This window comes from Corythoichthys intestinalis, chromosome 8 (assembly GCF_030265065.1).
Source record: "Corythoichthys intestinalis isolate RoL2023-P3 chromosome 8, ASM3026506v1, whole genome shotgun sequence".
NCBI lineage: Eukaryota > Metazoa > Chordata > Actinopteri > Syngnathiformes > Syngnathidae > Corythoichthys > Corythoichthys intestinalis.
In genome coordinates, this window is record NC_080402.1 from 35902881 (window position 1) to 36040000 (window position 137120).

The 137120-nt window shown below is 38.8% G+C and overlaps 4 protein-coding genes and 1 non-coding gene across 8 annotated transcripts in view; 3 read left to right on the forward strand and 2 right to left on the reverse strand.

Moving 5' to 3' along the window:
* The first annotated feature begins 13702 nt into the window (after nucleotides 1-13702).
* On the forward strand, nucleotides 13703-54744 carry LOC130920381 (high affinity choline transporter 1-like). The gene is made up of 9 exons (XM_057843563.1): nucleotides 13703-14009; nucleotides 22881-23081; nucleotides 23152-23265; nucleotides 24080-24235; nucleotides 39115-39263; nucleotides 49251-49394; nucleotides 49569-49722; nucleotides 49830-50047; nucleotides 53623-54744. The coding sequence occupies exons 2-9, from the start codon at nucleotides 22898-22900 to the stop codon at nucleotides 54151-54153; spliced, it is 1650 nt and encodes a 549-aa protein (XP_057699546.1). The 5' UTR covers nucleotides 13703-14009; nucleotides 22881-22897; the 3' UTR covers nucleotides 54154-54744.
* A 33608-nt stretch (nucleotides 54745-88352) lies between these two features.
* On the forward strand, nucleotides 88353-88424 carry trnaq-cug (transfer RNA glutamine (anticodon CUG)). Its single transcript has one exon. It is a non-coding gene; the product is annotated as a tRNA-Gln (tRNA).
* Nucleotides 88425-88475: 51 nt separating this feature from the next.
* On the reverse strand, nucleotides 88476-108451 carry exosc9 (exosome component 9). Of its 2 annotated transcripts, none has more exons than XM_057843378.1 (12): nucleotides 108284-108451; nucleotides 100224-100318; nucleotides 99530-99649; nucleotides 99342-99444; nucleotides 99130-99267; nucleotides 98856-98938; nucleotides 91482-91614; nucleotides 91281-91369; nucleotides 91047-91193; nucleotides 90796-90956; nucleotides 89084-89162; nucleotides 88476-88915 (listed from the first exon to the last, which is right to left on the reverse strand). In XM_057843378.1, exons 2-12 carry the CDS (start codon nucleotides 100271-100273, stop codon nucleotides 88852-88854), a joined length of 1167 nt encoding a protein of 388 aa, XP_057699361.1. In that variant the 5' UTR covers nucleotides 100274-100318; nucleotides 108284-108451; the 3' UTR covers nucleotides 88476-88851. The 2 variants fall into 2 exon arrangements, with proteins under 2 accessions (XP_057699361.1, XP_057699359.1); XM_057843376.1 differs by lacking the exon at nucleotides 108284-108451 and adding an exon at nucleotides 101457-101631 and having other exon boundaries at nucleotides 88478-88915.
* Nucleotides 106965-126741, forward strand: clgn (calmegin). Of its 2 annotated transcripts, XM_057843374.1 has the most exons (15): nucleotides 106965-107163; nucleotides 110785-111030; nucleotides 111127-111200; nucleotides 112571-112629; nucleotides 113609-113750; nucleotides 113875-113956; nucleotides 114141-114333; nucleotides 114618-114807; nucleotides 114912-115025; nucleotides 117808-117964; nucleotides 120220-120435; nucleotides 120533-120649; nucleotides 120725-120860; nucleotides 123229-123315; nucleotides 124383-126741. In XM_057843374.1, exons 2-15 carry the CDS (start codon nucleotides 110785-110787, stop codon nucleotides 124397-124399), a joined length of 1830 nt encoding a protein of 609 aa, XP_057699357.1. In that variant the 5' UTR covers nucleotides 106965-107163; the 3' UTR covers nucleotides 124400-126741. The 2 variants fall into 2 exon arrangements, with proteins under 2 accessions (XP_057699357.1, XP_057699358.1); XM_057843375.1 differs by lacking the exon at nucleotides 123229-123315 and having other exon boundaries at nucleotides 106966-107163.
* scoca (short coiled-coil protein a) overlaps nucleotides 125783-137120 on the reverse strand; it is a 13787-nt gene continuing 2449 nt past the window's right edge. The window contains exons 1-4 of one of the 2 annotated variants that reach the window (XM_057843380.1): nucleotides 133363-133528; nucleotides 132167-132238; nucleotides 132012-132092; nucleotides 125783-127879 (exon numbers count right to left, since the gene is read on the reverse strand). In XM_057843380.1, the coding sequence (XP_057699363.1) occupies nucleotides 127737-127879; nucleotides 132012-132092; nucleotides 132167-132185 (243 nt within the window). In that variant the 5' untranslated portion in view covers nucleotides 132186-132238; nucleotides 133363-133528 and the 3' untranslated portion in view covers nucleotides 125783-127736. Of the gene's footprint in view, nucleotides 127880-132011; nucleotides 132093-132166; nucleotides 132239-133362; nucleotides 133529-137120 lie in introns of those variants that run through there. The other variant, XM_057843379.1, reaches the window with a different exon arrangement.

The following is a 137120-nucleotide window of genomic DNA, read 5'->3' on the forward strand; positions in this document are numbered from 1 at the left end:
TTTCGTTGTTTGCTTGGCTTGCAATGACAATAAAGGAATTGATTTGAATTGAACTGAATTCCACGCGTTCTGTAAACGCAACCACTCACAGCTGTGACATCACATCTAGAGAATCAAAATGTAGTAGCCTTTAAAGTAATGTTCTAGACAACTACTCACTTGATGTTCTGGATCAAATTCAAAGCAGAGAAATCCAGAATCGCGAGATTTGGGGGAAGAAAAAAAAGGGGGGTTTGGTACCTTGATTCAAATTCAAACATCTTAACAGTTTTGTCTGCAATAGCCTAAGACCAAAACAAAATTAGAGTAGGCTAGACATACAATAAATAGCATACCTGTACATTGGGGCTCATTGTTTCCCATGACCTCAAGATGGAAATTGCTGGATGTCAAGTAATTGCTTCCCAACATAACTCAAATGTTGATACATATATATATAGCTTAAGCTTTATTATTGTACAAGTCTTATCTAAAATTCATAAGTCAGAGCACAGCTGTCTACATCCTAAAGCGAGGGAGGGCAGGCAAAGATACAATGTAACATTTAATTGGTGAAGTGCTGCCTCATGGCTGCCCAGCTCCGCTTCATGATATGGGGTGTTTTTCTTATAATCATATGACCATTATTTTTACCAGTTAACCCAGCCTTTCGGTATGATAACAATCATCTGAGCTCTGCCACATCAGAGCATTGTTGTACTCCGTGCGTGATTAATGTTCTTCTTGTGATCATATACAGTAAGTAAAGTTTTAAAAGACGTCTGTAGTGGGAGCCTTTTTCTTTTAAAAACAAAGGGAGAATGGATTCTCTCCGCTGACACTAGATAAAGAGAAACAAGAGCAGGGACTTGATGTATTTTTAGTTATTTGTCTTCAGTAATTCTAGTAGTGTAAAGTCAGGGCAAAACCTTTCTATGTTGTCCTAGGTACTGACAGAAGCATTGACGTACATTTTATATCTCTTATAACTGTTTATCATCTGGACGTCTTCTTTCGGCACATTTCACACCTCTGGTGGCACTATGATCTAATAGGACATCTATCTCATAGTTCATAGGTTGGAGATATAAATTTCAGCTCCTCCCTCGCTTCGTAGAATTTGTATGTTCCCCCATCTCTGTGTGCAGGAACTCTGACTTCCTCTAACATTCCAGAAAACATGCATGTTAGATTCGTTGCAGGCTCCACATTGTCCTGTATGAATGGTTATCTGCCTACATACAGTATGTGGTCCTTGCTATTGTACCCTACCTCTTGCGCAAGTTCATCTGAGTGCTACAAACATTAATAAGAGCAAGCCTGAAGTCCTTTATTCACATTTGGATGCCCCAGTTATGTCTCTATTTTGAAAAATTACAAAAGACAAAGCAGCTTTTCCAACAAAATAATCCTCTCATTTCTCTGATCCAATGAGTTACATTGTCTAAATGGCCATTCATCAAGGTTTTTTGCTTAATGCAGGATAAGACATCCTTGTTGTTTGTGACATCTGTCTGTGAAAGGCACATTATAAGTTGCTTTGCTTTGCTTACAAACTGAAATCCAAATCCACTACAAGTCCTGTTCCAACCTGATTCTGACCTACTTGAGCGATTTGGCTTCAATGGATGTGTCAGAGGAAGTTTAAACACTGTCCAATTAACCCATTTCCAATCCTTACTTCGGTGAGTAAAGAAGCACTTGGCAAATAGCAAACAGCCTGAGTGTTAGTTCTCTTACAATAGGTGTTATAAGGACCACATTTTGCCATGATGAAACAGACCCACATAATTAGAAGGTGTTAACAATGCCAGTCACACCCTGCCCATGCTGACAATAATAATAGTTGCAGTGACCTTATGCAAGCTATTTAATTGCGCAACGAGCTAAATGGAATAAGTCAGTACACATGGACCGCCTGGGTGACCTAAGGTGAAGGTTAAGGAAGACATTTGAAAGGAAACATGGTAGCAGTTCTTCAATTTGAGAAACACATGCCCTACCTCTAAAATGAGAAAATGTGTACTGCACATCCAAGGGCATTAACACACAAAAATGTAAGCATCAGAGCACTGGGTGTACGGAAAACAGTGGAAAGCCTTAACTTTATATTTATTAGCATCATTATCTTAAGTTGAGAACAAATAATAGCAGGCGTGATTGGTTAACTGAACATCTAAACTGTCAGTAGGTGAGAATTATTATCTAAATGTACGAAACATGAATAGTAACCTATCCTGGGGGTGCTCCTCTCGCCAAAGTTACCTGGAATCAGCTCCAATTCATCCGGAAGCCTGATGAGAAAAATTGTTTTATTTATAAGCCCCAAAAATAAACTCAGCAGTCCCCTTCTTCTATGCCCCCTTTATTCATTTAATGTATTTGTTTGTTCTTGCTGAGAGGAAATTGTTACCACAAAAGTCAGTCTAAACATTCCAAAAGGTGGGACTGAAGTCCAGAAATGAAACAATAAAATCCGCCTGACTTCATACAGTACCGCTCCAAAAATAATTTCCACCTTAAATAAGATTTGACCCCAATTGTCTCAGATGTGTTGTAAACTGAATTGTTTTGTCTGTAAAGCCTGTTGATTCAGTAAATTTGAATTAGTTTTTAATATACTTAGTTTCTCTTTTCACTTAGCTTGCTTGTTTCTCAGCTAAAATCCTGAAACCTTTTGAATGACATATGTTTGACTTCCTTTTAACTCAAACTAACCACATTGTTCACAACATTATTTTAACTTTTCCATATAATTTAAGGGAAACTCGCCTGTCACCCTACTCCTTCATTGTACTTTTGGATAACCCCTGACCTTTCTTCCTGAACGTACAGTAATATTAATCATTTTATCCATGAGCTGAGGTTTATACGAGTTGACTGTGGCAGAAAGGCAGTCACACACTCACTAAACAATCAAAAATTCACTCACATCGACACAGTTGAAAGTGTTTATTCTTCAAGTAATCTAACATGCATTTTTGAGGATTTGGATTGTGAAGGTCTTCTGGTCATCTGGAATACACTCCATCTTCCTGCAACTCTGTACAAGATAAGTACACTAAAGATGGGATGAGCAGAGCGATGGTATTACCAAGCACCTAGTTTTAGGCCGCAAAATATTTTCAGTTTTTTTAATATAGGACTGTGAGAGGGGCATCCTATGTTACAGGTGCTGCACACTGAGTGATGTTGATGCACCTGGCTGAACTCCCGCGCAATGTCCAGTGTTCGCGAATTGTTTCCATAAATAAGGGCTCCTTTGGGAAATGGTTTTGCTTCCATGCAATATTTGCATGCTCCACAAGCTGATGAGAAACAGGAGCTTTCCTGCCTTGGTAGGAGCTAGTATGGCTATGAAAGATCCAGGAGGTTCCCATACTACTGATTTCTTCATACCCCATTCAATACAAGACAAATGCAACCAACATTGCATGCACTTGGCTTAAGACATACACAAGCAGATCACAGTGTTATATCACTTACCACAAACCTGATATGCGTCGTTCCACGGTGCACATATTTTGAGTTTTACAACAATACTTCACAATATTTATCATTTTCTATCTACATGTTGTTGCAATATCAGTGTGGTGAAAATGTACGGAAGTGTTTTCCTTGACTGACAATCACTTTTTGGTTTAAAAAGTATTTTAATAATACTGTATTACATTTACAATTTTTTTTTCAGACTGATGGTCTGTCAAGTCACTACTCTGGTTTTTTGTTGTTCTTGCTCTTGTGGACACTAGTAAACTGTAATAAAAGTACATCCCTATAATCCACCTGAGCGTCTGTGAGGATTTGAAGCATCAGTTGTGTAGAGCTTCAATGTTTTACATGTCAAATTGGCTATCACATTCTCATGTTTGTCAACATAATTTATGCAAGAATGATGTAAAAGTTACTTCATTCAGAATTCCAGCTAACCTCAATAACTATCAAAAATAATCCTTATTTATTTATTTAGTCAAAATAGTGCAGCCCCACTGTATAGTATACAGTGTGTAGTGTTGTGCCGACACTACTGAGGCTTCGAAGCTTGTGTCGAGAAATGGAACTGGAACTTTTCCACGGAGTGCGCATTGAGGCTTGAAGGGAGGGGCTGGATATTATGATTTTCGAAGTCTCGTAGCAGCATGTGACTGATTTAAGAAATTATTTGGTGACTGGTGCACTATTTGACACAAGGGCGTAGGTTTGGTCTCATAATTGGTAGGGACGATATAACAGCATAACCTGCATGTACACTTTTTGCTGGGGGCGGGACATTAATAAGACCAAACAGATCGGGTGAATGGGGATCAGGGCTACATTTCTCACTAATATAAACCTAATTAATTGATAGGCTAAATAATCAATGCAAAATATACAGTATCTGTATTGACTTATAATAATTTTCAAATGTATTTGTTCAGGGGATACACTTTTCCATTCAAAGCTTTGTTTTCAAAAACTACTAAAGAAACACTTCCAGAATACATGTCTGGATTTAATTATCAAATGTATATTTCAATATTTAAATATAACTCAAATTATATTAAAATACACAATAAATACAAACTTGTTAACAATCTCTTAACTATCCAGGAATGCAAAACATAAACATTTGTCTTAACACCACTCAACATTGTTGACAAATTAATACAACATATACAGTATATAATATATAAAAAATATACATTAGAAATCACACAAAAAACCTCTTAGTCAGGGATAAACAAAAATAAATAAAAATTCAGCCTTCCTTCATGTATGACACTACTGCTTTTTTCCACAAGCACAGCCAAACTCAACAAAAAAATGAAATCTCCTTTGGGCTGCTTTAAAACCACATAAAAATGAAATCTCCTTTGGGCTGCTTTAAAACCACATAAATAAAATAAAAATGAAAACTGGGGAGAAACCTCGGTTCACTAGATTTCTTACAGTTTAATTAACGTTAACAGTAGAAAATACATACAGGACAACACTTCTTTCTCAGCAGCTTCCTACTCAAGTTTTGCAGGTTAGCAAATTCACAGTTTAATGTTATGCTAACACTGATACAGGTCGGAATTTCACTAGCAAAATTAGCGGTGTGTTCCCCACCTCCACAACATTGACGTCTTTTTACATTAAATACAATGGCTGCAACTGGTCAGGAAAAAAAAAATTCTAATATCCCTCTTCTTCGAAGAGGGTGGAGGAGGTGGCATGGGGCTGGGAGTGTGTGTGTGTGTGTGTGTGGGGGGGGGGGGGGTGGACTGGCACACTCAGCAGTGAAAAGGGGTAAATGTAAGTCTGAACATAATGAAAATAATTCACTTAATAAATTATATCCTTACAACATATGGGTAGACAGTCTAAATTACCAATATAATTGTCATTATATAATGTAAATAAGGTTACCTTAAAAGTTGGTGGGGACAATTTGAGCAACCTGAAAAGTTGGTAGTGTTATGTCCCTACCGTCCCCATGCAAACCTACGCCCTTGATTTGACAGCAATATAAATACTCTACATTAAAAATATGATCTTTTTCCGGAGAGCAGCAGTCAATTTTAAGAGTCTTGCGTGTGTTGGAGCAGTTTTGTCAGAGAATAACTCGCTTAAAACTACACCTTTTGTAAAGCTGTCGATACTGAATAAATATTAATAAAATCTCCCATGTGTTTTTTTTTTTTTTTTTCCCCATTGTCCAAGTTACATAAGGATCTTCAGCACCTCTTTCTAGTTCCACAAACACTTCCACTTTTTCTGTCTGCACTCCCAGTTACTAACACACAATAATACACTGAAAAACTATATGCATATGTTTATTCGACATAATTTATTCCTTATACTAATATTATAATACTAATATTCCTAATCTTACATTGATGGCCAAGAGCCAAAACAGACATAACTTTGCCATTGGGTGTTTTTTGTGCACAGGAAGCCGAACCATTTGGCATTTCGCGTCATCTCACGTCATCTCACCATCACTTCTACTTAGCACACCCCTATGCCGACAACATACGTAGGCCGACGTACCTACATGTGTACTTTTATTTTTATTTATTTATTTTTTTCCATTTTACCTCAGGCATTCTTTTAGACCTCTTTAGAAATACGCAGTGGACCCGTCTGTTGAATCTCCACCATCTCGTTTCATACATCTATTTAGTTTGTTATTTTATAACAGATTTCATACATTTAATGACACGTGCAGCATTCAAAATCGTAGGGCGTAGTCATCTTTACCTGTGAAATCAACAGAGGTACGTTATATTCATTATATTTGGATAGAATATGCAAGGATTGACGAGTGAGCCAAACGTTCCATTGATACGCCATTTGTACTCAAGTATTGCTAAAGTAAATAAAACGTCTTGGTGTACATATATTTTTAAACATTTTATCAACACGCATGAGACATGCATTTGTCACAATACAAATACAATCCTGTCTTTACCATTATTATATAAAATTTGACGACTATGGGACAAGTGACGCAAATGCCTCTGAACAGCAATTCCAACGCGACACGTTCTGGTTGAGCAGTGACGGGCAAAGGGCATCGCTTTTCATCCATGTAATATAAAGTTTTTGACAAAACATAAACGTCATCTGTCGAATCTGAAAATCGGGGCACACAAGCTTAAACGGTTGTCAAACTAGAGACACACTCCTCGGTAACAGAATTAAGTCACGTTGATTAGTTTATTGGCTGCTTCAAAATACCTCTTAGCAGTATGTAAACACGCCTTTCTGAAAAGAAATGGTGGCTGAAGTTAGCAACAATTCTACGCATAAAGAAATATATACAGAAATGTAAGTAAAACTGATTCCGTATGAAAATAAAACAAGTACGCCTCCTTATTTGCTGGTGGCATCCATGGTAGCCATTTTGGATATTGATGGTGGGGGACGCTTTGTGGTCAGACTTTTTTATTCGTCCCCATTCAATTAGAAACCCCTTTAAATAATCACATACACCATATAGTTTGTCAGTAAGCGTTTGCCTGAATGCTGAGAAATATACTTTAATTCTTCAACTATTAAATAATTTTACCTGAATGTAAAATTTACATTCCAATTGATGCCATCTCTATAATTATGTGGTTTTATATAAATACACTGCTGGCCAAAAGTATTGGCACCCCTGCAATTCTGTCAGATAATACTCAATTTTCCCCAGAAAACGATTGCAATTACAAATGCTTTGGTTGTAATATCTTTATTTATTTTGCTTGCAACGAAAAACACAAAACTCCAAAAATGGGCCGGACAAAAGTATTGGCACCCTCAGCCTAATACTTGGTAGCACAACCTTTAGACAAATAATTGCAAACAACCGTTTCCGGTATCCATCAATGAGTGTCTTACAATGCTCTGCTGGTATTTTAGACCATTCTTTTTTGGCCAACTGCTTCATGTCTCAACCCAGCTTTCTCACACAGGGCCCTACATTATGCTGCAAAATTTTTTGGTAGTCTTCAGACTTCATAAGGCCATGCACACTGTCAAGCAGTCAAGTGCCAGAGGAAGCAAAGCAACCCCAAAACATCAGGGAAACTCCACCATGTTTGACTGTGGGGACCGTGTGTTTTCTTTGAAGGCCTCGTTTTTTTCCCCCCTGTAAATTATGTTAATGCCTTTTCCCAAAAAGCTCAACTTTTGTCTCATCAGACTAGGGAACATTCTTCCAAAACATTTTTGGCTTTCACAGGTAAGTTTTGGCAAACTCCAGGCTGGCTTTTTTATGTCTCTGGGACAGAAGTGGGGTCTTCCTGAGTATCCTACTTTAGAGTCCCTTTTCATTCAGACGACGACGGACAGTACGGTTTGACACTGTTGTACCCTCAGACTGAAGGACAGCTTGAACTTGTTTGGATGTTAGTCAAGGTTCTTTACCCACCATGAGCATTTTCTTTCGTTGCATTTTCTCGTCAATTTTTATTTTCTGTCCACATCTAGGGAGATTAGCCACAGTGCCATGGGCTTTACACTTATTGATGACACTGTGCACGGTAGACACAGGAACATTCAGGTATTTGGAGATGGACTCGTAGCCTTAGGACTGCCCATGCTTCCTCACAATATTGCTTCTGAAGTCCTCAGACAGACATCTTTCTTTTCTCAATGCTCAATGTGGTACGCACAAGGACACAGGACAGAGGTTGAGTCAACTTTAATCCATTAACAGACTGCAAGTGTGATTTAGTTATTGCCATGACCTGTTATGTGCCACTGGTAAGTAACAGCTACTGTTAATTACACAAATTACAGAAGTATCACATGATTTTTCAAAGGGTGCCAATACTTTTCTCCGGCCCATTTTTGGAGTTTTGTGTAAAATGATAATGATTTTTTTCCCCTATTACCTTTTGTCCTTTTTCATTGCAACCAAAATAAATGAAGATATTACTACCAAAAGAATTTGTAATTGCAGTAATTTTCTGGAAGAAATTGAGCATTATCTGATAGAATTGCAGGGGTGCCAATACTTTTGGCCAGCAGTGTACATATGATATTAGAGATGGTTATGATGATTATATATACAGTATATGTATGTTAATCTTAATTATGGAGTATTTGGTGTAAATATAGCACACTTACATTGGAAAATGAACTTAGTCTATCAAGGATATTATGTAAACTAAGTAAGCAAAATGTATTTAGTGATTAGGCGTGATTAGCAGAAATTCCTCACAGTCGAGAGGGTCCTGATCAGGGTTTTCCATTCATCCTCATATCGAGTCGCATATTAGGTTAATTGAAAAAATATATGATTAATTTTCCCAAGTGTGAATATAAGACAGTGATTATGTACAATTAAAATACTGGTATTTTAATTATCCAGTGATATGGAAAAAGTGTTATTTATGATGATATTCTGAGTGGATTTTAGACTGAAGTTTGAAGACTGATAAGCGTTAATAGGGGGCCATGTGTCCAGTTTCAAGCGCTCGAGTGTTTTGTGGTTTGTATGACAAGAAAACTAAAGTTTGAAGACTTGTAGGAAGAGTTAATAGGAGGCCGTACGTCTAGTTACAGGCCGACGATCGCCAGAGAGCGATCTAATGTTTCATGGTTTGTATGACAAGTGCTGACGTTTGTCACTGCAGGCAAATAAAGATGTGAAGGTTAGTGATTCTGATGCGGAACTGGTAATTCCCGGAAATTTGGCTTTTAGGGCGGACCAGTTTTTTTCTCATATAGTCCGCTTCTTTTTGTAATTGTGAACGCGCATCCAAACTCTAGTGAGGACCAAACAACCAAACTCTGGTCCGCTCAAAAACCGTGGGTCTCGGTCCGCTTTAAGCGCAACCTGCTTTGGTTGTAAATGCAACTGGAGCAGGGTACGCTTTTGCTACTCTATATGCAGCGTCACAATTTGGAGCTGTGGTGCTCTAAGCTGTAACGGTACACGCAGGATATCCTTGGAAGCGGAAGTAAAGCGCGGACGCTATTCAAAATCAACAATGGCAAGATCATAGATGATTAGCTTTGCTGCACTAAGCAGTTGCATTTGATACACAGAATCGGGTTCTAATGAAGCGATTGTCTTCTACATGCTGTTGCTGAACGTACCGTGTGACGATTGTGTTTTACATGCTGTTGCTGAATGTACCGTGTGAGAGTGACTCGCCAAGACAGGCAGAGTCTCTCGGGGCGGCCGCTTCGTGAGTCTTGCTCTCCTGGAAGTGGTGAGAATTTGACTGTCCAAAAAGTCACAAAAGTGAGAGCGATTGGGAGCGCCTTTTTTTTTTTTTTTTTTAAATTCAAACTTACGTGCATACAAACTTCTGTTTCACAAAAAAATTGACACATACAGATGCACGGTTATATTATCATTGCAGAATAAAAGACAGTAATTAAAAAATTTATATTTAATTTATCATGTAAAAATGTTATCCTACATTACGTGGAGCATCACAGCACCACGCTGTGACGCTCCACGCTCCCTCTCCTTCCAGGAGGGAGGTATTTTCTATTTGTCCAATAGATAAATTCGCCTTTCGTCCATGTGATGCTACTCTGAAAGTTCGGTTGGTGCATTGTGAATGGGTTTTTTAACTTCTTGTTTGTAAGTGTTGCTGCGTGATCGCTCTCCAACCGGACCCTGGTCCTACTGGTATAATGTGAAAGCGCCCTTAGATGCACATTTGTTTTTTTTAAAGGTGCACCCTCTTTGCTTAGCATAGGCAAAAAGTGGTCTCACTCAATTATTATTTCTCATTAGTTGAAAATGTAAACTAGCTGTTCAACGTTCACTCATAGAATGTAAAGAACTCATGAGATATGTCACTGAATGTCATCGATATATCACTTTTTTAATGGTTGCCTTGATGTTATTTTTGCCAAAGAAATACATTGTCATTGAAGAGATTGTGGAACTAGTACTCACCACATTTCTTTCATCTTCATTTTTTAAAATAAATATTTTTTAAAATAAAAATTCTTTGATATACCAACCGTCACAGCAAAGCTACTATTGCAGTTTCTCCAGAAATGACATTTTCTATTTTCTATGTGCAAATTCTTAATTCCATGATTTTCTTCAAGCAAATATGTTACAAGCTTTATTTAGCCTGAGGTACAAGACTGATGAATCGCATAATTGTGTTGATAAATTGGGATTAACCGGAACTAATTACAAAAAATTGTGTGGTGATTTTTTTTTTTTTTTTTTTTTTAATAATTTATTATCATTATTTTAAATTAGATTACACGTCAACAGCCTGTGAGCTTTGGCATGAGCATTCATGCAAAATTGTTCTTGGCAAAGACTACATCAAACAATTGCTATAGATAAAACCATGGATGGGGAATAGATTTCTTTTGTAAATGTTTAATCCCTGGTAAAAATTCCCCTGTGGCACTATTTTTCTCCAAAAATTCTTAATTAAAATCTCAGCCATAGTCAACTTCACCTTGTAGTTTATTGAAAGGACTTTGAAACTAGAGGGTCACCATTTTCAGTCAGACTACACAGTTTTGCTCTTCTCTCCTGCCATAATCAAAAAAGTAAAGCACTGTCTCACACCCCCTAGACCCAGGCGTCCAGCATTTTTGGCACCTCTTTAACTTTGACATCTCTTACATGTCTCCATGTGTATGATCTGGATGTGCAGTAGTGATTTTGATTTCTCCTTTGACCCAAGATTTGTCTCGGCTCTGATACTACAATGAGAAAATGCCTCAGATGTTTACTTGACTAACAGCTTTTGATTATCCTGATTTATTTTAAACTTATTTTGAACTACCTTTTAATCTTGCCCGGTGAGATCATGGGTCGACATAGTGATAGGTTTTTCATTTGGGCAAATTATTTTACACCATGGATTACTCAGTGTCAGTCAACACAGTTATTTTCAAGGTCACAGTCAAGATTAAAAGTAATGTCTGCTAGGAAGTTGTTAACTTGTAAATTTCCAGTAGAGCATTGGTCAGCTCTAGTGGGACGGTGCCTATGTTAATTTTCACTTTTGTGCGCAGTTTTTGTTTAAATCTTGATCAGATGACGCAAATGAATTCTGTTAGTATTTAGCATTTGCATTAATTGACTTGGCTTGATGTTTTGGTTGGTTAGTTGGTGTGGATGGTTGGACCTATTAAACATACAACTACAACAACAATAAATGTGAATAAAAATAAACAGTTATTTCTCAAAAAAACTCATACGTGATCTTGCTTTGTACCTTTGATTTAAAAAGGGGCAAAACTGTTTCCACAAAGTTGGAATCACACAATTGTCCTACATTGTAAATTCTTACAAATATGTTTAGATAGTTGACATAATTGAGCTTTAATAATTAGTTGATTGGATAACAAATTGTTTAATATTGAAAATGGAAACATTACATTGAGTGATAATGACTTGTTGTAGAGGCTAAAGGCAAAAGATTTGGGGTGGAGGGCAAGTGTATTGGAGAGATTTGCCTGCAAGAGTGAACCTCTTCAGTGAACTCTTTCCTATACCACTGCCGGAAGGTTTCTTCCCATGTGATTTACTCAATACTTCATGCACTAAACCATACGGAGAGGAACAAGGAGAGCTTTGTGGAAGTCTTGAGCAAGGAGGCACCCACATTAGCACAGTACACACCAATCAAACTGAAAGAGGGCAACAGAGTGGGCAGCCTGAAAGAGATGTTTTCTCCTATATGTTGTGGGTGTGACGAGCTTGGTGGCTGGCTGTTCGGTCACTGTGAAACACAACAGGTAGGTGAGACATTGAGCTAAGTTGCTTATTATATGGTTTAGTACAGTGGTTCTTAAACTGGGTTCGATCGAACCCTAGGGGTTCGGTAAGTCAGTCGAGGGGTTCGCTGAAGGTTAAGACACGCAGGGCCCTATTTTTGGACGCTGACTAAATCTAGGCAAAGTGGCGTTTTAGACCAGATTTTGGATAATGGTTCGTCTTCAATTTATAAGCTATATTCCAATTCATTCAACTGCTAGTCCTCTATCTCAGGGGTTTTCAACCCAGTCCTCAAGGCACACTGTGGGTCCTGGTTTTTGTTCCAGCCGATCCAGCAGAGACAGTTGAACCAATGAGGCTTCTGCTAAAACAAGCCACACCTGACTGCAATCAACTGATTGCACTTGTAAAACACCAGATTGGGGAAAAAGTGTTGTAATCTTGTTTGGTAAGAATGAAATCCTGCACCCACAGTGTGCCTTAGTGGAATAGGTTGGGGACCCCTGCTCTATCTGATGGGAGGACAAACAAGTTTGCTCAGTGGAAGGTTGACTCACTTGGTATGAGGAAGTACAGCAGACCTACGGGTAACGTGCACTGCGTTTACGTTAAAACATTTGCGTCAGATTTTACGCCATGAAAATCATATGTGAGGTGAGGAGGGGATAGAAGATAAAAATGACATTTGGCCTGTTTGAAAACATGCAGTCTAAATAAGAAATTTGAGTGGAAATTAACTTCGCTTGCTAAGAAGTGGGAACAGAATTTACAGATAAAATAGCGCACATAGCAACAGATTGGCGACTCATACAAATAATATATTGTAACGAATCGGGTTATAATATAGCGGGGATATTTGCATGCGTTCCTGAATGCACTGCGTGACTTACGAGGGTGAGGGAGGTGCGGGAAAGCGAGAGACGTGCCTTCCTGTTGTCGTTGTTCTGGGGGTCGCTTGTGCTTTGGCTGCGGCAGACCCCAGTCGTGTGTTATTCCACAAGTTTCCAAAATAAATAATTGCAACCTAACTAAGCGAGGCGACTCTTTGTCAACGTTACAATATGTTTGGTTTTTTTTTTGTTTTGTTTTTTTCCGAAAAGTGGCATTTGCTCTGGGTCCGCAGAGAGGTGTGCCGTGGTCCAGTCGCAGACCGCGGTCCGCTCATTGAGAACCCTGGGTTTAGTAGAAGAAGAGGATACATTTAATTATTAGAGCTCACAAAAAGATGTTTTAAACACATTTTTTAATCATTTTTGGATGAAGGAACTGACAGCAAGAGTGTTGAGCAGAGTGGGAGGTTAATAAGCCGATCATGACAAACTAGATGTGTGCCAGTGTCATTCCAGCAGCAAAATCATCCCTCACCCCCATATGGATGCCGTTACACGTGGGCCGGGCTTCACTATGCCTTGTGCACGTCCCTAATTGGCTGTAGACCGGCGTCTCTGGCCACTCACCAATCAGGTGTTGGTGGTCCCGTGCCCCCTCCCTTTTCCAGTTTGGCCACTTGGTGACGCCCCCCCGGACAGCTTTAAAAAAAAATCCCAGCGTGTCGCTTCCAGAGAGTTCCAACCTCCTTCATTAAGTCCGTTTTAGTAGTGAACTTCACCTCCCAGCTGCATTTTTTAATTTTTTTTTTTTACAATTTTCACTGACCACTTAATTCAACATTAAATTGGTCGTAATTTTTTTTTTCCTGAACAGTTTGCAACACCATTCCAGTTGAGTGCACGTTTTTCCCAATCCTTTTGAACGGACTCAATCATCCGGCGTGTTCCGTGACCTGTAAAATTAGCATCTCTCTTCCATCAGTCCATCATCACAAAGGCCTGAGACGTTCCGTGTAACGCATTGTTGGGTATGTATCATTTTCTCTTGTTTATAGTTTTTCGTGTTGCTATAATTCACCTAATGTGCGTCATGGCGACTCCACGCATGTTTGCGTTACATTTCCTTGCGTTACTTATGAAGTTGAAGCAGCACACATACCTATGCTCTAAATAGCCTTGAGTGATAATGTTGAAGTCACATTGAGTCTTTAGAGGGCCTCGACGTGGTGTACAGCTTGTCAATGTTCTGTGAATTCTGCTGTGTATTTTCATAGTAGTTGAGCATTCATAAATGGCAATAATCCAGACGCTCAATCTAAGTAGTAAATGTTAAATATCTTACTATGATGACAAAACTGGCTGTCTTGATTCTAAACTGACTTCTTCGACCTTTACTAAAGTTTTTTTTTTTTTTCCTCCCCCAAAAAATTGTCATGAATTTAATTAACTCAATAGCTACCATTGACGGCGATAGACGTCCAATCCATTTCGACTGGGAGAGGCTGGTAGTGATTGCTATCAGCCATCCCAGTTGAAATGGATTGGACAACTATTTTTAACGATATCCCACTTAGACATAAACAGCCTCTCAATGTCACTGAGAAAGTAGTGTTTTCCTTCATAAATTTTGCCTCAGACTCTTGTCAACCTTGATTCTGTTCCTTAAAAGAAAATGTTGGTTCTTAAGGAACACATGTCATATTTCAGTGAGGCTTTAACAACTAGTTTTTTCTTACAAGTGAAAGTGAACATAATTATTTGCATTAAGTATGTCTCAAAAGGCTAATAGCAGTGAATGATAACTTATCCACATGATTGCAGGCTTAGTGTGTGAAAAGTTACAAGTATCAAGCGGAAAAGTACTGAGAGGCAGGGAAATGGAGATGTGTGGCTTGGGAGGAAGGTATTCATAGATAGTAATAGATGGGCTTTGCCAAGTCACACTTCTGCACCTGTAGCCGAGGACATGGCTTATTTAGAGAGAGAGTGTGTGCTCATGTCTAAAGTTACTCTAGTTAGATTGGCAATAAATACAGGCTATGCCAGCTGTCTGTCAGCCAAATGTTGCCGAAGGTTACACCAAGCCCCCTGATGCAAAATGTCAGTAGGTGAAGTCAAACATTTAGTGTATGTACTGTCAATATTATATAATGTATGTCCAATTGCTGTTGCTCTGGGATTATATACCCTTAATGTATGAGAATCTATACAGAACTCAAAGCCTACAGCGTACACTTTTTCTATACTAGAACCCTGCTCACTCGGCCCTAGTGGATGGCTTTTGCACATCAATAATTTTTTTTTTTTTTTTTTTTTAAACCTGTCCTGTTCAGCTGTTTGACACAGAGAATGGAAGTCTAAGTGCCCGGATTCTGAACAGTTTTAATGTTTCACATTGAGAGTTGAGGGGACAGAAGAAAAGAAATACAAGAGAAGAAAGAAAAGAAACACATACACAAACAACAACAAGAAATACATTGAACATCTAAACTAGTTATTAATATGCTGGTGCTATCGTCAGCGAGATGTATTTCCGGTTTACACCATGTGGGGGCCTATTGGCCAGTGAAAGGGGAGAATGGGGGTGGGGGTGTCTATAAGACTATAAGCCAAGTGATTGAAAGGGGTAGAGTGTACACAAATCAGTTCTGTGATCTAGAACCCAGTAATCGTGTGAATCTCTTATGAGTGTAAGCCCGTTGGCGACCAACCCTACGCCGCCGCATCGCCAATCCCGGCACCGGAACCCCCAACCCGAGCATGCCCTACCACATCCAGCAGCACGCAAGCCCCACCGGGCGCGCAACAGCCACGCAGACGGGCGGAGAAACCGCGCGGGCGCCAACCCAGGGCCACGGCCCCCACCCAGCCAGCCCGGGGAGGGAGGGCAGGCGGGGGGGTGGGGGGGCCACGCGTAGCCCATCCCTCCTCCCGCCGCCCAGCAATCATTCTCACATCAATAATTCTGACGTCATGTGTTACTATGCAAAGTGGCTAAATCTACTGTAATTTTCACACTATAAGGCGCACCTGACTATAAGCCGCCACCCACAACATTTTAAACGAAAACAGCATTTGTTCATAGATAAGCCGCACTGGACTATAAGCCACAACTGTCCTCATTGTATAATGGGATATTTACACCAAAAGATATTAACTGGTAACACTTTATTTGACAGCGGCATCATAGGACTGTCATAAGACCAAATGAACCACCATGAACCAATTGGCTGCAAAGTTTGATTGCTTCAAGAAGCTTAATTTGGCCACACTGTTGTCGTCCGACATGCCTCCTAGCATGCATTGCAGTGCTACAGATATAAATAACAATCAAAATGCATGTTCTGTGCTAATTATTTCCTTAATTACTCTTCCAGGTGTTTCATGAATTGCTAGCTGTTGTGTTTGAGAACACTTTGACAGAAGCGCCATAAAACCATCATAAGACCATCATAATTATGACATGACATTGTCATGGGCATTATTATGTGATTTTGTGTCATCCGGCAAATTGTTTCTAGGTTTGAATAGATGTAAAAGATCTGAGCTGGATATAAGTGAAGTTAGTGATATAATTGCCAGATGATACTTTATGACATCTGTCATATGCATTCATTAATGCCCATGATAGTGTCATGTCACAATTATGATGGTCTTACGGCAGTCTTTTGACGCCGCAGTCAAACAAAGTGTTACCTATTAACCCAAATAAATCAACAAATAGGCAGTACTGGAGTATTAGCCGAAGGATTCAAAATGAGGGGAAAAAAGTCGTGGCTTATAGTCCGAAAATTACGGTACTTCACTCCAACTGGTTGTGTCAAGAAGAGGCACATTACTATTTTATATAGACTTTTTGTTGACATTTTCCTTCACAAAATAACTTGGGTACTATTTTGACACATCCTATATGTACTTCTAGTGCTCATCTTTTTTTCTCTTAAACAAACCAATATATGGAAAGTTGCGTTGAACATTGGCGTTCTTGACAGGACATGTGTCACTGCAACATATTTGGCTGCATATTGTGGAGAAGTTATACACCATTATGACACTGCAAATATTTATTAAACACATTTGTAAAAACAAAAACATTCAATTGGATTATGGTTAGGATGTCTGACTCTTGGGGTTAATTAGATTCATCATAACGGTTCCAGGAGGGAGTATCTTCATGGATGCAGCAGCCAATCATATTGCAGTGGAGCAGTTCTTGCATTCAATGCTAAGGAATTCATAATAGCACGTCACTGAAGAAGTTAGCCTGATGGTGCAACTTCAACCCTTTCATGCCAAATAGTTTTTTTCTTCAAATATTTTTATTACATTCATATAAGATAAGGGTCTCAAACCTGTGGACTAGGGCCCAATTGTGCCCACGTTAGTCACGGGACAATGTTTTTTGACATCCAATTGTAGTATTAGTTTTGCGCGCACGTACTTTGCGATTGGCAATAAAAAACATACAAATTAATAGAAATTAATTAAATAATAATTATTTAATAAACCATGTGTAGTAAAATATATAAATAATTGTAAAGAAATTCAAATACATTAAATAAATATTAAAAAATTAAAAAACAAGTTGTAAAAAAAAAAAAAAAAAAAAAAAAAAAGAATAAAAATTCAAATTCAAATAAATGTAGCCTGTATGAATTTTGCTCGGAGCTTTCTGGAGCAGCAGCACAGTAGATAAATAAATGTCACGTGTCACTGGAGTGAAGTACGTGAAAATAACTTAATGATGCACGTTGATACAATGCACATAAGGCATCATTAGTTAATTATATGGACTTACGATCTACCAGCTTGTTGTCTCCTACAGTCTTCCAAAATTACTACTGGGTGACTGCGCTTTAGTTGTTCATTCACGGCTGACGTGCTGCCATGGCTTACAAGCTTGGCATTGCAGAGACTGCACACGACTGTACCCTCTTTTGTTTTGTTGAAATAATTCCATGCTTTGGCTACTCTGGTGCACGTTTTTGGCTTTGTGCCGATTTCCCCGCTTGCATCCCGAGTGTCCGCCATTCTCAACTTTCCACGCGTATATTTTTTCTAACCCTTCGTTAACCATCGACAGGATTGTGTGCTTGTCAACGTTTTTACGTCATCGATGACATCGACTAAGTCTAGTTTCACTGTAAAGTGTGTTTTCAAAAAAGTGTACAGAATGCCAAAGTACGAAATCAACATAGATAGGTGCATGCTTTTCCAATTTCTAAACTATTTTGGAAATTCTAACAAGAAAAAAAAAAACAATTAAAATGAATAATTGAGCTACAAATTGCACTTTGATTGTAATTGATTTATGCAAGTGCGTGAAACTTGTCCGAAACGCATTGTGACATTCCTAATTGTCAGTTCTATGCACCACTCTATTTGATCCTTTACTTTCCTAAACTGATTCCAAAATCATCTTGATCGGGTGATTATATATTTACAATAATTTTCAATGTGGTTTTTATGCTGTTTGGCCTTACGGGTATATTTTGCTGTAGAAAATGGCAGCAAAAGCCAAAGAAAAAGCTGGTCTGCTGAAATATTGCATGACTGTTAATTGACTTGATGTATTTGGTTAAATGGGTGAGGTCTAATGAATAACTCATTCCACTACTATACGTTTTCCTGTCATGATACAACAGTTTCAGCGAAGTCAGCACTGTTACTTTTTTTTATGCATGGTAGTAAAGCAAATGTGTAGAACAAAAACTTTTCCCTACCCCAACTGTTGCAACTGGCCAACATTAATAGAAAGCTGTGAATTTCACGAAAGCAACAATGAGTGATTGAGGTTCTACTGTTTTACTAGCGATGTGGTTTACAACACTCTTTTATTGGAATTTTGTGGTTGCTTTGGGCCTTACAGGTAATTTATAGCTCGCCTAAGATTTTTTTTTTTTTTTTTTTTTTTTTTTTTTGCTTTTTCGTCAGGATGTTAAAAAAAGGAGGCAGGGTGAGGAATGTGAAAGCCTATATCTCATTCTTCTGACAGCCAGGGTTCCTGTGACAGCTGATAAGCTTATTAAACGAAGTTTCAACCGGACTAAATGTTATGTGTAAACCATGGAAGGTCTCCTGGCAGATAATAGGCTTTATAACAAAACATTGTAGTGCGCTGTAACGCCTTCTAGGTCAATTGGAAGTCAATTTCAATAGTTAAAGTCAGTTACGGCTGTGTCGCTTCATAATTTACATTAAGTAAATCCATATCAAACCACAGCCTTATTTATTGGAACTATTTCATGCATGAAAGTACAGCAGAGAGAATTCTCACAGGCTGAGGGTGATTATACTGACAAAGGGCACGATTAATGGACATTATCCAATATCCATGCTTTCTATTTCAGTTCTTTTATCCCAGTTTTGTAGCTCGGCTAGGAGTTCTCATCACCACATATGGGTTAAAGATTAACTTGGCATCTTTTCAGACATTTTCATACGCTTTTGGATGAAAATATTGGTGTTATCCAAGTTAGATTACATCCAGACTTCAATTTTTCAGCACCTAAAGATGCGAAGGTACGGCAGGACGGCAAATGAAATGTGACTGAATCACTTGAAATACTTAAGGCAATACTTTTCTGTATTGTATTTCAAGAAGACTGAAACATAAGTATGTCCAGTCTTTGTGAGAAATGACAGATGATTCACAATCACTGGCTAGGTTTCACTGTGTGTTAGGAGTGGAGTGAGACAGGGAGTGGGACAGCAAAGGGAGGGAGACATATAAGGGGAGTCCCCCTCCTCCCAACTTCAAAATAGGTCCGATCCCCATGAAGGGATCCAGGCCTCACTCCGATGTGAAATATTTTGCATACATACAAGGACGAGGCTTTCAAAAATGCTTCACCATCTGAAAACATCTAAATGCATTTTTAAAAAAGGGGGGTGACCACTAATTTAAACATAATTTTCAATATTAACATTCACTATGGTCATCTTGTAAAAACATTCATGTAAATATGCAAATAACACACAAGTAACTAAGGAGCTGTAATAAAAATTGTTATTTATTTTCTTTCATGTTTCACAACCATCAAATAGTATGAATGAGTACATCCAGTTGAAAGATAGCTCAATGCAAAATCATGGCCTGAGTCCAATTATCTTTTAAATATATATTTTGGAGATTAATTGGTGAATCTTTCAGGAAAAACATTCTTTATTTTCCATCCCTTGATTCACCAGAGAAGTGAAGTGACTCAAAACATGCAATATGATGATTTACGTCCACAGGGCACTAGACCAGATTTTGTAAGGGCCTACTTACCATGAGGGCGTGTAAATGATGGCAGGATTTGCACAGAGGGTTTGTGTGTAGCTGCCTCACCTTTCTGAGCACATGGAAATTATTAACCATTATTGTAACAAGTGCAAGTTGTCTTTGTTTAAATACAGCTTTGGTTGACCAAGTGCTAAAAATATCTTCAGTGGAAGTATACTAGGGCTGCACAATATTTTAGGAACATTCTAAATGTATTGGTACATTAAAAAAATGCAGAATAATATACCCTCAGATCAGAAGGTTATGTTATGTACAGAGCAATGTTCCCTCTAACTTTTCATGTGTCTGAGCAGACACATAAGCTCCCTGAGCACACTGCGGACCACGGTGAGCAACATCAGATTTGCTTTAACCATAGGAAGAATCCTGTTTTGGCCTGGTTAGGGTCCAGTTGTAGAATGGTTGAGTTAACATAATGAACAACCACAATGGGAGTACAGTGTATCAAACTCCCATATTAAAACTTTTCAGAAAATAAGGACACTCAAAATTCCTATTCTCTATCTGAGCAGCAACGCTGCAAAAACATATCTCCTTAAAACAAGCTAAATTCCCTTGTTTTCGGTGTAAATCTACTAGAAATGGTGAAATTATCTGCCGGTGTGGCAAGTAAATTTTACTCAGATTTCTTGAAATAGGTAAAAGAGCTCCGTGAAAATAAATTTAAGGACTTAAAAAAAAGCTTGCTTGTCAGAAAGGTTATTAAATCAAAAATAAATATTTTTCAAAACATTATTTGAAAACATTTTTTCTGGATTTAGGTGAAAAATGATCAGCTTCTAGATATATGGGCTTGATAAAAACAGTCATATTTACTAAAAGGTAGTGGATTAATCTGACATAGTCATCTGTTAACGAGTCTTTAACACTCAAAACATGATGGAGAAAAGTATTTGACTAGATTTAAGAAAAGTTAAAAAGTTATAAATTTGCAGTGGACAGGTTAAAAAAAAAGGGGGGGGGAACTGAAAAAAAAATCAGTTTCACCGCTTGTCCCTCTATTTGCACGGACTCCGACAGCCATTCCATCTTTAAAGAATCACATTTCTTTTTTACTTTGGCTTTATGAATGTAGTATGGCTGCCCGTTCCTTTTGCCATGATAAGGGGTTAGCATTTGCGTGTCTTACCTCTGCCGCACTGTTGTTAGCTAGCTATCTTGGGCAAGGCACATATGCACAACACTGTTAATATGCTATGATTGGCAGCACAGCGTAAGTAAAGTGAATTGTATCATATTATTGGCTAGACACCTGTCGTTCCTTGAGTTATGTTGCAAAATGGTACAAAAAAATTGTTGGTCCAATTAACGAGATTATATCAGTTCTAAAATTTGATATTAATTAATACTTGCAAAGATTGGCACGGAATGTTGCTTCAGTAAATTAGCACAGAAGTCAACCTCACTTTTCACCAATGGGAGCGTCACGTTGGCGTATTGAACGCAGCAATGGGAGCGTCACGCTGCTGTATCGAATGCGCCGACAGTTGAACTTGTCGTGTTGCGGTATCCAACGCTCCAATAGGACTGTCGCGCTGACACATTACTACGGCGCTGATAGTGATGCTATGATACGTTTCTGTTGAATTTTATTTTGTGAGCTGCATAGATTTTCTTGTACGCTGAGCATGTGCAAGCAGCGCGCGATTGCGCATGGGCACAGCTTAGAAGGGAACATTGGTACAGAGCTCCTGTATACTGAGCTATTTAGGAAGTCTACCTGTATTTAAATGTAATGCTCGCCAAATAATCGTTAAACTTCTGGTAGGGAAATCTCGTAAGAAGAAAGATTGTGTGGTTTTCCAAGCAATTAAATAATAGTTTGCTGAAGGGAATTCTCGTTCCCCTTGTAATGTATATTTACTGCTCTTGGACTAGTGCCCGACTTTAATAGTTTTTGCTGTCTTCATTGCAGCTCAGTTTTAAACTGCAATAACTGGTGTTAAAAGTGTTTACAATGCATTTCTAGCGATGCCTCTATTGAAACCTACACAAGATTTTATTGCAGCCATAAAATTATTTTCTCAGTACAGTTTTGAACTCTGCAATGTGTGGTGTGAAAAAATAGCTGTACAGTACAAGCGCACACACACACACACTTGTAGATTCCTCGAGCCATATGAGTGAGTTTTTCAGGGATTTGTTGACTTTGGCAACAATCCCAGCATCTCGTCCATTCCTTCCATGCCTTTACATAAACACAAATGCATATACGCACTCATACAGTACATACTCTTCTTGGCTTGTATTTTTCAGTCCCTTCCCTTGACAAACATTTCCTTTTTTCCCCCTATACTCTCTCTCAAGTGAACATCCATACATTCTTTGGCTGCTGTAATTTGAGTCATGGCTAAACATTGTATGGCTTTATTTGTTTACTGAGCCCGTTCCTTGTTTTGTCCCCTTAAAAATGATGGTCAATTTATGTTAAGAACAAAAGTAATTAACGTTTTCTGATACTTTAAATCACTTGAAGTGATAGTAACTTGACCATAATAAAGAATGGGCATAGAATGGTCACAATGTTTTTTCAACCAAGTTAAAACAAATGTTTTTTGCACTTTGTGTTTTTTTTTTCTTGTGTATTTATGCGCCTTTCCTTTTTCAACAGAAAGGCAATTTTTAACCATGACTTTGAATGTACCGGGTCTGGTGGTGATGGCAGCCTTCTACCTGCTGATCCTGGGAACAGGCATTTGGGCTTCTATGCGTTCCAAGAAGGAGGAGAAAAAGTGGAAAGGAGATGGACTAGAGATTACACTACTTGCTGGACGGAAAATCAACTTGCTTGTGGGTGTCTTCACTCTTACAGGTAATAAAGTGGCACTTACTTTGTTTGAGGAAAGAAACAAAATAACTCATGTTAAAAACTGTCCTTGCAGCCACATGGGTAGGAGGAGGGTTTATCCTGGGTATAGCTGAAGCAACATACAACCCGACATTAGGAGCAGTGTGGGCTCTTATGCCGGTGCCTTACGTTGTTACATTCTTCTTAGGTGAGTGACATCACACAAACACTGAAGACAAAAAGTAAACTGTTAAAAGTAAACTCTTATGAAAGACGATAGTTGTAAACAAGTGTGAAGGGTTTGAAATTGACACCAGCAAGCAGCAGGAAATGCCAATAAAGTTAGATACTCATAGAAGCGTGTCCGGCTGTACATTATGTAACCTCTATACTCCCCTATGTAACTGTAACTTGATCTGAAAGTGTTTTTTTTAGGGGCCTCTCAGCCTTAATTTTACAGCATGTTGCAATAAGATAAAAAGCAGTTCAGTGCAAATTTTCTAGAAATAAGCACACAGTGGTCTGAAAACAATCTTTACAACTTTGTTCGTGTTGTTTACCACTGACAGCTTCTTTATAACAGCCCTAGGCTATCTTACTGAACCAACCTATAAAAGTGTTGCTTAGGTTAAAAATAGGATCAGGAGAAATTAGTTGAGGATGGTAATATGAGGCGACAGGTGCGAAGTGGTGACTTGAACTAAAGAGACCCCTAATCACAGAGATATATACACATTTGCAACAGATGACATGACCAGTACATTGGGGCAATGTCACAACGACCGACATCTTGCGAAAGTTATTAGAAATCATGAAATATAAACCCTGCTCTGTTCTTGACTGTTGTTGACTATGTGGTTGTTCAGATTATTTTTTTTCCTGAGAAAATGCTTGTTTTCTTCATGTCCACATTATCCAGAACCCCACACCTTGCTGTCTTTTTCTTTTCATCATTAAGGTCTTGTATCTTTACACTAATTTAAAAGCTTTATTTTGCACTAACACTTTCCTTTATACTCCAGGTGGCTTTTTCTTTGCAAAACCTATGAGAGAGAACAAGTATGTGACAATGATGGACCCATTCCAGAAGAAGTATGGGAACTTTGTGAGCAATGCTCTAATTCTTCCTGCTCTTGTTGCTGATGTGCTGTGGGTGGCACGCACACTTGTCAGCCTGGGTGAGTTCCTCCATACTGCAGAACTGTTGCTTATGTGTGAAATATGATGCGGACACAAATCTAGGCACACATTGAACACTGAGCAGGTAAAAAAAGACATAAAGTGTAATAGTCAATTTAGTATCTATGGAAGGAGTAAGCTAATCCAAACATTTATATATGAGAAGTTAGTCTGTACCATTGATAAAGTGGTACTCAACTGTGAATGGTGTATTCTGGGGTTATAGCTCTTGTAAGTATGTTTGCACACAAAACTTAATTTTCAGTATTTTTGTACCTTAAATTGAAAATATTTACCAGATTACTGGTGATTGATAACCATCCTGATTCCCTTGATGGACACATACTTAAAATAAATCAAGGACAGCTATTCAGTTATAAAGCCAAGTCATGCTGGATTCAAATGAGAATGCCAAGACACTTAAAATATATGAATATACATGAACAACACACATGTGTGAGCATAATACTCAAAAAGTTACGTACTAGAGTGACATTACATAGTGACATACAAGAATGTATTGTTATCTGGGATCACTTGACAGAAAATAAGTGAGATTCAATACAAATGATAACGCTAAGGACGTGATTGTCTAGGGTTCTTAGTACTGTCAGGTAGTCGCCATTTTGTGTATTGAATTGTAAGTAGTGGCCAGATTTGAACTGTCGTCCTGGCACCATCAAACGTGTAATGAGTCCTGAATACTTAAACGGCCACAAACTATATTGTCAAAAGTATTCGCTCACAGTCCGTGTGATTCGCGTATATATGTGACATCCCATTTTAGGCCTGCACAATATATCGTTTGAACATCGTCATCGCAATGGGCGCATGCGCAATTGTCACATCGTAGAAGGTACAATTGTTTTTTTGACATGTTAACTTAAAACTTACTACAAAAAAACAGCTTTACTTCATAAAAACAGCAAGTGTGCAGACCCTACATCCCTTTTATATACAGCAAGCCTGGATTGAACGGCATTAAATAAATTAGGATGTCCCCGATCCATCATGTGAGCTCGCCATTTCCAGAGGATCGGACTCGAGTGAAAAGGATCGGGTTTTTAATTTTAAAAATATATTTACATTTTTCTGCTTCATGCTCGTACAACGCCACAGCCTCTCACTCTCCCTCCTGCCAAGCAGAGAAAACTGTTTTTCTTTGTAACCAGTGCAGCTGGCGTTTGTTACTTAACCTTAACGATGATTGACAGATTTGTAGCTTTGATCTGGCCAAAGAAGCCGCCGTTGCTCGATCAAAGGCTTAATTTTGCCTTACCCAGTCTGAAGTGTGCTGTGCAAACTCATTCATTGTCAAGTGAGAGGTTGTTCTCAGCAGCGTGAGCATCAAAGCCTGAGTGAATTTGAGGAGACTCACTCAATGAAGCATTTAAAGAGCATACGACAGGAGAAAAAAAGTGTTAAATGGCATTATTATGTGAATTAGAATCATATTTTGAGACGATTCGACTATATACAACAATTTAGCAAAGCGCAGATGACGTGAAATTAGTCTTTTAATCTGCCGGTTAGCCACGCCTACCATTATACACCCTACTCACATGACGTCACAACCACACCCCCCCCCCGCCATATTGTCCGTCATCTCGTCAATGTTGATGCATTACCGCTACGTAAATTCCTCCTACTATGGCGTGTTTTTCTGCTCGTTAACATTAATAATCAAAATGGTGAAGGCGTGTGTGGCGGTCGGTTGCAATAACAGAGAAGACAGACGGAGAGACTTGAAGTTCTACCGGATTCCAAGAGACCCGGAGAGGAGAGCGAGATGGGCTGCTGCAATTCGACGAGAAAACTGGGCTCCAAACGATTACCACAGATTATGTAGTAGTCATTTTATATCTGGTAAGATGAATTTAATATATATTTAGAGGGTTTTGGGCTGACAACCACAATTAAGATCTTTGCTAGGCTAATCGCCGACAACATACACTCAGACGCTATGAAATACATTAGACTTGACAGTGGATGTTAGCAAGAACAAAATATTTTGAATTGAAAATTTCGTAACTCACCTTCCCGAGCACAAGATAGATTCCTGCCGAATTTTCGTGGACGAGGACCTGTTTCACCCAACCAGCAACGAAGTATTTATAAGCCTCCAAGCTCTTAAAGTTTTTCAAACTTTCGTGAGAATAGGCTGATTTTGTGTGGACAAGATAGTTGTAAATATCAGGGTAGCAGATGTCAGGCAGAGACGGCGAAGACAGCGGGTCGAAAAACATCGATTTAGGCATCAAATATGGATCTGGCGAATGGATAAACTGAAGCTTTTCCACATAACGCCTTTTATGCAACGCATCCAATGAGTTTACAGCGTCAGATAACACCGGGGCTTCCATGAATTGCTCTATAAATTGCACGACTAATTGAAACCATTGAGAATAGGGCTAAAAAATGACGGACAATATGGCGGCCGGATACAGCGACACGTCATTTTGTGACGTAGGTGAGTAGGGTCTATAGGGCTTTAGCGTCCCCAACAGGTGGATGACGTCAGCGGTAGACTGGGCTCATCGGTTTTACTATTCAGCCCATTGAGGGGGAATTATTCAGAACGAGGAAAACGCGACGAAGTGAGCCGCAAAATGTCATTGTTTCAGTCTCTCTACTCCAATATTTTAACAGGATATTCTTTTTATCCAAGTATTTTTCCCCAATAGCTATATAAATGGCTTGAGAAGGACCAGTCAGCCCGTCAAGGGGGAACTATTCACAACGAGGAAAACGCGACGAAGAGAGCTGCAAAATGTCATTGTTTCTGTCTCTTTACTTCAATATTTTTACAGGATATTCTTTTTATCCAAGTATTTTCCCCAATTTCTAAATAAATGGCATGGTCATGACAAATAACAGTCTTGTGCTAAATGGAATATGAAATAATAAAAAGGCATTTATTCAGGACGACATGGCAAAATTACTCCATAATGGTCAAAACTGTCGACTTCACCTTTACTGTCGCACCTCCCGAACGATATTTTATGACACCTAAATCGGACATATGTCATCTCCCTTCCCCGGCTTCGGAGAATGTAAACAAACCAAAAGGCGTGACAGCTAGCCAACATGCTAACCCGAACCGAGTGATGTTTCAAAGTCTTCGAAGCGGAAAATAACACATAACTAGCCTGGATTATTTGACATGACGACTGGGTTGTCAATTGTCTTTGCGGATCGGCAAACCGCCCAGCGGACAGCAATTTACAGTTCGTTCCCCGGGGCGGCTGCAGTTGTTGTGCAGCTAACGTGCTGCTAATGTGCACGAGGAGATCTTTTTACATGCCTATCAATGATCAACCGTAAGTAGTCCTTTATTTAAAGAAAGTTTGTAGTGTTTACTTTGTAATAGCTGTAGTAATATTTGACATAATACTAAACAAGATGTTTACTCACTTCCTTGGAAGTCCAATGGTCCCACAGTAGTCGGGCTTGTTTTGGCCAAAATCCACGGTGAATGGGAACCTTTTGAAACTCCAAAAAGGCGCATACGCCTCTCCCTCATACAGAATGATTTTTCTGCAGCCGTTTGGCTGGCGTGATGCGAAAAATAAACGTAATAATCCGCAAAATCAGCTGAATCCTTCATCTTCATACACAACAGTACGCTGTGTAGTGAAGAGGGCGGCTTCTACCGTACACGTCACAGCGCCCTCCTCCTCAATGCAAGACCGAAGCCGGAAGTCACTCATTTTCATGGCGCGGGATTCAAAAAAACTAAATAAATACAGCGATCGCTTCCACACACATCCAATCGGTCCATATCACTCAGGAGCATAAAATACTGCGTGTATTATGAAATAAACATGCTTTTTCGTGTCAACATGCACTTTAATAAAGACAAGCATTTTTGTATGTTATTCTTGTTTAAAAATTCACATTATGAAGGCGGCACGGTGGACAGTGGTTAGTAGAGGTGGGAATCTTGGGGCACTAACGATTCGATTACGATTCAGAGGCTTACGATTCGATTATAAATCGATTATTGATGCACCACCCCAGCTATTAACTGCTTTAAATGTTTTGTACATTAGTAACAAAAAATGTACAAAAATCCTCTCAGGCTTAAAAAAAGTACTATTTCAGTATCAAGTTAACCGTTCAAAACAGTAAAAAAAAAAAAAAAAAAAAAAGTCCCCATTCTGTATCAGCAGCTTAATACTACCGTAATTTTCTGACTATAAGCCGCTACTTTATTCCTTCATTTTGAATCCTGCAGCTTATAGTCCAGTGGGCGTATTTGTTGATTTATTTGGGTTAATAGGTAAATCTTTATTAGACAGCATAAGACAGTCATAATTATGACATTACACTATCATGGGCATTACTAAATGCTTATGACAGATGTCATTAAGTGTCATTCGGCAAATTATGTCATTAACGCCATTTATGTCCAGCTCAGATCTTTTACATCCATTAAAAAGTGAGATAGCAGGATAACACTAAATGACATCTGTTATTGGCATTAATTAATGGTCATGACAGTGTCATGTCATAATTATGATTGTCTTAGGACTTTAAGGTGCCACTGTCAAATAAATTGCAAATACATTTGCACTATTGCAGTCTGCTACTTTTCCATTCACCTGTTTTTATTTTGTGTGTTGTTTCATATTGTCAGATTTTACAGTTGTCTATTTCTATATATATTTATTTCTTTTATTTCATTTTTACTGCCACTGAGGTTAGAGAGTCACGCAATTTCAATTCTCTGTCTGTCCTTGCACATGTGGTAGAATTGACAGTAAAGCAAACTTTGAACTTTGAATTGTTATCAAATACCATAACTAGCAATTAATGAAACAACTGGAACAGTAACCGAAGAAATAATCAGCACAGAACAATTAATTTGGATTGTTATTAACATCTGTAATGCTGCAATGCATGCTAGGGGGCATGTCTAACAACAACAGTGTTGACAGCAGGTGGCAGTAGAGGTTGAATGTCTCCCCCAAGAGAGCAGTGATAGCCAAATGAAGCTTCTTGAAGCAATGATGCATGGTGGTTCATTCATGACAGTCGTATGATGCCGCTGTCAAAGTGTCACCGGTTAATATCTTTTGGTGTAAATATCCCATAATACAGTGAGGACAGCTATGGCTTGTAGTCAAGTGCGGCTTATCTATGAACAAATGTCGTTTTCGAGTCAAAGTTAGTGGGCGGCGTCTTTATGTACAAAATTACGAAAATTACGGTACATTCAATCAATTTAATGTTATGAATTAACCGTTAGCTGTTAAAATTGCTCCCTTTATTCTGTAATTTCCCTTCTGTCTACTTTCGACATGTGAAAGTTTTAAATTTTTCATCATTTAAAGATAGATTCTTGTCAAGATTTAGCCGCTTTAGGAGTATTTTAGATAAAAAGTTAATTAGGTTCGCTCCAGCCTTCCAGAGAAGTCTACTGCTTTAAGATGGCGGCTGTTTACTAACGCTGACGAGTCTGTCATTTCGCATCTAGTTTTTATATACATGTGCTAACGCCGCCGAGTCTGTTATTGCCACACTGTCATGGCATTGTGGCAGAGATTGGTGAGGTTCTACATGAGCTCTTGCGATAATCCGCTGTATTTTGTAAGCCATGTGCTCAGGGTCTGAATTTCCTCCGTCAACATGTTCTGCCAAGTCTAACATGTCCGTTATTAAATCCAGAGAACGCTTATGCAGAACATCAGCAATTTCTGCCACGCTGCCATCTTGGGAAGGAAGGAGCACGAGCTTGACTCCGGAGCCATGTAGCTTGACTCGCTCAACTCAAACCCCGCCTAGTTAACGGCCACCCACCGAGTTTGATGAGCCATGACGGATAAAATTATTTCATGCAGTCCAAGGGGAACGAGTGCAAGAATGAAATGAATAAAAAGTGAAATAAATAAATGTTGAAATAAATAATGACAAAAATAAATAAAATTTAAGGGTGTAACGGTACATGTATTTGTATTGAACCGTTTCGGTACGTGGCGCTCGGTTCGGAACGGAGGCGTACTGAACGAGTTTCTGACGTAATGTAACTCTTACTTTGCGAGGCTGTGAGTCGATCGGGTTACAGTTTCTTTGTGTAGATTATATTTACTCCGTCTTCTCTACTATAATGAGGACCAACACGGTACGACAGTATAACCCAGAAACTTCAACGGCACAACGTGGCCGCCGCGAGAACGCAGTGAAACACGGGCATTAAAGTCAATCAGCCAATGCACACCAGTCGCAGTGCGGCCGCGTGTTAGATGCGTCCCAGAAGCGGCTCAACACGAAGCACGCGAAAAGAACGGCAGAGTTTATTATTTGACGGCGACGCGACCCTCCTACGTCAATACTACTACCGGTAGCTAGGATCAGGCACACCAGAAGTCACTCGTGTAAAAATACGGTGGATCCGGTCGATTTTCAAACTAATATGCAATCATAACCCACTTTTTGAGTCCATCAGATCTCTTGAGTGGTAGATCAGGGCACAGTTGACTTGTCCTTTGTTGATTTACTGCTCTTCTCTGCTATAATAATAACCAACACTGCCCCGTGTTCAATACAAAACCCTCCTACCACAACAAAACAAGTAGGAACTAATATTCACATAGGAACTAAAGTTATACAATATCACTATACAATATAAATGAAAACTACATCACATTTGTAAAATATAAACACATAATAAAAAAAATAATAGCACATTTAAATAAAATAAATTGAAATGAGCTAAAACACCTGTAATTATATAAGAAGAATAATACACAGGTCCTGCTTACACAATTAAATTTCTGTGTGGCGCTTTAACTTGAGAAATCCATCAATAAAGCTTTTGAAAACCGTTCATAAGAAGAAAAAATGATTCATTGAGGCATTTCATTTGTAAAGTACATGTTAAAATCTTTGTCATTGGGATTGCTTTTCTCTTTACCACAGGACTTCTTTTTTCTTCTTTCTTTCAGAAAGAAAGCTGACCAATAAGCGGGGTCTGAAAGACAAATTGTTGTTGGATTATCTTAAATACCCGCTACTTTTTGAGCAGAATTCTAGCTTTGAATAGGCTAATGTTCCGATTGTTGAAAGCACAATGGTGTGTAATAAACAACTAGCACATTTATATTTTGCATTTTGTTTTCTTACTGTACCGAAAATGAACCGAACCGTGACTTCATAACCGAGGTACGTACCGAACCGAGATTTTTGTGTACCGTTACACCCCTAATAAAAATTGATATAAATGAATAAAATGGAAATAAATGTTGAAATAATTATAAATAAATTGAAATAGATAAAAATAAAAATAAAGAAGCATAAATTGAAATAAATAAATATTGAAACATTGAAATAGATTATTATATATTGAAATAGAAGCCTTTTAATGATACATCCAATAACTGATTTAATTGTGTATTTATTTTTTGCACTCCTGGTCTTTCATAGTTTGCTGATGGACTGTTCCACTTCGAAAATTACTGTGCACCAAAGCTCAATCCAGATTCCATAAAGGCATGTATTATAAGTTTTGGTCTGCCGACAATTTTCTGCAGCCGTTTGGCTGGCGCGATGCGAAAAATAAACAAATTAATCTGCAAAATCAGCTGAATGCACAGTCCATCTGCATGCTATAAAGTAGGGGTGGGAACCTCAGGGCACCTCACGATACGATACGATTCGCGATACAAGGTACACGATAACGATTATCTCACGATATCACGATACAGCAATTATCGATATACTGGTCAGAAATTTGATACATGATAGTCTACGATACAACTGTTGAAACGAAAAAAAAATATATATTTCAAAATAGAAAAAAATACTGTTTAAGTCATTTATTGAACAGTGACCTTTTTTGTGCAACATTGCTGCAAAATGTACATCTACTGCAAATTGTGTACCTGCACATATAGAGGAAACACACCACAACCACTGATATCTCTTCAGATCATGATGATTGGCACCCTTAATTTCTTTTAAAGTTTTAAATCTTTTAAAAAATAATTAACAGAGCTGTAGGTGTCTGTCAGTTGAGCTTGGAGTGGGGCAATGATAAAATTGGTGGGTCTTCTTATATGACCTTTGTTGCCAAAAGCATTGGTTTGAGCCCTTCCCCAATCTGCTTCAGCGTTTGAGATGTCGCACTCAGTCAGTCGCATTCTTCCTCACCTTAAAAACAAAATAAAACAAAATATATTAGCTTCTAATAGCTTTTGAGTTTAAATCCTGATTTTTTTTTTTTTTTTTTTTTTTTTGTGTTGGAAGTATTGAGTAAATTAAAAAAAAATATGAATGTATAGAAATGCAAATAAAAATGCATGAAAAATGCAATAATTACCTTTTTTTTTTTTTTTTTTTTTTTTTTTAAATATGTAGGCTACATTAATTAACATGCACATCACCTTATATATCTTGGAAGCTATTCAAACCATTTTTATAGCTTATTGTATCAAAATGGTAGTAATAACAGTTTGTGTAGTAAACTATGGAAAGTGTTACTCAAATAATATCAAATAAATCAGTAAATTCATGTAGAATTGTTTGATGTTCCTTTTCATCCAGTTTAGGGTCCTGGTTTATTTTATATCATTCAACACCAAATATCATCAAAATAATACATGTAAATTAAAAAGTCAATTACATTGCAAAATTTTCTTACCTCAAGTGATGCAAGCGAAGCACACCAACTCCGGTGTCCCCTACGTCACCAGCTGCCAGTGAACCTTATTTTTCTTAGAATACAGCAAAGTCCTTGTTCACTTTACTTCCTTTCTTGTTGGTGTATAATCTAAAGTGTGTCCTCATGTGTGATTTGTAGCAATATTTTCTCACTTTTTCCTCCACCGTTCTCACGGAGCGTTTTTATTTTTTTCAACCCACTTGGAGCTTCGTCTCTCCTTCTCTAGACGACTTGTGCGCACTTTACCTTCACCACCACTCATGTGCGCCCCTAGTGGGCCGCCAAGGAATTGCTCAACAAACATTGAGCAGTTTACAGCATTCATACTCCATTGTATGGCCAATATGTCAACTAAAAGTATCGATACTTGGTGGGAGCATATCGATAACAAATCGGGTTGCAAAATATCGTGATATATCGCTGTATCGAGATATTGTCACACTCTTACTATAAAGCAATGCTGTATTGTGAGATGCTGACCCGGGTGATGTCACATTCGCATTCGCCCTCAACCTGAGACTGAAGCACTAAAAGTCACTCATTTTCATGGCGCGGCATTCAAATATTGAATACATAAAACAATCGCTTCCACACACATCCAAGCCGTCCATTTCATTCGGGAGCATAAAACACCACGTCAAATATGAAACAAACATGCTTTTTGGTCTCATACGCACCTATACATTACGAAAGGGATGTCATTTAAATTCATAAATCACGGCAGGTAAGCAAATACTTTTGGCAATATGGTGTATGTTCGATTACATTGCTCTAAATTAATAAAACAAACCTAAAGGTCACTTCAAGTGTTTCTTTACTTTCACCACCTTGTTATTTTTGTCTGAGTGATCCCAAAACTTTGAGGGGCAGTAGCTATAAGTAGAGATGCTCCGATCGATTGACCACCGATAATTAATGGCCAGTTTCCAAATTTCAGAAATACATCAATAACTATCGTATTGTAGGCAAGCTTGCAAGTCGTTCAGGAAATACTACACGCTTACAAATGGAGTTACTGAACCTCCCAGCCTTGTTCAGGGTACTGTGTCGGTGCCTCCCTTTTCCCAGTGCGGAGGTTCAGACGGCAGCTACTGACCCAAACAAATATGTCTGCTTTGTGGAAATTCGACGGTTGTTCGAATGCTGGAAAAATTTGACATGGAAAAAAAATCTATAAAATACACAATTTGACATTTAAAAAGCAAATACTGGGCAGAAATATAGTGAGTTCTAAAGCTCACTCATTTTGAACCTCGCTGTGTGTTACCAAGGAAAGAAAATTGAGAGACAGCTTTGATTGTTTTTCCCCAGAGTCTAAGCAAATGCACTATATTTCTCTTGTGCTTGTGATTTCACTTGTTTTTTTAGCCTGTTAGACAGTTTTAAAATATTATTGGAAAGGAAATTGATCTATTTTACTTTGCATACTAAGCAACAAAGCCACTATAATATTTATGTTGACTGGTTTGCATTAATGAACCCTTAATTTGATATATTTATTCAACATGACGCAATGTGATCAAAGCAATGTGAATGTCATGTTTTATTTGACTTTTTGCTTTAGCCTGTTATGAGTCCAGTTGAGTTCTTTTGACGCTTTTTGCTTTAGCCTGTTAAGAGTCCAGTTGAGTTATTTTGACTTGTTAAAGATTGTCACTATTAGATGATACTGTTTTTTTAAGTTTAACCTTTTGACTGAATACTAGTTTTTTTGTTGCTGCACTAAAAGCTAAATGTTTTTTTTTTTGTTTTGCCATTCGCATGGCAACAGCAGATCTTTAATCATAGATGATTGGTATCGAAATTGGCAGCATAAACCCCTGATCGGAGCATCCCTAGCTATAAGCTAATACTTTTAGTCGCTTTTCATTTAATATATTTTTCAAGGTATTTGTTATGCATTGTTGTTGAAAACGTCAACATTTTGTACTGTAATTCCTGATGTTATTTTTGTATGCTGTTTGTTGGCGTCGTCTGTGCGGTTGTTATGGTGGTTGTATTTGCAATGCTGTTCAGTGTGAATGTGCTCATGTGAGAGCGTGCATGTGTGTCCTTACATGTTTTTGCGTGTGTGTTTTTAATGATGTCTTCTTTTCCAGTGGTATTTCAAAAAGGGGGTTAGACATCGAGCAGCCTGTTGATTGTGAAAGGTGATGAATTATTCAAACCAGGTTGTTCCTATCATGAGACTTTTCTAATCTTTGACTGATTGGTTCAATGATACATGCCTTTACATAACGTCATGTGTATGTGTAATGTTTATACATGTGAAATCTGTTAATTATGGTATCAGTCCATTACAGGAAGGGTGAATAGGAATTTTCATTACATATTTTGAAACCTATTTAGCCTCTGGGTGGACCCCTCACTTAGTAACTTTCACATTTGGGGGACTTCAACTGATCACAAGTTATTAGCCTAGTACAGACAAAGAAGCAGATGCAAACATAGCAATATTTAGAGCTATAGACTAAATGGTAGGATTATTATTTGGCTTAGTATTTCAGTGTGAGAAAAATATTACATGAAGACAAGACTAAACAAGTAAATACTGTCAGGTGTTACAGTATCAGTAGTACAATTACAGTCAAATTTCTGTAGGGAAGGAAACTGTTACTGAGCTCATACCCATGGGAAGTTACGATAACAACTTTTTTCAGGGCGGTATATTTTCTCAAACTATGGCAATAAACAATTGAATTGTTGCTTTTCTTCTTCCTCCTGGCATAATATTGCAACATATATTTAAATCATCAAGTTCATGAGCCAACTACCTTAAATATTCAATAGTATCTGTATTGGCAATACTAGCCCGGTAGTTACTGTAGTTGGACCAGATGGATGCCAAAATCTGCAGTATCACGCACCATATTTTCCACACTAAATGTGTCCGCCCTACCGCAGAGAGCTAGTTGAACTGGGCAACGTCTACACTAGGACGAATAATTTTTTGTCTTGCAATTCGGACAATATTTTATACCTGTCTGCACTACGATTAAGGTGCGTTAATAAACGCCACGCTCCTCAAAGGGATGCCTGCAGGAGCAGACCATGCTGCGCAAAAGGGAGCAGCCTCGTGTGCGACAGTCGCCCGCATTGGTCACCTATGAATTGGAAGTTTATGATTTTTCGGTGTTGTTCGATGTCTTCTCCGAACATATTCAAGTGTAAAATTTACAAGCTATTTCAGTTGTAAAAAGAGCAGCAGGAAAGCCGCATCCGTACCATTCGCCTCCATTGTTTACAATGCCGTAATGGCGATGGCGCACTCCGTCACGTCACTTTCTTTAAGTTCCTTTGTATCTGATTATTATACGGATAGCCTGGCTATAATAGGCAATTTAGGCGCCGTTCAAGAAATTATGCGCTCCTCTAGCCCGTGTAATATCCGGACAAGAGGTACATTAGTGTAGCCGATATGGCGTATAGTCTAAATAATTAAACCTTTAAGGCCGTTATCCTTCCAAGTGTAGACGTAGCCTTATAGAGCGCCTGTACAAGTGAATTTTGGTGACATGAAATTAATTGCACCCTGAAAAAAATTAATTGGCCGTTTTACATATTGGTCGCTAATCATCATGACAGGCCTACATATATATGTGTGCATGCACGTGACAGTGTCTTTCTACGACCAGTCAGCCGTGTTTCTGGGTAGGAAGAGGATCTAAAAGCAACATAGAGCTATTTAAACAGCCCTTGTCTATGGCCTAGCCTAATGCAGCCATAGAGGCCCCCAGTTTTTATCCTAAATTTAGCTCTCCAGTGAAGAGCTCAGCTTGATACACAAGAGATAAGGGATATGCCGCTAAAACTGTAAAGTATACCAACCAGGAATGCTTAAACGATCAGTCAATGTTACCAACAAGACCTTAGGTATTAAAAGAAACTGAAGTCTTGCGTGATATTGGTCAATCCAAATGCATTTTGTTCTTCTTTCCTTCCTGGATATATATTGAAGCTGTAACTATGACTGTTGGTAATATAAAGTAATGTTATGCCATTCAAAGTTGATTAATTAAAACCTCACTACCCTCCAAAAAAGGCAGCTTTCTTGTTAGGTGGTTTTATCCTCCATAAATGTGTGTACATTCAGAACATGTTGGTTCAATTTTTACAGTATGGTATACATTAAAAAAAGTATATATATATTTGGTCCTTTGCATTTAAGAACTTGGGTTGAAACAGCAAATGCTTTGAATTTTGATTGAAGTGGCAGTTTGGTGACTTGTCACCCAGCGTTTCATTGTATGTCACCCACCACATGTGAATGTGGACTGCACAGCGTCTTGTGCTTTAACACCTTTAGCCTGAGTTCACCTAGCACATTTTGGCATTTTAGTGCCAAGTGTGAACAGACCATTGATGACTGCCATTACTTATGTAAAGGTCAGTAGGTAAGGGGTCCGTAGTTGTGTACTAACAGACTAATATTACTAATGCAAGAAATGGGATCATTGATTAAGGACAAGAACGTTCCAAACCGTAGAAGTCAAAAGAGTTCAGCACAAAGATGGGAGAAAGTGCTTTGTGAAAGTTTGTTGGGGTCAGTTAAGGGTGGGCATGGTAGGTCAGTGGGTGGTAAGTGCCGATAGATGGTGTAGATCTGACACTTCTCTGTTTAAGGGCATTGTTGAGGTGTGGCTGCAGGCTGCGGCTGGGGGAACCCTGTCAATGTGGGAGAAGAGACAGTAAAGGTAGTGACGTTTTGCTTGCATTGTTTGAGTAACAAGATGTCTATTTCACTCATTTACATGTACCTACTCATAATGCTTTATCGTTTCAGTTTCTTACTTGAACAAACTTGTTTTTTCATGTTTTGCCCTTGTAATAATCAATGTATGAAGGGGTTTTGGTGTCACAATCAATAGGCTGCTTTTGTTCTTATCGTTCTGTTTTTAGTATTACAGCTTTATGTCCACTTGTTGCTTTTGGATTTTTTTGTGCGCCCAGAGGGAGGTCTCAAAACTCGCTTACTGTGTTCTTCTTGTTCTTACTGTTCTTCTTGGGGAGGATAGTAACTAAAATCTCTCCTCCATTATTTGTGGAGAAATCAAAATGAAATTTGGTAGGTACTGTAAATTTATGTATACCTCGATCCTCGGAGCCGATTTTTTATTTTTTTGTCTCGGGTGATTAATTACATTAAATATGGAAAACTGCTACTCTGTTATTCATCATTCTGATCAGATTTAAATAATGTAGGTATATCCTAGGGATGTATATGCATCGATCCTTGGAGCCAGATTTGTTTTTTATCTCAAGGATTAATTAGAGTAATTGTTAAATTAAAATGGCTATTGTTAGTGGACAGATTGGAATATAAATTTGTAGGTATATTCTAGGGCAGTGTTTTTCAACCGGTGTGCTTCGCCCGTTGTTTCGTCCGGATTAACTTTCACCTGGGATGAGACAAAACCTACTTCATTGTTTCACGTTCCATTAAATATCACACAGAGTAAGTATTCATATTGAGAAATTATATTGTAGCTACATATACTGTACTGAAAATCATTTTGGAACATTTTTAGTTTGTAGTGTGCCACAAGATGTAAAAACATTCCGTGACTCGGAAAAGGTTGAAAAACACTGTTCTAGGGATGTGTGCCACAATCCTCGGAGTCCATTTTTTTGTTGGTTTTTTTTTTTTTGTCTTCTATATTAAATGCGGAATTAAAATTGCTACACAGGTACACACTCAGGTATCTTCTGGGGATGTACATGAATCGATCCTCTGAGCCCTTTTTCTGACTTTTTGTTGTCATTTTTCAGGGCTAATTAATTCCATTCAATAATTGTGGAATTATTATTGGCTATAGATTACAGGTTAGAAGTAGAGGGAGCTGAGCTATCGTGATTAATTTTTAACTTGTTTTAAGATGTTTAATGCAAAACCGTGTCCAATTGTAAATTTATGGACCTAAATGACAAGTGATGCTCTGCTGTTATGAAATTTTGAAATGTTCTATCACCCAGCATAATTAAATAACTAGGCCAAATACATATGTACAAGTACATGGCTTATTTGAAATGTATGCATGTAAATATGTGTCCCGTTTGTCTGTGTGGGAGAAAGATTTAATAGCAAAAGAGAGCTTGAGAACATAATGATAACTTAAACCCATCACAAAAATATGTTGCATGTGTCTCCTGGTGATAAATGTATGTGGGGCCCCATTCATCCCATCCGGTGCTCATTTCCATGCTGTGTTGTTCCAGGTGGAACAATGAAAGTGATCCTGGACCTTTCTTACGCCTATTCCATTATCATCTCTGCCGTGGTTGCAATTGTCTACACACTCTTAGGAGGGCTTTACTCTGTGGCTTACACAGATGTGATCCAGCTCATCCTCATCTTTATCAGCCTGGTATGTAGAACCTGTTGACCTGGTATCCTTGCTGGGTGCTAAGCATTAAGTGTTGATCCGAAAGCAAACATGCACATACATAAAATTTTCAAACTCTTAGACTGCCATTTTGCCGGAAATATTTTGAATCCCTAATTTTCAATGCAGGGCTGCACAATACATTGAGTTAATGGTTAGAAGGCCTGTCTTACCATACACCTGGATTTTCTTCATGTGCTTCCATGAAATTTGCCTGGGCATTGAGTTAATGGTTAGAAGACATGCCTAACCATACATCTGGATTTACTTTATGTGCTTCCATGAAATTTGCCTGGGCATTAAGGCTTTGTCATGGTCCAAAGACATTTTAGGTTGTATTAGGTGTGTCTACCTTTGACCGCCGAACAGTCCAGGGTTTACCCCACCCTTCTCTGAAAATCCAGCTTGGAATATACACTTACCCTTAGTCTATGTAACCTGCAACTATACACAGTATAGTCAGCAATTTGTGTATACTGGTTTAGTCTGCATGATGCCTATACACCCTAGTTTCTTTTCTTCCTGTACATTCACTTGATACGCAAGCAATTGAGACGTTATTTTGTGACTACTTTGACATGGTATTTCATTCAGTTAACCCAGACTATTCACATGATTTTTAGATTTCTTAGGCTTCTGTTGCCTGTTCAGACAACAGTGACACCGTTTATTTCATGGGCATTCCCAATTCTCTGCTTTTCATATCATGCTATTATTTATATATTATGTTTGTGTTCCTTGAAAGTCTGCTGTTTTTGTGTCTGTATGAGACAGATCACATACTTGGCTAGATAGTTGTAGTTTATGGTGTAAAATGGTGTTATACTTGTATAGCGCTTTTCCACCTTTCAAGGCTCTCAAAGCGCCATACACTACATCGCCATCCACCTACTGGTGACGCAGCAGTAGCTTGCTCGAGGATACTTATACGAGTCATCAGAGCAGAGAATCAAACCCACAACCTCTTGGTTGGGGGACAACTAATTTACCACTGAGCCACACCATCCCCATTATGTGTCAATTGTGTTGGAAAGAGCGGGCTAAAGCTCTGGCACAGACACTCTGAGGTGTCCGGGTGTTGATCGTCAACTTTTTCATAACAACTTTTTCGTAACAAATGAAAAAGTGTATCAACACATCCAACAGGTACCAAGTATGAAGTACTTTACAATTACCTCATTGTGACAAAAAAAAACAACCTGGCTATTTGTCAGCCATTCACTGACAGGTTTTGCTTTTTAATAAACAAGAAATAATGAATATGACTATAATTAGTGTAAAAGCTTTGTTAGTATTTATTTGGTATTATGTGTATCAGTGTTTTCGTCAACGATGACTAACAAAAATATTTCCTCGACGAACAATTTTTTCATGATAATGACGAGACGACAACGAGCTCAAAACTTGGGAGACTAAAACATAATGAATGCCAGTTTTCGTCTGATAAGACAAGAACGAGACGAAAATGCGCCATAGTTTCCGTGACATGTTCACAATGTGTGACATTTTGAGGTGTTAGCCTTCATCGTAGCAGTGTCTGGTTGTGACGTGCTGCGCCCTCCCGCCCAAACTCATCGACTAGTGTCCTCTCTGAATCTCCCTATTGCTTGTTTTGAGACACACATGGTATGATTTGTTTTCTTATCTTGGCAAGAGATAATATGCAATGTTACTTTAGACTTTAAAGGACTGCTGAGTGATCATCAGAGACTAAATGTAACTCATAGCGTTAGCATAGAATTCGCGTTCGTGTTAGCATTACGCTATTATTAATGGCAAGCGTCCTCTTAAACTCTTGGACAACGTTTTTTTTACATAGGGTTCGTGGCGTCCAGGTGGGTATAATTAATTGAAAACAATGCACTGTTTTCCTGCTGAGTATGTATTATCATGTGTAGATGCTACAATATGTGCTCGTCTGTCGATTTTCATTTAAAATAGTTGGAAAAGTTTTTTATTTATTTATTTTTTGGAGAGAAACTTCCAAATTTCACAGATGAAAATATTCAGTAAACGTCGACTAAAACTAGATGAAATTAGTCTGAGTTTTCATTAACAAAAACTATACAAAGACAAACACGTCTTGAAATTACTATAATATGACTAAAACTAAAAAGTAATAATGTCCAAAGGACTAAGATGAAAATGAAAAAGGCTGCCAAAAAACACTGATGTGTATGTCACATTCTGCGGCTGGTCCAATTTTGTTTGGTTGAGTTTTGTAGGGGCGTTACCAACGTTGCACTTGCAACTTATTCCAGTTCATCAACAGTAGTATATAGACGATATATAGTAGTGGTGTAAACAATAATTGATATTATTTGTATGCCCGAACCCGAAAAAAGTCCGAAATTTTACGTTATATTTGTAGGCCCGAGCCCGAACCCCCCCGAAAATGTACGTTTTATTCATAGGCCCGAGCCTGTTTTATTTGTGAGGACTCAGGCGAGGAGGAAATGCTGGATGCGATGCATGGTTGCGTTTTGTGTGATCACATTTGTGACGATGCCTATGTGCACAATGATAACAAATTAAAGCCTGTCTTTTGTCACAAAATCTCCCAGTTAAACAAGACTGTAAGATGCATATTCAATAAACATTTATATCTTTTATATTTGTGTGTCCGTCTATCAGGTGGATAGTTCATGCGTCATTTCCTCGGCAAAATGCAATAGACATTTATTTTAATTTCTTCGAGTTGTTTTCTTAATGTTTAAATAGTATACATATTTTTATGATAATTATAAATACATTTACACAACGAAATAATGCTGGAAAGGTTTGTTAGATAACTTTCTGTGTGGGATATTGTGCTCACTATACGCGCCTCTCTGACAAGGAGAGGAACAGCAGCATATTCAAAAATAAACTAAAATACTTTTAAATAACATTCTTTATTTTAATGATTCTCATCAGAACACACAAAAGAACAACCTGTCCTTAAGGGTATGTAGTGCCCTGGGAAAATTTTAATATTCCATCATTTATCCATAAACGCATGCCTTTTGTATTCATATCATGCCACTTCGTGTAATTACACACAAGAAAATGAGAGAAATTTGGCTCGATTGTCAAGCTAAAACGACCGGCGCCCGAGATCTGGCAGATTGTGTGCGTGACGTCACGACAAGTGAAGAGAGTGCCACCAGCCACTAGGGGGGCAGCGCCTGTCTGCATCAATATAATTCCTTCTAGTGAGGGGAGAATTAGGGGTGTTTTGAGCTGCTTATGCTGATGCATTGTGTTCGTCCTGCACATATTCCAGGTTCCCTCATGAAGAAACACCCCTCGTTGTCAATAAAAGAGAATTCAGAATTGACAGTGAGGGGTGTTTCTTCAACAAGAAAAAGGCTCAGTGCTTTAATACTGAATGGCGGCGATGATGGCAGACAATTTCGTTTCTAGTTTCAGCGACGAATCCGACGTAGAAGGACGTAACGAATGTTCATCTAATGGTGACGAGGAGAGTTACGAAGCTTTAATCGATGTTTTAGGTTACCAATTTGAGCCCAAACGAACGCCAATGCAGCGTAATGAAACGGTCATGGAGGGGAGCACTGACACTGATGAAACATCGGCAGCAGATCGTGTGGGAAACACCAATGATTTGTTTTGCATTTCTTTTTGTGAAGCTGATACACCGTGACTGCAAAATAAAGGAATGCATAGAATAATTATCATTTATTGCGCTATCATAGCTTTTCGCTCTGCCAACAGACACAAATATGAATGGGATCAGAGGATTTGTTCTATATATTTTACGAACAATAATTTATACATGTGTCCAGTCCTGTATCCAATGCGTGACATTTTTTTATTATAAAAGAGTACTTACTCTGGCCATTTCAAGCTTGGCTGCTCCCTTCCTTTGCTTAGCTTTAGCCTCCTTTACCAGTCATCGTCCTCTTTCTTGATATCTCGGGACATATAGGTGGCTGCACCTGTATGGTCGGCACCGCATCTCCTTTGAGCAGCAATCTTTTAGCAAAACCCGATTTCTCTTGTCCATAGTTCGAGAAGCTTTCAGGTGGAAAATGCGCACCACAGAAAAGCGTGCCGGAGGCTGTGTCTAGAAAATTAGCCCTCTTTGCACGGACGAACTTTACCCATTGTCTGTGTAGTCCAGCTTTTTTTTTTCGCGTTCAGGAACTCATGGATACTATATTCCGATAAATAACTATTTGTACACCACACAGCACAGCAGTTTTGAACCATTTTTGTGATGTTTTGGTCAAACAAACCCCAACGCTACTCTCTCGTTGTTAAAAAACAATGGCACCTGGCTCCGCCTCGACTGTCAATCACTTGTCGTGACGTCTCCGCCCCATTCGGCTGTTTCCGGAACACTTTCGGAAATTTTCGATCTATTTTCGATAATTGCTCATTAATGTGATTGATTTTTTTTGTTAACTTTATCAATATTTGTTACCTTGGCACATAACGGTTCTATTGATGTCTCACACCCCCTTTGCCACTACATACTCTTTAAGGAGCACTGAAACAAAATAATGACGTTTTAGGGAACACCACGAACTCCACGATGTCCTGCTTAGCACAAAGAGGTGCAGCCCTCGAAACAAATGATAATAACGATGTTTGACTAATATCTTTTAGGCCAGTACAGTTTTTAAAATGCCTGCTCAGCGTCAATGTGTCAGTCTTTCTGCTCTCGTATGAGAGCAAAGCGCCACATTTTTTTCGCATTCGGCAAGGCCGACAGTTTTCTGTAGCATCTTCCACTATCAATTTAAATCCTTTCCACACACCACTCGTGGATTCTCCTTTTCAATCCCACCGTATTTAGTTTGCTTTTCACCTCTTGCGGCTCTATATCGAAATTCAAAAAGGAAATACCAGGATGCAGCGTTGACTCGCGGAGAGCGCCGAGAGCGGGTGGGGAAGATTAAACGGAGGGCGGGGCCACGGCGTTCATGTGCGCACGGGCTCAGGTTTGTGATTACCAAAGCTCCTTCTCTCCGTTTTATCCAATTTATTTATCTTATAACAAGTATTCCTTAGTTTAACATCCATACATCGTTTTAGTATACAAATATGTATTTATTTTTTAAAAAGTTAGCGAGAGAGAAGTCCGGCCCGACCCGACCCGATTGTAAATGATTGACATTTTGGGCCCGACCCGGCCCGAAATTCGGTCAGGTCTGGTTCGGGCTCAAGATCTAGGCTCTACTGAAGAGGGAGCTACTTTACATTCAAATATCAATCCATTCCCTGGATTGATATTGCGATAAAGATGCTGCTGCATACAATATTTTCTTTGTCGTTTTCTGTAATATTTACTTGAATATTTTTGATGAGTCGTTGTGACTAAAATACAGTGACTGTTATTACTGATTTTGCACAGGAGTTCAGATGTTGCACTGTGTGAAAGGCTGCTACTGTGTGTAAAAAATACAGAGAAAGCCCTGGTCTCATTCAAAGCACTAATTAAATGCTGTGATCTGTTTTTTTTTTTTTTTTTAATGAATATATCTGAACGTATACTATTTTCATTTGACTTCAACCAGGAGTGACACGAGCCAATAAAAATTTGGTTAATGTCTGACCGCTTGTGTTGCCTCATGATTCACGAAAAATATGCTTTGCTTTAGAATTTTAATGCATCCCAGGCTTTAATGCATCGCGATGCATTGCCGAATCAAACCGAATCGAATCGTGACCCTCTGAATCGAATCAGATCGAATCGAATCGTAGCCCTCCGAATCATAATCGAATCAAATCGTGAGGGCAGTGCCGATGCACACCTCTAATATATAGTATATAGGCGATCCAAAAAAAGTGTGCTGAGATATTGCTGGTCGCCATTCGACACCTAATACTTTCGAGTCGCATTGTATTAGCTAGCTTGTTCGTCAGCCACCCTTGTTTTGTGATCCTCTACCTTATGCAGGTATTGAGTGCATGTATTTTTGTCTTATTGGCTCGCTGCCCACCGCTTAGTTTGGTATTATTTGATCCCTGTCGACCTAATGTCACAGACACAATTTGTTTTTCCTGCTTTTCAGTGATTGTGTGTTTGTTTTGCTACCTCAAATATTGTATGGGCAATATTGGTCTTGTAGTCAGGGCATTTGTTAGAGGATTAGAATCTAGTCAAAAGGATCGGGTTTGTAATTAAAATAATAATAATAAAAATAATAATAATAAAATCTTATTTTTTAAGGGCTAAAAAGTAACAAAATAATACAGAAATACAATGGCATTCCCAAAAGAAACAAAAAAAAGTTTTTTACTCCGCAAATTTTGTTTAAAACTACAAGGATATTGATTAGTACTGTATTTGGCACAGTAAAGAATCTTGTTTGTTGGTACCCTCCTTTCAGTACTGCTGAGTTCGCAAAGTTGCCATCTAGGAACAGCTGTCACAGTAACTCTTAACCCATATTTGCTGCTCACCATAGCTGCCCTGATCATGTGCCCAGCATGATTAATTAGCCTAAATACTGAGTGCAAAAGGTCTTGATCATCGTCACCGGAGATGAGTGACCAGGCTCGCAACCCGCTATATTTAGTTTCCGTCACGGAAGCTCATGACCTTTATTGCCAGATGTACTTGGCTAGGTTGTTATTGAATGCAAATTTTTCTGAGGGAAACAAAAGGTGTAAGCTTAATTTAATACATGCTGAGTTGGCAATGAATTGCTAGCCATTAATGCAGAAATCTTACCGCTCATTGTTAGTGCTTTCAAATACACCATCTTTTTAGTGGAATGCCCCATCGTCTTTATTGACAAGGCTAAATTAAATCTGAAAATTGTCTAGCTCAGATTAAGAAACTTTCCACTTCAGTTTACATGGTGTGACGAGTCAGTTGAGGTTGAAGAGATGTCCAGATTTTGGAAATTTAAATGACAACACCTATTATTTGTCAATTTTATATTGCTGACATAATGAAAAAACAAACATTTGTAACTAGGGTTGTTCCGATCATTTTTTTTTTTTGCTCCCGATCCGATCCCGATCGTTTCAGTTTGGGTATCTGCCGATCCTGATATTTCCCGATCCGATTGCTTTTTTTTTTTTTTTTTTTTTTTGCTCCCGATTCAATTCTAATCATTCCCGATAATTTTCCCCGATCATATACATTTTGGCAATGCATTAAGAAAAAAATGAATAAAACTCGGACGAATATATACATTCAACATACAGTACATAAGTACTGTATTTGTTTATTATGACAATAAATCCTCAAGATGGCATTTACATTATTAACATTCTTTCTGTGAGAGTGATCCACGGATAGAAAGACTTGTAATTCTTAAAGGATAAACTTTGAATATTGTGAAATATTGCCATCTAGTGTATTTGTTGAGCTTTCAGTAAATGATACTGCTGCCATTTAACTTCTGCCCAAATGCATGATGGGAAGTTCAACCATGACTGTGCGTCACGGTACCAGTTGATATATCTTGTCTGCGTTGGGAAATGACATAGGGTGTTAAGAAAAAGATTGACTACTACCTTTCTTCCTCACATTGCCTCCCACGATATTTCTAATGGTTGAGAGAGGGATTCTAAGGCCAATTAGCCAATTAAAAAAAGGCTTCAAAGGCTACCAAAATTCTCTCTACCCGTTTTACATTGCCTTTTAACTCTATGAATACGTAAAATGGGGCCATTATAGATTGAACGCGAAAATGCGTGAGTGCGTAGTGCAGCGCAGGCCTTAATTGCGTTAAATATTTAAATGTTATTACCGCTGTTAACTCGATAAATTTGATAGCCTTACTTTAAGCCAAAACTACAGATGCTGGATGAGTGTAAGACATTTTGTCTGTAACGTAACATACAATACAACACACAAAACGATTTAATTTTAAAAAATAAAAAATAATTTAAAAAAAGGCATGTCCGATATTTTTTTGCCGATTCCGATACTTTGAAAATGACGTGATCGGACCCGATCGATCGGGACATCTCTATTTGTAACATCATAAAAATGTGAACATTTTGTTCATTCTTGTTTGCACCCAGAAATAAGTGGAATATTTCAAATTGTCATTAGCTTAACAAGCCATGAATCTACCAGTCCGGCCCATTTGAGATGAATTTCTATGAATGTAGGACATGAACGAAGTTGACTCCTCTTGCCATATTTTCGTACCCCATTAAATCTTGACCAGCGTAATTCTTTTCCAAGGGAAGGGGGGTTTTGGACCAGGTTTTTGTGAATACATGGAGGCATGTGCCGGTATGAGATTTGATGGTATGATAACCTTAAAATACTAGGGTATCATGTATTGCAATTATAGCTCTAAAATGTGTTATTTTGAGATGTGTGGGTTAAAAAAGAAAAACCTTTTTTCCATTGAACATGATTTAAAAAAAAAAATTCACAACATATTCTCAAATTGGAACATCAATATGAGTGTAATGTCAAAATAAGTAAAATAACAAAAAAATAAACAACTGAAATATTTTAAATAAAATTGAAATGAATACAACTTATGGACTTGAGTTGGAGTTGCTCAACTCTAGAGCAAGAACAAACAAAAAAACTGGACTTCAACAATATATGATCTAATTGATTTTATGTGAAACACATCCCACCACTACTAATATTAATATTAGTTGAATATTAATGGAGAGAGCAAGAGACAGAGTGTGCGTATGACTTGTGTCATTATTTACACATTATTATACACACGCACACACACACGCTCTCAACACAGAAAGTCGACGGAGAAAAAACACCACTAACTGTATTATGAAAATGTTATTTGAACAGATGTTTACAATGGCAGAAGACTTTACAAAAGTAGGCTAATGGTAGAGAGGAAACTAGCTATAGCCATCTTGGCATGCTGACTAGCCATGTTATTTGCCTTGTTAACAAGCTTAGGTTATAGTATTTATTTTACCATAGCTAGACACTAAACCAGCTGGAGGGAACTCTTGTAGCTGATGCCAGCTGGAGTGAACTATTGTAGCTGATGGGAAACGTTCATGACAGTGTTTACTTACTAAAATTTGTGTAAAGTGACTGATGATGGTCACATAAATGTCAAATCATGTTGGAGGCCCTGCTGTCCTTCCTTCTGTAAACCGCAGCCGTCTGTTTCTTTTCTGTTTGTTTTCGGTAGCCGAAGTACTCCCATATTAGCAACCTTTTTGAGGGGGGAGAAAGCTCAGGTATAGTTTCAACACCTTAAGCCATTGTTTCTATTCTGCAGCACCGCGCAAGACACAGGACAGAGCAACAACCGGAGGGGCAGGGGTGAGCACTGCTGCTCCAAGCCACGGATTTACGCTGCATTTTTGGGACCAAAAAATAGCGAATAGTACTAGTCGTAGGACTGAAAATTTTAGTGGTCTCGAAAACCGTCTCGTTTTCATTTCACGGTAAACCTTGAAATCGGTAACCGGCACATGCCTAACGTGGATGAAAACAAGCAAACAGGCTTCTTAGCCCTCCCATTGACAGCAAAGTGTTTGTTGGTACAGTTTCTCGTCTACCTAAAGGAAGGAGAAACTTGATTTGCTCGGAAGTTGACGCCTGCTCAGTATGATCAGATTTAATGGACAGTTTACAAGACAATGTCCAGGGTGATGCATACAATAAAGTTATGTGTACCTTTTGTCCATGAAGCTAACCTGCACCAAGTCAGTCCAAAAGGCTCTCCCCGTACTGCGGCAATATGCCTAACATTGGCAGGGTCAGGTCTACCAAATTCTAAAATAGTGCGGCATAGAAAAGAGACTCGCTGATTTTCATGCAGCAGTTTATGAAAATAGTTGGCGCCCTGTACTGTATTAGCCTTGAATGAACACTGAAAATTCTTTAACCTCATGATTCTTTTGATAGTCACCATACATACAGGAACATCTGATTCTGATGATGGTATATGCCTAACAGAAAACTGATTAAAGATTCCGAATTTCTAGTCAATCTGCAAACGTTCTCTTCTGGGTGCATATTAAATCAGCTGAGCTTCGTGTCTGTGTACACAGTGGGTGTGTATTCCTTTCCTGTGTACCAACCCTCACTCTTTGGACATCTCGCAAACTGCATACACCAGTGTTTACCAGGCCCCCTGGGTCGGCACAGTGAAATTGGATGAAGCTGGCAAGTGGTTTGATGACTTCATGCTGCTGGTGAGTCTTGGAGGGGATTTCGAAATACACAATGTACCACAATGTATAATGCAAAATACCTTAAGAGGGGCTAGATTTTATTACTTATTTCAGAAGTACTGTATCTTTAAAGTTTGTTCTGTGTTGTTTCTTAAATGTAAAAAATGACAAGGATAATTATGTTCACTGTGACAGGCTCTTGGTGGTTTGGCCTACCAAGCTTTCTACCAGAGGATCCTGTCAGCCTCATCTTACACCCAGGCTCAAGTGACATGCTTTGCATCAGCAGCCTTCTGCCTGGTGCTGGGTATCCCCTCTGTGTTGGTGGGAGCTGTGGCAGCATCTACTGGTACATGCAATTCTAATGGCAGGAATCATGCTGTAAAGACAAAAGCAATTTGTATTTCTTACTCGTTCTTGTTACTGATCACACCCGCCTATTTAACAATTCTGTAGATTGGAACTCGACAGCCTATGGACTGCCAACTCCGTATGACAAAGGCGAAGTAGGTTCAATCCTCCCTATTGCACTGCAATTCCTCACGCCCACCTACGTGTCCATCATCGGTATCGGCGCTGTTGCTGCTGCTGTCATGTCTTCGATGGACTCAGCCCTGTTGTCCTCTGCATCGCTGTTCTCCTCCAACATCTACAAGAACATCATCAGGAAGCAGGTGAGACCATCTACATCGTGGAATCGCAGGTAGTTATTTCAATATTTATATCAACTTGCCCTACAAGATGGACAATCGTGCCAATACTATACAGAAACAAGGCAATACCAAGGATTTATAATGTTTGAAAGTCAAATTACCCGCGCATACATTGATAATTCAAAGAATCAAAAATACAGGTACTCCCCGGGTTACGACATACCAGACTTACGTGATTTCGACTTTGATGCCGGAGTCCGCCATTTTCTCTCCGATGTGTATTTTTTTTAAGTCGCGTAACAGTGTCTTGTCTGCCACCTCTCAGCTTTGATGGTAAGTACAGTATATTATTCGTCATTTAATTTTGCTATCTATTAAATATAAATGGTTGCTTTCTAATTACTATGTACTGTATATCTGGTATTTGATTATACTATATGTGTGGTCCACTTTCTTTTGTTGCACTTGGACTTGTTTGATGTCATGCCAGCGCTACTTTGTTTGTTGCGAGTGTTGCCTCCACTTTGGGAAGAGGGGTTGAACGCCAGTTAACGTTACAAGAAGGCAGAGAAAGGGTAAATTACGTAGGCTCGGCGATGCTCCCCCATTAGCTCGCTATCAACCCGCTAGCTTATTGAGCAGCGTTTGTTTTCATCGCTGGACAGGTGCGACTAACAGCTGACATTTTCCTTTTTGAATTGTCCAAGATTTAGCCCTTGTTCCCCTCGTTATTATTTTGGAGCCATTGAGATGTTTTTATAAGCAAATATAGGTATGTGTCTATTGACTTTATAGCATTATTGTACGCTGTGTCATGATTGTATTTTCTAAATGTATGTTCATAATTTGTCGGTTACAAATGTCAGTTGTAAGAACTATGGTGTGATGGACGTTAAGGGAGGGAAGAAATACCTTATTTTTTACTTCATTAATATGACTTATAAAACATGTTTTTGGATAGTTATTTTGAGTTTAAGGTTACTTAAAGCATTAATTCCTACTTGCGCGGAAATTTTGGTGAAGTCGCTAGCGTAAAAATGGAACTCGTTCATAAACCGGGTTGTTGATTTTTTTTTTTTGTTTGTTTGTTTTTTACTGTTGGACGCTTGGTATGCAAGTGGGGAAAGTGGCACAAAGCCAAAAAAGTGCACCAGAGTGACCAAAACATTGACTTATTTCAACTAAACAAAGGAGGGTACACTGTTGTGTCCTGTCTCTTCAATGCCAAGCTTGGCTGCACGTCGGCCGTGAATGAACACCTAAAGCGCCATCATCCAGTTGTAATTTTGGAAGACGACAGGAGACAATTACAAGCTGGCAGATTGTAAGTCCATCTAACTAACTAATAGGGATGGGAATCGAGAACCAGTTCCTATAGAGAACCGGATCCGTGTGTTTTCATTCCATGGAATCGTTTGGCAGTTTATCTAACAATTCTCTTATCAATTCCAACCAGCACGAATTACGTCACGTGTTCTCCACTGCTGGAGACACCATAAGTCCAGAAAGATCATGTATCCTTCCTGAAAAAGCACACATGCTCATTTTTCTGCAAAAGAATTGTTAATTTTGCACATTTGCACTACACACTGTTCTGTTGTATTTGACAGTATTTATCTTTTATTATTTTTTGAGTGCTATCAGCTCATATGTCCTTTTAAAAATGAGGAATTTTTTATTTGTATTACAAAAATGTTTCAGTAAAATGTTACACATTCTTGTGTATTTGCCACATTTACATAGTGCAACAGTTAACATTGAGGCTTTGGGCCTCTTTTGACCTCGTTGTGAGTTTGTAAGGGTGTGACTTCTGATTAAACAAACTCGATGCCAATCAAAATGTTTGTTCTTCTTTTTCCCCAAATTAGAATCGATAAGAGAATCGATAAGAATCGAATCGTTAAGCAATATCGATAATGGAATCGGAATCGTAAAAATCGTATCAATTCCCATCCCTACTAACTAACTTTATTGAAGTTGCTAAGCCTGTCACAATATGCAATGAGTCCATTTATCGCACGGTAAATAAAAATGAGGACAGTAATTTTCACGGCTGCATTTTATTGTCGCATGCGTGCATGCATACATTTGTGCGTGCGTGCTGATGGCATATGAGACAGCAGTTCCTTTCACAGATGTTTATTGGTCATCACCACGCCGTAGAATTAAAGTTCAGACATACAAAATAAGGAAACACATCTATATTAAACACTGTAAATGTTAGCATTGCTACATTGAGGCTTATGGGGATAAAAGACAACCTACTTTATTTAGCCTGTTATAAATTATTGGCAGTCTTCTCCAAAACGCAAACTTGCGTATAAAAAAGGTGGCACTTCAAAAAAAAAAAAAATGCTGGTTAACGAAAAAAATGAACAAAAAAAATTGATTACTGACACAACATGCAATGACATAAAGAGCTTTTTTTGCGGAGTTTTTTTTTTTTTAGCGAACGCACTTCCGGTGAACATTTCAAAATAAAAGCACGTCTTGTTCGTCATACAAATAACGATTTCTGGAGTTAATCCCACATACTTCAGAATTCAGATTCTACACTCTTTTGCACTAGTCAATGCTATCAGCATTTGACCTCATTGTTTATTTGTGATTTATTATTACTATTTACGTGTTTATTTTGTACTTTAGTAAATAATTGAAGTGTTCCAAAATGTTTTTGTGAATTAATTAGCGTCATCAAAAATGTCTTCGCTAAATTAGTAAAATACCAAAAAAGGGAGGGGAGATTATAAAATTAGTCGACTAATCGTAAAAATAGTCTGCTGTCTCATCGGGAGAAAATTAGTCGTTTGGGACAGCCCTAGTTGTACAGTCTATGTACCGGAACATATTTCCTCCACATCCTTCTCATCTTTTTAACCCCTGACCCATTTTCATGCCTGCATATCTGCTGGAAAGCCACCGGGGCTCCATTCACACCACCGGGTGGATTTTTTTCTTGCCTAATAATTTTGTGTAGCTGTTCACAATGCACAAATATGCAACTCACAAGGGAACACTTCCGTGACATCACAGGCATGCACACTGCGACAAGTGTGACACATCGTAACGTGTCACCGTGTTTACGGAAGTAAATATGGTCCCTTTGGGAGGTCTCAGCCTTCATGTTTTTATGGCAACTTTTGAGGATTTTTAAACTGATAGCCTCAAGTCCACCCTTACTCATTCGCATTGTTTGTTTTTTCGATCAATGATGACATATAGATGTGAACGGATGAGCGTTTATTGTACAGAAGAATCATATATCCGATTTAATATCTACATATAAAAGAACCCAGGTCAGATTTGTAAAAATCTGAATTGGATTGTTCATACTGCATGAAAATATCAGATACATGTCGCATATTAGCAAAGAAACACAGAATTCACCTGCAGTGTGAACGTAACTGTGGAGTCACCAGTGATTGAATATTTTGTTTTAAAAATGGCTGTTTTCATTAAATCCCTAAAGAATGTTCCTCATATTGAGATACCACACTATTCCGGTTTATGGTTATTGAGTCTGTTCTGATATCCGATGACAGTAGATGGTCTTGCTATTAAAACCACATTTTGAAGTACTGTCTCTCTCGTCTCAGGCATCAGACCGTGAGATGCAGTGGGTGATTCGTATCTCGGTGGTGGTTGTCGGTCTCGCTGGCACAGGTCTCACCTTCTTGGATAGCAGTGTGCTGGTCTTCTGGCTTGTGGGTGTGGACATGTCATACACCATCATGTTCCCTCAGCTGGTCTGCGTCCTCTTCTTCAAGATCTCTAATGGCTACGGCGCTACTGTAGGCTTCTTAATGGGAATTACCATGAGGGTCATGAGCGGCGAGCCCCTCGTCGGCCTCCCACCCGTCATCCACTTCCCTGGTCTCCGGAAGAATGCAGAGGGAAAGTTGACCCAATTCTTCCCCTTCCGCACTGTGATCATGGTCTCCTCGCTGATCAGTATCCTGCTCGTCTCATGGGTTACAGCCACGCTTTTCAACAGTGGTCTTTTGCCCGACAAGCTGGATGTGTACAAGGTCAAAAACAAGGAAAACAGTCTTGCAGAAGAGAGGAACACTGAAGATAACGAAGAGGGCACAGTATCCAAGCAGCTACTGGAGACCACCAGCTGCTGAGGAGCCTACCAGGCAAAACCTGACGTGACAGGAGCTCGACATGCTTTTCTGCTCATTGGGAGTTCGCGGCCAGCCATTGACAACAGGGGCTTAACATTGTCAATAGAAACTGGACAGAAGCTGTGAATTTGTATCACATACTGTACAGGGCAACATTGGCAACATGTCTCCTGAACCCCTTAGCACCTGTCTTTAATTTTTTTCTTTAATCAGCTTCCTTCTAAAATCAAATAAGCAATTGAAAGTGACATCTTAGTTTGTGTATGATAGCTAACTACTCATAAACCAGTATAGCATTTAATGTGATTTATTAAAAATGTCCAATAATTACTGAGCCTTGTTTTCAGCTAATCACACATCTTTGCATTGGACAGAAGGAGCACAGCCTTTTAAAATGATTTCCATTTGGAAAAGAGTTTATAAAATGTTTTATGTGTATTACGGATTTTGGATTTGTACAGATTTGTAGAAATATATTCTATCACACTAGCAAGTATACTTCCTTTTTGGATTTAAATGTAGTCCCGAGACTTAACTGCGCATGCAACACTTTTTGACCATCTCTAAAAAAAAAAAAAAAAAGGAAAGGAATACATACTGATGAATATTGAACAAGTTTAGAATTCCCCTATAACAGGTATGTTGTGATTCTACAGGTCTGTTTTATTATTATTATTATATCCTACATGTTGTCAATCCTGTAATAACTACAAAAAGGCAATCACTGAAATAAATTGGATTCAGCACAGTTAGTTTGTGGTATTTAATACATTTCTATTTTGTTTGACACTCCAAATATTGTATTCAGTGGCTGTGTTATGTGAACAACCTCATCGTTCCCACATGACATTGCAACTTTGTCAGTATTAAAAAGAAAGGTACACTAAAAAAAAAAAAACTTGATTTTTGACTGTTCTTTACTCATCCAGAACCAGTTAAGTGAACATGTCCATAATGTGAATGCAATTTTCTCAAGCTGTAGAACTATCAACAGAGCCAAACCTTTTAAAAGCCATTGCATTTTCAACTTACTGTGACAATGAAGGAATCCCCAAGTTGTGTCACCTTGTCTTGATGCAGTCAGTGATGCAGAACTGTAAGCAATTATCAAACATAGTATACACAAATGTGATTGAGAAACACTAAGCATTCTGATATCTATTTAACATGTTTTGATGTGTTTTACGAGAATGTAAATTTTGTGTATTCCTTAACTGATGAGCCTTCATTTGGTTTCATCACTTGTTCTGACTGAGCCTTTCAAGTATTTTCTTAATAACACTGGAAACCGGTCCGCCTCATCTGTTGTTTGATTGATACCGTAAAGCTGGTGTATTAACAAATTATGTAGTGACTCAAAAGCTCAACGCATGATTCTGAATGTCATTGAAAACAAATTGTCAGATGGTCAAAATCTGTTTTCCAAAGACTTCTTTTACAATCAAAACAGAACTCATTGCATGTTTCGTTTTAATAGATGTGAGTTCTTAATGTATTATATTCCTGTACAGCTGAATCCCAATTTGTACATTGATTCCTATTTTTATATCAAGGTGGATAGCCATGCGTTGTTAGTTTTAGAGGAACAAAACAATTGTTTTTGTATCGTAAGTGAATAATGTCTAAGTAAAATTTTCCCTCAGTTTTGCTTTTAAAAATGAATGTAGAGCCTGTTATCACTTTGTTTTGTCATGTTTAAAATTGACCTTTTATAGTTGGCCTGCACTTTTCAGCAGTGTAACATGTCTTTGTCATCACAATGAACACTGCTACTCATAGCACTACATGCAACTTCAGAAATTGGCCTTACCGTTGGACAAGTAGATCATATATTTGGCATTCTGACTTTATTTGGTCACTTTTGGGGCAGTAATATTTAAGATAAGATAATCCAACGTTGGGGGTTTCCAAAAATAAAATGTTCTTGACTGGTTTTAGTTTTACAAACATTCTTCTTGTCTGTATGTGGTTTTATACTATTATGCATGTCAATTCTCTGTAACTGTTTGAATGTATAAAGAAATTGTTAAGGCTGTTCTCTCTTGCCACTTAGCAAGGTCCTACTTTGTATTCAATGTAAATCCCCATGGGGTGAGCTTCTGTCAATAAAAGCTGATCTAAAATAACTTCCAGCCTTTTATGTGTCGTGAAAACCAAGGATGTGGCATTAATTGGATATTCACTTTGATTTGTTTTATGTAGAGTTCTCCCTCAACTCCAAAATGTATTTTATTGCATTGCCTTTCATGAGACAAACTGGCAAGATAGTTCAAGAAGATACTGTATAAACTAGGGATGTCCCGGTCACATATTTTTGCATCTGAGTCCAGTCACATGATTATGAAAATCTGCAGATACCGAAAAAAAAAAAACTTGTTCCTGTCCAACCGTGTCACCTTCATAATGTGAATTATTTTTTAACAATAACATAGAAAAATGCTTGTGTTTATTAAATGCTTCATTGAGTCCTCAAATCTGCTCACACTGCTGAGAATAGCCTCTCACTTACACGATGAGTTGCCACAGCACTAATGTTTAACATGTCACGGCCCTGCCCTGCCTGTTATGGGTAGCTCCCTCATCAGGCAGAGGCCAGGTGGGTTGATTGAAGGCACCTGGGCTTAAAAGCCTTTCTGCTCTCCCGTCCAGGTTGGTTGGTTGTTTCTCGTTGGTTGTTTAGGGGCTTTATATATTCACACATACATATCCATCCATCCATATCCAGACACCACTGTTTACAACCATACACACACCCTCATTGTTCTTATTTTGAATAAATAATTTAATTGGCCCATACCTGTGTCTCGGCTCCCTTCATTTTGTCATGTGCTTGGGCATGTGACAAGTGGGGGCTCGTCTCGGCTCCCCTCATCTTGTCGCATGCCCATGCACATGACAAAATGAGGGGAGCCAAGAATACTTCGGGTACAGGAAAGTTACAGACAGCTGCGGCTGAGGTGGGTCAACCGACAGCAAAACATGTTTGTGGGGGGCTACCAGAGAATTGCCTGGCACGAGCAGACTTCTCCCTGTAATTTTTAAACAACGGGAGAACAGTCCGGGACCCAGCTCAGTGGCCTCTCGAGCCCGAACGAAAGTAACCGAGCAATCAGATTAGTTCATTTGCGTGGCATGTTCTTAACAAGCAACATCACTCTTGCGCATCGGAAGTCATCTCCACAGCAACACAAATGGCGAACGGGTGGGCCAAGAATATATTCCAATCCGCGGTAAATTCAGTTTTGAATAACCAAAAACATCGAGACGCTAAAACAAACAGTCTGTCTCACGCTAGCCATGTCGAATAAACTTCTCCGCTCTTCTCGTATGTTTATTTCCTCGCACTAGAGTTTTTTGTCGCTTTCCCAACGACACGTCCGTCCTTTGCTGATTGCTTCACTCCGCTGTCTGTTTGCTGTGGCTTTCTCCGCCCTGGAAATTTGATTCACGGAACAGTCGCCACTCTATTGCTGGAACAGGGGTGAGTCTGGAGTTCCAGGCAAACCAGAGAAGGCAATATCTCCAATATGATTTCGCATTTACTTAAAATAAAGGTTAGTAAACGCTGCAATCAGCGTTTTCCAAAGGCTACGAGAGTTAACTTCAGCGTGTGTAGTGTGTCTAGCAGTGGTAAAACACTGTAACGTAAACTTGTTAACGAGGCAGATAACGTAGCTAATTAGCATGCCAATTTTATTTAGAATATTTCATTTATTTTATATTTAACTTAACATTATACTTATATTCCAATTCGCTAATATGTTTTGAACAATCAAAATCCTGTGCAGTGGGAAAAAAAGTTGTTTTTGTAACCCACCAAAACATTGCAGAGCTGTAATTGCAATACCATGAAACTGATATTAATTTCTATATTTTTGCTTAAGGTTATCATACCATCAAAATCTCATACCAGCACATGCCCAATATACAGTAACAGGTAATAACTCAAAAAAGCAATATGGTCACAGTACAGTGGACTGTTAAAGTGCCTGTGACACAAAAAAAGTGTTAGGTTTTGTGTTGGTTTTTTCCTAGTGTGACTTGTCCCTGTGCTTACCCATTGATTTCACCTGTTGTACCTGCTCCTAGTGAGTCCTCCTGTATTACCCAGCTGTTCCTCATTGTCTCGTTACCCTGTGTCTGCATGTGTGTGTGTGTGTGTATATATAAGCACCCAGTTTCTTTTCACTCCTTGTTGCGTCACTTGCCACGTTTACATGGAGCCAAATATTCCAATTACAATCGGAATATTTGTTCAAACCGAATAAATGTGTTCCATATAAACACCTCATTCGGAATGAACAGGCCCAAACCGAATGGAATTTCATTCCGATTCACAGGGGTGGAATATTCCTTTTCCCAAACCGATTAGAAGTAAAATTATATCATGTAAACAGGGAAGCGGAATGGTGTCTGGTTGCGTTCTTTCAGCACATGCTCCGTACTGACATGGTGACGTCACTTGGTGACGTAAGTAACGTCACATGCAACATGGCTTCCAAGCACACGCACAGCGCACCCACGCAACTTTTTAAATGAACGGCGTGTCATTCTGAAGTTTTGTTTCCACTCGAAAAGTTAGAACAGCAGCTGATCTGACGATCGATCTCCATGTTTTGCAACGGGACGCTTTGTTTTGATTGATCTGCGCATGTCAGACGGCAGTTGTCAAACGTCCTTTCGGAATAAAGGCAGACATGTAAACGCTGGATCGGAATAGATGAAGTGACATGTAAACAGCTGATGTGAAATTTCCATTCGGAATGATTTGAATCGGTATGAATAAAAGTCAGCATGTAAACGTGGCTATTGTCAATGTCAGAGTCTCCGTCAAAGTCTATGTCAATGCCCATGTGCTCGTCAGTGTTCTCAAGTTTTCTCCATCCAAGTCCTTCTGTTCCTCAAGGTAAGTTTTTTTATATCAAGACTTTTGTTAGTGACCTGAGTTTTGTTTGTTTCTGTGTTTTTTGGATCCCCACAATATTGGTTGATACTTTGTTTTTGTTAGCCTTAATTAAATCATTTTGCACTGCCGGTCTGCCTCTCTGCTTACTTTTCCCCTTATTTGGGTCCACACAACCTGCCTGCCCCGAATTCCTGACAAAAAGCATGTTTATTTCTTATTACATGTGCTATTTTATGCTCCTGAATGAAATGGACCATTTGGATGTGTGCAGAAGCGATCGATAGATTCCATTTTTGGATCCCTCGCTACGAATATGAGTCTTCCAACCACAGTCTCGGATTGAGGAAGAGGCGAATGTGACGTTAACGGGAGACATCTTCACTCTAAAATGAATGGGCAAATCAAGTATGACAATGGAGCGACGATAGGACGGACGACGAAGTGAGTAAGCTACATGTTTTATATAATGTCAAATACTGGGTTCATGGCACGTTTTAATAAGGAGGTGGCTTGCATTTTGTGGGTGACAATGCTCCATGTCCAATGAGAAGGCGGGACTGGCGGCCTCCCTCGGCCGACCCTCTCGTCTACGGTTCTCGATTGTGTCGAGATTTCCACCCCCCTCGTACCTCTTCGCGTGCCAGGCGAGAGAGCGCTATCCCCAGCTTGGGCCCGGGGAGTCCCCCGCTTTTGTCTGCGGTTCTCGATCGTGTAGAGACTTCCACCCCTCTTGGCCCTCTTTGTGTTCCCGCCGAGAGAGTGACATCCTCGGCTTGGGCTTGGGCGGTCACGCGCTCCGACGTCGGCCAGTTTGTCCACCGAGAATGCGCCATTTGCAGTGTTCGTTCCCCAGCTTCGTCACCGGCTAAGAGCACTCCTGCCGGGGCAGCAGCAGGGGTACGTCGAGCTGAAACTTGCGTGTCACCGGGGGCTGGCCAATCGGTGAAGGCTATCCCCCCCCCCGGCCATGTGTGAGATGATTCGGGGTAGTTTTGTGCGAATATCCGTTTTCGAAAGGCGAGGAAGAGACTTGGAAGAGCTGCTCGGTTCGGGTTAGCATGTAGCCTAGCTCTCACACTCTTGTTTACACTCTTTCCTCCTGTAATGACAGGAGGGGCTAAACGGCAGATTAAAAGACTCATTTCTCGGCATCTGCGCTTTGCCAAATTGTTGTATAGAGTCGAATCGTCTCAAAATATGATTTGAACTCTAACAATAATGTTATTTAAGAATTTTTTTTTCATCGTGTCACAGGCACTTTAAGCTCTGGGGAAATGAGGGCATCCAAAGGCAGATGACTGCATGACAGGCTGTGATCAACAAACGTTTAGAGACTCTAGCCTGAGGCATCAGACCAGCTGACAAGGCTCAGGGAAGAATCAGACTTGAGGATCCATCAGGGAGCGTGTAGAGACTGGTCCTGGGACGAGAGCAAAAAAATCATTAGGAAGGAAATCGTAGGAAAATGTAAACAACACGTGATGCAACTGACAGCGGAACTGGACGAGTTGACCTGACTGAAGTAAGGCATCCACTGGTTTTATAGGTGGATGATGGTGATAGCCTGCACCTGTGGCCGCTCCACCTGTCTGACGTCCAACCTGTAATATGCCAAAACATGTACCCCTGCTCGAGGTCGGCCCTGGTCTCAGGAGGAAGGGGCAGAGGCCCTAACAGTGGACTAGTAGGCAATACATCTCGCTCACAGCTGAATTTACAGGCAAGTAAAAATTCAAATTTAAATATAAAGAAATTTCATAACGGAGTGAACAGAGAGAGAAGAAAAACACTGCCTTGGAAATAGAGCTGTTGGTGAAATATTACCAGAGCTGAACTGAAAATTTGTGGTTATTAAAAGCCCCAAAACAAGTTACTGAGATCACTTTAGGGACTTAAATATAATACATTGGCTGCATGTGAATCAACTGTCAAAAAACAACTTGTTATTTTTGTTCAATTTGATGACATGGAGACTCACTATTTGGATAGAGTCACAATGTTTCTGTTTGCCACAAGTCAAACGCTTAGATGGAGGGAAGTGGGGATTAAGTACAGTACTTGACTTGTTAGTACAAGCACAAATCCGTGAAACAACCACTAATCCACATTCTAAATACACTGCAGTCGTTAAATAAATGCTACACTAATGTTCTGCTTTTCAAAAAGCAATGGAAGGTTGAAATGTTTGCAGCACTTATTATTTTTATTTTCATATACTAATTGAGTCGGATGCATGATTACATTCATTTATTCTGTAACACCATGTTTATTAACCCTTAGATGCACAAGAGACTGGACCCTATACTCTTCCATAAGTGGGTGAAAAATGAGAGTCAATGTGTTTTTATGCCATTTTGGTTAATAATAAGCACTTGTATGATATTTAGTGGTATGTTTAGGACCACACAAGAATGATTCCATGTTTGAAATATCTTTCTTTTCAACATTTTTGAAAAAGAAAATTAGAACAGTGTAGACTACATCCCCTTTTGTATTACGGTATATCATTAATGATAAAGAGCTTCCATGCATATTTTTGGTGAGACAATGGTGCTAAATCAGTACTTCTCAAATAGTGGGGGGCGCAGAGCGATGCCAGGGGTGGCGCGTGTGACCTCGGGGAACATGCTTTTTTTTTTTTTTTTTGCCGCACTAGAATAAAGTGTACTTGCACATCCACTCAGTGGGTAGCAGTGGCGCTCTCATTTTCAAAGTGCGCGCAGTATTTTTGAAGTAAGCAAGAGCACACGGAAGAGACTCATGTCATGAAGCGCTGGAGAGCTGTGGAGAGGAGCTGTGCGCCGTTTTCGAAAGCCGTTTTCCGGCCCGACTCATGCAGCGACCCACTGCCTTTTCCGGTTCTCACATGTCCGCCCGAGAAGTGCCCTTTTCGGCTTGGGATCGTCACGACGACCGCCCTCACCTACGGTTCTCCCTCGGCCGCCGAGAATGCGCTTTTTTTGGGCCTTTTGGCTTTGTAATTTAATACAGTGGTAGACGAGGAAAGACCACTGTTTACTGTGTCTAAAAATGATTATAGCGGACAGCCGGAAGCCAAATCAATTAAGACGCCACTTAAAGACATTAGACCCCAATCTCATTGATAAGCCGCTTGGTTGTTTTTCAGCGAAAACGTGCCGAATATGTCCAACAATCGTCCCGCTTTGTCAGTGTTATATCAGTAAACCAGTGAGCACTGTTAGCATGCTCAGTGCAAAATAATCCCACATCATTGCAAACTGGAGGTGATACTGGGAGCAGCAAGCAGCGAAAATAAAAACTGTCCTACTGTCCAAAGACACTTTTTTTTTCTTCTTCTATTCAGTTTTGTTTTTTCGGTCAAATTTTTTGGCATATTGTCCTCATGAGTAAATGCTTCTAATCAATTTGAATTTGTTATTATTTACTGAATTTATTTTTCAATATCAAATGGTAAAAAATGTACCATGAGTGTTTTTAGTTTGGATGTGACTTTTTTTTTTTTTAATTCAGGCAAATTGATGCGCGTTAAGTCTTTTCTGTTACAAACAAAACAATGTTAATAAAGTTATACTTTATAAGTTGATCTCTGTTATTTTCTGTAATAGAAAAAAAAAGGATACAACGTGAGGCAGAGGCGTACTTATAATAGTAATATTGTAGATAAATGATACTAATTACAGTGGCGGCAGAGTTTGGGGGGGGCGAGAAACATTTACGTCTTCCTTGGGGGGGGGGGCGTAACAGAAAATAATTGAGAAGCACTGTGCTAAACCCTTGTGCAGGCCCTGACCGACTTCTGAGGATATTGTGTTCTGCCCTGGGTGGGAGGTAACTCGCTCCAGTAGGAGCCCTACCATCTCATTCTGTTGGCCATTATTTAGACACTTTCTACTTCAGAGAACACATATGTGGAGTCTTATGAGGCAGATTGATGTTGTTCGGTTGGATTTCCAGTGGACGACTGCCACCTGGACAATAGTCTGGGTCCTCATCGACAGAAATTTTGGACATTTGAGTCCAACCCTATTACTGCCGCTCCATCATCCAGCATCTGTAGGACCATATTAGCTGTGTCTTTAGCACTTATGACACCTTGGATAAGGAAACATAAGAGTAATGTTTTCAATAGATCAATATGTAGCTATACAAATAAATGCAGTACACACACACAGAATATATATAAATATATATATATAAATATATAATATATATATAAAACAGTAATGTTAGCTAACTTAGCTAATGTTAGCTTGTTATGAAGTAGGCTAATTCGTTGATAAATAATAATAACAGTCATGAAAGACACACACACACACACACACACACAAATATAATATCAAGATAATACCATTAGTTGAGAAGACTGCATTTCGTCAAAACATTGCGCCACGCCTTTCCGTTGGGGGCCGACCCAGGCAGTGCATTTGGCTTTCACTGATAAACTCAAACAGGCTGCGTTCAAACACCGGATTTAGGTGTAAAAAGTACAAAAGTTTTACTGCATACAAGCAGGCAGGAGTGTCGAGGATTTGGACGAGGATTCAAGGTAATTATAATAAAATAGCCCCAAGCATGCACTTTGAAACTTTGGGGGGGAAAAATGCAGGGAAAAAATTAGTGTAACTTTAGCTTGAAATATTTACGTAAAATGAATGATAACTGTTATTTTTTGTTTGTTTGTTTTTGTTTTAATCCAAGAATTTAGACTGTTCTATCTTCATATCTACTGAATTTCAGGGATGTACGCATTTATTTACAAGAATGTTCAACTTAAAAAGCTCTTTGTTTTGTGATGGCCGCCAAGTTGGATTTACACAATAGCTTTTTTGTAACTTGTAACTTTAGCTTGAAATATCTACGTAAAATTTTTCTTTTAACCAAGAATCTAGACTGTTCTATGTTCGTATCTATAGAAATTCTAGAGTGTATGCATTTATTTATAAGAATTTTCAACTTAAAAAGCTTTGTTTTGAGATAGCCATCATGTATCCATACACAGTAGGGTTCCCAGGGCCTTTGGAAGCAAAACAGCCCCATCACTGACCCACCCCCGTGGCACACCAGACCCACTTAGAGTGTTTGTTGCCAAAAAGCTCAATCTTGGTCTCACACACAAATACACACGGCCCCAGGCTTCAACTGGGACCGTGTGCTTTGGTCAGATGAGACCGAGATTGAGCTTTTTGGCAACAAACACTCTAAGTGGGTCTGGCGTGCCACAAAAGATGCGCATGCTGAAAAGCACCTCACACCCACTGTGAAGTATGGGGGTGGTTCAGTGATGCTGTGGGGCTGTTTCCCTTCCAAAGGCCCGGGGAACCTTGTTAGGGTGCATGGCATCATAATTGCTTTGAAATACCAGGACATTTTAAATCAAAATCTGTTGCCCTCTGCCCGAAAGCTGAAGATGGGTCGTCACTGGGTCTTTCAGCAAGACAATGTCCCTAAACATATGTACAAATATACACAGAAATGGTTCACCAGACACAAAATAAAGCTTGTGAAACATTATAGGAGAAGATTAGGTGCTGTTTTGTTGGCAAAATGGGGTTGTACAAAGTATTACCAGGGGAGCTAGTAATTGTGACACACATTATTTGATGTCAAATAATTTTTTCTTTATGTGCGATTTTTTCCCCCACTGAATGAAGGTGAATGGCTTCACTTTGCTGGCGTTCAACTGTTCTTTTGGACGTCTGCACAAGTTGATCCAGTGTTCACATTTTTTTGGCTTCGGGAAACATATGAAGAAAACATCCTTCATATGTCGTAATGTCTAGAGTCGTTTCTACAAGTTCCATAGCAACAGTGATTACTCGGCATGTTCTTGTTTGATGGATTACCTGCAGAAAACAAGCAGTAGTGACATGGGTTGTATGCAAGATTCTATGCTGACCCCCATCCGGTTTACGATGGTGACGTCATGCAGCCTTGCGGTCTGAAAATAGCATTCGTGCGGTACCCTATTAAAGACTTCAAAGGCCAAATTAGTTGTGTACATTTTCAAAGGATTTTTTTAAATTAATAAATGTTGGCACGGACAGAAATACTGTATTTAGACGTTCTTACTGTACTGTATAAAATGAACAACTGTTCTATCACCTGTTTAAATCAAGTCACTTGACGCTACCAAACAACTGTCAAGCGACTTCTATAGTCTCCAGCTGACTTACAGTGTACAAAAGTGAGCAAACAGTTTGCTGAAGACATGTCAACAAAGCACATGGATTACTGGAACCATGTCGTATGGTCTGATGAGACGGGCGGGCTTTTGTTGTGTACCATCTTCAGAAGAGGCTTCCTCCTGGGGTGACAGCCATGCACACCAATTTGATGTAGAGTGCATCGTATGGTCTGAGCACTAACAGGCTGACCCCCCCACCTCTTCAATCTCTTCTGCAATGCTGACAGCACTCCTGTGACAAGTCACATGTCATTTTAGAGAGAAAATGACAAGCAGTACTCAATTTGGACATTTAGGGATGTACGTAGTTTCTAAGGGGTGTAATCACTTTTGTTGCCAGGGGTTTGGATATTTATGACTATATTTTTAGTTATTTTGAGGGGAAAATAAATTAACTCTAATATATAAGCTGCACACAGACTACGTTTCATTGTGTCAAAGTGTCATTTTGTCAGTGTTGTCCCATGAAAAGATATACTTGAATATCTGCAGAAATGCGAGGTGTGTACTCACTTTAGTGATACACTGTATAAGACTGCTTGCTGTTTGTCCTCTTTTTTTCAGTCTTGTTTAAATATTGTATTTACCCGTATAGGAAAGAGAAAAAGCAAAATGACATCTCATAATCTCACCAAAAAAGGCCAAGAATAAACTGAGGACAGTATAAGACAAGACCAGCAGCTGTTTCATTTTGCGCCGCCTTCGAGGAGGAGGATTGAGTGGAAAAATACACCTCTTACTTTACTTTCACTCTATTTTTAACAGGTGGATGCAATCAACAAACGCCTCGAATAAAGAGAAGCAAGCTCAGGTTTCACAGCATCTGCTGCTGCAGCTCCTCAGTTTGTGTCAGCCGTTTTCAGCGAAGGCTGCTTCCCCGGAAAGGACCTGCCACACAAAATCATATCTATGTATTCTTTCGAGGTACAGTGACACACACAGGAAACCCCGGCCCTATTCTGAACTAAGAGGAAGACGTGGTAACATATTTAGCGCTGCCCTGTCAAAATTCATTTTGATGGGATGAATAATCTGACATAGAGGGAATTTCAGACACTGAACGAGCCTGTCAAAACAGTTTACGACAAGGAATAAAAAACTCACACCAACAAAACCCTAAACTACGGCCCGCGCGCCAGCTGTAACTCCTGGCCCAGTTTTTATTGGCCCACAGCAAATTTTAAAAAATATCATTGACTATGGCCCACACAACAAGCTTAAATTCAGCCTACATTATGTTGCACTTGTCAGCTTTAATACTAGATGAAGCTAGTCATTTAAACAGTGCCTCTCCATTAGCTCAGGAGTAAAAACCTGACAACATCATGAAATGAATGTAGGAAACTAGAATTTCAGTTTATTTTTTACAGAAAGAATCAGGATCATTTTGTTGTTTGCAGTGTTTTTTAATAACGGTGTTATTTTTTTTTCAGTTGTGAGTAATCAAATTAATTTTCCCAACTTTGCAAAGCTGTTACCGTTACAAAGAATGTGAGGGGGCGCGTTAGTACAATTTGGTTGAATGAAGCGTGAGTTGTCGACTGTTGATTTTGTCATACATTAGCTGCCTTCTCAGGGTGGGAGGGGGAAGGAGAGACGTGGATGGTGACACCATTGCAAATGATTGGCTAGGTGGGCGGATCATGCCCCGCTTAGTACCGGCACTACTTCTCCCTCATTGAAATTAAAGGCAAGAATGAGTGCTTTTACCAAAGTTTGCGTTTTGGGGTATTGGTTTTTGTACTTAAATTATTTTCAATATTTAATATTGTTACTTTACAGAATATTTAAGGATAATGTTCTGCTTATTGTGCAGTAGGCCTGACATAGTTTTTGAGATATGCGCTGGTTAATGGTCATTTTACATTTGTGTTTTCTTAACCCTCTAACACTGGACATGTCGGTGGCGACACATTTACACATATCAAGTGAAGCCTCGTCACGCTGTAATTACGTCACCCACGTGCTACTGGGTGGTCTCATTTGAAAGTGCGAAAGTTGAGGTCCACGCTCGTTTTTACTTGAAGTCAATCGACCAAGTAAAACGGGAGATAATGTCATTTGAGTTTTATAGTTTTATTGCCCTCATAAATAAGCATAAAATGCTGCATGGACCATGTGTTTATGTCCATATTTCCATCATTTTTGTCTTTTTTCAAAACCGAAAGCACCACGAAAGACTACATATCCCAGGACCCATTGTGAGGTCACGAAGAGCGGATGTAATGTGAATATTTTCAATAAATTGCTGAGCGAGGCGCCACCTAAGGAGAGGGAGGCGAGGTAGCGAGCGACAACCGTTGGATTGAGCGAGTGACTTTGAAACGTGCGTAATGATTCAAACACTAAATTTAGCGCAAGCTAATCCATTATTTCATCAACCTCGAGGAAGAGTATAGGCCAGATTTTTTGTTGTTTTCTTTGGATAATTCGGCGAGCAAAAAGATTGACAGGCTGACAGCAGTCTGCAAATGGCGGAAACGTGGGCTGTGTGACGTAGTGTATGACGAAGCCCTTTTTATTGTTCAAGAGGAAACTGAGTGGCATGCCAGAAAAAAATTGAACTGAACTAGTTTATTGTCAATATTTTTAAAACACTTTTTGTCGGATTAGATTTTTTTCCCCACTATCAATCTTTTCAATTTGTATAAAGATGTGTGTGTTCAAGAAGCTTAATTGTATGTATACTCTTTCGATAAGGTGATGGGTGCAATACCTAACTTCACAAAGAGATATCGTCCAAACCATTTTTGTGTTAGATGATGTATGTGAATTTATATATATTTATTTATTTATTTTGCACCGTTGGTTTACTGTATATAACCTGTTTTGACCGTAGTATTTGTAAAGGCCAAAAATGCCTATGACCATACCTGCTGTTTGTGTTTAATTGTCAGGTCATTGTGAACATTTTTTTCTTTGATAAATAAAGGCAACACCAAAGGCATACAAATTCCAACAAAATAGGCTCAGATATTAAAGGGTTAACAGAAAAATACAGGGCTGTCCAAACTATTCCACATAGGGCCGCAGTAGGTACTGGATTTCATTCCAACAAAACAAGATGATACAGATGCTGCTTGTTTTAACAGAAACTTCATTGGTTAAACTGTCCTCGATTAGTAGGAACAAAAAAACTCCCTTGAGGACCAATTTGGACATTCCTGCTCAAAAATAAGGATAATACAGCATAGACTGTATATCTTTTTTTAAATACTAAAATATATGCAGTTAGAATCGAGTTGCAAAGAACTTCTACAGAGAAAGACGCTTGATCTTAGCTTAATTTGAAATGAAATAGTCTATTTGAGTCTTCCTCGTATTTAGATGTACTTCATTTTCAAAACCTATTTAAGGCTGTCATCTGAGCGTTCCGTTTCTTTGATTTATTCAGCTTACTTTGGAGTATACAGTTACTCACTTGTGATGTACTGTATATGATACTGTACAGTGGAATGAAAAAGTAAGAATTTCTCACATTTCTGCAGAAAATCACCATCAAATGTGATCTGATCTTTGTCAAAATCACACGGATGAAAATACAGTGTCTGCTGTAACTACAAACACCCAAACATTTATAGGTTTTCATATTTTAATGAGGATAGTATGCAAAAAATGATAGAAGGGGGGAAAATAAGTGAGTGAACCATCACATTTAATATTTTCTGGCACCCCCTTTGGCAGCAATAACCTCAACCAGACGCTTCCTGTAGCTGCAGATCAGTCTGGCACATCAATCAGGACTAATCTTGGCACATTCTTCTGTACAAAATTGCTTTAGTTCAGCCAGATTCCTGGGATGTCTGGCATGAATCGCTGTCTTTAGGTCATGCTACAGCACCTTAATGGGGTTCAAGTCTGGACTTTGACTTGGGCACTCCAGAATGTGTATTTTGTTCTTCTGAAACTATTCTGAAGTTGATTTACTTTTGTGTTTTGGATCATTATCTTGTTGCAGCATCCATCCTCTTTTTAGCTTCAACTGTCTACCTGACGGCCTCAGGTTTTCCTGCAAAACATCCTGATAAACTTTTGAATTCATTCTGTCATTAATGATTGCAAGTTGTCCAGGCCCTGAGGAAGGAAAACAGCTCCAAGTCATGATGCTCCCCCCACCATGCTTCACGGTGGGGATGAAGTATTGAAGTTGGTGAGCTGTTCCATTTTTCCAGTCCACAAAATATTTTGCCAAAACTGTGTCCAAGTGCCTTTTTGCAAACTTAAATGAGCAACAATGTTTTTTTAGACAGCAGTGGCTTCCTCCGTGGAGTCACCCATGGGTACCATTCTTGGCCCTAGTTTTACATATAGTTGATGAGATATTGGGCTGTGCCAGTGATTTCTGTAAGTCTTTAGCAGACACTCTAGGGTTCTTTTTTACCTCTCTGAGTATTCTGTGCTGAACTCATGGTGTCATCTTTGGTGGACGGCCACTCTTCTGGAGAGAAGCAACAGTGCCAAACTCTCTCCATTTGTAGACAACTTCTCTGACTGTCGATTGCTGAACATCCAGACTTTTAAAGATGGTTTTATATCCTTTCCCAGCTTTATAAAAATCAACAATCCTTGATCGCAGGTCTTCAGACAGCTCTTTTGACCGAGCATGATGCACATCAGACAATGCTTCTCATCAAGACATTTCTTACCAGGTGTGTTTTTTATAGTGGGCAGGGCAGCTTTAAACCACTCATCAGTGATTGGGCACGCACCTGACTTAAAATGTTTGGGATAAATTGGTTTCAATTGCTCTTCAAGTCTCCTTAGGCAGAGGGTTCACTTACTATTTTTCCCCTTTCTGTCATTGTTTGCATGTTATCCGCATTAAAATATGAAAACCTTTAAATGTTTGGGTGTTTGTAGTTAAAGCAGACACTGTATTTTCATCTGTTTGATTTTGACAAAAATCAGATCACATTTGATGGTGATTTTATGCAGAAATGTGAGAAATTCCAAAAGGTCTTCTTCAAATTAAGAATTACATTTCAAATATTTGAATGAATTAATTAAAATGTCAAGTAAATATTCATTATTTGTGTGTTAAAAGCGTGAACGGTTTTTCTACATGTCGATGTGAAAAAGATTCATGGAATACATGCGTTTTTATCACGGGGGATATTAGAAGTTTTTTCTGCCAGCAGCAGCCATTTTAAATAATGTAAAAAAAGAAGTGAATGTTGTGGAGGTGGGGAACACTCCACTAATTTCACTACTGCTACAGCGCTTCAAGTCAATTTTACTCACTGAGATTTCTTGAAATAAGAAAAACAGCTAGCTGAAAATAAGCTAACAGACTTATTTTAAGCAAAAGGTTTGTATATTTAATCTTAAAAGAAAAACTTGTTTGTCAGAAATGTTTTTAATTCGAGAATATTGTTCGAAACATTATTTGAAAGAATTTTTTTCTTGATTCAGGTGAAAAATGAACAAATTTTAGATGTATGGGCTCAATACTAAACAATAGAAATATTTACTTAAAGTAAAAGGAAGAATCTGACGCATTAATCTGTTAATTAGCCTTTAACACTCAAAAAAAGATTATTTGAAAATGTTCAGATTAAGAAGTTATAAATTTGCAGTGTGAAAGTATAGGTCAATACAGATTTATTTTGCATTAATCATTTAGCCTATCAATTGATTAGGTACATATTGGTGAGAAATGTAGCCCTGACCCCCATTCACCAAATATGTTTGGTCTTATTACTGTCCCGTCCCCAGCAAAAAGCGTACGTGCAGGTTATGCAATTATATCGTCCTTACCAATATTAAGACCAAACCTACGCCCTTGCTGAGCACACCGGGAAATATATTTAAAACTGTAACAAAATAGTGTAAAGTTTTAGGATGTTAAAGTTATCGACTTTCATGGAAAAATAAGCTGTAGGTTTAGCTTTGCGTTACTTCATTAGAGCATATCTGTTGTCATGATAAAAAGTATGGGTCATGGAACACGCACTTGTAACATGAAACAAATATCTAGGGACACACGCGCTGCTGAGCTGAGACAGAAAGGCTGCAGGCATTTCCTAAATGTTGCATAAATGTCTGTAATGATTTAGTGTCTGCAATCTGACAGGGTGTCATAACCGTTTTAGACAGTAATGTATATCACAATTAATGCGTTTCACACATTGAAATTGGATTTTATTATTTCTTTTTTATCTCATGACGTAACTGTACTATTCATCCCCCCGACTGCTGTTATGTAATGTGTTTTCAAACTTACTGACAGGAATTTTTCTTTACATATACATATAAATTGCCTTGTGGTTAACATGTCTGCCTCACAGTTCTGGGACTGGGTTTAAATCTTGGCATTTGCATGTTTTTCCTATATTTGTGTGAGTTTCTAGTGTTACTATGACTCCCTCCTATAGTCTCAAGAATGCATTTTTAGCAATTGAGTTTTGCATTCTGACTAATAGTATTTTTTTAATTTGGACGAGAGACTCTCGATGACCTCATGCCCGCTAATTGTGAGCAGTGGATCTGAAATATCACTCACTCTTTCAGTCATTTGAGACTTGACATCCGAGTCATGCCAAAGCTTTCCTGGAACGGACACAATCCCACTTATGGTATCGTCTCTATAGTCAGAAATTCCTTTGCCACCCATTGAGAGCAATTATTTATAATTATCTTTACTCCGTTCATTTCCTGTATCACTTCAAAGGGAAAAAATGTGTCTTTATTCAGAAAATTATGATTATAGGAGTATTTTTGCAAATATCTAATCCTATTTTAATTTTCCTTCTTGCAAATATCTAATGCTATTTTAATTTTCCTTTCAAACACTTGACAACTTTTGTTTCACCGTGTCTGTCCAACTTCCTGTTTGTGTTGGCTTTGGCTCCACGCTACTTTAACCATTCAAAACAAACAAGGAGTGGATAGAACAAGGTGTTTTTCATTAGCCCATAATAAATGAATTACTATGACTGAGTGATGTAGTTTTTCTGGGACATGAAGATGATACTGTTTTATGCAAATGTAACACAGGTGCAGCAAATATTAGCGCTATGAACTACAGTACGTTTTTGCAGTTGTTTCAATCTCATCAAATGATCCTATAGTGTACTTCTTTTGTATTTTAGATCATGTACAGTTAGTTGTATATATTTTTTATCAATATTTTTTTCAAATTAATATTTGAAGCCATTAATTATAAGTGGTGCCAACAGTTGGCTTTAAATACTTGGCTCTGGATCCAGTTGAGTTTCTGCTTTGAAACAATATATAGGAATAACAAGAGCTCAAATAGATAGCTGGAGAAATTCCAGGTTGCCATTTGGGGACTGTAGGGGTGCCCCTGAGGAAGGCACGAAACTCTCCAACAGCCAAACTGCTCAAGGCAATGTTTTTGCGTGACCCCTGGCCCTGATATCTCATATATTATTGTATAACTTGTCTATATTTCAATATACTGGAGCTAAATGTCAAATTGGTTTCTCCTTGAGAGACTAATCCAAGGTTGTTATTCCTCTATCACGAAGATATACAAGGGGACTGCCACTAGCTTGTGATAGTACATACACATTCCCAGTGCTGCTTTGACCAGTACTTTTCCACTCACTGAACCATGCGTCTACATGTGAGTGTGAGTATGCACGTGCAGGGGGTCAAGTTGGAGGCAACGTGCCCTGGAGAGGAGAACAAAAACAGTTGTACTTACAATATGGTTGGGGATCTTGAGGAGGTAAATTTATGTGAAGTGCGATGCAAGATTACACAATCAGACCCCTATAGAATACAAATGGTCCTAAAATAATGTTGAGCCTACATGACAAAGGTCTTGGTTGTTCTTAAGTGCCATCCATCAAAATGACTTTCACAGGGAGTGTTACGAAGTGTGGCTACATTCTCTGTTAAGGGACTATAGTGGTGCATGATTTTGACTGTTCAATTTATATCAACAGTGGTTCTCAAAATTTAAATTTACAGTACCTGTATGTCCACACATGACTACACTACTAGGGTAATCCTGTCCAAAAACCCACTGTGAAGTCATGTTTTTTTTTTTTTTTTGGTTTTTAATGCACATGTCATCAACTATTTTCCTCGGGATCTTCACAGATTGATTCAAACGGACTACAACTATTAGAGCCCTCTTGAACAGTGATGATTATCACATTCCAAAGAAAGAATAAAGGATTAGGGACCTTTCTTTAAACTGCATAAAGTAATAGGATAATGTGGTTTCATTTGCACACTATTCATTCGGTACATGCTGGTATGCTGACTCATCTAGATCAGCAAAGGGTTTCACTGTAATATTAAAATCTACATGTCCTGTGGAGGTGCGGCTGCCAAGTACACTCATTATTTCAATCAAGGGCATAGGTTTAGTCTCAACGTTGGTAGGGACGATATAACAGCATAACCTACATGTCCACTTTGTGCTGGGAACGGAACATTAATAAGACCAAACAGATTGGGTGAACGGGGGTCAGGACTACATTTCTCATGAATATGAACCTGTAATTAATTGATAGGCTAAATTATCAATGCAAAATAAATCTGTGTTGACTTATATTTTAATGTGTATTGGTTCAGGTGATAAACAAAATAAATCTGTATTGACTTATACTTTAATGTGTATTGGTTCAGGTGATAAACCGTTCGATTCAGACCTTTGTTTTGAAAAACTACAAAAATATTTTGAAAACTTCCAGAATAAATGTCTGGATTTAATTAGCAAATTGCAATATTTGAACATAAATTATAATAACATACACATGTTAATCATCTCTTAACTATCCAGGAATGCAAAAAATAAACATTTGTCTTAAGACCACTCAACACTGTCGTGTCTAAATAAAGAAATTAAATATAGCTGAAAAAATTCGTAGTCAAGGATCAACAGAAAAAAAGTTTAGTAAGTCTAATAAATGTTAACAGCTTCCTACTTGTATCTTGCAGGTTAGCAAATTCACACAGTTTAATGTTAACTCTGTGGTTGGACTTTTAGTAGCAAAATTAGTAGTGTGTTCCCCAACTCCACAACATTGATTTCTTTTTACATTAATTACAGTGGCTGCTACTGCTAGCGGTCAGGAAAAAAATTCAAAGGGGGCGGAGGAGGTAGCATGTTGTCGACACGTTGCATTTTTGTGAGGGCTGTGAGTGTGTGTGTTGGGGGGTGGGAGGTCAAGTCACCAGCCAATCAAACGTGCGTTTGAGGGAAAAACATTAACTGGCACATTCAGCAAGTCAAAAGATGTAAATGTAAGTCTGAAAATAACGCAAATCACTTAATAATGGTAGGGTAAATTCTATACTTACAACATTTGGGAAGATGTTCTAAATTACCTATATAACTAAAGTCATTATATAATCCAAATAAGGTTGCTTAAAAGTTGGTGGGGACAATTTGAGCATCCTGAAATGTTGGTAGTGTTATGTTCCTACCGTCCCTATGCAAACCTACGCCCTTAAGGTTGCTTAAAAGTTGGTGGGGACGATTTGAGCATCCTGAAATGTTGGTAGCGTTATGTTCATACCGTCCCTATGCAAACCTACGCCCTTGATTTCAATCACATGAAGGTTGCAATAAGTCACATTGTAGGTTTCAGTGTTGTGCATGAGCACATTCATATTTTGGGCGAACGTCAATTGAACTAGCTCATTCTAGCGGTTGTTAGCAATGATCATAACCAATGCTCCCTCATGCTGCGCGCGTGCGCGATGCGCACTGCGTGCACATACTTGGCGCACAAGAAAATCTATGCAGCGCAGAAAATAAAATTCAACAGAAACATATTGTAGTGTCAGTAGGACTACTGTTGGCGGCGCAGTGATGTGTCGATGTGAGCGCGACACTTCTATTTGTGCATTCGATACGGCGCGACCCGATACGGCAGCACGACGCTCGAATTGGTACGTTCAATAGAGCAACGCTACGCTGCTGTTGGTGCGTTCGATACAGAAACACGACGTTCCCATTGATGGATTACTACACCACAATTGTATATAGCTGTGAGGTGCATTACCTGGGTGGTTGCGGAGAAAAATAAAGGTTGTAAAGTGAGCTAGACTCCCGTGCTTATTTAATGAAGCATCATTCAACCGCCAATTTCTGCAAGCGCTACAGTATTAATTTTAGAACTGATATCATCTAGTTAATTAGACAAACCATTTTTTTCTGTACAATTTATCAACATAATTCAATTAACAACAGGTGTTTAGCCAATCATAGCACTGACAGTGTTATGCATATGTGCCCTGCTCATACGCACCGTGCAGGTTAGCTAGTTGACAACAGTGCAGCGGAGTTGACGCAAATGCTAACCCCTTATCACGGGCAGCGATACTACACTCATCAAACCAAAGTAAAAAAGAAATTTGTAGTTCTTTTAAGATGGAATGACTGTCGGGGTATGTGCAAATAGAAGAACAAACTATGAAACTGAGATTTTTTTTTAAAAAACTTTCCTATATAGCTTCTTAGGCACGGAGAACCGGAGTTTTGAGTGTCCTTTATTGTCTGAACAGTTTTAATGTTGGCGCTTGATATACTCCCATTGTGGTTGAATTGTGGTTGTCCATTATGTTGCATTTATTAACTCAGCTATGCCACAACTGGACCTTACCCAGGCTCTTCCTACTACTCTTCCTATGGTTAAAGCAGGACTCTCACGTATAACATAGGACACATCTCATGAACAACAAGATTTTTTGTCTTATTCATTTTAAGTGGGCAAAATCAATTATACTAAAGGTAACCAAAATAAAAATTGCCGCTGTAATTTTAATTCTTTAAATAAGCCATGTACAGTAACTTGCTATGAGCCAAAGTTTTGAATAGGCATGATACTGGTGTGTGGCCACAGAGTACACATCTGATGTTGCTCACAGTGGTCCTCAGTGTGCTCAAGGAGCTTGTGTGTCTGCTCAGACAAATGAAAAATTAGAGGGAACATTGTTCATAACCTTGTTCATGATTTCAGAATTCGAGTCTTTCCGACAAAACCGCAAATAAAGCCATGGGCTAAAAACACACTATTGACCTTTTGCACCGACCTCATAAGATCACATGACTGTGCCGTTCCGGACGGCAAAAGAGAACCGACTGCTTACGCAGACAAAAGGAGCTATTGTCATTAGTTTATTCATGTGCTGTTTTTGCAAAAACAAAACATGGCTTCGACGACAGGTTCGTGTAACATTCAGTTGTAAGTAGATGTAACACATTAGGTCGGCGCTCAATGATCGCGATATATGCTGAAATTACAACTAGCAAGTTTAGAAACAACACTTACCTTCTCACTCCTCCAATCTTCACTGATTTGATTAAATCGGCAACTTTGCCAAAGTTTACGCCACACAATTTATATCAGTATCACTGTGATAAACAGTGTCTCACGGTACACTGGAGCTGATTTAAAAGCATATAAAATTATAAAATTATGGATGTGTACCAGTTTTTTATTGCGGGCTGAAAGTTGAAAGTCCGTGTTGCCCAACAACAGCCCCAAGACATCACTGCTCTAGAGGAGATCTGCATGGAGGAATGGGCCATAATACCAGCAACAGTGTGTGAAAAGCTTGTGAAGGTTACAGAAAACGTTTGGCCTCAGTTATTGCCAACAAAGGGTACATAAAAAAGTATTGAGATGAATGCAAATAAGAGATGATTATTTTCCACCATGATTTGCAAATAAATTCTTTAGAAATAAAACAATGTGATTTTCTGTTTTTTTTTTCCCCACTTCTGTCTCTCATGGTTGAGGTTTACCCATGTTGGCAATTAAAGGGCTTTCTAATATTTTCAAGTGGGAGAACTTGCACAATTAGTGGTTGACTAAATACTTATTTGCCCCACTCTACATCACAGCAAGTCCTGCTCTGAAGATCATGCATACTACTACCAGTTGCAAGCACAGCTGTTTGTAACACAGCGATGATATGGCGATTTCATGGTGTGGTCTGACTCAGATTATTTCATACAAAGAATATTTCCAGACGCTGACTTATTTACAGAAGCAGTTCAAAAAGGTAAAATTTTGTATCGATCAGTTATTTTACCAGAGCTGCTGGCAAAGAAGTACACATGCCAAGAAAAATTACCGTCAGATACCACGCAGCCCACTGAATCGGCAAAAACTACGGTAAAAGAAAATAGGTCAGCTTACTTTTTTCAAAGTCCAAATACCAATTTATAATAGTTTACAGAGTACAAGTATACTTCCATGAAATATATGTCTATTTTCTTACCTTGTAAGAATTGTTCACTGCAAATGCGTGAATACTTAGAGACGCCAGTCTATGCGATTGAGGGCTGCAATCTACCGCCGTTTCCTGTCGTCATTTACATGTATCTTGTAAAACGACACTTTCGTTTTACAACCTTGTCAGTTCGTGCAACCGACTGCACAACACGAAATAACCATGTTCGAGCGCTGACACTAACAACTTGGCAACATCCAGGAACAATAGCTGTCTTCGCCGTACACTACTTGCAGTGTTTTTGCTGTCTGTTCTTGTGGCGGGGGCGTGTCGACGAAGAGTGTTACGTCACGTGCAAATGGTCAATAAAAAAGAAACCCTAATAGCGGAAAACTATCCAACCTGGCAACCTAAGCTGCCTGTCGCGGCTGTGCTGTTTTAGCAAATAGGTCAGTTTTTATTCCCAAAGCTTTTATGGTGGCAAATAAGCTCAGTTGGACTCTCAAGCTACGTCTACACTAGGAAGGATAATTTTTAAAAAAGAGGAGCAGGAAAGCTGCGTCAGTACCATTCGCCTCCATTGTTTATGATGCCTTAATGCCACACACAAAGAAATGGCAATGGCGCGCCCCATGACGTCATTTCCGTTGGCTCCGATTTTACACGGGTAGCCGGCGGCTACACTAGACATAGATCCGGCGTTTGAAAAATTAGCTGGCTCTCTAGCCCGTTTAATAAAATATCCGGACAAGATGTACATTTGTGTAGCCGACATGCCGTATAGTATAATAATTTGAACGTTTAAGTCCATTATCTGTCCTAGAGTAGATGTGTACCCATTACATTCACCCCACGAAACCTTCGCTGCCTATCCGGGTCACGGCACCATTGTAACCGGTTTGAAACGCGCCGCGGCCCGATGCGATCTGCTCCCACCTTACTGACCAGGCTGGAACACGAACCCATGCCACGTTCCATATCAACAGTGTAGAGACGCTAACCACTGCGCCAATAAAGCTCGAGCCAACGGCACAGGGTCAGCGTCCCTACATGAAGGAATCGGAAGGGAGGTTTTCACGCCCCGCTACGGAAAGACGTGTACCCATTACAAATGTGCAACATGAATATAGTGTAAATAGATGCTTAACGGCAATGGTGAAGATGTCAACGGTGAGAGAGCGTTGTGCAGTCGAGCTGAACACAGCCCCATGATAGGACGTGTGTGAGGAAAACTTTCCTCCGTGTGCGTCCATGACCAAACATAAGTATATGGCGAAAACACTCAGGTGACTTAAAAGTTCCGCTTTCCCAGATGCATGTGCCATACATCACTGGAAAGCTTAAAATCTCAATTTTCTGGGGGAAGAAAAGTTTTGAACAGGAGGTCAACAGCAAAACCCTATCTGGAGGTGAAAACACGCGACAGCAGAATTACAGACGCCATGACTAACGAGATATTATCGCGTACTTACCTTGTTTCAATCCAAACACTCCATGTAGCATGTATCATTAAGTGTCAAGACGCAGCTGTGAATGGCCACAGCTGGATTTTTGGGGGGTTTTATGGGTGAAACATGGTAATATAACAAGGGTCGCGATGCAGAAATTGCAGACATCAAGGAGTGGTCGTGATTTTCTTTTTCATATGTTTAGCCTTTCAAACATTTTTTTTTTCAATTTTTCTTTGTTTGGATCCATTATTTATCATCTAACATATCGGAGAAAATGCGACAGTAACAAAAAAAATACAATAAGTGATAGGTATGAGGTAGACATCTGTGACTTTTTTTACAGACACCATTTTTTTCCAATTGTGACATAATTTGTTTAACAGTTTAATATACGCGAGTGAATAATTTTTGAAAGTCGTTTTTTTTTTTCTTTTAACGAAATATTAGACATCAATTAATGATTCTAAACAAAAAATGACAGACATTTCGAATAATAAATAAGATTACTTACCTTTTTTTTATGGCTAGGTTGAAACAAAAGCGGTTGTGCGACGTCTGTAAAGAGGGGTTTCCAGGGTAAAACGGACAAATTAAAAATAGTATGGGGGCTTAATGTGCCATGAATCTGCTATGGCAGCATATAGACATATAGTTTTATCAAACACAACGGTTGTTTTGGCTTAAAATACAGCAATTTCTTTTAAACAGGAGTGCAAGGGCAGAAAGTGCTTTTTCAGTCTTGTCTGTGTTTTCGGCCATGTATATTCCTTTCTTTATAGAAAGTTTTGGGTGTCTACTTTGGAATCGCTCCATTTGCAGCCATTTCTAATTTTACGCACATGTGCAGAAGCGCAAAGTTGCAATTTCTGATGGGGTGCATGACAGAACACCGACCCAGTAACAACAGTTTTATGAACAGGTCAGTACCGACGTGGAACAGAATGTTTTAAGACTGGCTGAAACTGGGAACATAATAGTGTTTGAATTCATTTCCTCTTCATGTCGTTTTTTTGGTTGGGGAATTTACAGAAGTTTGAGTTTGCTGTGATTGTTTTATTTTCAAATTATTCATACCAAAAATGTTTTAAAAATTTATTGAACAGTGTTTTTTTTTTTTTTTTTTTTTTTTTTTTTTTGTTATTTTAAAATCAATGTAAGTGTTAAAACAAATTCCCCAAAATAAATTGTACACTGTTGCCACCACCTCTGCTGGTTCCCCATGTTATTTTTGCCCCGACCAGTGTTTTCTTGACAAGGAGTTCGCCTTGCCCTAGGTTACAAATTTTTTGGGGAGAAAAAAAACAGAACAACAAAAGTTCATTTTTTAAACAATGAACTGAACAGTTCATTTTAAAATTGGTGGACTGCAATTTGAACTAGTTCATGCAGAAAATGAACTTTCCCAAGTCACAACACTAGTAGGTCAAGACAAAACAGCCATTTAGAGTTAAACATATAATGCAGTGCATGCTGTAGTAGGTCCTGTAGCTCTTATATGGGGACTGACAATGACACTTGGAGTCAAGGTACACTTGGACTGATCTGTTAATCATAGCAATGTGACGTAAAATTCACACTCATCTTCAAACAAATTACGTGCAGGAGGAGAATAAACTCCACAGGGGAGTGTCATCATGTTGTGCTTCCAGGCTATACGTTCACTACATGACTGACATCTTGTGGAATATATTAAACATTACAACTGTTAAATTACACTGGAGCACAATTTTTGTTGTTTTCGGTCTAGTATGGCAGGGGTCCCCAACGACCGGGCCTCGAACCGGTACCGGTCCGTGGGGCATTTGGTACTGCGCCGCGCAGAAATAATAAGTAATCTATTAATGACTGCATTCTGGCCTAAATGACTTTGGCCTGTGCCGCTTAACACACCAATAGACCCTACCCACAGACGTCACAAAATCACGTGATCGCTGTATTGTTCCGCCCCATTGTCCGTCATTTTGTGTCTGTATTATCAATGGTCTCAATTGATCGAGCAATTTATAATGCATTTCATGGAAGACCCGGTGCTTTCGGATGCCGTAAACTCACTGGATGCGTTGCATAAAAGGCGTTATGTGGAAAAGCTTCAGTTTATCCATTCGCCAGATCCATATTTGATGCCTAAATCGATGTTTTTCGACCCGCTGTCTTGGCCGTCTTTGCCTGACATCTGCTAGCTACCCTGATATTTACAACTATCTTGTCCACACAAAATCAGCCTATTCTCACGAAAGTTTGAAAAACTTTGAGAGCTTGGAGGCTTATAAATACTTCGTTGCTGGTTGGGTGAAACAGGTCCTCGTCCACGAAAATTCGTCAGGAATCTATCTTGTGCTTGGAAAGGTGAGTTACGAAATTTTCAATTCAAAATCTTTTCTTCTTGCTAACATCCACTGTCAAGTCTAATGTATTTCATGTCATTTGTCAATGGAGCTAGGGCTTTTAATGTTTATATGGTTTAGCGATAGCACTCTCACTTCATACATACGTGTATGTTGTCGGCGATTAGCCTAGCAATGATCTTAATTGTGGTTGTCAGCCCGCAACCCTCTAAATATATATTAAATGCATCTTACCAGATATAGAATGACTACTACATAATCTGTGGTAATCGTTTGGAGCCCAGTTTTTTTCGTCGAATTGCAGCAGCCCATCTCGCTCTCATCTCCGGGTCTCTCGGAATCCGGTAGAACTTCAAGTCTCTCCGTCTATCTTCTCTGTTATTGCAACTGACCGCCACACACGCCTTCACCATTTTGATTATTAATGTTAACGAGCAGAAAAACACGCCGTAAATAGGAGGAATGTACGTAGCCGTAACAGGTAAACACGATGTGTTGACGGACAATTGGGCGGCACCAGTCAGGAGGGCGGAGTTGTGACGTCACGTGGGTAGGGTCTATATCCCTGTCTACTCTAGACATACAACTACAGAATTGGAGGCCGTTATAGAAATGCATTGATTGGACTGTTAGCAGTACATCTTGTTTTGTATATCAATGTGCGCTTGGCCTCGATAATAACGTATGACGTAGTTTCTCGCCCATCACATTTGTTCCCGGAAATAAGCCCCCACACTAGAATGACTGAAAAACAAATGTCTTTGGACAGATTTGTTACAGGGAAATGGGAACCTGAAGAGCCAGAAGATGAGCCTAGAACCTTGAGGGAAACAAAATCTATGCTACTTCCCAATCACTAAAGACCCACAAACTGACGAAGGAGTGGATTCGAGACCCGTACGTGAATAAACTGAGTGATTCGAGCATGTCTGTGCAACAGGAATATCATCTTGTAGAGATCGCAAATCACGGCGACCTTAAACGTACATTAGAGACAACAACTCTACCGAGGTCCTGGATTAAAGTCATTTCGGAATATCCTGACATCCAAACGAAACAAGCTCAGGCCTCCCACTGATTCAACGGGTGAGTTGTAATTTCTCTGCACTTAACACGACGGGGCTAAAAACAAATGTTATTTTATATTCGCTGTATTTTTGTGTTCTGAACAATTTGGCATGCGCGTAACGTTAAAAATAACCACGAATGCAGCGATTCCTAAGAACACACTACAAACTTTCTTTAAAGAAAGGAATATTAACTTGCGTTTGCCATGTTAGCTGCAGACAGTGTTGTTAATCTTACTGAAAAAAGTAATTAATTATAGTTACAAATTACTTCTCCCAAAAAGTAATTGCATTAGTAACACAATTACCTGAATGTAAGAGTAATAAGTTACTTGGCAAAGTAATTGGTGATAATGACTCTTTTTTTTTCCCCCTCAAAAAAAAAAAAAAAAAAAAAAACATTGGCCACACTATGTGAAGTTTTTTGTGAAGGTTTTTGGTACAATTGGCCCGAGCCCAATTCTTTACCCTAATTTACCCTTTACCCTGAATCAACTGTTAAAAGTTGTTAAAATTGCTCCCATTATTGCATTAGTTCCTTCCCTCTACTTTCGACATATGAAAGTTTTAAAACTGTTTCATCATTTAAAGATAGATTCAAGTCAAGATTTTGCCGATTGAGAAGTATTTTAGATAAAAAGTTACTTAGGTTCGCTAGGAAGGTTCTCTACAACAGAGCCGTCCTAAAACGTCTACTGCTTTAAGATGGCGGCTGTCTACTAACGCATTTAGTGCCACGTCTGTCATTTTGCATCTAGTTATATCTATATACAGTACATGTGATATCTACCATGTCTACCATATCTACCATAACATGAGGGCGTAGTTTGGAGGCTATCGGCTACAACATGTATTATTGGAGCTACCTAGCATCGCGTTTGCTCCTCGTCACAACTTTCTTGCCTCCTCCTCACTCCTGCTCTGCTCTGTCGTCTCGGTGAGTCCGTCTCCCTCAGACTTTTCGACCAATATAGTAAAGCATAGTAACGCATGCCTTTCCGTCCTCAGTAACGGTAACGGCGTTGCCAAGATGAGAAAAGCAATTAATTACATTACCCACTACTGAAAAAAGTAACGCCGTTAGTAACGCCGTTATATTGTAACGCCGTTATTAACAACACTGGCAGACAACAACGGCACGCAGCTCTGTCACTTAACGACTTCGCTGTGTCGTTAAGCATTAATTTACACCATTTTCATGGGGCACATGTATGTTTATGATGCAAATAGTTTTTTTTTTTAGCACCGTTGGATAACATCGAGAGTCCAACTGAATATAAAAGAGGGCTTTTTTCACCGCCACAAAAGCTTTGGGAGCAAAATTTTGTAAGGGTGCAAAATTTGACAGAACACTGGTCCGTGAAAAAAAGACCCAAATCACACCGGTCCGTGGTGCAAAAAAGGTTGGGGACCCCTGTAGTATGGTGTTAAATCAAGGGCTTTTTTAAAATTTTTTAGATTACAATACTTTTGGCCTTGATTTAGGACCATAGTCTAACAGCTGTTTTCAACTACTACCTGGTCGAAGAATTTAACATGATCTCTGGTTTTCTCCATCACATTGGGTTTTTTAACTAAAGAACCCCCTGCCATAAAAAAGTGAAAGGCACTACTTAACCTACGTGCTTGTTTTATCAAATGAAAAAACAGACATACGATGAAATAAGAAAAATAAACTGGCACAACTGCAATTTTTAACAAAATTATGTTTCTACAAAGGATATGTATGCCTAGTTGAGTGCAACATAGTATTTACACTGCTGACCAAAAGTATTTGCACCCCAGCAATTCTGTCAGATAATGTTCAATTTCTCCCAGAAAACGATTGCAAATATTAATGCTTTGGTAGTATTATCTTCATTTATTTTGCTTGCAATGAAAAAACACAAAACAGAATGAAAAAAAAAAACAAATCATTGTCACTTTGCACAAAACTCCAAAAAATTGGGCCGAACAAAAGTATTGGCACCCCTTGAAAAATCATGTGACGCTTCTCTAATTTGTGTAATTAACAGCCCGTTACTTACCTGTGGCACATAACAGGTGGTGGCAATTACTAAATCACACTTGCAGCCAGTTAAAATGGATTAAAGTTGACTCAACCTCTGTCCTGTGTCCTTGTGCTTACCACATTGAGCATGGAGAAAAGAAGACCAAAGAAATGTCTGAGGACTTGTGAAGCAAAATTGTGAGGAAGCATGGGTAGTCGCAAGGCTACAAGTCCATCTCCAAAGACCTGAATGTTCCTGTCTCTACCGTGCGCAGTGTCATCTATAAGTGCAAAGGCCACGGCACTGTGGCTAACCTCCCTAGATGTGGACGGAAAATAAAATTTGACGAGAGATATAAACGAAAGATATTGCTGATGGTGTATAAAGAACCTCAACTAACATCCAAACAAGCTCAAGCTGTCCTGCAGTCTCAGGGTACAACAGTGTCAACCCGTACTATCCGTCGGTGTCTGAATGGAAAGGGACTCTATGGTAGAATACCCAGAAAGACCCCACTTCTGACTCGGTGACATAAAAAAGCCGGACTGGAGTTTACCAAAACTTACCTGATAAAGCCAAAAACATTTTGGAAGAATGTTCTCGATTCAGATGAGACAAAAGTAGAGCTTTTTGGGGAAAGGCATCAACATAGAGTTTACAGGGGGAAAACGAGCTTTCAAAGAAAAGAACACTGTCCCCACAGTCAAACATAGTGGAGGTTCTCTTTGGGGTTGCTTTGCTTCCTCTGGCACTGGACTGCTTGACCGTGTGCATGGGATTACAAATTGTGAAGACTGCTTGACCGTGTGCATGGGATTACAAAGTGTGAAGACTACCAACAAATATTGCAGCGTAATGTAGGGCCCAGTGTGAGAAAGCTGGGTCTCCCTCAGAGGTTATTGGTCTTCCAGCAGGACAATGACCCAAAACACACTTCAAAAAGCACTAGAAAATAGTTTAAGAGAAACCACTTTAGACTTCTAAAGTGGCCAGCAATGAGTCCAGACTTGAATCCCATAGAACACCTATGGAGAGATCTGAAAATGGCAGTTTGGAGAAGGCACCCTTCAAATATCAGAGACCCGGAGCAGTTTGCCAAAGAAGACTGGTCTAAAATTCCAGCAAAGCATTGTAAGAAACTCGTTTCTGGATACCTGGATACCGGAAGCGGTTGTTCGGTTGGGCCAATTTTTGGAGTTTTGTGTAAAATGATCATTTTTATTTATCTTTTATAATACCTAAGAATCGGTTCTTGTCTCGTGACGTTTCTGGCGCAATGCATTGTGGGTTTTCGTGTATTGCAGAACAACAACAAGCCCGCGACGTGATCCTTTGCTCGGCATCCATTCTGCGTGGTAATCGTTGAAAATGGTACACTCGTGTTGTGTGAAAGACTGCCATTCTAGGTCCCATGAAACGAATGCAAAAAGGATGGGATAGTTTTTTTTTTTAGCATTCCCGCCTGGAAGAGAAGATATGGAACTCAGATGAATTGACCAAGAGGCTTCGAATGGTTGCAGCAGTGAGAAGAAAGGCCATCACTTTTTATTCATCAACTGAAAACATGTCGGTCTGTTCCCTACATTTCCATAAAGGTAAGTAACTGGAAGTGTTAATGTTCTTCGGATGCTGATACTGACTGCATTTAAACGCTTATGGCGTGTGGTTGTGTTGTTTACCTTGGCTAACCACGCTAGTAAGATAGGCTAACTGTAGCCCTACTGGCTAACTGTGCATAAGCAACAGGCGTTCACCGTATGGTACTAGTACACAAAAAACAGTTCAAAGGTAACAAAGTAAGGGTAGTAATGAAGATGTAACAGCACACAATGAATGATTATAAGTATGGGAGATGTGTTAGGAAAAAAATGCGATATTTACCTCCCGCTTAGCTACTGATATGCTTGACCAAGCACTCTGTGGAGATTACAGATCTACTAAATCACCAGAAGAATCTTCTGCTTGTTTGTTATGCCTAATGATCAGTTAAACTTAAAAAAAAAAAAAAAAAAAAAATGTTGCATACAAATCAGTGCCATATGAGGGCAGGTCCCACCAGTTTAGACACACTACAAAGCTTTAAAATCCATTTTAAGTTAATAATGTTAACCTGTTGTATGACTGATACGACTTTTATCATTTCAGGAAAACCAGCATATGAAATAAATGAGGCAGTCCCTGACTGGGAACCATCCTTACGCCTGGGACACACATGTGTTCAGCCCACCAACGTGGACCGCTCTTCTAGGCGAAGTAGGCGTGAGAAATTGAGGATGGAGGAAGACGTTGGTGAGCTACAGGAGGAGCCGTCAGCGCCCTTTAGATGCTCCTTCTGACCTTCATGCGCCTGCGTTTGGACCTGGCTACAGTACACATTGCACACATATTCCATGTTTCCCGTAAGACTGTGTATTGAGTGTTCAGTGACATGGTGCCGTTTTTACATGCTAACTTGAGACGAGCAATTGTTTGGCCCAACAGAGAAACACTTTATAAAACAATGCCTCACAAGTTTGTTGAGTCCTTCAGACGCAGAGTTGCAGTGATTATTGAGTTTTTTTTTTTTTAAATTTTTACAGAGAAACCATCAAATCTTAAGGCGCGTGCGCAAATGTTTTCTAGTTACAAGCATAACTACACCATGAAATACCTAACTGGAATCACACCAAAGGGGGGAATTTGTTTGATGTCAAAAGGTTTGGGTGGTCGCACAAGTGACAAACATATCACCTTGAACAGTGCTTTTTTAAATAACCTTTTGCCCGGGGACATTGTCTTGACTGACAGAGGCTTTGATATTCAAGAACATGTGGGTATGTTATGTGCAGAGGTCAAACTCCCTGCGTTCACAAAAGGTCGCTGTCAGTTAGCTGGTAGAGATGTGGAGGAGACTAGGAAGATGGCACATTTGAGGATCCATGTTGAACGGGTAATTGGTAATCTTTGCCAGAAGTATAAGATCCAACAGGAACTATACCTATTAACTTGGTTCTGCCATGTGACGGCGAAGATTGCACATTGTTGGATAAGATTGTTTATGTATGCGGTGCCCTTACAAACCTTTGCCCAACTGTTGTGTAGTTTGTACTGTTATACCATTTACTATGCTAACCGTTGCATCCTTTCAAACTTAGCTGTTATTGATATTTTGTATTTTGTTGTGACTTGATTGTATTTAATAAAACATTAAGTCATCTTGAATCCTATTCTTTGTAAGTACAGCATGTGTCAATACTGTATTATATATATACACACGCATAATAATGTTTATACAAAGGACGACAGTTAACTACTTTGGCCAGGTACTTTTAATATTGCCAAATTGTCAGTTAAAACAAATCACAAACTACCAACCACCACCAACTTAAGTGGAGCACAGAGAGCAGAACCAACACATGTCTTTATCTGTTTCACGCGGTGTAGACCAACACAGGTTAAATAATAATGGGGCTGATCTCATTATCACACGCAACCATGTCATCTTTGGTCTCCAGACCACAGCAGAGGCACCATAACTGACGTCATAACTGACAAATACCGATCTCTCGCTTCCTTTTCAAGCTTCTCCACATAAGGAGTCTTGTCGTTCTTCTGGCTTTTTCCCATTTTGATGTGACATTCGCGTGGCTGCTTACCCGCAAAATTGTCAACAAAACAAACGTGACCGGGGCGGATGTAGTCCAGGTCACTGAGATACACGAAAGATGGCGGCACAGGTGGTCGTGATGACGTAGGTGACAACAACCGATACGGTACTTTAGCCAAACAGCACTAAAATCTTTTGTTTTTTAATCCTGTCACCAGCATGTACGATTTAGCTTTTTTTTAATTTTATTTTTTTCCCTGAAGCAGATATTTTCAAAAAATGTGTAGACCAGTGTAAATCACAAGCGCAGTCGAATACATACAAATGATAACTCTTGGAAAATGCACACATTACGGGGTTGTTGTTTTTTCTTATTTTATGGAACTTCGTGGATATACTTGCGGACTTGGAAAAACACGTGAACATGACGCAGAAATTATATTTTTGGGGAGTAAAAATGAATGAAAATGAGGTTGGACTGTGAACAACTATATACACGTTATGTCCAAGTGATGACGTAGCTAAGGTTCCATGGTGTAATGGTTAGCACTCTGGACTCTGAATCCAGCGATCCGAGTTCAAATCTCGGTGGAACCTAATTTGGCTAACTTTATTGTTTTTAATTTTCTTATCAAGAGACAATTCAATGCGTTGTATTTACTCATAAATAAAAATTTAATTAGAAACACATTTCGAAGTCAAGTTACTTTGTGAGTTGATGCCATATCCCAAAATTCCTAATTATACATCACAAAAGTCTTTGTGAAGAACTTCTTAGTGTGTGTGTGTGTGTTTGTATATGTGTGTAGTTTACACAAATAATTTAAATATCATTCTCAATAATCAGAAAAACACTGTTACAAGCAAATTAATCATATTTAATGTAAAAAATGTTTCAAACTTTTAACCTTTCCTACTGATCAGTACTCAAGCAGTAGCTCCGTTTCGAAAAGGTTTGTTTTCTCCTTTGCTCGGAGTGCTGCATCAGTATATTAATGTAGGCAAGGGCTGTAAACGCATTCCCTCATTTGTTATGCAGTTTCTGTGCTGCCGCTGACCCCTTCAGGTGGGAATTTGAACTTTTCTTCCTGTAAAGGGGAAAAAACATACCATATATGAGCTAAAGTCTTGTGTGACAAGCTGCTCAAATGCTACATTTTTGTGACATGTAACAATCGAGACAAATAAAGTAATATTCAAAAGGACTACAGGATCTGGACAACACAATTTGAGAAGTCCATGCATTACTTAATTACTTTTTCACTTTGTCCACTGCTTCCGGTTCAAGTATGACCACTTCATCCTCTTCACTGTCAGATATCTCAACCACATCACCTGGAATGAAATTCTGTGTTTATTTAATTGTAAGCGCCAATGTTGGAGGTGGCACATTTAAACTGATTAAAGCAACACTTGGTAACTTTTCAGTCTTGGTCTATTTTAGCGATGCCAGTGGACAGAAGTGGTGTTTTGCCATAAGGAAAACAGCGTTTCCCGCGAGGACCAGTGCACACCCGCATAATGTCGTGAAATCATGACGGTCACCTGAAGATGGCTTTAACAACATTTCTGTTTCCAGCAGCTGTGTGAAGGATGAAAAGTAATACGGTAATGAATCCAGTTGTGGCTAAACAATAGCATATGACTGTTAACAACAGTGTGGCTAACCCCCCACCCTAACTCGTCGCCGCTGACAATTTCAGTTGGGGTGGGGGGCTCACGCCAGCGGGTGAAAACCGGGCCAATGTTCATTCTGTATATCCTGGTGGCCTCCCTTTCTTTTTCCTCACTGGACAAAACTTTTTGTCTCTTTTGTTGCTCTGCCATATTTGCAGAATTTGCGCGAAAGTGTTCCCATTGACTTCTGTCTCTATAATAAATGGAGAAAGGGGGAAGTGACGTATGCTATAGAGCAGTCAGCACACTTGCTTTTCTTTGCGTGGCACGGTTCTGCCACCCTCCTCAAAGTTAATTAGTGCCGGTAGAAACGATACAGACCCCCTCAAGATATGAAAGAGGTGTCATTCAAAAATCGGAATTTTCGCACTATAAGGCGCACCTGACTATAGGCCGCCACCCACCATATTTGACATGAAAATGACATTTGTTCATAGATAAGCCGCACTGGACTATAAGATGTAGCTCTCCTCACTGTATTATGGGATATTTACACCAAAAGATATTAACCGGTAAAACTGTATTTGACAGCGGCATCATACAACTGTCATAAGACGAAATGAACCACCATGACGCTTTGAACTGGCTGCAAAGTTTCATTGCTTCAAAAAGCTTAATTTGACAATCACTGCTGCCTTGGTGGAAACAGTCAACCTCTGCTGCAACCTGCTGTCAACACTGTTGTTGTACAACATGCCTCCTAGCATGCATTGCAGCGCTACAGATGTAAATAACAATCAAAATTCATGTTCAGTGCCAATTATTTCTCCAGTTACTGTTCCTGTTTCATTAATTGCAATTTATGGTATTTAGTAACACTTTATATGACAGTGGCACCATAAGACTGCCATTAGACAATCATACGTATGATATGGCACCGTCATGAGCATTAATGAATGCTCATAACAGATGTCAGTTAGTGTTAACCGCTAAATGATCTCACTTTTGAATGGATGTAAAAGAGCAGAGCTGGACATAAATGGAGTAAATGACATTATTTGCTGGATGACACTTAATGACATCTCTCATGAGCATTCAGTAATGCCCATGATAGTGTCATGTCATAATTATGACAGTCTTATGACACCGTTGTCAAATAAAGTGTTACCTATTAACCCAAATGAATCAACAAATAAGCCGCACTGGACTATAAGCCGCAGGATTCAAAATGAAGGAAAAATGTAGCGGCTTATAGTCCGAAAATCACGGTAGTTGTCATCACAAATGTTATGAAAATATTTTATAAAGGTTGAAAAGTTACCTAGTGATGCTTTCAATGAACCTTCCCTACCTTGCCCCTGATTTTTTACCACTTCCATCACGGTTTCCTTATCTTCATCACTGTTGAAATTTTCCTCTTCATCCTGTTCATCTTCCTCCATTCCCCAGCTGTTTTGAAGCCCTTGGCCAACTTGGCCCATGCCTGGGAGCGGCACCACCGGTGACTGACTTCTAGTTATTTGTTTGTTAAGGTTCCGTAATGGCAAATTCCATAAAGAAAAAAAAAAAAAACATTTGAGCTTTACATCAGATGTAAGATACGTTTGAGGGGGAACCTCGGCCTGCAGGACCATGTCACCGGCTTTTTCGGTCACATCTGTCATTTCGACTGACGTCTCCTCCTTTTTCATAGCGGTGATTCGCTCTTGAGGCATCGATTCAGCAAAGCCACACCTGCCGCCTGACTTTCTGAAAAATAGTCATGCAGAATTATTATTGGTGAAAAAAAGCTGGACTTCCACCATTGAATGTTCAAGTACATAATGGCAAACTCACCGTGCTGTTTTATCATTCTCCAGAGCTTTTGTGATGAGTTCTGTGATTTCAGACACTTTGACGCTGGCTATTTTACTGCATCTCATTACCTTTAATGCCACAGACATCGAAATTATACATCATGACTATTACTTTTACAATTGAAATCTAGGTTATCAATTCAAAAAGTTAAACCACAAAAAATAACAGGAGGCTATTAACCTGTTCTTTGAGTAACATGATACCACCACTAGACTGGATGGAACAGATTTCTCTGTGCTTGTTCATTGCAATCATCAGCAAGCCATCCATCACACGCTCCTCCCGTTCACTTGGATCTACAAGTAAATAGGTCCTGCACAGAAAGTAGTCAGTATTAGAAAAGGGGGTAAGTTTGCATCGGGATGGTAGGGGCAAAACCGTACCTACTTTTCAGGATGCTCAAATTGTCCCCAACAACTTTTGTGCAACTTTATTTGCATTATATAATGTGTTCAGTTATATAGGTCATTTAGATTGTCTTCCCATGTGCTGTAACGATAGAATTGACCCTACCATTATTAAATCAATTATTGTCATTATTTTCAGACTTTCATTTACGGGAGCAATTTTAACAACTTTAATGGTTGATTCACAACATTAAATTACATGAATGTAGTTTAAAGCTGCTGATACAGATATTTTGTTTCGTGTTTTGAACTGCTAACTTGATACTGAGATAGTTTATTTAAGCTTGAGAGGATTTTTGTACTATTTTTGCATCTAATGTATGAAACATTAAAAGCAGTTAATAGTTGGGGGGGGTGCATCAGTGATCGAATCATAGCCTCTGAATTGTAATCGAATGGTGATGTGCCTCTAGTCTTTATGGTTTCTCTTTTTTTTTTTCAAAAATTGTTTCAAGTGACAAAATATTGCTCGATTTTGTTTGTTTGTTTGTTTTAATATACAACACTCAATAATTTAGTGGAAGGTTTTAATTATAGCATGACATTCAATCATTCATCTTCCCAGACGCTAGGGATGGGAATCGAAATCCGATTCCAATTCGGAACCGGTTCCGAGTGTTTCGAGGCCTCGACATCACAATGAAAAAGCCCTAACGATCCCTTTAACGATTCCTAAAGACGCGTATTGCGTCGTGACATGTCTTGTTGTCCAGACGCATCAAACTAGCATGGCGCCAAGAACCACTCGCTCCAAAGTTTGACTACACTTCACCAGGAAAGAGTGTGAAAATGAAAGGTTACGACGGGTAAGCACGAGCATTGCAGCCATAAACATAACAATGACAGCACGTAGGTTCAAACGCTCGAAAGTGTGTCTTCACTTCACGAGGAAAAATTACAACAAAGCGACTTGCAGTCATTGCAAGGTGGAGGTAACTGCATCGGGAGGGAATACGACTGCGCTGTCCTCACAGAGAGGCTAAAGCTCAGTTCTGGCTATACAGCTAGCTAAACTCCCAAATGACGATGTAGAAGACGTTGGTATAATTTGCTGACTTTATTCAACCATCACTTGAAGAGTGAAACTAAGAATAGAAATGAAACAAATCAATTTCGTCCCCAATAACAAACAGGTTTGCATCAACGTAAATCAGCGATAATTAGCTGCTAATAACAGTATGGTTAGCATTCGTTCGCTAGCATTAGCACATCGTTCAAACCACTACACAACTGCATTTAAGTGTCCGATCGCAAGTGGAAACACAACAACAACAACACAAAAGATGATACATACAGGCGTTGCCTCTGTAGATATTAACATTAACAAAGAACGTAGGCTCGTAGAAGTGTTTCCCTCTCTCACTTCGCTCGCTCACTCGCTTGGATGCGGCATTTCTTCGGGTGCCCAATAGTGTTGTATCGGTCGCGAACGATTCGTTCTTTTTGAACGAATTGTTTTGGTGAACGAGACCGAACTAATCATCATCTGCACTGATTCGTTCTATGAAGGTGGTGCTTGTTCGCTGCGTGGGAGGGCGTTGAGCAAGCGGCAGCGTCTTCTGACATCGCACACGACCAATCAGACGCCAGCCTCATCGCGGGCAGGGGAGGGACCGGAAACAGAATCAGGGCGTTTGTCACTCACGTCCACGTGTGGCCAATAAGCAGCCAGCGTGCAGGCAGGGGGGCAAGACTGAGTTTTGTCACTTCCCGTTCAGTGACTCGGTCCTCCGGTTCCTGACCTAGCTTGCTGCTAACTTGATTTTCCAGTAATGACTATGCGGTGAATGAATCAGAAAATGAAAGGAAATGACTTTGTCACATATTTGTTAACGTGGAGCCTATCAAATGCTGCTCAAACAGACAAAAACACCACACAAATCTAGCGAGCATTGTTTAGAGTAGTACTTTTCTCAACAAACTCGTGACTGCCTATGACGACATACTATCAAATTTACAGTAATTTAAAACACGGGTAGCTCCGAGGCAAGCAAAAGCTGAGCTGCGGTCGCGTGACGGCAGTGAAGCGGGCAGAGAACTGTCACTATATGGAGGCTTCATGGCAGCGATATTTACCTCATATGTGCACAGAAAAAAATATTTAGTATGATCACCATAATACTGATTTGCAATGAAACTGTATATACATGTCAATTTTTCCCCGAGTGTTTTATTTTTTTTTTTCGTGTCAGCGTGTCGGGTGTTGGTTGGTTTGACAAATTATGTCAATCCGTCCATCATGTGCTACTCAAGCGCCCAAAACAACGCACGCAGACACGGGAGATGTCGCAATATGTCTACATTTTTCTTAACAGACTAATGAGAGTAGAAAGGCGACATCGTAAAGAGCTAACAATTATTTCTCGTCAGCATTTGACGATCTGAGATGCGGGGACGACAGGGGAGCTGACCGGATTATTTTATTTATTAATACCAGTGCAAAAAAACAATATGATCACCATAATACTGATTTGCAATGAAACTGTATATACATGTAATTTTTTTCCGAGTGTTTTTTTTTTTTTTTCTTCGTGTCAGGTGTTGGTTGGTTTGACAAATTATGTCAATCCGTCCATCATGTGCTACTCAAGCGCCCAAAAACAAAGCACGCGGACACGGGAGATGTCGCAATATGTCTACATTTTTCTTAACAGACTAATGAGAGTAGAAAGGCGACATCGTAAAGAGCAAACAATTATTTCTCGTCAGCATTTGACGATCTGAGATGCGGGGACGACAGGGGAGCTGACCGGATTATTTTATTTATTAATACCAGTGCAAAAATTCAACACTATCATCTTAATACTAAAAAACAAAAATACAACAGAGCGAGATGTAAATATGATGTGTTGGTCGTTCCATATTCAGAAATTAAACTTTCGATGTATTTTTATTTTCGTGACAGCAAACATGCTGTATATGTATGTGTGATCAAGAACCTGCTAAAGAAAGTCCGTGCGCCCCCGCCCCCTACTCCCCTCACAAAAGGAAAATGTTTAACCGTGTCCTAAATCGAAATGCAAGCACGAGCCATGACTTTGAGCCCATAGAACTAGGACAGACGACGCGGAAGTTCTCCCTCGCTTTTGCAGCAGCAGGAGGGAGACGAGGCTGTATGTGAAAGCAGAATGATACCGCCTGTCACTCATTTCTGAAACTACGACGAGTGGTCAATGTGGAAGAGAGGGAGGGACCAAGCAATGTCACTTCCCGTTCAGTTATACTGCGAAGCGGTCTTTGGTGATTCGTTCGGCAACGTCACTTCCCGTTCAGTAACCGAACGATTCGTTTGGGCGGGGAGGGAGATGAGGGGGTCGAACGATTCGTTGAACGATTTGTTTGAACGAATCTTTTTACTGAACGAACCGGAATGGATTCGTTTGCTCAAGTGAACGACAAATCTCGTCACTAGTGCCCAAACTGCGGCCCGCGGCCCAAATAAGGCCCGCCTCCACATTTGGTCCGGCCATTTTGAATTTTTTTTTTTTTTCTCAATCGTGTTATTTATTTCCTGGCCTTTTTCCTTGAAGAATTCAGAGAGGGTTATTTGGTTATCATCTATTTAATTAATAGTGTTTTTATTATTAATTATTATTATTATATTATTATTTTTATTTTATTTACTTTCATTCCGTGAAGAATCCAGAAAGGGTTATTTGATTGTGGCTATCTGAAAAACAATAATTTTTTACATTTATGCACTTCTGCAATCGTCACACTTTTTCTGTTACAAACTGACCCCGGCCCCTCATCAGAGAAGGGAAAAGTTATGTGGCCCTCACAGGAAAAAGTTTGGGGACTCCTGCTTTAACACATATTGCCAAAGGCAGAACAACAACCTATCTGCCAATATATACCAATATTTTTGATTTCTATTAGATAAATGTTTAAGTAAAATGTTACACATTCTTGTGTATTTGCCACTTATTGCCACAGTTAACATTGAGGCTTTGGGCCTCTTTTGATTTCGTTGTGAGTTTGTAAGGTTGTGAGTTTTGATTAAACAAACTCGATGCCAATCAAAACGTTTGTTCTTTTTCCCCAAATTAGAATCGATAAGAGAATCGATAAAGAATCGAATCGTTAAGCAATATCGATAATGGAATCGGAATCGTAAAAATCCTATCAATTCCCATCCCTACCAGACGCTTATCCTCATGTGGGTTGCAGTGGTGCTGCAGCCTATCCTGGCTAACTATGGGCTTTAGGGGTGTGACGAAATATCGAAATGGTGATATACTGTATGGTGATACTTTGTATCCCAAAAGGTTACCGATACGCTCCTGTCAAGAATCGAGATATCATTTTAAAAAGGTGACAATTTAAAAAAAAATTTTTTTTTTTTTTTTAAAAAGGCTGCCATTGACAGTGCTCCACGCTCAATCCATTTAGACTGGGAACATTCGTTCATTCAAAACCAGAGCATTCACGGTCATTCGGTCCGATTTTCAGGGCATTTACAGGTCACTTGCTTTTCATTTTAGGGCATTTACAGGTCATTTCCTGTTGAGTTTGAGTAACTGCCTATTTATTTGGGTGATTCCCTTGTCACTTCCTGTTCTGTAACGCAAAATAAACAGCAAGTGACCCATAAAATACCCCATAATCAACAGAAAGCAACTGAAAATCAACAGGTAAATGGCCCAAATGTACTCAGTGCCTGGCATTGGCTGCCACTGACGCCCATAGACGTTCAATCCGTTTGAAGATGGCAGTGAATGATTCGTTCATTCGCTGCCACCCTCCCAGTTCAAATGGATTGGACGTCTACTAGTGATAAACTCATCCCAATTCACAGCAGAAGTTTGTTTTTCTGTTTATTAGTTTTTTGTAGACTATCCTATAACATAGGTGTCAAACCAGTTCCACAAAGGGCCAAGTGGGTGCTGGATTTTGTTCCAACCGATACCGTGCAAAAAGTTTAACCAATGAATTTTTTTTGAAACAAGCAGCACCTGACAAAGTTGAACCCTTTAAGGTCTGGGCCTATTTTGTCTGATTTTGCTTGCCTTTATATTTCAAAGAAAGAATTGTTTACGATGGCCTGGTTTGGTCCCTTTTTTTGTGACACCTTGACCTTCATGTCCAAACTGTTGTTTCCTTCACTGACCAATTATAAATCATCATTTTGGGCCCAAAAAGACCAAAAATTCCAAAATCGTTTTGTCAAAATTTTTAATATTGATGTCCAATTGACAACCAAACATGCGTAACGAACCGTTTTGAAACTTTGTAATATTTATTCAACATGTTAGGATGAACATTCAACCCAAAAAATTTAGAATAAATAGTCTTATATTTGACAATTCAACATAAACAACAGGTATAGCCATAGGCGTTTTTTGCCTTTATACATGCTCTAGTCAAAACAGGTTATATACAGCAGACCAAACAGTGAAGAACAGTGAAAAAAATATATACCATCTAACACAAAAAGTGTTTAGAGGCCATCTCTTGATGAGTTTAGGTATTGCGGCCCATCACTTGACGAAAACTATGTACATACAATCAAGCTTCTTGAACACACATTTATATACACAAATTGAGAAGACTGATTGTGGGGAAAATATTTATATATATATATATAACATTGGGAAAAAAAGTATTTTCAAAAATATTTACAATAAACAAGTTAAATTTTTTTCAGGCATGCCACTCCGAAAAGCAGTTTCGTCCTGGAATTAGACACAGGGCTACACCACACAGCCCACACTTCCATGGGGTGTCGGTCCTCTTTCCACCCTTCCATTTTCATTTCACTTTACTTTCATTGTCACTATAAATGTACATTGGAAAAAAAGTCAGTATTTATGAAAATAATAAAGTATAAAATAAAAATATATACAGCAATAAATAATAATGGAAATCTATATTCATGACAATAGAAAGAATACCATAGCTGAATATGTGCTACATCCCTAATCTTCATATAGAAAGAAGAACACTACAAATTATAAATTCCTGCCTGGGATACACACAGTGCACGTACGACTTTGATCTGATATGCACATTTTATTATTATATACACAAACACACACTTATATTGCATCAAAAGAAACTTTGTCTTGCAATATCAAAAGAAACTTTCAAAAGAAACTTTTTCAGCATTAAAAAAAAAAGTGAGTTGGCTTACCTCTGCTCGTCGATGGCGTCATCCACGTGTTCAAATCCGTCACTATCTTCACTCGAGGACTCTTCCGAAGAAGACTATGATGACGAATTTGGACCATCCTCTTCCTCAAGTTGCGCTAAATTTAGTTTTCCGTTCATTCTTAAAGTCACACAAAGTCGCTCGTTCGATCCAAACGGCCGTCGCTCGCCACCTCGCTGCTTCAGAACACTCCTCCCTCTCGTTCGGTGGAACCTCGCATGGCAGTTATATTTGTAAAAAAAAAAACGCATTTTGTGCTTCCAATGTGACTTCGAAAGGGTTCGTTTGATTTGTGTTTTTTTCATGGAGCTTCCGTTTTGAAAAAGGACAAGAAATGATGGAAATATAGACATAAACAAATGATCCGTGCAGCGTTTTAATGTTTTTTTTTGAGAGGACAATAAAACTATAAAACTTAAATGACAAAATCTCACGTTTTAGTTGGTCGATTGACTTCAAATAATAACAAGAGTAAACCGCAACTCCCGCACTTTAAAACGAGACCAACCAACGGCATGTGGGTGACGTAATTAAAACGTGGGAGCACTTCAAAGACGACGTGCGCTGAGGACGCGCCGGCGCGTCCTTCGACTCTCAAGGGTTAACTGATTACCCATATAAGAGATCAGATTGGTCAAAAGGTGTCCTCTTCATTGGTTGGAAAGAAAACCTGCACCCACTTGGCCCTTTATGGAGTCAGTTTGACACCAGTGTCCTAGAATGATTTCCTGACCAATGTATCGCTAGATCGTCAGATCATCGTGAGGTACCAAGAAGTTCCCACTCCTAGTAGGCTTAGTACACCCTGAATCAGTTAACAGAATTACACATAGCAAGATACATCAGATCACAACTACTTTTTGGTTCATAACAAATATGGTTTAAAAACATAATAATCATATAGAATTTTATTATGTACAGTATATTGTGTCTGTTAGTCATACTGACAGAATGACTTTAGATACAATCTGTTTTATATGTTGCAGCCTTACTTACCCTTGCTGGAAAAAAGCGAAGCTGACACTGATGGGCATGTGGTAGATACTTAAAGGAATGGGATCTCTTTCTTCTGTACTATACTGAAGAAACACAAACAATCAGTTCCATCATATGCTCGGAAACAGACTACAGGTCAACACATTCATATTCAGATTCTTGAAAGGAAACTCATGGGAAAGCAGAAAGTTTCACAGGACAGGATACTGCCGTGTATTCATCGTCTTATTGAGTAAAAAGGAAATATACATTGTAATTCCTACTAATGACTCACCACAGTGACTTCATCTCCCTGGATCCCAACATCAGGCCGCCTGAAGTGGCACAGTGCAGTGACCGCAGCAATGCTGGCAGCATCCATCAGGTTCCCATCATGATTCAACAGGTGTACATCGACCCGAATTTGCCAAACCTGCTCATCCAAATGTAGCAATGTCACCATTACTGCAGTAAAGGTCCTTTTACTTTTTAACTGTTGCGTTGTACCTTTTCCCCGGACACGACACACAAGGACTCCGTATCAATGCACTTGGAGTTCCTTAAGCATCTCTCCAGCTGACGGTTTAGCTTCACTGACAACTCTGATTGCCTTTAGAGAAAATAATTCACACGCTTGATAAAAACTACAATAGAGCGACTCAAGCAGTTGTAATCAGCATCAGTTTCCTCTTCACCTGCCCTGCTCAAATGTAGGTGAAGCCATGGGTGACAGCTCGACATTGAAGAACATGATTCCCTCATTTGGTCGGTTATCTTTGGGGGCCACCAGCTCACAGGATACCTGGGCCATTACCCTGTTTCATGACAAGTCTTTATAACTAAATAGTTGAGGGATTGTTTTCAAGATTTGCAGAGATTTTTTTAACTCAGAGTGTAATTTTTCTAGAGATATAACCCAAATGGGTCATTTCTATTTATTTACACAGGTTCTATTGTTTACATTTTTAGAAATTACATTTTAAGTATTTTTTTGTACGTAAAATTAAACATATCAAGCACTTCAAGAAACTGAAACAGACCAAAATTATGTATTAGTGTATTGTTACATCTCTACAACAGATGATTATTTTTAATAAATAAATAATCTGATGATTATTTTTACGAGTAATCAGACAGGGGACCATTTAATCGCCATTCTTTCACACAAAAACAAGCCATCTTTCGACATAGTGCACAAAATTCCTTAAGTCATTCATTAGAGTATGTCTGATCATATTAGGGTGGATTATTATCATACTACGCTGTACTACATTTCTGCTCTCTACTGGGAGTCATTGCTACTAAATCGTTTATAGCGCTGAATCAATTTTAAGATACAACTCTTAGAAGGTTATTCTAAATTTTAAGAGTGCGTGACCACACGTTCACCTCGTTTTGCCCAGTTCCACAAAGCAGCATCCGAAGTCAGTCCCGAACATGATCTTTAGTTTCCTGTAGTCATACGTCTGCCGTCCATCCAATCGCTGCAGGAGGAAAAGCCATTTACATGATTTTATTTACACATAACTGTATATGGGGGAAAAAACAGACAAGGCTGAAAAAGCAGTTTCTGCTCTCGCACCCCTCCTTAAAATAAACTGCTGTATTTTAAGCCAAAAGAACTGTTGTGTTTGATAGAACAATATGTCTATATGCTGCCATAGCAGATTCATGGCACATTAAGCCCCAAACTATTTTTAATTGTTCTGTTTTACCCTGGAAACCCCTCTTTACAGACATCGCGCAACCGCGTTTGTTTCACCCCAGCCATAAAAAGAAGGTAAGTAATCGTATTTATTATTCGAAATGTCTGTCAGTTTTTGTTTAGAATCATTAATTGATATCTAATATTTAGTTTAAAAAAAAAAAAAAAAACTTTAAAATTGTTTTCACTTGCATATAAACTTTTAAACAAATTAAGTCACAATGAAAAAATTGGTGTCTGTAAAAAACTCACAGATATCTACCTCATAACTATCGCTATTTTTTCATTACTGTCACATTTCCCCCAGTATTTTAGATGATAAATAATCGTTCCAAATAAAGAAAATTGGGGGGCGGGGGGTTTAAAAGGGTAAATATATGAAAATGAAGATCTCGACCACTCCTTGATGTCTGCGATTTCTCCATCGCGACCCTTGTTATATTACCATGTTTCACCCATAAAGTCACCAAAAAATCCGGCTGTGGCCATTCACAGCTGTGCCTTGACACTCAGTGACACACGCTACATGAAGTTTTCAGATCAAAACAAGGTAAGTACGCGATAATATCTCGTTAAAATCATGGCGTCTTTAATTCTGCTCTCGCGCGCGCTCACCTCCAGTTAGGGTTTTCCTGTTTGTTTGTTTTTTAAATGCCCTCCCGTTCAACATTTTTCTTCCCACCGAAAATTGAAATTTTAATTTTTCCGATGATCTATCACAGATGCATATAGGACATTTTTTAAATTTGGCCAAATTGGGGGTCTCAGAGCGGCACTTCATGTCACCTGAGTGTTTTCCGCCATAGATATAGAATGCCAAAGTGTCCCATTTTAATACAATATTTATTCAAACCATGCATTGCCAATGTTTCGATGGCGACCAGATACCGTTTCCAAAATAATCGAACAATACTTACTTTTTTCTCTTGAATGGCTTTTAGCAAGAAATCCCGCTCACAGTTTGACAACGGCGTCTCCTTCATTCTGCTGTAATCGTTAACAAGTGATGTTAAAACTCAAACGGCATTACTTCTATCTAGAGGCATGCCAGGGACAGTATTGTGTTGTGAACTTTAACCCGGAAAACAATTTAACGTCACGTCTAAATGACTGGAGAGCTAGATGGATTATATGGGCTGTGAGCCAATCAGGAAGCCGTTATCACATGTCGGCCATTTTGCGTCAGTGCTATTTGATAAACAAAGTTGTACGGTCGTCCCCAGGTTACGAACGAGTTCCGTTCCTACACTGGCGACGTAACTAGAATCTTCGCCTAAATCTGTATTAACCTTTGAAGTACCTGTAAATACCTCCTAAATCTCAAAATAACGACCCAAAACATGTATTTTAGGTCATATTAATACAATAAAGTATAAAAATAAGATACTGGATTTACCATCAGTGCTGGTGAATGACAATGAGTATGGCGGATTATTCACAATTGGAGACACAAGAATTCTTGTTTCACTGATGTTTACTGTAGTTTTACTTTTAAAGTGCCCGTGACAGGATAAAAAAAGTCTTGAATAGCATTATTATGTGAATTAAAATCATATTTTTAGACGATTCCACTATATACAATAATTTGGCAAAGTGCATACAAAGAAAAATGAGTCTTCTAATCTGGCGTTTAGCCCTGCGTTGAAATGTTTAAAGAGCCATATTGGACCAAATATATATATATATATAAAGGCTGTCAAACGATTAAAATTTTTAATCGAGTTAATTACAGCTTAAAAATTAATTAATCGTAATTAATCGCAATTAATCGCAATTCAAACCATCTATAAAATATGCCATATTTTTCTGTAAATTATATATATATTCTGTAAAATAAATTGTTGGAATGGAAAGATAAGACACAAGATGGATATATACATTCAACATACGGTACAAAAGGACTGTAGTGGGCATTTCACTCTACTGTCATTTAAATCTGTGTATGCTGTCCTCACTCCGAAGCGTCTACTTTTTCCAAAGCTAGACAGCTAGTGAACGACGCCTTAATAATTAGACTTCTTCCTTTTTCATCTGATTTATTAATAAAATGGCCTCAAACCATTGTCCTCTTTAGACCGTTGTAAAACTACAAAAAAAAAGTACACAAGCATTGCATTAGCAACAACGTTAGCTTAGCACGCTATACAGGTTCACTAAACATAAACAAAAAGCGTCTCATACAAAAAATATAACATTTCGCTTACTAACATAATATGTACATTCTTTACAACAACCATACTTACGGACAAATCTTGTCCAAGGATCTATAAGCCCAACATTATCAGCCCGAGACGTCGTGCAGCCATAATGAACTGGAAAGAAAACAATAAACCATGTCGCAAAGCGACCACAAGAGTTCGCTGTTGGACAGCACAAAAAGTCTTGCTGTAAAACTTACCAAAAGGCAGAATACTTTCTGAGCGGGACATGTGCGTTAATTGCGTCAAATATTTTAATGTGATTAATTTTAAAAAATTAATTCCGCGCATTAACGCGATAATTTTGACAGCCCTAATATATATATATACACACACACATATATACATACACATATATAGATATATATACACACACACATATATACACATACGTATATATATATATATATATATATAAATAAAATGAAGGCGACACATGTATCATGTACAATGCCGCCTCAAGCAACTTCAATACAATATTAACAGAGGTAGCTAGTAACTTGAGTAAATTTTAAGAAAAATGTACTTCTAAGAGTAGTTTTACTAAGCCATACTTTTTACTTTTACTTGAGTAGATTCGTGAATAAAAAGAAACACTACTCTTACTCCGCTACTTTGGGCTACACAAGAGTCATTACATTTTTCCTCTTTATTCTATATATTAGATTTTTTATTTTTTTTAGCCAGTGATGCTAAGAGCAGCTCTACTGATTTCACCAATGAGACGTCGCAACGATAATTACATGACTCCATTATACCAATCAGACACAAGCTTGCTGTTCTATTTTCACGCCAGCCTGTTCAATCATGGGGTGTCTTTAAAACACCATAAAATATGTAGTATTTGGTATAGAGCACTGCCCTCAACATGACTCGAAAGCGTGGATTTTAACCTCCCTCCCATTTTCATTTGGCACCGTTTGACCATGGAAAACCGGAGATATGATCCTTTTAATTTCAAAATAGTCGTTATGAAGGAACTAACTAACTAACAAACTAGGAACTATTTTCTCCACCAGAGGGCACTCATGCTCTTTGGACGAATAATGCTTCATTTATGTAATTTTTTATCGCGGAATTCAATGATTTTTTTTTTTTTTTTTTTTGCATTTCTTTGGCTTAATGTGTTTATGTAATGTGCTATTGTAAAGTATCATTATAAAAACAGTTCATATAGATAACTTTGTGCTCAGAAAAAAATGTTTAAAAAAAGAAACTCTAACAAAAATATAAGCACATACTCACAATGTTACTCATTACTTGAGTATTCTTTTCACCAAATACTTTTTAAATTGTACGTAACTTGAGTACATTTTTTGGACGACTACGTTTACTTTTACTTGAGTAATATTATTTTAAAGTAACGCTACTCTTAGTTGAGTAAAATTTTTGGCTACTCTACTCACCTCTGAATATTAACTCATTCACTCCCAGCCATTCTCATTCACTCCCAGCCATTTTCACCGGAGCAACCCCCTTCATGGAAATTTGGAACCCAACAAAAGAAAGATTAGACTCTTTTCTTTCAGCAGGGAAAAAAATAAGTTCATATTTTTTTCCATTCTTTAGATATCAGCATTAGAAAATAGCTTAGTTTGAGCAATTTTCCAATTTCTGATGAAAAACATACATTGCAAACATAAGTTTGACTTTAACACAGCTACTTTTTGCCTTTGTGACATCCCAAACATCTGAATGTTTTCCTTCTACAAAATAACATAAAAAAAAAAACATGACAAATAGAGCTTTTGATAGCAAAGTAACAATTTATTTACTCATAACTAAACTGTTGAACTGAGAAATGACGCTGTTGTGGCCGCGGCTGTATCGGCAGACGGGGTAAAATTTTCCCTCATCAAGATAGATTTTTTAAAATCTTTCTTTTGTAGTGACCACTACCTCATAACAGAATTCACCAAGGGAACTTGTGCAGGGCATGTGCCTTGTGTTTACATCGTTCTCCACATTTTTCTCACGCTTCTTACTTCTTCCAACTTCCGTTTCCTGACTATTTCTCTTTAGGGATGGGTGGATCGATACCAAAATATTGATATTTCAATCCGGCGTGTTAAGTTTTAGGTATCTATCCCCAAGCAAAAGTATCGATATTTTTTTGGGTATATTTTTGTGTTCACTTTTTGTACTACTTTCCCCTTTCGCGTTCTACACGCACGTAAGCAGTACACGCACGTAAGCAGTGGACCGGCATCTGCTCCCGCCCCCATTTACAGTACGCCCCTATTCTGTGTCGATCAGCATGCTCTTACTCCGCCCCTCTCACGAGGCACCAACACAGTCACAACAAACAAACATTTGGAAGCATATTGTTTTTTGTTATACAAACAATTAAATGCTTGATTTCTTATGTTTTGTTGCTATTTATTTTTATTTTGTTAAAGGTCTGTTTCAATTATTTCAAAATCTGTTTGAAAATTGTGTTAGTAAAATAAAATTCAAGAACGGCAAGTGACTATTGTTGATTGGATTTGTTCTTAATGATCTACCATTATAGGGCGGTAACATGCTACTATTAATTCGTTCTTTAATTAGATCAAAAAATATTTAACTTAGGTAGATTAAAATTTGTTCAAATACAACGTGTAGCTGGGAAATGTTCTGTGCATATGAATTTAAGGGTCATGGTTAAAGAGTGAGACTGACTAATCAGATTTTGTTGTTGATGGATTATATTCAACGTGGATATATAGAAATACACACACATATATATATATATATATATATATATATATATACACATATATATTAGGGCTGTCAAAATTATCGCGTTAACGAGCCGTAATTAATTTTTTTAATTAATCCCGTTAAAATATTTGATGCAATTACTGCACAAATGCCCGGCTCAGACAGATTAAAATGAGAGCACAGTGAAAGGTGTACTTTTGTGTTTTTCGGAGTTTTGCCGCCATCTGCTGGCGCTTGGGTGCGACTGATTTTATAGACTTCAGCACCCATGAGCATTGTGTAAGTAATTATTGACATCAACAATGGTGGGCTACTAGTTTATTTTTTGATTGAAAATTTTACAAATTTTATTAAAACGAAAATATGAAGAGGGGTTTTAATATAAAACTTCTATAACTTGTACTAACATTATTCTTTTAAGAACTACAAGTCTTTCTATCCATGGATCGCTTTAACAGAATGTTAATAATGGTAATGCCATCTTGTTGATTTATTGTTATAATAAAGAAATACAGTACTTATGTACCGTATGTTGACTGTATATATCCATTCCAACAATAATTTACAGAAAAATATGGCATATTTTATAGACGGTTTGAATTGCGATTAATTACAATTAATTAATTTTTAAGCTGTAACTCGATTAAAAATTTTAATCGTTCGTTTGACAGCCCTTATATATATATATATATATATATATATATATATATATATATGTATATATAATATAAACTTCCGGTATCGATATCGGATCAGGATCGCAATATTTGGCCTTGGTATTACTTGGTATCGGATCGAATCCAAAATCACTGGTATCGCCCATCCCTATTCTCTTCATTCATTTACTTTCATGGTCTGATACGAGTTCTTACCAAATGCGCTACTGCCCTCCAGTGGCCAGTTTTATTGCTTTATAATTGATTTTGAGCGTTGTGCTTTGGAGCGAACTTGCATCAGAATTTAGAGATGTCTCTTGTGCATAAAATACGTAAAAGATGTATAAATACGTTTTTGGGACACTGATACAATTAAAAAATAGAACGTATTTATACATTTTTGGGAGCAAATGAGTTAATGAATTAGAAGAATGTTTGTGTCATCTTTGTCAACCTACAGAAACCATAATAAAACAAAAAATATATTTCCCTCTCCAATCTTTTCCCATTTTTAAATATTTTTGAAAAAGCTCCAGGGAGCTATTAGGGCAGCCCTTAAGAGCCGCATACGGCTCCAGAGCCATGGGTTGCTATTTGCCTAGGTGGTTATGGCTTTCATTTTGTTCCTGAATGGTGTTTCATCTCCTGATGTTTAAGAGAATTAAAGAACCCTGGAAAAGAGAAAATCCACTTTTTACTTCTTCGTTACATACTTTATATACATTGAATATATATACCATACAAAATCTAAATACGACCTTTCACCCATTTACGAAGTGTTCTTTGTAATGAAATGAATGCTAAAACTTGCAAGCCAGACCCCTCTCAAGTCTCAACACTGAAGACGTTTGGTATTGCGCATGCGCGTAGGTCACAGCACTCTGGTCATGTTGGAACCGTTTGAACATAAAACCGTTTTTCGTTCCTTGCTGTCATCTGACTGAGTGCTACCGACTGCACCGTCGTTTGAAAGTGTATGCTCGCTGTTGCCTTCTCCCTTCGTTTCATTAGCCAAGCGCTCAAAACGTTGTCTGGTGTGGAATTTCTCCGTGACAACACGACGCAAGGTTTGTGCCCTCTCATTCATTCTCCATCCCTCCTTCTTCGACTCGCTGCTTACAATGTATGTAATATGGGATCTCAACACAGTTTGGGCTTGAATCCCTCCCTGTCTTTGTTCCATTATTCTCTTTGAGTCGCAACATTTTGTAAAACAAGCTCGAAATGCGCCCTTCTATCTGGTTTATGGTATGATAAACCCATATTAGTTGGAGGAGCAGGTGCTGCTCAGCAAGCGTTCTTCTCGAAAGAGTTTGGACGTCGCCGATTTCACAGGCAGCCATGTTAGCTCGATGACCTGTCCCAAGACCTCTTGCGTTGGTATTAAATGGCTTACCCATTGGGCTATTAAGAGGTGCACTCAGTTCATCATTACACGGCTGCTTGCGGAATGTGCTGGTCACTCGTGCACATTTGCGCTGTTTGATTAGAGTGCAATTGTAATCTGCTTCTCTTGTTATTAATATATTATCAATCGTTCATCAGATTCAAATTCATTGACAAAAATGTTTGTGATCACAACCGGATTTAATAATTCTATGTGGAGCAGTCCCATAAAATGATAGCAGGTTAACTCGTTAGCTGGCATGACATCCAATTCATTTTAAGTTGCAGGGTTAGCAGTGAATGATCGCAGTAAATTTGTATAATGTATGACTATGATTTTGAATCGTTTATTGTGTGTGGATTTAATATTTAACCTCTTCAGAGACAATGGATAGCTATTCAGTGGGTAACTGTTTTGGGTCCTCAAAGAAAAACAAATACAGTATTAGCAGTTATTATATATTAATTATTAATAAATCTTGTAGTGTGTATACATATATATATATATATTATAAGGCTTTGATATCTACATTTCAATCATTCAATCAAATTTATTTATTTAGCCCAGAGGTTCTTAACCTTGCTAAAGGTACCGAACCCCTCAGGTTTCACATGTGGATTCACCGAACCCTTCGGAATTAGAAAATAAAGCAATTAAAAAAAAAAAAAAATATCTAAGCTAGGAAGCTAATCATTTAGCAAATTGCTGTTCAGAATTCTTCTCATTTTGACAGTATGTTTTAATAAACAGGTCAAAAGTTGAGCCCACGTTGCCCATTGATCTGGTGTATTCCCACATACCTAGTGCGAGTCAACCTTCCACTGAGCAAACTAGTTCCTCCTCCCATCAGATTAAGCCTGTAAATTGGGAGCAAACCAGTCCAAAGCCTGGTCTAAAAAGCCGGTTTGCCTAGATTTACTCAGCGTATAAAAATAGGGCTCTGCGTTTCTTTTCACTCACCGAACCCCTTACACCACAGGTGTCAAACCGATTCCAGAAAGGGGTGCAGGTTTGCTTTCCAACCAATGAAGAGGACACCTTTTCACCAATCAGATCTCTTACATGTGTAATCAGTTAAACTTTGTCAGGTGCTGCTTGTTTCAGCAGGAAGTTCATTGGTTAAACTCTCTTCACGGAATCTGAACAAAATCCAGCACCCATTTCGCCCTTTCTGGAATCGGTTTGACACCTGTGCCTTAGACCATGGGTGTCCAAACCTGTCCGCAAGGGCCGCTGTGGGCCCTGGTTTTTGTTCCTACCAATCGAGCACAGACCGTTTAACCAATGAAGTGTGTGCTAAAACAAGCAGCACCTGACTGCAATCAACTGATTACACTTGAGAGACACCAGATTGGTGAAAAGATGGCATCTTGTTTTGTAGGAATGAAATCCAGCACCCACTGCGACCCTATGTGGAATAGTTTGGACACCACTGCCATAGACTTACTCACCGAACCCATTGGGGTTCGATCGAACCCAGGTTAAGAACCACTTATTTAGCCCTTTACAAAACTGGAAAGGTCCTCAAAGTGCTTTTCAACAAAGACAAACATGGCTCATGATAAATAAAATGCAGGAAGATATTATACAATGACATTTAAGAAAAAGACAGCAAATAAAACTATAAAACAGATAAAATCCGAAAACATTAAAAAAAAAAAAAAAAAAAAAAAAAACCCTAAGAAATAAAACCAGGCTACCCTAATCTGGGGAAAAGGAGAGTCTAAAAAGGTGTGACTTTAACCAAGACTTAAAAAGGCCTAGATTTGTAGTGGTGTGGATTTCAGGGGGGAGGCTATTCCACAACCTGGGGGAAGCAGCCACAAAAGATCGGTCTCCCCACTGTTTTAAGTTTCGACCTCGGAACGTGCAAAGGAAGTTGGCAGGTAGAACGAAAAGTCCTGCCAGAGTTACGGAGGTTCAAAATTTCTGATAAATAAGAAGGAGACTGGCCATTAATAGAAATAAAAACAAACAGTAAAAGTTTGAAATCCATTGCATACAAATACATACCAGTACATTTCCAGAATCTATTGTTCCAATGCAAGTAAATATCCGCTGTGCAAAATAATATTGTCATTTCTTATCAATAATCCTTTAAACCTTCCCAATGGGAACGCAAGGTGATTAGTGTTCATAAGAAGCGTGCTCTGATAGCTCTTCAAGAAATATTTCAAAGGTGATGATGAAGTATGGCTTATGATAAATAATGCCATAACCCAGATAATGGATATTAGAAGTATCTTATCATATTTGTTGTCATGTATAGAAATGCTGGTGTGCTGGGGATGAATGGTGTGCAAAAAGCCAGAAGAGTACAGGAGGAATATGAAAAAGTGAACATCACGTGCCAGCCACTTTGACACTAATAGAAGCATGCAAATAAAAAAATATGGTACATTAATTTGAGGTTGTGACTTGTGAGTCGTGACCTGATTAAATACATGTCTTAGATCAGTGGTTCTTAACCTTAAGGTACCGAACCCCACAAGTTTCACATGTGGATTCACTGAACCCTTTGGAATTAGATAACAAAGCAGTTGTTTTCAAATTCAAAACTGATATATCTAAGCCAGCAAGCTAATAATTTAGCAAATTCCTGTTCAAAATTATTCTCATTTTGACAGCATGTTTTGTAAACAGTGTTCTGCCAAAATCTGCTACATCGGCGAAATGTGCTACATCAGTCGAATTTGACACCCAAAGTACTACCGTGCGCTCTAAGCCTGTTTTGTTTAGATGCATACAGGAATAACGTACTAAAGAAATGCCTGCAGAAAACACTTAAATGTAGTTATATCAAATAATGACGGTTTAACTACGCTACGTGACTAATGTGGTCAACTGCTTTAAAGCTAACACAAAAAACACACCGGTTAAAAGTATGAGAGAGTAATACATGCAAAAAGTATCTTTGAGGCAGTGAAAAGGTTCTAAATAACTAAATATAAACAAAACTAGTGAGTACTCTCAGCTTCTAACTCATGTGCGCATGCGTGTGGATGCAAGCGCGCTGAGCATTGTGTAGCACGTTTCGCCGCGTAGTAAGGAATGGCTGAACAACGGGTCAAAATTTGAGACCACGCTGCCCATTGGTCATACTAGGTGCGAGTCAACCATCCACTGAGCAAACCACTTCGCCCTGTGTAAAGGGACCCAACCCATGAAGTACAAACTTTGATCATGTCTCTTTATGTTTGTGTTTGTGTTCATGTGATGTCATGCCCCTTTTCTCTGTTACTGTTCCTCCATTCCTCTATCTTTTTATACACTTGTCATCGTTATACACTCGTCTTTAAAGATGAAGCTAGACAGGCGCTGGATGTGGCGGATACTGTTCCTCTTTGCCCTAACTGTGGCAGTGGTACTGACACAAAAGCACTCCGAGCTGGACCAATCAGAAGTCGATGAAGAGATTGGCTTGGAGGAGGAGGAAACTGATCAATTAGTCTTTGGGGAGGAAGAAGAGGAGGAGGAAGATGAAGAAGACGAAGAAGCAAAACAAACAGACCATAAAACCAAAGCCATTGACGAGGTTTCCTTTCAAGTAAGTAGTTAAATGTACTGTGTCCACACAATGGGACCATATATTTGAAAATAGGTATGTTAGGCCGTTTTATTTTTTTTTATGCTAACTTCATAGGTAACATATGAGACACCTGTGCCCATTGGAGATGTCCACTTTGCTGAGACATTTGATGATGGCTCATTTGGCAGGTAATCTATAGCTATACTTATACAGTGGTACCTCGACATACGATCCTTTCGACCTCCAACGTAAAATTTGACTAGTAATAGTAATTGTGCAGTGGGGAGAACAAGTATTTGATACAAAAACCCATTGGCAGTGTATCAAATACTTGTTCTCCCCACTGTACCTGCAGTATTTAGGTTTTAGGACTGTGGCACAAATTAATCAAATTCATTCTCATGGGGAAGTCCCGCTCGACTTATGACTATTTCGACTTACAAACCAGGTCCTGGAACGATTTAAAGTTCGTATGTAGAGATAACAATGTATAAATGGAACTTCTGTGTATGTGCGTGTTCGTTCCCTATGGAATCCAAAACGGCTGGGTGGATTTTAACATTTGAAATTTTACACAGTTGTACTTTGTTTCTGGGAGTGCTCTTAGATGAATTTGGTATATGTAGGCTTCAATTTAGTTAAAACGAATTCCAAACTCCCAAAATGAGCATAGGAAATCCCTGATTTGTGTAGGCGACAGCGCCATCGTTTGGACGAAAGATGTATCTGTTGCAATTGAAATGTCACAGTTTGCTTTCAAACTTTACGGTTTCATGTACAAATTTAAATGTGATGTGATGATACATTGTGTTGTTGAGTACTCCGCAATAAGATGCTGGCTTGAAAAAAAAAAACAAAAAACAATAGTACAGTTTTCCTGAACATTTCTTACGAAGGGATTCATTCTGGCTGGATAGTTTATATTCTCTAAAAATGTGAGTTTGTCTGTGTGGATGTCTGTGTGTTGGTGTCTTATGGATGCCAAAATGGCTGGGCGGACGAAATTTTACACAGTTGTACTTTGGTTTCTTGAAGTGTTTTTAGATTGGTTTGATCTCTGTAGGCCTTCATTCAATGCGGAAAATTATCGAAACTCCAAAAATTAGCATAGAAAATGCCAGTTTTCACCCAAGCAACATACATACATTTATAGACTTCACTATCGGGTAGTAGTCTATAATACATATCCCTTTAACTTTGAAAAGTAGCGCCAAACAACCTTAGGTTATCAAAAATTTGTGACAAAGGTTATATTTGGCATCTCATTAAAGTAGTTTATAATTATAATACTGTGTATATTGACAGGGGGAAATATATACTATCTGACCTTTCCACCTAAAATCCTCAACATGTTGTGCTGTTCACTTTGTCCCATTCACTGTATTAGGCTTACGCTTTCAACTTCATTTATAAAGTAATAGTAACAAATTATTCTTGTTTTGAAAAGAGGCCAGCACAAGAACAAGTAAACAAAAAAGGGTCATTAAAAACAGAGCAAGTGTACCTAACCAGGGCTTGAATTTGAGCCTTTTTTGTGTCTGGAATTTATTTTTCACAGATGGCAGTTGTCCAAAACTGTGAAAGAAGATGCAGATGATGACCTCACCAAATATGATGGTTTGTTTCCTCCTCCTCTTCAACATATGAAAGTGCTGTTTGTGTTTGCACAATAAATGTCTTCCCCAGCAAAACCCTATGAACATACAGCAGTACGAAAAAGTATCTGTACCTTTTGGAATTTCTCACATTTCTACATAAAATCACCATCAAATGTGATCTGCTCTTTGTCAAAATCACACAGATGAAAATACTGTGTCTGCTTTAACTAAACCTCCTACCATTTATAGGTTTTCATATTTTAATGAGGATAGCATGCAAACAATGATAGAAAGGGGAAAATAGTAAGTGAATCCTCTGCCTAAGTAGACTTAAAGAGCAATTGAAACCAATTTTTACCAACATTTTAAGTCAGGTGTGTGCCCAATCACTGATGAGTGGTTTAAAGCTGCCCTGCCCACTATAAAACACACACCTGGTAAGAAATGTCTTGATGAGAAGCATCGTGTGATGTGCATCATGGCTCAGTCAAAACAGCTGTCTGAAGACCTGCAATCAAGGATTGTTGATTTGTTTAAAGCTGGGAAAGGATACAAAACCATCTCTAAAAGTCTGGATGTTCATCAATCGACAGTCAGAGAAGTTGTCTACAAATAGAGTTTGGCACTGTTGCTTCTCTATCAAGGAGTGGCCGTCCACCGAAGATGACGCCAAGAGTTCAGTGCAGAATATTCAGAGAGGTAAAAAAAAATACACATAATATTATATGTGATGGTTCACTTATTTTTCCCCCTTCTGTCATTGTTTGCATACTATCCTCATTAAAATATGAAAACCTATAAATGTTTGGGTGGTTTTAGTTAAAGCAGACACTGTTTTTTCATTTGTGTGATTTTGACAAGGATGAAATGCCATTTGATCATTTTATGCAGAAATGTGAGAAATTCTAAAAAAATACAGATACTTTTTCATACCACTGTATGCATTTATTTTGTCTATAAAGGGAGCTTTTGACTTTCTGTGTATGTGGTAAATGCAGGAAAATGGTCTGTGGAGCAGCTGAAGGAGAACAAAATTCCAGGAGATAAAGGATTGGTGCTCAAGTCCCGTGCCAAGCATCATGCCATCGCCGCTATGCTTGACAAACCTTTCATCTTTAAGGATGAGCCCTTAGTTGTACAGTCAGTAGACACGAATGAATGTGCACATATGCCTTTACCTTCTTAACCAGAAACAACCCTTATAAACAATGTTTTCCCACTGGTCAAAATGTCTTAAAAGCAAGTTTTGTCCATGTTTTTCCAGGTACGAAGTTAATTTCCAGGATGGCATTGACTGTGGTGGGGCTTATATTAAACTGCTTTCAGACACCGGAGATATAAATCTGGTTAGTAAAATGTGCCGTGCTTGTATCAAAATTACACTTTTGGTGAATTGATGACTACTTAAAGTAGTAAAATTCATGAACAGATTTAAAAAATTGCCATCACATTATCATCTATTGGTCTACCTTACAGACAGGTTTGTAGATTTGTATATTCAATTAATGCCCTTAATTTGCCGGCTTTTAGGAACAATTCCATGATCGCACACCCTACTCCATCATGTTTGGACCCGACAAGTGCGGTGAGGACTACAAGGTGCACTTCATCTTTCGCCACCAGAATCCCTTGAACAAAGATATTGAGGAAAAGCACGCAAAGCGAGCTGCGGTTGACTTGAAGAAGTTCTACACTGACAAGAAGACACACCTCTACACTTTAGGTATGATGGTGTGTGGGGACCTAGCGCATGATGCAGATTAGAGTTAGGGGGGAAATTCAACCCTAATGCAGGTTTACCTTTGTAACGCAAAATTAAGTATATGGCTCTTATGCTCTTATGTGTATGGCCTCATTCCATCCATTTTCAACTCTTTTCAATCCTGTCATAACAATTATCACATTTATTCCACACCAAAACTACAACATAAACCTCATAATACCACACGTCTAAATAGTTTGAATTACACATCAGCAATATACTGCAAAATGTGTTCCTGTTTCCAGTCTTAAACCCAGACAACAGCTATGAGATATTCATTGACCAGTCGAGTGTGAGTCGTGGCAACCTGCTGAATGATGTGGTCCCTCCGGTCAACCCTCCTAAAGAGATCGACGATCCAAATGACTCCAAACCTGAAGAATGGGATGAGAGGCCCAAGATTCCTGACCCAGATGCTTCCAAGCCTGATGACTGGTGAGTGTGAACTCCATACTAGTAAAATCTGCTTTGCCAGCAAAATCGTACATGAAAATTTTGAGAAAATGTGGAAGCTATGTTGTAAAAACACATTTTGTTAGGGATGAGGATGCACCTGCAAAAATAGAAGACCCAAATGCAGTGAAGCCAGAGGGCTGGCTGGATGACGAAGCTGAATATATCTCAGATATGAATGCTGAGAAGCCAGAAGACTGGTAGGGAAACATGGAACACATTACCAACAAACATGCAATAACACAATTAGAGTAAAATTTGTAATTGGGCATTTGGGAATCAACCTACGCTTTTTGGAACATTATTATCATTTTCAATAGAGTTTAGTCCCATTCCCTTATGGAATAGTGGAGGTTGATTGCAGTAGTGTATTGTTTAGCTATTCTGACCACGAATGTCCCTATTACTGATTATTTTTACTTCCAATCCGAGTTTTTCAAGATATGTTTTGCAATCCAATACTACAGTGATCTCTCGCGACTTTGCCCTTCAAACGTCGCTCCGTCAGTCCATAGCGGGTTTTTTTTTAATTGAAAAATAAATAAATACAGTATTTGAACATTTTAAGATGTATGCTTTAATATACAGTGCCTTGCAAAAGTATTCGGCCCCCTTGAACCTTGCAACCTTTCGCCACATTTCAGGCTTCAAACATAAAGATATAAAATTTTAATTTTTTTGTCAATAATCAACAACAAGTGGGACACAATCGTGAAGTGGAACAAAATTTATTGGATAATTTAAACTTTTTTAACAAAAAACTGAAAAGTGGGGCGTGCAATATTATTCGGCCCCCTTGCGTTAATACTTTGTAGCGCCACCTTTTGCTCCAATTACAGCTGCAAGTCGCTTGGGGTATGTTTCTATCAGTTTTGCACATCGAGAGACTGACATTCTTGCCCATTCTTCCTTGCAAAACAGCTCGAGCTCAGTGAGGTTGGATGGAGAGTGTTTGTGAACAGCAGTCTTCAGCTCTTTCCACAGATTCTCGATTGGATTCAGGTCTGGACTTTGACTTGGCCATTCTAACACCTGGATACGTTTATTTTTGAACCATTCCATTGTAGATTTGGCTTTATGTTTTGGATCATTGTCCTGTTGGAAGATAAATCTCCGTCCCAGTCTCAGGTCTTGTGCAGATACCAACAGGTTTTCTTCCAGAATGTTCCTGTATTTGGCTGCATCCATCTTCCCGTCAATTTTAACCATCTTCCCTGTCCCTGCTGAAGAAAAGCAGGCCCAAACCATGATGCTGCCACCACCATGTTTGACAGTGTGGATGGTGTGTTCAGGGTGATGAGCTGTGTTGCTTTTATGCCAAACATATCGTTTTGCATTGTGGCCAAAAAGTTCAATTTTGGTTTCATCTGACCAGAGCACCTTCTTCCACATGTTTGGTGTGTCTCACAGGTGGCTTGTGGCAAACTTTAAACGAGACTTTTTATGGATATCTTTGAGAAATGGCTTTCTTCTTGCCACTCTTCCATAAAGGCCAGATTTGTGCAGTGTACGACTGATTGTTGTCCTATGGACAGACTCTCCCACCTCAGCTGTAGAACTCTGCAGTTCATCCAGAGTGATCATTGGCCTCTTGGCTGCATCTCTGATCAGTTTTCTCGTTGTTTGAGAAGAAAGTTTGGAAGGACGGCCGGGTCTTGGTAGATTTGCAGTGGTCTGATGCTCCTTCCATTTCAATATGATTGCTTGCACAGTGCTCCTTGAGATGTTTAAAGCTTGGGAAATCTTTTTGTATCCAAATCCGGCTTTAAACTTCTCCACAACGGTATCTCGGACCTGCCTGGTGTGTTCCTTGGTTTTCATAATGCTCTCTGCACTTTAAACAGAACCCTGAGACTATCACAGAGCATGTGCATTTATACGGAGACTTGATTACACACAGGTGGATTCTATTTATCATCATCGGTCATTTAGGACAACATTGGATCATTCAGAGATCCTCACTGAACTTCTGGAGTGAGTTTGCTGCACTGAAAGTAAAGGGGCCGAATAATATTCCACGCCCCACTTTTCAGTTTTTTATTTGTTAAAAAAGTTTAAATTATCCAATAAATGTTGTTCCACTTCACGACTGTGTCCCACTTGTTGTTGGTTCTTGACAAAAAAATTAAATTTCATATCTTTATGTTTGAAGCCTGAAATGTGGCGAAAGATTGCAAGATTCAAGGGGGCCGAATACTTTTGCAAGGCACTGTCTGTACATATCATTGTTTTCTTTTATAGAAAGGGTGATTCAAAATGAAATGTGTCAAAATCCTCACACATTTATTCATTTTAAAAATTATTGAAATAGACTAAATTATGAATTAGAGTTAATGATTTAAATAAAATTAAGTCTTTTTAACAAGTAAGTAATTTTAACAAATTAAAAGTCATCGGCTTGATGTTGTTTGTGCTGCTGGTGGTGGTCACATTGAGCACTTGAAAAACTTGAAGCTATATACAATACTTGTATCTGGCTAGTTATACTTTTTTTTTTTAATATACCGCATTGGTTTTGGCACATTCTTTTTAAATCACCCAGTATATCTGATATTATATCATAATTATTACATTTGCAGTGCTTAAAAACCATTTATAAACCTTTTAACCGTGAAAAATGAGGGATCACTGTAATCCGATACCCACATTTTTCTACCAGTAAAAACAATGCAACCAGTTATTGACATCATAACAAAGTGGACCTACACAGCAGTCGTTTTATTTCCAGCAGCCAAAAAGTGTGATGATGCTGAAAATGAGAATACTAGATCGGATATTATTTTGTGACCATATCCAATACTGCCCGATACCCAAAAAATAGCCATATCGGGGGCGGATACCGATACTGAGTACCGGATCAGCACATCACCTAACCCCAAAAACAGCCATATCGGGCACCAATAGCGATACTCAGTACCAGATCAGCACATCACCTAATTCATACTGAAGAACGATATAGCCTGACAGCTCTTCTGTGTGTAGGGATAACAAGATGGATGGAGAATGGGAGCCACCAAAGATCCCCAACCCAAAGTGTCAAAGTGCTCCAGGCTGTGGTCTGTGGAATCCGCCCATGATTAACAACCCTCTTTATAAGGGCAAGTGGAAAGCCGCACTGATAGATAACCCCAACTTTCAGGTAACTAACTACTTGCTGCCTGAATGTTTTTCATGTAATCCTGTGGCTGTGGTTTAGTAAAGATTTCAAACATGTAGTGTAGTGTGGGGGCTCCCCGTATTATATTTACAATCCGGAAAAGTTGTCGCACCGTTCATTTTGCGCATCTCTACCACAAAATACTTGAAGAAGTAAATGCAAATAGATTGTAATGTGTCAAACCTGAGTGAAAATGCACTTATTGTGCTCTTATTTTTGTGGCGTTATCCTCCAGTACTCAAGCAATCCGTTCTGAGTGTTCCCGTTCTCACCAAGTCCGTACTTTTTATGTTCTCGGCATGAACATACATGTAATCTTGTGCCCAATTTTTACGATTTTAGTAAATCAGGCCCTATGCTATTGCTTACAGTGCTGGCCAAAAGTATTGGCACCCCTGCAATTCTGTCAGATAATGCTCAATTTCTCCCAGAAAATTATTGCAATTTCAAATGCTTTGGGTGTAATATCTTCATTTATTTTGCTTGCAATGAAGAAACATAAAAGAGAAAGGAGAAAAAAAAATCATTATCATTGTACACAAAACTCCAAAAATGGGCCGGACAAAAGTATTGGCACCCTCAGCCTAATACTTGGTAGCACAACCTTTAGACAAAATGACTGCGAACAACCTCTTCCGGTATCCATCAGTGAGTTTCTTACAATGCTCTGCTGCAATTTTAGACCATTCTTCTTTGGTCAACTGCTCCAGGTCTCTGATATTTGAAGGGTGCTTTCTCCAAACTGCCATTTTCAGATCTGTCCACAGATGTTCTATCGGATACAGGTTCCGGACTCATTGCTCAAACTATTTTCTAGTGCTTTTTGAAGTGTGTTTTGGCTCATTGTCCTGCTGGAAGACCCATGACCTCTGAGGGAGCCCCAGCTTTCTCACACTGGGCCCTACATAATGCTGCAAAATTTGTTGGTAGTCTTCAGACTTCATAATGCCATGCACACGGTAAAGCAGTCCAGTGCCAGAGGTAGCAAAGCAACCCCAAAACATCAGGGAACCTCCACCATGTTTGACTGTATGGACAAAACATCAGGGAACCTCCACCATGTTTGACTGTGTGGACCATGTTCTTTGAAGGCCTCATTTTTTTCCCCTGTAAACTCATGTCGATGGCTTTTCCCGAAAAGCTCTACTTTTGTCTCATCTGACCAGAGAACATTCTTCCAAAATGTTTTTGGGTTTCTCAGGTAAGTTTTGGCAAACTCCAGCCTGGCTTTTTTATGTCTCTGGGTCAGAAGTGGGGTCTTCCTGGGTATCCTACCATATTCCCCTATAAACTCATGTCGATGGCTTTTCCCGAAAAGCTCTACTTTTGTCTCATCTGACCAGAGAACATTCTTCCAAAACGTTTTTGGCTTTCTCAGGTAAGTTTTGGCAAACTCCAGCCTGGCTTTTTTATGTCTCTGGGTCAGAAGTGGGGTCTTCCTGGGTATCCTACCATAGACTCCCTTTTCATTCAGACACCGACGGATAGTACGGCTTGACGCTGTTGTACCCCCGGACTGCAAGACAGCTTGGACTTGTTTGGATGTTAGTCGAGGTTCTTTATCCACCATCCGCACAATCTTTCGTAGAAATCGCTCGTCAATTTTTCTTTTCCATCCACATCTAGGGAGGTTAGCCACAGTGCCATGGGCTTTACACTTATTGATGACACTCCACACGGTAGACACAGGAACATTCAGTTCTTTGGAGATGGACTTGTAGCCTTGAGATTGTCCATGCTTCCTCACAATTTTGCTTCTCAAGTCCTCAGACAATTCTTTGGTCTTCTCTCTTTTATACATGCTCAAAGTGGTACACACAAGGACACTGGACAGAGGTTGAGTCAACTTGAATCCATTTTAACTGGCTGCATGTGTGATTTAGTTATTGCCACCACCTGTTATGTGCCACAAGTAAGTAACAGGTGCTGTTAATTAACAAATTAAAGAAGCATCACATGATTTTTCAAAGGGTGCCAATACTTTTGTCTGGCCCATTTATTAGGAGTTTTGTGTAAAATGATATATATTTTTTTTTTTCGATTCTCTTTTGTGTTTTTTCATTGCAAGCAAAATAAATGAAGATATTACTACCAAAGCATTTGTAATTGCAATCACTTTCTGGGAAAAATTAAGCATTATCTAACAGAATTGCAAGGGTGCTAATACATCTGGCCAGCACTGTATACAGTATGTCAGTGCTACATTATTGAACTTCATTTCAATATTTTCTCCATAGGGAGCCTGGAAGCCTCGTAAAATCATCAACCCAGAATATTTTGAGGACCTGCACCCATTCAAAATGGCACCTTTCAAAGCCGTGGGCTTAGAACTGTGGTCCATGACTTCAGATATATACTTCGACAACTTCATTGTCACCACCCGGAAAGAAGTTGCTGACCGTTGGGCCTCTGACAGCTGGGGCCTAAAGAAGTTGGTAGCCAGTGCTAATGAGGTAAGTGTTAAATGTTAATACTCATTTCATTAAAACGGCAAATCTGCATTCATGCGCTCAGTCATACGAACAATGGTCCTATTTTCCTTTCCCTCAGCCTGGGATTTTTGCCCAGCTGATGATTGCAGCCGAAGAGCGCCCATGGCTCTGGGTGGTCTATATCCTGACAGTCGGTCTGCCTGTTGGACTTGTTGTGCTCTTCTGTTGGCCGAAGGTACCGTGACCTATTTTAAGTCATGCTTTTATATTTATCTGCACGATCTTTATCACTTATGGTTCTTGCTTGCAGAAACCAAATGATTATGTGTACAAGAAAGTGGATGTGCCGCAGGCTGATATAGAAGAGGAGGAAGAGGAAGAAGAGGAAGAAGCAGCATGCAAGGATGATAAAGATGCAAAGGCCGGCGACGTAGAAGAAGCTGCAAGTGAGATAAAGACGCACACACACACCTCATAATAAAGGGCGCAGGTTTGCATAGGGATGGTAAGGACATAACACTACCAACTTTTCGGGATGCTCAAATTGTCCCCACCAACTTTTAAGCAACCTTATTTGCATTATATAATGAGTTTGTCTCCCCATATGTTGTAAGGATAGAACTGAAGCTACCATTATTAGGTAAATTATTTTCACTATGTTCAAACTTAGATATTCCGTATTTTTCGGACTACAAGTCACACCTGAGTATAAGTCGCACCAGCCATAAAATGCCCAACGAAGAGACAAAAAACATACCGGTATATAAGTTGCACCGGAGGATAAGTCGAATTTTTGGGGGAAATTTACTTGATAAAATCCAACACATAGAACAGATATGTCATCTTGAAAGGCAATTTAATATAAAAATACAATAGAGAAGAACATGCTAAATAAGTGTACAGTGTACAGTGCATGAACAACGAAATGCGAATATACTGTCCTCACCAGGACGCTACGGCTCGGTCCTGGCTATACAGCAAGCTAAACTCCCAAATGACGATGCTAGACGTCCATATAATTTGCTGAATCAATTTCATCCTCGATACCAAACAGGTTCGCATCGACGTAAAATGATAATTAGGTGCTATTACAGCAATGACACAAACGATTAGCATGCGTTCGCTAGCATCAGCACATCGTTCAAACAAACACACAACTGGCTCTAAGTGTCCGATCGTGGGTGGAAAACACACAACAACAACAGAAAAGATGATACACACAGGCGTTGCCTCTATATAGATATTTTACAAGCATAAACAATGAACGTAGGTTCGCAGCTGTGTTCCTCTCTCGCTAACTCCCCCACTCACTCAGCTGCGTAGCTGTCCGTCTTCTTCTGGCTTGTGAGCACTCTTCTTCACGTAAACAAGTGCGAGTGCGCCCCTACGTGGGCGTGAAAGCGCCACAAACTAAAAGCATGCATTTCAATATAAAAAAGAAAATAATATAATTGAACACACATTGCCAAAGGCAGAACGCGAACGTGGCCATAGCTATTAAGAGTTATTCAGATAACTCTAGCATAAAGAACATGCTAACAAGTTTACCGAACCATCAGTGTCACTCCAAAACACCAAAATAACATGTGAAATGATATCATAATGTGTTAATAATTTCACACATAAGTCGCTCCTGAGTATAAGTCGGACCCCCAGCCAAACAATGAAAAAAAACTGCGACTTATAGTCCGAAAAATACCGTACCCCTTTTCACTTGCTGAATGCGCCGGTACACCCGCCCCCACCAACGAACGGCTGTCAGCTACAGTCAGGAAATATTGGAGCCACCCAGCTTAGCATCGCGTTTGCTACAGTGTCACAACAAACACTCCTCTCTCTGTGTCTCTTGACTTTTCTCGCGTCATTCAACCAATGTATCGCATAGTAACGCACATTGTCTCGTTGCCGAAACGGTGACAAAATCTGAACGGAGAAAAAAAAAAACATAATATATGAAAAACGTACAGATTTTGAACGTGCGGCGTACACATTTAAAAATCAGTGCTCACTTGTATAAATTACGCCGAAACCATACAACTTGACAGGTATGGGCTGATGACTGGTCCCACCCCCGACACGCACGCTCACACTCACACAGCCTCGACAGAAATACATGTTGACAACATGCTCTTTACTAGAAGTTTTTTTCGGCCAGCAGCAAGACTCAATTGTTGTGGAGGTGGGAAACACCACTAGTTTTTCTAGTGAAAGTCCGACCACCATCAGAGTTAGCATAACATTAAACTGTGTAAACTTGCTAACCTGCAAAACTCAAGTAGGAAGCTGCTTAGAGAGAAGTGTCCTCCTGTTTGTGTTTTCTACTGTTAACGTTAATTAAACTGTGTGAAATGCAGTGAACTCTGCCGGAAACTATAAAACCAGAAAAAATGTGAGCAAGAAGCTGCTTAGAGAGAGACGGATGCCTCATAACCTCTTATGTTGCTCACACAGCATACACACAACATAATCATAATTAACTATGTACTTAAAAAAATATATATTTTGGGGGGGGGGTGCCACGAGCCACCCACAATAGCATTGCGATCGACTGGTCACTCGTGATCGACGTAATGCACACATCCGATTTAGCATATCAATTATTTAGATTCATATTTGTGAGAAATGTAGCCGAGAACCCCGTTCATCAAATCAGTTTGGTCTTATTAATAATGTCCTGTCCTATCTCGAGCACAAAGTGTACATGCAGTTTATGCTGTTTTATCGTCCCTACCAATGTTGAGACCAAACCTACGCCCTTGCTCATAATGCTTCTTTTCCAATTCACTTAAAAACACTCACTTAAAACTATAATAGAGACTGAGGAGGACAAGGATGATGTAGATCCAAGTGGGGACAAACCAGAGGGCGGGGGACAATGGAGAAGAAGAAGAGGGGGAGGAGGTAAGTGAAGCAGGAATACTTCTACACAGAAGAATTGTTTACCATGGTCATGAGGTAGATTGAATATGTATTGGCGTTATTTGTACGGTTTAAAATCAGTTTTCAAAATGAACAAAATTAAACCACACATTTTTTTCTTCCTTATTGTCTGACATATAATCAGACGAAATTTCGGACTGTCTGTTAGGATTACCAAAATACTACTAATTTCTCCTTTTTTTAAACAAATTTTCATTATGTACTTTTAACCCATTCAACCCACCGATCACAATAGTGACCAAAACTGCTATCAACATTGTTTTTGCAAAATTGCTACAGTTCACTATGTAGGTTCTGACTCATTAGCCTTTTATTAGAGATTTCTTAAAGGGGCTAACAATGACGCCTGGTTTGGATGTTTAAATGTCGGGGGAAATTTCGGGATAAATGGGTTAAGTCTGAAGTTGTACATTTCGTTATTATTGAATATGGGACTATTGTCCTTAAGCTGTATGTCGGCGTCTGACATTTTAAGAAAATTAACGTAAAACCGGTTTTAAAACGTTTCCCATTATTCTGGCATTGGTTTCCTCTGATTTCCTATCAGAAAAAAAAGTTATGACCTGCTTCAGATTCTTAATTTTGCAGTGGCACTTTCCTGTATGAGGGAGATAACCCAGAAGTACATAAAGGACAGAATAGTGTCATTCCAGAAATGTCTAGAAAATGTGCCTTTAACCAAAGGAAAATACCCTTAATCCTCAATGGCATTGGTAAAACGACATACAGTGGACCAACTAAAAAGGCACTTGAATGTTTCATGCTAAAGATTTAAACACTTGAGCAAGCTTGCAGTTTGTACTACAGCAGCAATGAACATAAAATTGCCAGTATAACTCCAGACAAAAAAAGAAACGTAAACACAAAAATGTGTGAAATATAGAAACATGTTCAAGGGACACTGCGAGCAAGAAAGTGAATAGGCAAAGTACAGACTTTACCTCAGGTAAAATGTATTAATATTTGCCGCCACACATTGTATAAATCATTACTGTCTCAGTGGTTGGAAGTTCACTTCTCTCTTTCAGCTGGAATGAGCCAGTGACAAGGCCGAGAGCGACAAAGAAGCTGTGAGGAAGAGGAGGGTATGGAAAGACTGGACATCTCCACGTATTGTATCCATCTCTCTACAGGGATGACTTGGAAGAGCCATTGCTCCTTGCCTGAGCAGGACAGAGCTAGCAATCCCCATCTCCTGGTAGCAATCTGACTGCTACATTTCCATCAGTCTCCTCGTATCGCCTTTCTAGTGCATCTAAATTATTTTAAGTACCCCCCCCCAAACATTCGCTCTTGTTCTTCAAAATATTTATTTTCCTTGTTCAATTTTTCACTCATGGTGTCAACTTGGCTCATTCGGTTCTGTTTTTGCAACCATCAATCCGTCCATCTGTCAACTCAAAGGCAATGTACAGCATCTGGACTTTCACCTCGTGTCCTTTGCTTTCAAGACCATGTACAGTGGGGCAAATAAGTATTTAGTCAACCACTAATTGTGCAAGTTCTCCCAGAGGCCTAGAGAGGCCTGTAATTGTCAACATGGGTAAACCTTAACCATGAGAGACAGAATATGGAGAAAGAAAAAAAACAGAAAATCACATTGTTTGATTTTTAAAGAATTTATTTGCAAATCACTGTGGAAAATAAGTATTTGGTCAATACCAAAAGTTCATCTCAATACTTTGTTATGTACCCTTTGTTGGCAATAACAGAAGCCAAACGTTTTCTGTAACTCTTCACAAGCTTTTCACACAGTTGCTGGTATTTTCGCATATTCCTCCATGCAGATCTCCTCTAGAGCAGTGATGTTTTGGGGCTGTCGTTGGGCAACACAGACTTTCAACTCCAAAATATGTGGCGGAAAACACTCAGGTGACTTGAAGTTCTGCTATGAGGCCCCCAATTTGGCCAAATTTCAAAATTGTCCTATATGCATGTGTGATACATCATTGGAAAACTTACAATCTCAATTTTCTGGGGGAAGAAAATTTTTGAACCACAGGACATTTAAAAAAAAATTAACAGTAAAACCCTAACTGAAGGTGAGCGCATGAGAGAGCATAATTAAAGACGCCATGATTTTGACGAGATATTGTCGCGTACTTGAGTGTCAAGACAAAGCTGTGAATGGCCACAGCCGGATTTTGGGGGGATTTTATGGGTGAAACATTGTACTATAACAAGGGTTGCGATGCAGAAATCGCAGACATCAAGGAGTGGTCGAGATTTTCTTTCATATATTTAACCATTTAAACGATTTTTTCCCATTTTTGTTTGGATTGATTATCTTAAATATTGGGGAAAATTTGACAGTAACAAAAAAAAAAATACAATTAAGCGATAGTTATTAGGTAGATATGTGTGACGTATTTAGACACGATTTTTCATTGTGATGTAATTCGTTTAAAAGTTTATAATATGCGAGTGAATACTTTTTTGAAGTTTTTTTTTTTTTTTACAGACTAAAATTGACTAACATTTGACAGACATTTCGAATAATAATTACTTCTATTTATGGCTGGGTTGAAACAAAAGCATTTGCACAACGTCTGTAAACGGGGATCTCCAGGGTAAAACGGACATTAAAAATAGTTTGGGGGCTTAATGTACCATGAAGCTGCTATGGCAGCATATAGACATATTGTTCTATCAAACACCACGGTTCTTTTGGCTTAAAATACAACAGTTTATTTTAAAGAAGGGTGCAAGAGCAGACACTGCTTTTTCAGCCTTGTCCGTGTTTTCCGCCATATATTTCCTTGAGTTTTTCTGCTTTTAAGATTTCCAGTTGAAGGCAACACAATGCTGTGTCAAGAGGTTACTGGAAGAAGAGTGGCCTTGAAGGCTTCACTTATTTCTTCTGAGCATTTACAGTACTTTTTGTCTTTGTATTAAAAAAAGATAATTGTGGACTATCAACTTCAAGGGCCCACTGTAGAGAAGACCTCTGTTAACAGCAGTGTGATGTGTGTAGTTCTTAGCAACAATTGAAAGCAAAATATCTGCACTATGTAGGTTCTGACTCATTAGCCTTGGAACATTTTATTTTTGGCCACCTCAGAGCTTTTATAGAGTTCTAGCTAGATATTGCAAATACCATATTACTCTTTACATTTGTTTGCAAAACACAACATTGCTCCTGTTACTCTTGTAAATGAAATAATTCAGTATTTAATATGGAATTATTTGTCTCAGGTGTGATGTGCGGGTTGAAGAGAACACAAATCCAGAGCGAACATCTTAAGCTTTTATTAAAAACAATGTTTCAAAGTAACAGTGCCGGGTATCTTTTCACACAAGATGGATCCTGGAGTGTGTACTGTACTCTAAAATACTTTAATACAACTTAATATATCAAAATAAATTACAACTTTTCCCTTTTCTGAAGAGCAGCATTTCCACATACTGTTGAGAGATTACTATTCCAATCGAACAATTCATGAGAAATACATTTATCTGCCATTTATACCATTTTGAAAAGGGCGTGCCCTTCATTTTGCAGTTCAATGTGGAGGACATTTTCAGGCCTGGTTTCTCCCACAGTAGATCAATAACACTCAAATGCACTTATCTGCTTTTAAATAGAAAGCATCTGTTCTCTGCTCACATCTTGAGCTTCCCGTCTTACCTCATCCAGATCAATTTTACTAAACAACCTTCATCAAAGAGTCGTATCATGGCTGATGAAACAAGTCAATACTTCATTATAGGTATCCTTAAACAACAAAATGGTGGGGGGCCCAGGCGGGGTGACAAAGTGTACATGCCATTCTAACACATTTATTACAGTAATATCGTTTTGCTTGGCAGTGACAAAAACCAAACAGTCATGCAATGTTTGGTCATGATGACAATAACAAAAAAATGATAGATTAAAAGTCATAGCATGTTTTGCTCCACGTACATGTTAGGTTGTTGGAAAGCTGAGACAGGAAGTTGGTATCACAGAAAATCAGTTTAGTAATGACAGCGCAAGGTTATGACCAATGATCTCAATGTAAAGTGACTTTTGACCCTTCAACTGACTACATTGGCAGACTTGTCATGATCTGGCAAAACACTTTGTGTAGCTTAATTATTTTCCCATGTATGAATGAATGTTTATTGAAATCTGTTTATAAAGCTCTGCAGTGAGCTGCAGACATTTGAATTTGTACCCATTTAAAGGTTACCTACATAGGTATTTTTACATGTATACTTTGCACACGCCAATTAAGACGTCACATCTGCCAATAATTTTGCTGCAACCTGAAACAAGTGCCAGATGACAAAAGTGAATCATCCCTGTCAGAGCAAACTGAACCGGTGACAAAAGCGTTTTAAACTTGGGCCCAGATGTGGGAGATTATTTGCCCCCGTCCATGACATCTCTTCGGCGCGTCTCATTTGCGTTTGCTTTTGGTGTCTGTAGTCTGAAACACGCTGGACGCAGACATGAGGTTCTCGATGTACTGACCAAGTACCTGGTTTTCTGACTTCAACTTCAAGTTTTCCTCTTTGACTGCATCCACCCGTGCTGACAGGTCTGCAGCAAACAAGACATGTATTTTCAAGAGAAATTGTGGGTTAAAAATGACAAAGATGAATAAAAGCCCTCCAAATTTTGAGAACTTCAGTATACCATAAGTATAGAGCAAATATTAACATGATTGGATTATTATTTAACACACCTAGCTTTTATTTGACTGATATTCTGCTCTCGGGTAAAGATGCACTTTTAACCCTCACAACTAAGTGAACTTATCTTCAGAACAACTACTGTAATTTTCGCACTATAAGGCGCACCTGACTATAAGCCGCCACCCACCAAATTTTACACAAAAACTGCATTTGTTCATAGATAAGCCACACTGGACTATAAGCCGCAGTTGTGCTCACTGGATTGGTTTAACAGCGGCATTATACGACTGTCATAAGCTCAAATGAACCACCATGAAGCTTTGAACCTATTGGCTGCAAAGCTTCAAGAAGCTTCATTTGGCCATCACTGCTCCTTTGGGGGAGAGAGTCAACCTCTGCTGTCAACAGTTGTTGTTGTCCAACATGCCTCCTAGCATGCACTGCAGCGCTACGGATGTAAATAACAATCAAAATTCATGTTCTGTGCTAATTATTTCTTCATTTACTGTTCCAGTTGTTTTATTAATTGGAAGTTATGGTATTTGGTAACACTTTATTTGACAGCTGCATCACAAGAACATCATAATTAAGAAATGACACTGTCATGAGCATTAATGTATGTTTATAACAGATGTTATTTAGTGTTATCAGGCAAATTATGTCACTTTTGAGTGGATGTAAAAGATCAGAGGTGGATAGAAATGGAGTTGGTGACATAATTTGCCGGATGACACTTAGTGACATCTGTCATAAGCATTCAGTAATGCCCATGTTAGCGTCATGTCATAACTATGACGGTCTTATGACGCCGCTGTCAAAAAAAGTTATCTATTAACCCAAATAAATCAACAAATAAGCCGCACTGGACGATAAGCCGCAGGATTCAAAATGAAGGGAAAAAGTAGCGGCTTATAGTCTGAAAATTACGGGTAGTTTTTCCTCAGTTTCAGTATTTTTTAAGCACATTAGTATCTTTTGCATATATACCGGTATGTAGAACAGTGTTTTTCAACCTTTTCTGAGTCAAGGCACATTTTTACATTGGAAAAAATCTTGCGGCACACCACAAACCAAAAATGTTCCAAAATTACTTTCTGTACAGTATATTTAATTATAAAAATTTCAATATTTATATTTATTGTGGAATTGAGCCTGTTTAGATTAACAAAATGCCAATATCCTGGCAACAGCTTTCATTCTCACGCTGTTTTTATTTTTTATAGCAGTTAGGCTTGAAACGCTCAGACAATTATCAGACAGGGGGACTTCAGCAATGTCTTTAACCGGATCAGGGCAGAACATCTTGCTGACAATGGCTTTGCAGGTAGTTAGTATTAATGTCTCTGCCACAGTGTGGGACGTTTTGGATTTAGCAACAAGGTAACTGGCTTTGAGGGTTTTCTCATTTTGTAGTTTTTCTCAAAAAAGTTGCCTGTTCCTCAGTTTTCAAGAAGGTGAACAAAATATTCCATCGACTTGTTTTGAATCGACGGGTGTTTTGTTAGGAGATTACGTTCAAGCTTGCTCGGCCCCATGCCGCTGTTGGAGAGCTGCTCGTGTCACATTCAAGAACTGCTCAGATTTGTAGCCACCGGCCACCTAGCGGTCCTCGACAATGTGCTGTATCAAAACACGTGGAGTATTGGCCGTCGTCACATATGGATAAAATGAAAAGGAAACTTGTGGATATCAACACTCGACCAGACTAATCAAATGATGTACAGTAGACGAACTGGGGTCCACAGCCGCGGGCAGCAAGGTGGCTAATGGCTAGAAATCCGAACAGTTCTTGAACACGACACGAGCAATACCTTGCTCATCTGCGCACAACCGCAACCTTCTACCTACTCCTTCCTACTGCAACTCCGCCCGACGACGTAAAAAATAAAATAAAAAGCGATATTGGATCATTTCACACACCGGTTGATGATGTAGAACATCTGCTTGTAAGCTATGATAAAGCAGATATATAAGGTTCATTTGAAAGAATAAAATGGCATCCAGCAGTACTTTAATACACTCTGGATTATTTAAAGGGAAAGACTACACCTTTATCAGGTCCATCCCAGTAGAAAAAAAATCCTTTAAATTTAAGAACGCCTACAAATTAGAATTTCATTTTTTCTTATGTGTAATTGTCAAATTCAACCCATATTGTTCACCCTTCCCCATGACGTAATTTATTTACTTTATTATCACATACACCTATAGCTGAGACTGTATGTGCATGGGTATAAATGGCATCACAAAATGGCCACACTTGTAATTTTTTGTGTTTACATATTATTTTCTCAATTATTAGAGGCCTAAGAAATGTCATTTGCATACTTCAATACTGTACTTTGAGCGACTTATTTCACATGGAAGCCTTTTATACAAGGTCTTGTCTTTTTCTCCACAAAAAGCCTTGCCTTCCCTAACCCTAGAAGAACAGAAGACCTATTTTGTTTGTATTTTGCGGCTTGAAAAGCAATGAGGTTTAATTTGTCAATGTGTGTAAAATGCGTCATACGCATCATCTTTTGTGATCAGTCCATTTAGTCACATACTGTGTTGATGTACCCAGCTATCCTCAATACTGCCATCGATTAAAAAACACAAACATTCGCAAACGCCAACCATAACAGCACCCCAAACTTGGGAGGGAAACCACAGCACGCTTTCAAAACAGCATGCATCGTCGCGCAAGCATAAAGAGCCCTACAGACTGTTTCATTGCCATGCTAGTCCAATGACAGACAAGCGTCTGTTAGAATAAGCAACATTTAGCAATTTTTGCCTTTTTATGACATGTTACGGACCAGACCAGTGTATGCATCACAATTTATGCTTATACATTTTCTGCAGTCAACGTAAATTTTATTCTGCTTTTGTAATTATTGTGTATACATTTTAAACCATGGGTGTCAAACCAATTCCACATAGGGCCAAAACGGTCCTGGATTTCGTTCCAACCAATGACGAGGTCTATCTTTTCACCATTTTAAAGGGATCCACAGATAGAAAGACTTGTAGTTCTTAAAAGATAACCGTTATCATGGGTTAAAATAATTTCATATTGAAACCCCTCTCGATGTTTTCGTTTTTATACAATTAGTACAATTAGTTTAACTAGTAGGTCACCATTATGTTGATGCCACATGGTTACGCTGTCAGGTTCCAGAGTATGACTAGCGACATCAACGTCATCAGTTCAGCCTTTTCAATTTGAACCCGAGAGGAACATTAATGAGCGTGACAGCACTATCGATATTTCACAAACTGTGCAGCAAAAGCAAAATGAAAAGGAAAGAAGAGATGAGACGAGAGAGAGTAGAAAAAAAGTATTCTGCCAAAATGTGCTACACAGGCGAAACGTGCTACAAGAGGCGAATTTGACACCCAAAGTACTACTGTGCGCTTTCATCTTTTGTTTAGATGCATATAGACAGGACATATTAAAGATGCCTCAAGAAAATACTTAAAACCTAGTAATATCAAATAACGGTGGTTTAAATATGCTATGTGGCTAACGTGGTCAACAGATCCACAATGTGCTTTAAAACTACTACAAGAAAAAACAATGCTTGAAAGTATGACAGGGAAGCATGCAAAAAGTTTTTTGAGACATTAAAAAGGTAATAAAAGACTCAATAAAAAACACAAATAGTAAGTACTCGCCGCTTTTAACCTGTAATCGCATGTGGTGGACGTCTCGCTGCGTAGAAGGAATTGCAGTCACCCGGTAGTACTCGTCGGGTGACAGTGACAATGTACGTCATCACCCCGAGCGTCCATTACGTGCTTAAAACATGGCACCCTCTGTAGGTTAAAACGTGTACTAAATATTATAGCTTTTTAAATCAATGGCAATATTTTAAGTGTTTCTAATAACATGTTTTGGTAAAAGAGAACAATTGTGGCTTATTAGAGCCTACACGTCTAAGTGCGGGGTTACCTTCGAATCGATTATTAAAATAATCATTAGTTGCAGCTCTTGCAGTTTCATTAAGGCATATAATAAAGATTACAAAAACAAGCATGGACAATTACTTTACCTTCCAGAGTATGCTGAAGTTCCAACACCTGATTTATTAGCCTTGTCTTCTCCTCCATCTCAACTTGGTTCTCCATGTCCCCTGACAAAGAATCATGTAGCATTATCTCCACACTACCTATCCTTTGCGCTGAACAGTTACTATAGTATACATACCATCTATGTCGCAATTCATGATGAAGAGATCGTTCTCTGGCTTAGTATACAGGGCTGCAGTTCTGTTGTTCACTGTAAAGGAATGACAGACACTATTCATGAGGGAGTGCGGCACTATATCACAGAAAGGGGTTTGCTTTTCTTGCTCTGAATTTCACATGTTCTTAACCAATAGATCTCGGTGATGTACAATTAAGTACTACTATGAAACGGTGCAAATCTAACTTCCACCTTACCTTTATAATGTCAAAGTTTATAAAATGAGCACAATCGAATTTTTTTGTGTTAATACATAGACGGTAAATGACACAATCAGTTTCACGTATCAATTCGGAATTGAATTAGGACACTTGGACTTTTCAAGTCTTTTTCCTAGTGTTACAATAACAAAACCATTTAGAAATTGCCAACCACTTGCACGGGTGCATCGGGTCTGTCATGGGATGGAGGATATGAGCAGCAGATGCCGCACCCTGTTAGTTCCTCCAGATGACCCACACAGTTTTTGATCAGGTTATTCTTCAAGCATCTAAATTACTTTTGCACGCTGATTTCACTGATTAACTATATATAAAAAGGCGAACTTTAAAAACTAAATTGGCTTGCGTGATGCAGTGTTTTCAAACTATAGCAATTCCTATCAATTAAGCAGCATATTAAGACCGAAACTACTCTAAAATATAGTTCCGAATCATTTAGTCGTTGTAAACTGTCCATGGTTGACCTCTAACGCTAGTAAATTTAATAATTTCGCTTGTAGGCCGTTGTTGATACCACTCTTCGTAAACAAAGCAAAACAAACACATTCGACACGTAAAATTGATACGTCGGTATCAAAAGCTGACAATAATAATTCATGTGTTAGACCACGAAAGCTGGCAATTGCAAAATCAAGTCACGTACAGTGATGCCCGATAACCAAGTTAGCTTTGCTAGCTAACTAGCTTTTGCGGAAAACTGCTGTGACATGACGCCCGCTAAACAAACTACAAAAGTGTAGCATCCCGCTAAAAGCATATAAACGTAAAGGTGTGTGTGCACCTAAACGCCCTAGCGCAGTGCCTTAGCAATATATTTCTATAAAGCCGCCCTATTGATTTCAGTCGGCCAATGCGGCTAAACGGCAATTTACACATCGTATATTGAAAAGCGGAAAAGAGCATTCAACAAAAACAAGCCATAATGTTCCCACTCACCAAAATCAAGACTGTGTTGTCTCCGAGACACGGAGTGTTGTTGTAAACACAGACAGACCGACAGACACACGTACACACACAAACACTAGCACAGTGTTTCATTGACGATGACGACGACTGGAGGATCTCCGTATGTGTGTGACAACAGTGGCCGTCAGGGGGCGGCAAAACTAGCAACCACTGGCTAACAAGATAGCTGCTAGCTAGTTAATTTAAAATATATATATATATATTGAACACTACAATACATACAAATAACAAATAATACAAAACAACTAGTTCACATAGAATACAACCATCTCAACATATTGACATCATAAGACATACAAAAAAATAAAAATAATAACTCAAGAGGAAATTAAGTACTAAACAATTTTGCATGAGCTTCTATAGTAGACTTGCATTTATTATTTTGTATCATATTAAGTGATGAGAAATATGATTCAAATTCAACCAAAAAAATCTTAAAGTTCGGATTTACTTTTGGAAATTTAGATTTATGAATATGAAATTTCCCTAGCAATATATAAAGATTTAATATAGTAAATATTTTTTTATTTTTGGATTCAAATACAGTAATGATCGCTTTTCCTGTCAAGTCAATGTTTTGTTTAGTTTGACATAAAATATATTTCTGAAGATCTGTCTGAAACTTTACACTAATGGGGCAACCATAAAACAAATGAGTCACGCTTTCAGGTTCAGTCATACAAAATGTACATTTGTTGTCAATATCCTTAAAACGAGACAAGTACACGTTAGTCGGGTATATATTATGTAAAATTTTCAAGTGCAATTCCCGTACTTTGTTGGAAACAAACAATTTAAAAGGAACAAGCCACGCCTCCCTCCATTTTATATTATCAAACTGTGCATTCCAAAAGAATTTCCCACGAGGTACAATTCTCCTCTTACTATAGAATGATTCCCTTATATGTTTATTTGTACATTTCTTGCTTAAAAGATCTATATTATTTAAATAAAGGATCTCATTACCGGCTAGGTCATTTTGTCCTTTATACTCTTTCATTAGTTCTAATATTCCACTGGGGATGGAGTCAAACACAGAATGAAATTCTTTAAACTTAATGGGAAATCCTTTTTCTATTAGAAATTCTTCATAAGAAAGAATCTGTCCATCACCCTTAAACAAATCTTTCAAGTATATAATATTTTTATCAATCCAATTTTGTATGAAGAGTGATTTGTTCCTTTTTGTTATATACTCATTATTCCAGATAATACATTTGTGTGGAGAAAAATTGTGAGAGTGACATAACTTCCAAGACAACAAGGCTTGTTGATAAAAACCTGACATTTTACCAGGAAGTTTCAAGACCTTGTAATTACATGACAATAGAAATCGAAGACCTCCAACCTTGTTAAAAATATTATTCGGGATGAAATACCAGATTGAATTTGGTGCTTTTAAACATTCTTTTAACCATTTGACTTTAAAAGTATAATTTAAGTCCAAGAGTTCAAGTCCAGTCCTGGAACCAGAAAGCAGAGTTCTTTTGAGATGATGGTGCTTATTCTTCCAAACAAAATCAACCAGCATTTTATTAATTGCTTTGCAAGTAGAATCTAAGACTTCTAGGGAAAGTGTTGGATAGACAAACCTGGAAACACCTTCAGCTTTCGTTAAGAGAACCCTCCCTAAAATAGATAAGTCCCTTTGAAGCCACATATTGAGTATTGTTTTAGTTCTTTGTATTCTTCGGGAGAAGTTAAATTGTTGATGCTCCTTAGCATTCTTACAGACATGAATCCCAAGGTATCAAACACACTCCTTAACAGGCATATCATACAAAGTTTTCATGTCATTTTGATACAGACATAAGATTTCACACTTAGACTTATTAAGTTTCAATCCTGAGGCAAATGAAAACTCATCTATTTGAGAAATGGAATATCCAATCTGTTGTTTATCTCTTAGAAATAACACCGTATCATCAGCTAGTTGAGTCATTTTGATCTCTTTACCAAAGATGGACAATCCCCTAATACAGGGATTATTTAAAATACTTAATGAAAGTAATTCCACTACAATCAGAAATAAAAATGGGGAAATCGGACAACCCTGTCTTACAGATCTGAGGACAGGAAATCTCCTAGTTGTGGCTGGATATAACATAACACAACTATCAATACCAGTGTAAAACATTTCAATAGTCGAAACAAATTTTTCTCCGAAACCAAATGTTCGAAGAGCTTGGATCAAAAAGTAATGTTCCACTGTATCGAAGGCTTTATAAAAATCAAGAAATACCATAAGTGAATCAGTTTCTATATTTTCAGAGTATTCCAGCAAATCTAAAACAAGTCTAACATTTGAGCTGATATGCCGATGAGCCATAAACCCAGTTTGGTTTTCACTTATAATCTCATTAAGACCACTTTTCAACCTTTTAGCAAATATTGAGGACAGAATCTTATAATCCACGTTCAACAATGTAATTGGTGTCCAATTCTCTACTAATAAGTGATCCTTGTCAGGTTTAGGTATTAAAGTTATTATGCCTTGTTTCATACTCGTAGACATTTCCTTTTTAATCAAACATTCGCTGAACATTTCAAATAAATGATCTCCGATAGTATCCCAGAAGAAAACATAGAATTCCACCGATAAGCCATCCACACCTGGTGCTTTCCCCTTTTTCATAGCGAGAGTGGTCTCATAAACTTCATTTTTGGTCAAGTGCTGTTCACAGCTTTGTTTAAAGCGTTCTGAAATATTAGTAGTAAATAATTTAACATTCTCAATAAATGTATTGCAAGCTTGATCATTACAATTTGATTTATATATATTGGTATAAAATGATTCAACATATTGTGAGATTATCAGGTGATCAGTGATTATAACGTCATTAATCCTAAAGGCTGAAATAGTATTTCTTATCCTATTTCGTTTCTCTAAAGCAAAAAAGTACCCAGAATTCTTTTCACCTGACTCAAGCCACTTTGCCCTTGACCTTAAAAAGGCTCCTTTAGCCAAATTAATATAAGGATTGTCAACGTCTTCTCTTATTCCTTTAAGTTTGATTACTTCATCCTCTGATAAATTGTCTTTTTCTAGCTAGTTAATTATCTGCTATAGACCCTACTCACATGACGTCACAACCACGCCTCCGCGCCATATTGTCCGTCAGCTCGTCTTGTTTACGCATTACCGCTACGTAAATTCCTCCTATTATGGCGTGTTTTTCTGCTCGTTAACATTAATAATCAAAATGGTGAAGGCGTGTGTGGCGGTTGGTTGCAGTAACAGAGAAGATAGACGGAGAGACTTAAAGTCCTACCATATTCCGAGAGACCCAGAGAGGAGAGCGAGATGGACTGCTGCAATTCGACGAGAAAACTGGGCACCAAACGATCACCACAGACTATGTTGTAGTCATTTTATACCTGGTAAGATGCATTTAATATATATTTAGAGGGTTTTGGGCTGACAAACACAATTAAGATCATTGCGAGGCTAATCGCCGACAACATACAGTTTCAAATTCAAGATGTTTATTTCTTTCGCCGTCATTATTTTTTGAATAATACTTAGCCGGTACCAAGTGAAAGAAGCTGGCCTCGTCTACGGATCATCAGTTAAACAGGGATGTCCAAACTTTTTGCAAAGGGGGCCAGATTTGGTGTGGTAAAAATGTGGGGGGCTACCTTGGCTGATTTACGTAGAACAATATATTTAAACAATTTTTAGCAAGCCCTTCTGTGTGTCACATTTGCTTTATTTATTTATTTTTTTT

What these genes read in the sequence shown, in the direction of transcription:
- clgn (XM_057843374.1), top strand. Translation starts at nt 110,785, where the DNA reads ATGAAGCTAGACAGGCGCTGGATGTGGCGGATACTGTTCCTCTTTGCC. An exon ending in TGACCTCACCAAATATGATG is followed by an intron (nt 112,630 to 113,608) that starts GTTTGTTTCCTC and finishes TGGTAAATGCAG; the next exon opens with GAAAATGGTCTGTGGAGCAG. An exon ending in GATGAGCCCTTAGTTGTACA is followed by an intron (nt 113,751 to 113,874) that starts GTCAGTAGACAC and finishes ATGTTTTTCCAG; the next exon opens with GTACGAAGTTAATTTCCAGG.
- LOC130920381 (XM_057843563.1), top strand. Translation starts at nt 22,898, where the DNA reads ATGACTTTGAATGTACCGGGTCTGGTGGTGATGGCAGCCTTCTACCTG. An exon ending in TCCTCATCTTTATCAGCCTG is followed by an intron (nt 39,264 to 49,250) that starts GTATGTAGAACC and finishes CTGTGTACACAG; the next exon opens with TGGGTGTGTATTCCTTTCCT. An exon ending in AGAACATCATCAGGAAGCAG is followed by an intron (nt 50,048 to 53,622) that starts GTGAGACCATCT and finishes CTCTCGTCTCAG; the next exon opens with GCATCAGACCGTGAGATGCA.
- exosc9 (XM_057843376.1), bottom strand. Translation starts at nt 101,522, where the DNA reads ATGAAGGAGACGCCGTTGTCAAACTGTGAGCGGGATTTCTTGCTAAAA. An exon ending in GTGGAACTGGGCAAAACGAG is followed by an intron (nt 99,650 to 100,223) that starts GTGAACGTGTGG and finishes GTCATGAAACAG; the next exon opens with GGTAATGGCCCAGGTATCCT. An exon ending in CCTACATTTGAGCAGGGCAG is followed by an intron (nt 99,445 to 99,529) that starts GTGAAGAGGAAA and finishes TTTTCTCTAAAG; the next exon opens with GCAATCAGAGTTGTCAGTGA.